Source organism: Pleurodeles waltl, chromosome 10, assembly GCF_031143425.1.
Source record: "Pleurodeles waltl isolate 20211129_DDA chromosome 10, aPleWal1.hap1.20221129, whole genome shotgun sequence".
Taxonomy (NCBI): domain Eukaryota; kingdom Metazoa; phylum Chordata; class Amphibia; order Caudata; family Salamandridae; genus Pleurodeles; species Pleurodeles waltl.
The window spans coordinates 982,337,108-982,481,286 of record NC_090449.1 but is presented as its reverse complement, the minus strand read 5'-3'; the positions used below and the strand labels follow the sequence as shown (position 1 = coordinate 982,481,286).

General features: G+C 43.8%; 1 protein-coding gene across 3 annotated transcripts; it reads left to right on the top strand.

Moving 5' to 3' along the window:
* The first annotated feature begins 29,805 nt into the window (after positions 1-29,805).
* TMEM106B (transmembrane protein 106B) lies at positions 29,806-132,617 on the top strand. 3 transcript variants are annotated; one of them, XM_069211829.1, is made up of 8 exons: positions 29,806-30,054; positions 42,033-42,260; positions 60,732-60,795; positions 95,880-96,039; positions 116,970-117,110; positions 117,590-117,639; positions 129,250-129,303; positions 130,842-132,617. In XM_069211829.1, exons 2-8 carry the CDS (start codon positions 42,041-42,043, stop codon positions 130,978-130,980), a joined length of 828 nt encoding a protein of 275 aa, XP_069067930.1. In that variant the 5' UTR covers positions 29,806-30,054; positions 42,033-42,040; the 3' UTR covers positions 130,981-132,617. The 3 variants fall into 3 exon arrangements, with proteins under 3 accessions (XP_069067930.1, XP_069067929.1, XP_069067931.1); XM_069211828.1 differs by lacking the exon at positions 29,806-30,054 and adding an exon at positions 30,134-30,341; XM_069211830.1 differs by lacking the exon at positions 29,806-30,054 and adding an exon at positions 30,334-30,557.
* Positions 132,618-144,179: the final 11,562 nt, after the last annotated feature.

Below are 144,179 nucleotides of genomic sequence, written 5' to 3'. Positions count from 1 at the left end.
AGTAGGTGACTTCCCCTTTCGTTTCAATAATTGTATAGGGCCCAGAACACTTGTCTTGGAGAGCCCTCCAAAACCTAAACTTCCTGCCCTGGTTGGAACTCCACCATAGCAGCTTTGTGGTAATACCAGTAGTTTTCAAATCATGGCTGGCCGGAGGTTTGGGCTTGCTTTCTCCATGTACTCTGCCATTCTTGAAAGTAGGCCAAGTACATAGTCTACTATGCCTTGTTTGGGCTGTTTGAGAAGTCTCTCCCAGCCTTCCCTTACAAGACTCAGAGGTCCCCTAACACAATGCCCAAACAAAAGTTCAAATGGAGATAATCCTACTCTCTTTTTTGACACTTCCATGTAGGCAAAAAGCAGACATGGAAGGAAGACATCTAATCTCTTTCTGAGTTTCTCAGGGAGCCTTCCAATCATGCCTTAGGGAACCCAACAAATGTACAAATATCCAGGTTGTCAAGGGGGCCAACAATATCACCACAACCCTCTCAAAGGGTACCCCAACCACAAGTAGTAAAAAGCAGGGGGCATTTAAGTGGCCATCTAATCTGCCACTGGCTTGGCAGGTGTCTCAGGACTGTCTAAAGTCCTTCACTTTCTAAGACATTCCAGGCCAGTAAAAATGGTTTACTAGTCTGCTCCAAATTTTATTTTGGCCCAAATGCCCAGCTAGGGGAATGCCATGAGCTACAGTGAGGAGAAACTCTCTGAACATTTGAGGTACCACTATCCTCCTGGTTGTACCAGGCTTGAGGTCTCTGGCCTCAGCGAACAGGAGTCCATCTTCTCAATAAACCCTGTGGATACCACTGACACTACCATTTTCTTCCTGCTTAGCTTGCTGCCTCAGGCCTTCAAGAGTGGGACAGGTTAACTGTCCCTGGCACAGATCATCCCTAGAGGATTCCCCTCGGCCCAAGAGCTCTGGGTGGTAAGGCCCAAGCTCTGCAGGCTCAGATCCCTCTGGGAATAACAAATCCTGTTCTTGAGAAGGGGGGGTTCTGACCTATTATCTGTTTTGAAGCTGGCTCCTGAGTCTTCCTGCCTTTTCTCTTGGGAGGTTGGTTTACTCTCCTTTTTTCTCTTTAAAGTTTTCACTGTGCCTTAGGCTTACCAAGGCCCATTCTGGGATCCCAAAGACGTCAGCTTGGGTCTTCAGTTCTACTTCTGACCCGGGAGGAATGCTCTAGGTCATTTCCAAGCAGGCAAGCTACTGGGATAGATGGGGACACAACAACTTGGAACTTTGTCACATTGTCAGCATTGGTGACAGGATAAGACTTCCCTACCAGAAACTTATTGGAGTGGACCAAGTGCTGGGTCACCATGCTGACACTAGCTCTTGTGTCCCTCAGAGCTTCAACTTTTTTCCCATTTATCAAAGGGTGCTGCCTATATTTTTGCATATTACTAGGCCAGGCAGCACAGAATAATTCTATCTCTCCTTCTGTGATTAGTGTTGCCTCTGTGGGTACGCTGACATTGTCGTAGTTGGACTCGCGCTCCCTAGCGAGATTGCTGGTTTAGGGGTAACAGCACTTCTGTTTGTAGGTGACGGAGTCCCTCCAACAACAAGTCAAAACTGTCAGCCCAACCGCTTCGGCTGACAAGCAGGACCTCACCAAAACTCAAGAAGCAAAGGTGATTTCTGGCAGCCTTATGCATGGACTCTAGATTAGACCTCTCAGGGAAGTCGTGGTGGAGTGGAAGTTACCCTCTTCTATCGTTAGCAACAAGTATCATACACACACAGACAATGAAGGAGATGCAGGAGAGTTTTCAGTATATGTATTGAAAAGACTACAATCTATGATAAAATGCATGTGCTGCAATGATTAGGATAATGAACATTGAGTGGTTGATTCTGAAAGAAATATAACAGCTGGGGTAACATCACCATTTTTAACAACGACACCCTACCCACAATGGTAAGGGCCAGCGTGCTCAAAAAGGCCATCTGAGGCCTCATTGCTGCTACTGCTATCGAAAAATTACCATCCAGCAAATCTTGTTTATCATGGTAGATATTAATGCCCAAATATCTGAACCTGTGGGGTTCCCATTTTAGTTGGTGTCCCTCAATTTGAAGGTCCTGTGGAGGGCAATGCAGATGCAGATGCAAAAGGAATAGGCAAGACTTTGCAGAGTGCACTCTCAGCCCAGAAGCCATGTGGAAGTCAGGATTGGGGCAAAGCGTCCCACGTTTAATCTACAATGGGAGATACATTGTACTATTCTGACTCTTGCCGTATGGTCTTTGCAAAGCAGTCAAATCAGTACCTGAATCCTCCCCGTAATCCCAAAATTTAGTCAGTATGGAGAAGAGGTAGCCGCAATCTACAGTAACAAATGCCTTCTCTGGGTCTAGGACCAGGCAAGCGGCAAAGGGCCAGTGGTAGGGGGGGCTGTTCCATTACTCTGTACAGTCGGTGAATATTTAGCATAGTGGATCACCCAGGGATGAACCCATTTTTATATCTCTGTACCAGCCTCTCTATTAGTCCCTGTATGTGTCCTGCCAGTATTTTGCTCAGTATCTTGAAGTCCGATCCTAACATGGATAATGGGCAGTAGGAAGCCAGTTCTCCCAGGTCTTTACCAGGTTTGGGGAGGGAGACCAATAACGATTCCCACATACATTGCGGTAGGTGACCCTCATTAATGGCTGTTTGTACACTTTATAGAGTCCATCTAACCATAGAAGACCACCGAGGTCATAATGAGGGCTTATGTTTGGCAATCTGTAGGAGCTGACGCAGATCCCGGTGTTTCACTACCACCAGACCCCTTCTGCAGTCCCCTCACCACTCATGGCGCATCTACCGTCAGGGCCCCAGCAGGATCAGTGCGATGAGCAGGCAGTCAGCCGTGCAATGCTGGAGGAGCGGAGGGAGAGAGAAATCACCCCTACGAGGCCCTCTGCCGAGTGGCAGTCCAATCGTTGTCATAGGGAAGGGAGGCTGTCCCCTCCTAGGGCCAGAAGTGACTCGAGGTGTTGGAGCCATGGTAGGCAGGGTGCCCAGAAGGGAGAGGGGAGGCCCAAGTTGGTTGCACTGGAGCAGGGAGAAGAGCACCGCAGTTAGCTCTTTGCCCAACACCCGCTCCCGTAAGGATTACCAGCGGTTGGCTGCATCGGCCACCGCAGCTGCCGTCCTATGGCTCAGGCCCCCTGCAGTCTCCAACCGTCTTTTACGGGTGATTAGGGCCCCCACAGCCGCTAAGTGTCCTCGTCGCTCCTCCACGGCTACGTGCACGTGGGAGTCAGCTTTCCGACCTTCAGTGGCTGGCGCTCATGGACGCAGCTCTGGAGGGGTCAGGTGATGGCTGCAGGCACTGCAGGATCCTGGGTCGGTGGTCGGAGTGGCTCTAGGTTCCAACCGCCATTTTGCGCAGCTAGCCACACCCCCTGGTCAATATTACTTACATGAGACCTGGAACCACACCTGAAACAAAAATGGTTAGAAATGTGAGACACAATTCTACAAATCTTGTCCTTCAAATGAATTGCATCTACAAGTTTTGGAGTTCCCGCAGCATTCACAAATGTAGATGAAAGTGTGGCGTTCTTGTGAGCCATCACAAAAGAACATTCAATACTCTTTGCTAAATCAAGCACTTTATTTAACAAATCATCTCTGTAGCTAAGGAGCCTTTCCTGTATCTTCTTAGAAAAACAGCTGTACACAAACTGATCCCGTAGATAACTGTCTATGAATGTACCAAAATTGCAGTTTGCACCAGACAACCTTAAGATGAAGATAAATTCATCTACTAATTCATCAGCCAATTGTTTCTATTTGAGGAAATTGAACCTCTCTAGTAATACACTAAATTCTTTACAAACTTCCACTTGAGCCTAGTAACAGTTTCAGAAAACTCATCTCAATCACCAGAATCACCAACTGATACACTGTTACAGAGCACTGACAGTCAAGTGCAAATAAATCCTAAACTATCTTGCCATCGAAGAGTAGTACCTCACCTCACTAGGGTCCAGATGTAGCAAAGGGTTTTACCCATTCTGTGCCTATGGTACATATGGCCCTAGATGTGCACAATGCCCTTTAAGTAGCTACTACATTATGAAATAAAAGAAAAATTACTTTTCTTAAAAGTACCTTTTAATATACGTTCAGATGTGCCTGACACTGATTGTGCAGGGGGAATCTTGGGTGATGATGCAGAAGTGAGATGTGCCTGTCACCGAACGCGCAGGCTGAACAATGAAAGTAGTTGAAACAAGCTGACTCAAGTGCATATATGATAGTCTTCGGTCATTTTGATCCCCAATTAAAGATGGCAGCTGTGCTGCTGCGTGATAACGTGAACATTGTAGTGCTTTGTATAATTGCCTCAGGTGAGCATTCCTCGTAACCTGGCAACCACTATGGCATTGTTATGGTGTGCAAGGGAGTGCTGAGGTACTGTGTAAGCTGAATTAATTACTAATACATTTTGTAATGATTAACTGTTAAGAATTCCCATGAATTAGGATAATATATAGAAAATTGTGTGTCATGGAAATGTGGCCACCATGAGATATTTTAAAAACCAATAATAAACTCATGTTTGTAGTCTAAATGAGGTGCACACACAGAATAAAATGTATCCGGGGGTCGCATTAACACATTAGTGCTATGTAGTTGCTTAAAAATGTATATTAGGCATTGATTAGCAATGTAGTTTGGGCCTAGTCGACAAGCCTCATGTTAAGTTGCACAACAGATATAATTAAATAAATGTACAAGTTCTGTGAAAGCAGAGAATTAATCTTGTCTATTGTTTACACGGAGCTGACCAAGTGATTTGTTAATGTCTTCTCATGAGAATTGCTTGTTAGAATGTCTTCCGCTAGAAAATGTTACAGAAGTATCCTTGATGCCCGAGACAGTGATGTTCCCAGGAACCAACAATGGATGTACTGACTACAGCTAGGATTGCAACAAAACAGTTACCTGACAATCCTGACGATGGGAACAGGAGAAGAGGAGCCACTCATTGACATGTGAAAGACTGTTTAGTTATATTTTAGATTTATAGTTTATAGCATATTGGTCCTACTGTAAACGTACGATTTTCTAACGAATGATGTTGTGAGAAGATACTTTATGCAAGTTTAGTTAGTTCCTTTCCTGATTGCTTCGAGTCAATTTTTCTGATCCAGTTCGATCCATTCTTTCTACCCTTGCTAAATTCCTATTTGTGGAGCACCGCAGTTCCATGTATTTAGTTAATCTATGTAATGCCGATTCTTTAGCTTAAATGCCCCTGAGTTGGTTCAGTTAACTTAGAGCTCAACTGTGAGTGAGCCAATCCCCTTCCACTGCCCATTACTGATGCTGACCACACGGATGTCCCCCTGATGAAGAAACTGCCTCTTGCTGACTCACTGAGGAGAGGTATAACAAAATGCTATTTTATAGTGCTGCATTTGTGTTTTCTTTTAGGTACCAAACGCTATTTTGATAGAGCCATAGTTAGATGTTTTCCAAATTAACTTTGACAAAATTGTGGTCTAAGGGTGGTCTAAAACTCCACAGTATTGTACAAGTGTATGAGACACTTGGTAAGATGTTGTAACTTGTCTGTTTAATAGGTCAATTGGGCGTGGTTGACAAACTCAGAGTGCGTGGTTAAAGTGAGTGATAGTTTTCGACGGAGATTTGGTGAATTCTATGTGTACCAGGAAGACCCAATGATCAGTTGAGAGTAAAATTTGCTGGTCGAATTTTGCTTGCAAGTCAGGGAAACTGAGATAGAAAGAGTATCCGTCACAGCTAAAAGCCACAGTGAAAAATCAGTAAGGTTTCTGAAGCGATTGTTTTACCTACCTGTAGTAAACAGACAAGTTTGTGTATTGATCTTATTTTGTGCTAGCAAATTCACATTGGTTTTACATGAATCCGAGTGGAGGAAGACAAGCCAGAGGGCTTTGTCAGCCACTGTACGTGTGAGTGTGACGTCATTAGGTCCGCGCTGGGATAGGTCAGTAAATAAGAAAGGCAGCAATTGGATTGGTGGACAACTGTGAAGTGTAATTGGTTGAGAAGGTAGACTAAAAGAATTTTCAGATTGAAATCTACTTCCTGATTCGCTTGAAAGCATAGTCTAAACATAGGATTTAAATTTTTCAAAGCATTAAAAAGTGCCCAAAGGGGAGATGTATTAATTCGAGTTAGAATAGGAGAAATTGCACTCCTTCGAGACCTGCACAATTTGAAGTGTTAGCTATTTGGGAGTTAGTGGGCAGAAAGCAACAGCAAAAGAAATTTGAGAGGAGAATGAGAAAAGCAGAGAAGACTATAGCTGAAGCGAGATGGGATAGAGAACAGAAAATTTGGAGAGCGGAGATTACAGGGAACTGGGATGTTTCCTGCAATTACCCAAGAAAACAAGAGCAAGCCTAGAAAGAATACCAAAAAGAGGGATTTGTATCCTTCAGATGACAGAGAGCAGACATCAACATAGTCTAGAAAATCGTTGACTTACGATGAAGACTCAGATGATGATGAGTTTATTTTGCAATTACTGAGAAGTCATCCCCCACCATGTGCAGCCCAAGAGACAGGTCAAAGTACTATTGCAGATCCTACAGCTCCGGTACTGATTGAGACTACACCAAGGCAAGTACAGGTTAGCCACATTGTCCCTAGCACTTCCACATTCCAGAATCCTATACCGCAGGTTGACATACCCAGGATTTATCCAGACGTCCCTATTGTGAACTCAACACCAAGCTTAATAGTACAGACAGGACAAGCATCCCAAATGAGACAGGTTTACCAGAACCTGACATTGATTCAATTGGAATCTACACCTAATTTGATGTCTCCCATGCAAACACAGACAATCCCAAGATAGACCCCCATCGCAGGGTCACAGACAAGTCAGAATACAGGAGTAATGTACCCTTGAGATCAAAATGTTCAACCAAGTCCAAACGTTGTGTCAGTACCTGTTACAATTGGTCCAGTTATATCCTTATTTGCCCAGGGAAACAATAGGAGCAGTGAGCAGAAAAGTCTGAGTCCAAGTGTAGAAATTGAAAGGTTCAATGAACATGCAGGAATGAGTTACTGCAGGACTCCATCAAATACTCCGGGAAGACCAGAAATTGGTCCTAACCCATTTACAATGACACCAGAGACTCCATGTTTAACGCTGCAGCAAATACCCAATGTAAGTAATAAAACTGTCTCTTTACAAGGGCTGACAGCCCATCAATTAACTGAATGACTGGAGAAGTTGAGTGGCATTCAAGGAGATTCCAGTGGGGGAAATTCATTAAATTTGACCAGGCTTAAATTAGAAATTGACAAATTGAGAGAGGGAACTATTGGATTAAACAGACTTGACTCATACCGAGAAGATGAGTTGCACTTTTTGTGCAAACTAATTACCAGCAAAGCGGGATTGGTAAATCAGAGAATAGCAGACCTAGCAGATAAATATGACATAGAAATTTAAAAAACAAAACATTTGAGAAGAAGTTACAGGCTAGAATTCCCAGGAATGAAAATTCACATCAGGGAATTAATACAGAGCATTCAAACTTGGGGAGCATTAGATAAATGGGAAGGCAGATGGGTAAAGAAATGAGACAAAAAGAAAAGGGAGTCTACAGATCTAACTGTTAATGTGCAGCAGACTGACGATCCAGTAAAATGCAGGCCTCCAGGTCAGCGTCTGCTGCCCTCCCCAGCTCCCCTGGCTGCTGCTGCTCTGCCTTTGCTGGGATGAACTGAGAGTCTCCTGACTTTCAGTTCGAGGCCCTCATCCACCCGCATTCTTGTCCCTGTGCCTCATCCCTGGTGGTCTAGTAGCCATCAGAAGTAAGTATTTCTTTCTCTCTGTCGCTCTTTCACTCTTTCTTTTTCTGCGTTTTTCTCTACATTCTCTCGTTTTTCATCTATTCCTTTTTTCTTTATCCCCTCTTTCCGCTGCCCCCACCGTGAGCACCTTTCCCACCCTCCCGCCTCCCAGCTGACCGCTCTCCCACCCCTCTTCCCTACGTAATGGTGTGCGCAGCGTGGCCACGCTGCTGGCGGGCCAAAGGCAAGCCTGTCTCGGCCCGTCCGTGCCTGGACCGCTTCCAGTGTCAGGAACCCTGGGTCTCCGTTAAACCACCCCCTGGACTGCCTCCATTACAACTCAGAGACCCTCCTCTGCCTCAACACCGGACGTCTCAGCAACTGCTGACTCCCAGAGACCTTTCACCTGCATGAACTGCAATTTCAGCACCTCAACAAGCCAAAGGTACTCTTCACGCACAAAGATACCAACAACCTCCACAACCCCATCAACTCCCTGCTCCTGAACACCCGCTCCCTCCACTAACACGCCACCAAACTCTGGGACTTGATCAACACCACCTGACCGGACATCGCCTTCCTTACCGAGACCTGGACCAACCCCACCATCGCCATCACCATTCCTGACGGTTACAGCATCTTAAGGAGGGACCGGCCCTCCCGCCTGGGTGGAGGACTCGCTATGTGTCAAGGCCGTCCCAGAAGAACAATCCACCCTCATGGAACACCTTCACTTCCTCGGCCACTCCAACCACAACTCCCTCCATCTGTGGCACCCTGGAGTACAGGCCACCCGGCCCCGCTCAGCTTTCATAGACAACGGCGTAGACATTGCTACCCCCCAAGGCCCGGATGTCAGTCGACTACCTTCCCCTTGGCAACCTGAATTTCCACCTCGAGGACGACACCGACCCAAACACTACAGCTCTGCTCGACAACCTTGCCACCCTTAGACAGCTGGTCTCCGAACCCACACACATCGCAGGACCCACACTGGACCCCATCTTTACCTCAAGCAACCGGATCACCATCAAGACCATCTCCACCCCAGACTGGACCGACCACCGCTGCATACACATCACAATCACCGCACCCAGAAGCCGCACCCGCACCTCCAGGACCCCCTCCCCAGGAAATGGAATGAAATCACCAATGAGCAACTCGCCTCATCGCTCACCAAATCCCTCCAATGATGCCAACACAGCAGCACACAACCTCAACGGATGGATCACCGAATGCGCCAACACTCTAGCCCCTTTCTGGCTGACATCAGCCAAATGCATACTTAAGAAAGCCAGCTGGTTCACCACTGAACGCCAAGAATCAAAGTGTACCCGCAGAAGTTTGGAGAAAAAATGGAGGAACAGCCAAACCAGCAAAGACCTTGCCTCATTTAGAGCTGCAAACGCCACCCACCAACGAAATATCAAGGACGAAAGGAAGGACGCTCTCCAGGAGCATATCAACTCCTCTGCACACAACTCTATGAAGTTCTTCTCAGTCATCGAGTTCACAGATCCCCTATCCGAAGCCACCAGCATTCCCCTGTCACAGGACCTCTGCGATAAACTTGCCTCCTTTTTCCACCAAAAGTTCCAGGAAATCTACGACAGCTTCCTCCTGGAAACTCCTGACACTGGAACTTGTGACGACCCACCCACCCAGACCATCCACAGCTGGTCCACGCTCAACACAGAGGAAACAGTCAACATCATAAACAGCACCCACTCCGGAGCCCCCTCGGACCTCTGCCCGCACCACATATACATCAGAGACAGCACATCAATCACCCGAGCAACGTAACACAATCAGCTGTTCCATCAACCCGTGCACCTTCTCTGAGGACTGGAAACATGCCGAAATACACCCTCTCCTGAAGAAACTTTCGGCTGACCCATCAAAACTAAAGAATTTCTGGCCCATCACCCTGCCAAAGTACTGGTGAAAACAACCAACGCGCAACTATGGAATTTCATCGAGGCCAACAACTCCCTGGACATCTCCCAGTCCAGCTTCGGCAATAGCCACAGCACAGAGACAGTCCTCCTGGCAGCCACTGATGTCATCTGATTACTCCTAGACCGCAGCACTCATACTCCTCAACCTCTCAGCAGCATTCGACACAGTCTCCCACAGCACTCTGTGCACCAGATTCCACGAAATAGGAATCGGCGGAAGAGCCCTGTAATGGATCCACTCCTTCCTCTCCAGGAGGACGCAGAGGGTCAGACTCCCACCCTACACTTACAGACCCATAGGAGTCAACCGCGGAGTCCCTCAAGGATCCTCAATGAGTCCCAAACTGTTCAACGTATACATGGCCTCTCTTGCTGCCATCGTCAGAAACCACAGTATGAACATTGGGTCATATGCCGATGACAAACAACTCATCATTTCCCTCACCGAAGACCCGGACATGGCCAAAAGGAACTTCCACTCAGGAATGGAATGGTAGCAGTCGCCACTTGTATGAGAGAAAGCTGCCTCAAGCTCAACTCCGACAAGACTGAGCTCATCATCTTCAGAAACGCCTCCTCAGCTTGGGACGACTCCTAGAGGCCCACATCGCTCTGTGCCCCCTCTGCACCGACTGAGCACACCCGCAACTTAGGAATCATCCTCAACTCCTCCCTATCCATGAACCGCCAGGTAAACTCTGTCGCCTCCTCCTGCTGGCACACACTCCGCAAACTTCGGAAGATCTTCAGATGGATCCCAGCAGACTGTTGCAGGACAGTCACCCACGCCTTAGTCACTAGCAAGCTCGACTATGGTAACGCCCTCCATGCCAGCACCTCAACTAGGAACATCAAAAAACCTCAACTCATTCAGAACGTCGCCGCCAGACTCATTCTGGACCTCTCTCGCTGAGAACACATCTCCCAACACCTAGGGACCCCCCACTGGCTACCGGTCGAGGAGCAAATCACCTTCAAGCTTCTCACCCACACGCACAAGGCCATACACAACGCAGGGCCAGCCTACCTAAACCACAGCGTCTCCTCCACACCCCCACCAGATCCCTCTCCTCTGCCCAGATGGCCCCAGCCACCGTCCCTCCCATCTGCAAAACCACTCCCGGAGGAGGACCTTTCACTTACACTGCAGCAAAGAGCTGGAACAACCTACCCCTGCACCTCAGACAAAGCGCTTCACTCACCATCTTCAAGAAGAGCCTCAAGACGTGGCTCTTTGGATGAGGTCCTTCCCCTCCCCCCACAGCGCCTTGAGACCCTTATGGGTGAGTAGCCACGCTTCACAAATATTGATTGATTGATTGATTGATTAAAAATATTACCAGTGAGAGAAATTCCTGGAGGGAACTTTGTCCATGTCCCTTGGAGCAGAAGTGACATTTTGTCATTTACAAATGACTACCACAGATTGAGAGGGAAGCCAGTGGAATGGTACCAGCAAACAGATTATGTAGCTTGCAAAATGCTTGTGGAAGGATTTAAACACACTATTGAAAATAGTTGTTCCAGCAGATCTGTGGGTGGAATGTAAAAGGAGTATAGATTGGCCAATGAGAGAACCCCCACGAGACCAGTCAACAGGTGCACCATCTCCTGACGAAATGATGTACTGTTATAAAGTGATCTAATTTTTTAAAACAAAGATTTGTCCCAAAAATATCGATTGGCAGAGAATAGACAGGACAGCTCAAGAAGGAAAGGAGTCCATACATGGGTACTATGAAAGATTGTTGCAGAAGTTTAAGCATTACAGTGGTACAGAAACAATTGAGACGAAAGACATGATTCATTTTGTGTTCAGATTTGTTGAAGGATTGAGACCTGAACTAGCCAGATGATGAAGATTCATATGGTTTGTTGAAAGCAAAGTCGATTGATGAAGTGATGCAATATGCTAAGTAATGTAGTGACAAGATTGAATTGAAACAGAGAAATTTGAAAGGGAAAGCAATGGTGATGCAGATTAAAGCGGCACATACAGGGATGCATGGGAGTTTTCTGCAGCAGCCACAGCAGGGAAACATGGTGTTTCAGAATCAGGCCAGAGGTAGAGGTCGTGGTGGAAATGGAAATGGAAATATTAATCGTGGACCCGATTTGAATACTGTAGTCCCTCAGATTGACGTGCGGGGAATGAAAAGATTGTTACCTTGTCACATTGTGGAGGCCTCAGACACTGAAAGCGGGAGTGTCCGACCCTAGTAAAGGAAGGTGGTGCCTCGCAGACGAATGAAATCAATTATTTCCCAAACATGAGAGGACCAAAAGTGAGAGGTCGGAATTTCTGTTCTCAAAACAATGTGAATCAGGTGCAACGTCCCCAGCCCATGCAACAAATGCAACTGCCACCTTTGCAGATGCCACAGTCACAGCAAATGCACTCCCAAGTTCAAATGGTACCTAGGCAACAAATACAGATACCTCAAGCCCCAGTGGATCAACAACAGATGATGCTTCCTCAGCAGGGCACAGGTCAGGGGTTTAACCTCAGTAATAACACAGTACACTAATTCCCATTACACATTGAGGATGAAACGAATGATGACTGGGTGAACGAGAGTTCAGATGGAGAAGAATGTGTGTTGGCAGTTTCATTAGAAGTTGGCCAGAAAGGTCCATACGAGAAAGGAAAAGTAATGGGTCATAAAGTTTCATTCCTTATTGACACAGGAGCTACACGCTCAACTGTGAGAAGTGCAGAAATCCCCATGTTACCCCTTTTAGGGAGAACAGTACAGATTGTAGGAGTTGCAAATCAGTATTTGACAAACCCAATTACAGAACCGGTTTTAGTTAAAATTGGAAATTTCAGGGGACTACACAAATTTGTAGTTTGTGACTCAAGTCCAGTTTCCCCACTGGGAAGGGACTTGTTACGCAAAACAAGATGCTTGTTTACCTGTTCAAATTATGGAATTGCCATTCAGACAAACAGTGATGACAAAGATGACCAGCCTGAGACAACAGACTGTAACCTAGTAAATGAAGCATACCCTCTTGATAGTTTCTTTTCTGTTTTTACATTGTGTGATCTTCTGATTTAAAGGGAAATGTTAACATGCAGGTTCAGGATTTTTCAGGAAAAGACATTGGTCTAATCAAAGGAGTTGAGCCAGTTAAAAGTCTCAGCTAAGCCAAATGCGATTTTCCCACAGATTCCACAATATTGCATGACACAGGATACTATTGAAGGGATTGCCACCATAATTGTTGGATTTGTGAGACAAGGCATCTTAAAAGAAGTATTGAGCAGCCCATGTAGCTCACCTATAATGGGATTGCAAAAACCACGTGGGAAATTTCGGATCGTTCAGAATTGGAGGAAAATCAACAATATTGTGATTTAATGTTGTCCAGTGGTGCTAAATCCATCAGTGATATTGTTTCAGATCCCATCTGATGCTGAATGGTTCACTGTAGTAGATCTATCACAAGCATTCTTTTCTGTACCTCTTCACGAGGATAGCCAGTTCCTCTTCTGTTTTAAATTCTTGGATTGAGTCTATTGTTGGTGAAGAATTCCTCATGGGTTTTCAGAGTCACCGTCCATTTTCAACCAGATACTGAAAAAGAACATGGAGTCATTGGGAATGCCTTTCCAATCGATATTGGTCTAATACATTGATGATTTGTTGGTTGCTTCAAAAACAAAGGAAGAGTGCAGGCAAGATGCTATTGCCTCACTAAACCATTTGTGAAGAAATAGACACAAGGTGTTCCCAGCAAAATTACAGTATTGTCAGACAGAAGTGATATACTTGGGACACCTAACTGAAAAGGGAGCTAGGAAAATTTCCAGAGAAAGGTTCACTGCCATTTTACAGATGAATTCCCCAGGTACACAAAGAGATGTCAGAATGTTTTTGGGCATGGTGAGCTATTGTCACCAGTGGATTCCAAATTCCTCAATAATTTCAAAACCACTGCAAAAGCTGACACACAAAGAAGTCACTGATCACCTAGAATTAGATCAAGCTTGCATGAAAGCGTTTATTGAATTGAGAGAAAGTTTGTGCAAAGCTCCAGCTTTGGGAGTGTCTGACTACACAAAACCTTTCATGTTGTTTTATCATGACCATGATGCATGCTCGCTTTCAGGTACATGGTGGTTTAAACCACCCAGTAGCATATTTTTCAGCGACATTGGACCCAGTTGCAGTAACTTTACCTGGCTGTTTGTGAACTGTGGCAGCGGTTGGTTTGAGTCTCACTCAGAGTGAGAGCATTGTGATGGGACATTCTTTAACTGTTTTGGTCTCCCACTCCATAGAAGTTTCGCTTACCATACCCAAGACCCAATAACTAACTAATACAAGACTGATCAGATACAAAACTATTATTTTGGGTTCGCCAAATGTACTCTGAAAAGGTGTATAGTGCTTAACCCAGCAACTTTGCTTCCAAAAGAAAATACTGAAGTTGACAAATTGAAATATGTTGAACATGACTGTCTAGAAGTTACTGATTTGTGCACAAAACCTAGACCTGACATTAGAGATACCAGACTGGAAGAAAATGACCAAATTATTTTTGTTGATGGTTCCTGTTAAAGAGATTACAATGGAGCACTGAAAGCAGGACATGCAGTGTACACAATTTCTGGTATACTCAATGCTTCTTGGCTTTGGAGAGTATATTCTGCACAAGTGGCAGAATTGGTAACCCTTCATACAGCATACCATGTTTCGGCACAAATTAAAGTTACTATTTATACAGACAGTCAGTACTGATTTGGAATAGTTGATAATTGTGGCCAGCTGTGGTCACAGAGAGGTTTCCTGACCTCTTCTGGTTCACCAGTTAGAAATGGTGACATAATTCATGATTTGTTACAAGCTTTACAAATGCCCGAAAAGATTGCTATGGTGAAATGTAGTGCACACCAGAAGTCGCAAGACTTTGTTTCAATGGGAAATGGAAATGCAGATCAAGTCGCTAGGTTTTGTTCATTGAACTGTATATCTTTCAAATACATATGGAAACTGTTACATGAAAAGAAATGTGCACAAATTATATGCTATATGTCACAGATACTTAGTATGAATTGGAAGTTTTGCAGGAAAAGGTTAACAAGGACAAAAAGAAAGAGTGGGTAAGACTGAAATGTGTACAGTGGGAGGACGATGTTTGGGTGTTGGGAGAGGGACAAGTAGTTCTCCCTAACTGTCTGTTGACACAAATGGCCAGATATTACCATGGACAAGCACATATTGGAAGGGACGCTATGATTTGCGCTTTCCGGCAGACATGTTTAATCCTAAATTTAGACAGGTTGCTGAAGCAATTTGCCATTATTATATCATCTACCAGCAGATGAACATGGGTGAAAGAACTGTGGTTAATATGAGCCACATCGGAAGAGCTGGAGGTCTGTTTCGCAGGATGCAGATGGATTTCATTGAGATGCCTGTATGTGGAGGATTTAGATATGTGCTGGTGATTGTTTGTATCTTTAGCCACTGGATTGAAGCCTACCCCACACGAAGAAATGACAGCCTTACAGTAGCAAAGTTATTACTCAGAGTACTGATACCTCATTTTGGTTTTCCATTCTCTTTAGAATCAGATAGAGGATGTCACTTCAGTAATGAAGTAATTAAATTACTCTGTTCAGCCTTAAACATTGAGCAGAAGTTGCACTGTGAATATCGCCCGGAAGCCTCAGGACTTGTTGAGGAAATTAACTGTACCCTGAAGTCAAGAATTGCAAAGATGTGTGCGTCCACAAATCTGAAATGGCCAGACACACTACCGTTAGTTCGGATGAGTATGAGAAACACTCCAGACAGGAAGACTGGACTGTCTCCGCATAAAATCTTAATGGGCAGAGCAATGAGGTTGCCAGCGGTTCCTGCCAATGCTCTTGTGAACATAACAGATGATATGGTGTTGGATTACTGCAAGGGTCTGGCTGATGTGGTTCGCTCTTTCTCTCATCAGGTGGAGGCCGCCACTGTGCAGCCATCCCAAGACCAGAGTCACCACCTGAGAGCTGGAGATTGGGTTGTGGCCATAGAACACATGAGGAAGATTTGCCTGGAACCCAGGTGGAAGGCACTCCACCCAGTAGTACTGGTTACTACTACAGCTGTGAACTGTGCTGGAGTTCAGAATTAGATTCAAGATAGCCATACTCGAAAAGTACCCCGTCCATTGGACAATGAAGAGGAGTTGTTGAGAGTACCAACAACGTCCAGACAAACTCCAGAAGCAGAAAAGGAAACTGGAGAATCAGAAACAGACTCTGAGCAGACAGAAGAAAATCCAGATACCCCTGTTAGAGACAAATTGGAAATACAGGTGCTTGACAGTGGACAAGTCTCAACTGAGACAGCAGAAAAGTCTAGCCAGAGGAGGGCTCTCGCAGAAGCAGACAATCTTGAGAATCAAGAAGAACAGCCTACCGACTCAGTGGAGGGAGTTGAATTAGATCAGAGTCAAACCGATTTGACTCCTCCTGAGCCATTTGCAGATACATCAAGTCAAAATCCTGCACAACAAGAAGTTACAAGTCCAACACTGAAAAGAGTAATCTCTAAAGGAACACAAAAAGGAGACAAGTGACCTAAAGTTTAAAAGAACGGAAAAGACTCAAGCACGTTGTCAATAATTGGTGAAGTAAACACCACAAGAAAGGTAGACAAGAATGATGGAGAATTAAGTGGAGATCAAAGACTAAAGAGATAGCGAATAGCAAATCAAAGGTACGCCGGTCCTGAATGGGCGTATGCGACAACTAGTGATTGGCAAACAGAGTGCTTGTCTTTTTGTTTTGATCAAGAGATTCCAGGTCAATACTTTGGCACGAGAAATAGGTCAAGGAACTGACTTTGAGAATAATCTTGTGCAACTAAAACGTTGAAAATAACCTGAAGAGACTTTGAGAAAACCTTGATTTGACAAGCTGCTATACCGATTTTGACAAATTGCCGAGTTTGACAAAAGTTTGGGAAACAAAACTGAAAGCTGTAAATAACTGCCAAGAAGAGTGAATATTTTTGTTTTGCTTATTTTGCTGCACAGTTATATGTTTCCTTCTACTGTCTGATTCTTTACAGATCATGAGTAACCACAACCAACAGGTTAAGAATTCATAGGTATGGATTTGGCAATTGTGTGCTTGATAGTATGCTTGATATTGATTGTGAGCATGACTTTTCTCGATAGGGTTGTAGCAAACCTAACTCTGCTTTCGAAACTACCACTACACTCACAGAGTTAGACAAGTTTAGAAGAGATGAGAAATATTTGCACGTAGATAGTACACAAGGAGATCTTTCCTCTAACGTTTTCCATTGCTTATTGCGTGAGTATGTGGAGACGATGAATGCAAGAGATTGTTATGTTTGCACGCAAATTCCTTCATCGGTAGAGGAAGGAATTACTTACTATAGTTTGCCACTGACAAATGGAATAAGTTGCAGTCTTCTACTAACAAGATTCTATAACCAAGAATACATCCAGTATTTTTATTGAAATCATTCGTTTGGTGTTTTCCTTTGGGCCTATAATCAAATACCTGAGTAGAGTGGCTAAAGAAAACAATATAGAATTAGTGAGAAGTGTCTTTGAACCTACATTGACCTTTGGCACAGCTTACACGCACAGAAATAATCTGACATGCTTGCTTTCACCGATAGAAAAGAGCTTCTTAGATCAAAATGATGACAGGAGGAAGGCATTAAAGGAGAAATTAGAAAGGGGATTGGAGAAAAGGATGTTTAGAAATGATCATGCATTTAGTGAAAAAAGGACACAATGGAAACTAGCTTTAGATGCACAACACACAGGGAAGCTTTGTATATACAGACAACAATCTAGAACAGATATATTGTTTGTGGGAACGAGTGAATTCAGACATGTGTTTCTATTCCAGATTAAATAGACATTTATGTTAAATGGACAAGACCCAGCAATTCCAGGAGTTTATTACATATGTGAACCAAATGCTTACTACCGTCTTCCAAGAGGATGGTATGGCACATATTATTTGGTAATAGTCTTCCCAAAGATATACCAACTTGAAAACTTGAACAAGACACCTAAACTGAATGAATTACACCTTGCTAGACCAAAGAGAGAGTCTTATCCTGGCATAATTGGAGATATATTAGGGCTATAATTCTCCCAGGGGTTAGTCTAAATTCCCTGAAGATTCAAAAGTTTTCTATTGTGGATAACATGATGCCTGTTTTTTCAGGAGCCATGGTCCTGATGGACACTGAAATAACTGTGGTAAGATCTACGACTCTTCAGAACCGCCTTGCATTAGACATCCTTTTAACAAAGGAGGTCAGAGTCTGTAAATTGCTGAAACCGCAACATCGTTGCACCTTTATCCCTAACAATGGTAAAGAAATTAGAGGCTTTATTAACAATTTGACTAACTTTAACCCTGATTTAAAAGTTTTGGAAGAACCTGGAGTTTGGGAAAAGGATGACAAAGGTTTTGCTTCTGTGGGAAATTGACTGGGCAACCTATGGAAAGGTAATACAGATAATATGAATATTTGGAATTTGTACAATTAGCATATGGGGAATTCGTAAATTGTATTCAGTGATCAAAAGAAAGAAATTGAAAAATTATCGGATGAGGGAAAAAATTAAATTAGGGCAGAGGAAGAGTGAATACTTTGCTGAAAATTTAAAGGGGAAAAAATGTAAGACATTATAACGAGACAAAGTTTTAAGAGAAACTAAAAATTTATGATAAGTAAAGAAGTGTGATGACACATTTAGTCATCAGAGGAGAGATTGTGAAAGCTGAATTAATTACTAATACATTTTTGTAATGACTAACTGTTAAGAATTGACTTGAGTTAGGATAACATTGAGAAAATTGTGTGTCATGGAAATGTGCCCACTGATGTGACCACCATCAGATGTTTGAAAAACCAATAATAAACTCACGTTTGTAGTCTAAATAAGATGCACACTTACAATAAAATGTATTAGTGGATCGCATTGACATATTAGCACCGCCGTTCCATGTATTTTATTAATTTGTGTTAAAGCCGATTCTTTAGCTTAAATGTCCTTGAGTTGGTTCAGTTAACTTAGAGCCCAACTGTGACTGAGCCAGTCCCCTTCCACTGCCCATTGCTGATGCTGACCAGACGTATGTCCACCTGACGAAGAAACCGCATCTTGCAGACTCATTGAGAGGTATAACGAAATGCTAGTTTATAGTGCTGTAGTTGTGTTTTCTTTTAGGTACCAACTGCTATTTTGATAGAGCCATAGTTAGATGTTTTCCAAATTAACTTAGACAAAATTATTTTGCATGAAGCCCAAACATGCCATTCTAATTGGAAGGTTAGTTAGTATGCCCAAATGTTGACCAATGTCATTACAAAGAACTGATTCTGTTCATCTGTCGAGTCTAGATGTATACTATTACAGTTTTTCAGTTATTTCGTTTATTGATTTGTATTGTAACTCTTGAGTGTTTAACTATAAATGCTTTAGCTAAAATACGAATCTTTAGACACTTTGGTCAGCCTGTGCTGTTTTATATGTTTATCATTTGGTTTTGAGACAAATCTACGTGATATTAGCATTGTTAATGTAGGGCAATAAACATTTTAACTTTACTAAAAAGGTGTGGTTATTCATGACCAAATGGTTCACGGTGCGTAAATATTATTGACTTCAAGCATTGATGTTGTATATTTGTTGTATTGTTGTTGAAGATATGACTTATGGTAGAATCACCCTAAGCGTAGTCAAAAGGTCCATCAAACCTCTAACAAGTCCCCTTATCAATTAAATTATAAAAGACCAAATAGGGCCAGATGCGCTCACAGTACCAATACTGCAGCAAATGAATAAATCACATCTGGGATTGGCACTATGCTGCTCCGATTGCTGCTCCTGTTAGAGCGGCAGTGCGGCTTGGCCAGTAGATAAATGGATGTTCTTTACCATATCCAAATCACCTAAGCCGGTGCTTGAATATGATAGAATGCGACCAAACTGTAGCAGCTGTGGGCTGCATCGAAATCTTCAAATTTCACCAAATCCGCTTGTTGACAAATGTTGTATTCAAATATAAGATGCCTTCAGGATCACTCAGGTAAGTTATTGGCAGTGGTTTATTATTCTAGTATAGTAGAACATGGAGCCCACAACCAACGAACCTTAAGCATCGGCCAGTCAGCGAGAAATTAGCCCACGAATGACTTAGGCGGCGTAGGCATGAACTGTCCACATTCAGAGGATAACAAATACATACTAGGTGTGAGAAAACAGGGCTGATTGCAGAGGACCCCTAACTTTTTTCCCCCATTTTCCACTTTTTGCTGGTGTTTTCCTGACTCTGATGGTGCCCTGGGTACTGCTAACCAGTCCCATGGCCTGTGCTCTGTGTAAAATCAATATGCAAATTAGGCAAATTATAATTGGCTAAGTTAACCTACCTATAAGTCCCTAGTATATGGTATGGCATGTAGGTTTATGGACCACAGCGTAGGTAGTGCACCCATAGATGCACTGCTGAGGTGCCCAGTGTCATCTTAAAGGCAGGCCTGCCTTGCTGGCTGCTTTTAAATTAAAGTTATATGCAAATTCTACTTTGGAATTAAAAGTAGTTCCAAAGTCTTAAACTACCTTATTTTTTACAAACAGGTCACCCCTAAGGTGTGCCCTATGTGCCCCTAGGGCTGGGTGCCATGTAACTATAAGCAGGGACCTTATAAAAGTAGTTGTATAAGCCCTGGTGAGGTAAAAACTGCCAAATTAGTTTTCCCTCATTGTAGTGAATGGCCTTCATAGGCTATAATGGGGAGACTTTATTTTAATTTTAAAAGTCCCCTTAAGTAATGGATACCAAGTGTATGGTATCAAATTAATTGTTATAATAAATCCTACAACTTCCAGTTGTTGGATTTAATATAACTTGTTCAGGTAAAGAGTTTTAAACTTTACCTAAAAAGTTGCCAATTTCAGCCCTGCATTGTTTTTGCTGCTGTGCTCTGATTGGCCAGCCTCTGGCAGCCTGGCCAGGCTGCCTTGATGAGGTGTGAAGTGCCCTGGCTTCACTCAAAGAGATGTGCCTGTGGGAGGGAAATTCTCCTCAGCAGATGGTAAGGCAGAAAGGGGGAGGGCTGCCAAACTGGTCTTCAAAGGTAGATAAGGACATTTGGAGCAACCCAGCAATACCCCCACATCCTGCAACCCCAGACAACTAGGTGTCCCCTTGATTAGATTAGGAGAGGGCAGGAGAGGGGTGTGTTTATGATTTTTAGCCACACCAGTGGGTGGGCTCAGCCAGATGTAACCTCCAAAAATCAGATTCAGCCATGATGGATTTTTGAAGAATGTTGCCTCCTGGGATTGATTTTTTCCACACTTCCCAGGAAGTGGTCATCGCATGGGGAAGGACCCTGAACCTGATCGGAGAATCAGGACCCCCCTGTTTTTCACCCAGGAGCAAGGATAAAACTGGCAGACCTGCACCCACACCTCAGTTCCCTACCACATCCCTACCAGGAAGAACTACAGAAGGACTGCCCTGCTGGACCCCTGGCCTGCACCTCAAACCTGCACTCAGAAGGACTGCATCAGCTGCACACTTGGGCTTCACCACAAGAAGGACTTTGCCTGGCTTCAACTGGTTCAAGGAGGGACTTCCTGTTTGCTACAGGTGAAAAATTGCTAACCAGAGTCCCCTGCACCAACTCCTGAAGAAATCAACCAGCTGACCACTGCCCAGTGGCAAAAATGGAGTTTGCACCAGGTGCATTCTGGGAGTTGTAGTCCGCACCACCAAGGATCATCTCAGAGCTTCTGGACCCTTGGGGTGAGCTGTGGCCCCCAAAAGAACCATAAAAGAACATCTGAGAGAAGCTCCAGAAGTTTGGAGAAGTTTGGAGTACTTTTGAAAAAAAGCTCCATAGAGGGACCGACCCGCCACAGCAACTCTAGCCGGCTTGCCTCAACCGTGACCCAGCCTGATTTGCAGGTTCCTCCCGGTGAAGAAAATCTCCCAAAAGAGACTAAGGCCCTCATTCTGACCTTGGCGGTCGGCGGAGAGACGGCGGTCGGACCGCGAACAGACCGGCGGTATTAAAAATGGCATTCTGACCGCGGCGGTCACCGCCGCGACCGACCGCCACTTCCCCACTCCGACAGCCACGGCGGTCATGACCGACGGGCTGGAGTCTGCGCACTCCGGTCCGGCGGTCGACCCAAGACCGCCAACGGTATCATGACCCTGCTTACCGCCGCGGTTTCTGGCAGTCGGGAACCGCCATGTGAACCATGGCGGTAGGCACTATCGGGGCCAGGGAATTCCTTCCCTGGCACTGATAGGGGTCTCCTCCACCCCCCACTGCCCCCCGAGTCCTCCCCCCACACCCTCCACCCCCCTGCCACCCCCCAGAGGTGGTACGAACCCCCTCCTCACCCCCACCCCGACATGCACATACACGCACCCCGACATGCACACACCCCCAACATGCACATATACACACCCCCTACACACACACATACACAACGGGGACACATACCCGCACACATACATGCCGACATGCGCACCCGCCGAACTACACACATTGCCCATAGGCACAGCAGCACTCCCCGCCCGCATGCACGCACTCACACACCCCCTCTACACACTCCCACGCACACCCCCATGCACGCACACATCACACAACACCCCCCCACCCCCTCCCCTCACGGACGATCAACTTACCTTGTGCGTTGGTCCTCCGGGAGGTGACAGGAGCCATGGGGAGGTGACTGCCAACAGAAGACCGCCAACAGAAGACCGCCACACAGAAATGTGGGTCGTAATTCTGTGGGCGGTGTTCTGCTGGCGTGGCGGTGGAGGTTGACCAGTCTCCACTTTCCCGCCGACCGCCAGTGTGGCTGCTGGCGGTTTTCCGGCGGTACGCTCCCAGCGGTCAGAATGCGCACAGCGGCATACCGCCGCGGTCGGCGGTCTTCACCGCGACGGTAACTCGGCGGTCTTGCGAAAAGACCGCCAAGGTCAGAATGAGGGCCTAAGTCTGAAGGTAAAAAGTTGACCGGGACCTCCCAGTCAGCGGATCCGAGGAGGGCTCCAAGGACGTCGGATCAAGATTTACCCCGGTCGAAGGATTTTCACCACAAAAAACAACTAAGTCCGAAGGTAAAAATCTCCACCGAGGGCTCCCGCGATGCCTATCCAGAGAAGAGTTCCAGGAGGTCGGATTGGACTGGCAGGTTAGTCCCGCTGAAGAAAATCTTCAGAAAAGAGACTAAGGGCCTCATTCTGACCCTGGCGGACGGCGGAGGCCGTCCGCCAGGGTACCGCCGCTGAATGACCGCACCGCGGTCAAAAGACCGCGGCGGCCATTCAGACATTTCCTCTGGGCCGGCGGGCGCTCTCCAAAAGAGCGCCCGCCGGCCCAGAGGAAATGCCCCTGCAACGAGGACGCCGGCTCAGAATTGAGCCGGCGTAGTTGCAGGGGTGCGACGGGTGCAGTTGCACCCGTCGCATATTTCAGTGTCTGCTTAGCAGACACTGAAATACTTTTCGGGGCCCCCAGGGGCCCCGCGGCACCCCCTACCGCCATCCTGTTCATGGCGGGTTTCCCGCCATGAACAGGATGGTGGTAGGGGGTGTCAGAATCCCCATGGCTGCGGAGCGCGCTCCGCAGCCATGGAGGATTCTGTAGGGCAGTGGTAAACCGGTGGGAGACCGCCGGTTTACCCTTTCTGACCGCGGCTGAACCGCCGCGGTCAGAATGCCCTCGGGAGCACCGCCAGCCTGTTGGCGGTGCTCCCGTGGTCGGTGACCCTGGCGGTCACCGGCCGCCAGGGTCAGAATGACCCCCTAAGTCCGATGGTAAACTTTTGACCGAGGCCTACCGCAAGCTGTAGCCGAGCAGGGCTCCATTGCGGTCGGCCTTAAACTTTGACTTTGCCCCGGTCGAGGTGCAACCAGATGACCCGATTGGGGCTTTTTGTTTCTAGGCGCTAAAAAACAATAATTCTTTAAAAATCCATATCTCCGGTTCCCCTTATCTGATTTTATTCGTTTTTGTGTCATTTTAAAGATAAAAAATATTATCTATTTTTATAAATTGGTTTTGGATTTTTAAACTGTTTCCTGTATTTTATTTAATTACTGTTATTTGATATTTGAATGCTTTACACTCTGTCTCCTAAGTTAATCCTTGTCGCTCGTTGCCAAGCTACCAAGGGTTGAGCTGGGTTTAATTTACTGAGACGTAACTAGACCTAAGTGGAGGTTAGTGACCCATTGCTAAGTGTAGGTAACTACCTGCCCTTACCAATAACCCATTTTCCAACATTTTTGGTGCGCAGTGGTGGGATCCTGTACTTGTGTTCAGTATCACATTATAGTTTTAAGTAAAACAAATTTTAAATCCTTTAAATTGTCCTAGCGCAATTTATTTTTTAATTTGGATTAATTTCAATTATTGAAATTTTGTGATTTTTCTAAATTTGTGTTTCCAATTTTTGCAAAACGTTTTTGTTGACACAAAACTAGGGAACCATGGAGCTTGATCTGGCTAGCCTACCCAAACTGACAGTAGTCCAGCTTAGGGGGTTTTGTTCTGAAAGAGGGTTGCCTGCAACCACTGACCTCAGGAAGCATGTCCTGATCAAATCCCTGACAGCATGGGCTGAGGCCCAATAGGTGGACCCAGAGGAAGCTCCAGAGGAGGGAGAAGTACAGGAGGATGCTAGCTCTAACCACTCAGGGGAGGGAGGGCCTCTGAGCCTAAGAGAGGATGAGGAAGACCGGTCCTCATTACATACAGTCACTAGGGGCAGACCCAAAGCTAGTTGGGGGAAGGGGGACCCTTCAGGAGGAGAGAACCTGTCCCTCAGGGAAAGAGAGCTGGAGGCCCAGCTAGCATTTGTAGCTTTGGAGGCACAGAAGCTGGCCCTAGAAGAGAAAAAGTGGTCAAAGAAAGAGAAAAGAGATGGTGGCAGCGACAGAGAAGCTGAGGTGTCCATGGGTGGAGGGTTTTGCCCCAGATTACCCAAGGGAGTGGTTCCTGCTTATGTAGAGGGGGATGACATAGACAAGTGGTTGGAGGCCTTTGAGAGGGCACTCCAAATGAGAAGGGATAGGACTCAACACTGGGGTTCATTTTTGTGGGAGTTGGTCCCCCAATCAGGGAGGGATAGGATTCTGACCTTGAGGGGGGAGGAGGCAGATTTATACCCTAGTATGAAGAGGTGCTTAACCAAGAAGTTTGGTCTGACCCCAGAGCAGTACAGGATGAAGTTCAGGGACACCCAGAAGGTCAATACCCAGTCTTGGGTTGACTTTGTGGACACCTCACTTAAGGCACTAGAGGGCTGGATTCATGGTAACAAAGTAAATACTTATGAGGGGGTTATACAATCTGATCATGAGAGAGCACATCATGACCATTTGTACACAAGAAAGGTTACGCCAGCATCTAGTGGACTCTAAGCTGACCAACCCTAGAGAGCTGGGAGAGGCAGCTGATGAGTGCTTGAGAACCAGGGTGGTTGTCAAGTCCCAGGGGGGAGACTCCAAGAAGGGGGGGGGGGGGGGGGGTCAGGTCCCCAAAAACTTAAGGAGGGAGGTGGTAAGCCCACCACAGAGACTCCCTCTGTACCCCAGAACCCTAAGGAGAGTAAATCCCACTCCCACTCTGAAACGCAGAGACAGGGAGACCCAGGGTTAAAGAAGCTCTTGGACAGTAAGGCTTGCTTTGACTGTCAGCAGACAGGTCACTTCAGAGGAGATGCAGCATGTCCAAAGAAGGTGGTTAGCACTGGGCTGTCCAGTGTAGCCATGGAGGAGGACTCCTCAGATGATGAAGTCCTCCGAACATTGAGCTGGGAGACAGGACCAGATGGTAAGCTGGTGATACCTGAGGGTGGGAGTAGGCACTTCCACCCCATTCAGGTGAATGGGATCCCTACCACTGGCCTGAGAGACACCTGTGCCAGTCACACTATAGTGAGTGACCGGTTAGTGACCCCAGACATGTCTGTCCCAGGAGAGACCAGGAAAGTCAGGATAGCCACAGGGGAGGTCACCTCCAAACCTGTAGCCATAGTGCCCCTAGAGAGGGAGGGTTTCCTTGACTGGTTTAGGGTGGTAGTCAGGGCTGACCTCCCCCTAGATTGTATCCTGGGCAATGAACTCCCAGAGGTGAGTCTGGTCCCAGATGGGGCGGTCGCTCAGGACCAAAGTCCTGGGGAGTCAGTCCCCACAGTTAGGAGACAGGGGTCCCCAAGAAAAGGAAAAAAGAAAAAGAAGGGTGGGCCACTGTTAAAGAGAGTTCCAGGGAGCCAAAGGCCTTCTGCCCCAGTGGGGGGGGGGGCAGTGTTGGCACTGGTGAGGCCTCACCTGACCCCAAGGAAGTCCTGAGTAGTCAGGCAGCAGTCCAGATGCAGGGTGTTGCCCCTGCACTGACAGAAGAGAGAGTGGAAGGAGGGTGTCTGCCACAGGAGGTGGTAGCCACCCACTCTAGACAGCAAGAGGGTTGCCAGGACCCCACAGTTGCCCCTAAGGCAGCTCAGCCACCTGTCAGTGGAGAGCTTACGGTATGGTTCTGGGTACTGACAGCTGTCAGTAGCCTCTGCTGGGTGCTAGCCTTCCTGGCAGCACTGAACTTGGCCTGGGAGGCAGACCCCAGGGCCAAAAGCAAAGTAGGCCCCCTGACCTTGTTGGTCATGGTGGGTTTGCTCAAGTGTTGGGTGACCTCTTTGGGTAAGCTAGGTGTTGCCCTAGAAAAGTTAGGAGTAGGTGAGGGGGGCACATCACTAACCAAGTTGGCAGAGAGAGAGGAAGAAGACCCCCCTAGAAGGAAGTTTCACTGCCCTTTCACTGTTGGAATGGATTCACTACCCAGAGGGAGTGACCATGGCAGGAGGATGTAAGGCAAAGTAGGCCCTGCAAAGGGACAGCCTGTTCTCTTCACTGTCTTCCTCGCCTGACAAGCCAGGAAGACTCTCCCAGCGTTGGGTTGAGTCTCCTGGGCTTGTGGGCTGGGGGGGGGGCTTGTGTGAGAAAACAGGGCTGATTGCAGAGGCCCCCTAACTTTTTGCACCTATTTTCCACTTTTTGCTGGTGTTTTCCTGACTCTGATGGTGCCCTGGGTACTGCTAACCAGCCCCATGGCCTGTGCTCTGTGTAAAATCAATATGCAAATTAGGTTAATTATAATTGGCTAAGTTAACCTACCTATAAGTCCCTAGTATATGGTATGGCATGTAGGTTTATGGACCACAGCGTAAGTAGTGCACCCATAGGTGCTGTGCTGAGGTACCCAGTGTCATCTTAAAGGCAGGCCTGCCTTGCTGGCTGCTTTTTAATTAAAGTTATATGCAAATTCAACTTTGGAATTAAAAGTAGTTCCAAAGTCTTAAACTACCTTATTTTTACATATGTCACCCCTAAGGTGTGCCCTATGTGCCCCTAGGGCTGGGTGCCATGTAACTATAAGCAGGGACATTATAAAAGTAGTTTTATAAGCCCTGGTGAGGTAAAAACAGCCAAATTCGTTTTTTCCCTCCTTGTAGTGAATGGCCTCCATAGGCTAGAATGGGGAGACTTTATTTTAATTTTAAAAGGCCCCTTAAGTAATGGATACCAAGAGTTTGGTATCAAATTAATTGTTATAATAAATCCTACAACTTCCAGTTGTTGGATTTAATATAACTTGTTCAGGTAAAGAGTTTTAAACTTTACCTAAAAAGTTGCTAATTTCAGCCCTGCGTTGTTTTTGCTGCTGTACTCTGATTGGCCAGCCTCTGGCAGCCTGGCCAGGCTGCCTTGATGAGGTATGAAGTGGCCTGGCTTCACACAAAGGGATGTGCCCGTGAGAGGGAATTTCCCCTCAGCAGATGGTGAGGCAGGAAGGGGGAGGACTGTCAAACTGGTCTTCAAAGGCAGAGAAGGACATTTGGAGCAACCCAGCAGCACCCCCACATCCTGCAACCCCAGACAACTAGGTGCCCCCTTGATTAGATTAGGAGAGGGCAGGAGAGGGGTGTGTTTATGATTTTTAGCCACACCAGTGGGTGGGCTCAGCCAGATGTAACCTCCGAAAATCAGATTCAGCCATGATGGGTTTTTGAAGAATGTTGCTTCCTGGGATTGATTTTTGCCACACTTCCCAGGAAGTGGTCATCGCATGGGGAAGGACCCTGAACCTGATCGGAGTCCGGACCCCCCCTGTTTTTCACCCAGGAGCAAGGATAAAACTGGCAGACCTGCACCCACACCTCAGTTCCCTACCACATCCCTACCAGGAAGAACTACAGAAGGACTGCCCTGCTGGACCCCTGGCCTGCACCTGGAACCTGCACTCAGAAGGAATGCATCAGCTGCACACTTGGGCTTCACCACAATAAGGACTTTGCCTGGCTTCAACTGGTTCAAGGAGGGACTTCCTGTTTGCTACAGGTGAAAAATTGCTAACCAGAGTCCCCTGCACCCACTCCTGAAGAAATCAACCAGCTGACCACTGCCAAAAATGGAGTTTGCGCCAGGTGCATTCTGGGAGTTGTAGTCCGCACCACCAAGGATCATCTCAGAGCTTCTGGACCCTTGGGGTGAGCTGTGGACCCCAAAAGAACCATTAAAGAACATCTGGGAGAAGCCCCAGAAGTTTGGAGAAGTATGGAGTACTTTTGAAAAAAAGCTCCATAGAGGGACCGACCCGCCGCGGCACCTCTAGCCGGCTTGCCTCAACCGCGACCCGGCCTGATTTGCAGGTTCGTCCCGGTGAAGAAAATCTCCAAAAAGGAGACTTAGGGGGTTATTACAACTCTGGAGGAGGTGTTAATCCGTCCCAAAAGTGACGGTAAAGTGACGGATTTACCACCAGCCGTATTACGAGTTCCATAGGATATAATGGACTCGTAATGCGGCTGGTGGTATATCCGTCACTTTACCGTCACTTTTGGGACGGATTAACACTGCCTCCAAAGTTGTAATAACCCCCTAAGTCTGAAGATAAAAAGTTGACCGGCACCTCCCAGCCAGCGTATCCGAGGAGGGCTCCGAGGACGTCGGATCAAGATCCAGGTTTAGCCAGGTCGAAGGATTTTCACCTCGAAAAAACGACTAAGTCCGAAGGTAAAAATCTCCACCGAGAGCTCCCGCGACGCCTACCCGGCAGAAGAGTTCCAGGTGGTCGGATTGGACTGGCAGGTTCGTCCCTCTGAAGAAAATCTTCAGAAAAGAGACTAAGTCCGAAGGTAAACTTTCGACCGAGGCCTCCTGCAAGCTGAAGCTGAGCAGGGCTCCATCGAGGTCGGGCTTAAATTTTGACTTTGCCCAGGTCGAGGTGCAACCAGATGACCAGATTGGTGCTTTTTGTTTCTAGGTGCTAAAAAACAATAATTCTTTAAAAATCCATATCTCCGGTTCCCCTTATCTGATTTTATTCGTTTTTGTGTCATTTTAAAGATAAAAATATAATCTATTTTTATAAATTGGTTTTGGATTTTTAAACTGTTTCCTGTGTTTTATTTAATCACTGTTTTGTGATATTTGAATGCTTTACACTCTGTCTCCTAAGTTAAGCCTTGTCGCTCGTTGCCAATCTACCAAGGGTTGAGCTGGGTTTAATTTACTGAGACTTAACTGGACCTAAGTGGAGGTTAGTGGCCTATTACTAAGTGTAGGTACCTACCTGCCCTTACCAATAACCCATTTTCCAACACTAGGCATGAGGGAGTTGCCACTTACAAACATAGAATACAAATATAAACATTCCTCAAACAGAACACTACTTATGCTGAGTCAAAGACACGTGGAACAGTCGCTGTAACGTTACACTAAGTACCTACTATGTACAACATCACGTCCAGAAGGAAGTTGTTTACACGTGCATAATCTTCATGATTATTCATTGTACATGGCCCCATTTGTTTTATCTGTGGCCCCTTGTTATACATGCTAACATTTTAGAAGAGGTAAGCGGGAGAATGTTTTAAAAAAAATAATCTTGAGAATGCATTTTCCCTACTGAGTTCTATTAAAGGAAATTCATTTTCCGGCGGAAGACAGCTAAAATAAAGACATTTTTGGTTTTAAAAATCGGAAGTCTCCCTCCTGAATCGATGTATTGGCATGTATGCCCCTTGTTTTCAACGAAGCAGTAGCATATTTCTACTCTCGCCGAAACACCTGTGCGACCACACAGAGGCAAGAAAGGGAAAAAAAGTGATGTCATCAGTGGGTGACTGTTTTGTTTATCTTTTCGTAACCGATGTTTGCTGCTACCTCTAGTCCTAGACAACACCCAGAACAGGTGAGTTAAGTAAACAAACTGCAAAGATTGCATCGAGAAACTCCTGCACCCCTGCGCGCCGCCGACACTGGGCATGCTCAGATCACTGATGCTGGGCTCTGGTGAGGTACCCGGAGGCTCGGCACAGCCTCGAACGGCACAGCACGGCGTGGGAGTTTCAAGAAACACCGGCGCCCGAGACACCGTGGGGCAGGAGTAGGAGGCCGTCTCCCCCAGCAGGGGGCTGTGGGCAGAAGCAGAAGCAGCAGCCTGCCCCGCCCTTTCCTCCGAGGAGCGAGCGGCCGCTGGTGAGAGAGGGGGCCTGGTGCGGTGCATCGCTTTAACAATGGTCGCCTCTCGACGGCGAGGGGCTGTTGGGGAAGGGGCGTCTATCGGAGGATAGCATTAGGGAAGAAGGGACTGAGTAGAGAGCCAGTGTTTTTTCCCTGCGGCCTCCCACCTGCCTCGAGTACGCCCGTATCCGCCCCTGGGGTTAGCTGTCAGTCACCAGGGTGCCCATTTTGGTAAACTCAATTGAACTTTGAAATTCAGCTGTTCACGGAGTGCTGCTCACGTATACGCAGTTGCATTGTTTTCCACCAGGGAAGCGGATAATTCAGCTCCCACCCCTTCACCCCCAGGGCTCACGATGTACATAGAGTCGTTGCAGCGCCCACAACATTTAAATGCCTCCTAGTTGTGGTGGAGGTTTCCGAAGAGGCGGTTCAGTGTTTGTCTCTAGGCAGATCCTGCTATGCCATTTATTGCCTGAATGCTGATTGTGCAAGCCTGCCTCTCTTGGATAATCAGCATGCTTTGAATACAACTGCTTCTTTCTGGCGCCCTTGCCTGATCCCGTTTTCGATGGAGTTGCCATTATTTTTTGTTTTTGAAAAGAAGCCATTACTTGACCATGAATACGCTTGGCGCAGCTCTCAAACAGCATGGGATCTCGAGCGCACAGCACTTGACAGCTTCACAAATGTTTGCCTATCCACGTCATTTTATTCTTCCTTGTTTTCCTTTCGTAATCGCGTGGTTAGACAGCGCCGCTGTTACCCACGTATTGTAAATCATTATTTAAACTATAACTAGGTTGGCTTTGGTTTCACCCAGTGAAGTACAGCTTTAATACCGCATGCAATTTGGTTATGTGGTGTAGTATTCCGCCTTCCAGTGAGTACTATGTTGGAATGCATGTGTTTGTATTTCAGAAGTACGTAGGGTATTCACGCAGTTGATCACATTCCGTTCTTTATCTAGTGCATGCATTATATTCAGGGAACATTTTTTTTTTTTTTTTTTTACTATCCCCCCTTTCCTTGCCAGCGCCATTAAGGTAGGCTTTAATATGATGAACAGCATTTGTGAATGCCTGTATTTACATACGTTGGTGTATGAAAGTAAGATGTATTGGCTTTGTCAGTGCTTGTTTATCGTTTTTTGCATGGAAAACTTGTGAGATTAAGGAATCGGACATATCACACCCGTTATGAATGAATTGGGTACATTCTGAAGGTACAGCTGCGTCGATAGTGTATAATTGAGTGTGTGTGTGTGTGTGTATATATATATATATATATATATATATATATATATATACTGTTTTGCAGTGCTGTTTGTTTCTTAAAGTGAAAAGGTGCCACAATAAACTGTATAGGCAATCTGAAAACAGGGAAAACAGGGAAAACTCGACACTAGACCGGTTTTAAAAATAGCTGGGAGTGTCTAATGAATCAACCTCCAATTAGTAGCAGCAGCGCGCATGGTTGTTTTTTGCTGCGTGTGCAACATTATATATGTTTTACGCAATGTATTTTAGTGTCAAAAATTGGAAGTTCATTTGTAATAATATAGCGCTGCTGTGTTTCGTCGCAAATAAAGTTATTACTTTTTATGACGTTGCAAGTTGAAAGAAGCCAGTCAATGTGCTTGGTGTTTTTTTTTCTAAAAATGTAGATGTTTTGTAACATTGATATTTCTAATATATAACTGTCAAAATACCCAGATAATAATAAAACACTTTGCATAAATTGCCCTTAGTGGCATATTATTATACTGTAAAATGTGCCTTGCTTTTGCACTTAAGTCAACATTGCCTCATATCATCCACCACTGCAATTTATTCTTATAGCCCTGAAAAAAGTTTATTTAGGCTACTTAATTGATTTACAATTTTTGTTGTGGATGTGTAGCAAAGAGAAACATTGCTGCATGAGCTGTGTGAATGCCCTTTACACAGATTAGTTGTGCTCTTGCAAAAATACCTTGGAACAGTAGTCTTTAACTTTTTGATTTTTTCAGATACTATTGTATCACAACTGGAAATCAGGGATCCCCAAGTCATTTCTGCAGTTTGTATTTCCACAATAATATACAAAACTATGTGCAAACAAGTACACCCTGGTTGATCTCAGCACATGTACTTTATGATGCATATTTAAAATATGAGAGTAACGACACACTGATATAAGACCCAGTTTGTATTCACAAATAACTACGTAATCATGTGACGTTAGAGCTCCCAGCAGAAGTGGTAGGATAGAAGTAGTAAGTGGATTGACATTGAGCTCAGTATGAATAAAGCTGGAGACCATGCAAGGTCTCTATGTCAAACGTCACAAACACTGTGACAGTGATAGCATGCAATCTAGGGGATCATGTACTTCTGGTAAGTGGTGCTCTTGAATATTTCAGCTCTGCTGAAAATTGAAGGCGTGTCCGTTTTCCAATACAAAAATTGTAGGTGCTTGGAGTCTGAAAGGGCCTGCCAATTTGAAATACTTGATTGCAAAACATATAGTCTATAACATATAACTAATACATTGGGGGTGGCAGTAAACTAGACTTCAAGAATTACTGTTACTTAATGAAACTATTACCCTCATAAGAGGAATTCTATTTACACAATTATTTTAGCTCAAAATGAATTTGATTATTGACAGAAAATAAGGGTTAGAGTTCAGATGAGTCTTTGGACCCCCTTGGGAGGTGCTGCAAATCCCTGGGATCGAAGGACCACAGATTAAGAACCTTTGCCTCACAATGTGCCAGGTTGATCAAAAAATAATATTTATCCTTAGTTGGGTGATACGTAGACTGCAAGTACTGTTAAAATATGCTAAACTTTTTTTACTTTTAAGGAGTATGAGATATTCTTAATATGGTTTATATTTTCATGTTATCATAATTAAATAATATCTACGATACTTACATGCTGTCGGCCATACCGTATATTAACATGTTTTTGTACCTTTGCTGCCTTTGTTGTAATTCACTTCGTTTAGTCAAATTTTGACTTGGTTCATGACTGCACATAGGTGTAGAATTGTTCTAAAACTCTACTTGTCCAGGTGTGTAGAATTCCTGTTGCTCGATGCAGAGGGCACATTGTTTGCACATAGCTTGGACAGAAGAGCGGGTATTCCCCTATTTCATCATAAACTCCAAGATTTCTACAACTGTTGTCTGTGCATTGTGCAGTCACTCTTAAAGTTTCGTATGGTTTCCGGATTAGCCCGTAGTCTATCCCTGTTGGTAGTTATGCCCATAGTTTACCACTGGTTGTATTTATCGTCACTCTCATTTGCTTGCTTCTTATTGGTCTACTGCCACATGCTTTATTCCCCTTTTGTCTGTTTGTTCCTCCCCTAGAGCATAGATGCATTACTTGTGTCCCTCCACTGGTCTTTTTTTTTATTTTTTTTATTTTTTTTTATGCTACTTTTCTCACAGTTTTAAAGCACTGTACAAGAATGCTTGTTTTTCAGCTGTCGCCCTCGTGTACTTCTCCCTCCTCCATATTCCTCCCACCCACTTCCACTGTCAGTCTTCTCACCCCTTCTATTTTCTTTGTCCATCTGCTTGCCCCCAAGAACTTCCCTCCACTGTCCGTCTGCTTGCTCCTACCCTCTCCCTTACTTTGTTGTTCCTCTGCTTGCTCTTAGCCTCTGCCGCACAGCCTCCCTCTCTCTGTGTTGCCTCCTGCTCCCCTTCCTTCTATCCATGACGCCCACCCCACCTTCATGTTGGCTCCCACCCTGCAATACAAAAAAAGTGCTGTGATGTGGCCAGCGCTGGCCATGTAACAGCACTTTTTCATTTTATTTTATTTTATTTTATTTTTTATCTTTTGTCTGCACTGCTCCACACTTGCCCTCCATCTATTTTGCCTCTTGCAACCCTGCCAGCGTGTGCTTTCATTTATTTGGATATCTCTTCTCTGGGTAGCCAGTGCTGGTAAGTTTGATGTGAGTTACTAATGTCAAACATGAGTGTGTGTCTTCTGGCCTTGCTTCCTTCTACCATTATGCCATCCTAAGCCATAAGCTTGAACAAATGGTTTGAATTGTGATTACTTCAGAACAAAAGCACATTCAAATACAATTTCTCTGGCACGCAATATTCACAACTTTTTGGGTCGAGCCTGCAAAGCGCTCTGTCCCTGGTGTCATCTCTCTATGGACTTTTAACCACGCCCATGTCATGCCCATCTGTTTGGTTGGTTCATGGGCTTGCCTTTTAAAATTCGCTTTATTTCATTACTGAAAGGCATGCACACGTCATGCCGTTTCCGGTGTTTAGCCCTCCTCGAACGCACCGGCCAACTACTGAAAAAATACAAGGCGCAATGTTTTCCGTATGGTTTCTGGACTCCTTTTAAAAAAAAATAAAAAAGATTAATCGCCAGTGCCATCTCCCTGGGCAGTAATCGAGCGCTTTGCATGACATCGACCCTGTTACATGGATAAACTCACTTTTGCCTGTTACATGGATAATTGCACTTTTGCCAATATGTTTTACTGCGAGCGAACTTCTGTTTCCTTTTGTGTGTCTGGCTCAGTTATGTGAAACTGTTTTACTTTTCAGATTATGTGGCAAGAAAAATCCGGCTAGGAGTTTAAAACGCTAATAGCTGTAAATCGAGCAAACGCAAGACCCATTGCATTCAAAATGCTTATTCTAGAAGTGCCGGTGCAATGTGCCTTCTACAGCAGAATAACAGCCTACATGTGAATAGCCAGCGGGTCTGCATTCCCCTGCTGTTAACTGGAGCTCCTTTGTCTCCCAGTAGGAGTTCTTCAAGGGTGGGCGAAGGGGGTATTCCCACATGCATTTTTTCATGGTCTGTCTCAGAAAAAGTTTTGTTGTCCACAGACTCTTGAGTGCTATCTTTAGTTCAGTGGGAAACTTTGTCCAAAGAAATGACAAGAACAGCACTGGCAAACTACCTTATCCATATCCATTCTTTCTCTATGCAATACCAATATGATGATATATTTAATCTTTGCATTATTGTGTATGGTAACGTCTCATTATCAATTTTAATGGTACTGTGATTACCGACCTCAGAAGGATGGAAGCTGTGGGTTTTCATTGTCAGGATTTGAACTGATGCCCTTTTGGCCACATGCGTCAGTTCACTGAGCCATTTGGCAACTTTGACTCGAGCACGTAGCACAAGTAAAATTATTAACATTAATCCCAGATGTTTCCCTCGCTCCTAAATGAAAACGAAATGATCTAAAGTGTCCTCCAGTGTGCCTGATATTCATCATGTCCATCTCTTCAGACTGTGCTTCAGGTACTTCCTGCCTCGTGTGTTAAAACGTGATGAATCACCATGCAAATATCTGTAGCATAAGGTAACCTTAGCAAGTACTCTCAAAATGAAATGTTTCCTAAAAATGTACTTTTACTGGCGGGTCCACACAGGGGAGATGTCTTTTCACTTACTCCACCTCCACACTGAAGTAATTTGTAAGTTAGGCAATGTCAAGATGGGCTAGCTCATTGTGCTGTACAGCAGCCTCCTCAAGTGCCAGCTGAAAAACATCAAAAGTGCCAAACGCACAATGAGAACAACCTTGCGTAAGTCAATAGGTCTTGTTTATAGTAGATCATTATAAGCCAGACATTTTAAGGGCTTTGCCAGTGTTTGTTTTTAGGGAGGATGGTGCAGTCTTCATTTTTGGGAGATGGTAAATCTACCTTTCCTCTGAAATAGATGCCCCCTTCTGCTTTTCATTGGAGATTTTACTTTAAAGATCAATGTAATGTTATAGAGCACTAAATAAAGTGTAAACCCACCACGGAAGTCTCCTGACTTTGTGAACAATCCCTTACTATGGCACTTGTAGTTCTGATATAAAGATGTTGCTGGACAAGTTTTTAACTGTTAGAATTCTTGTTAGATTGTCATTCCAGATAAAGGGCTACATAATCCCATCCATGTACTGACTAGGTTGTTCCTTCTAATAGATTCTTCTAACTGTAGGTTCTTCACATTTGTGAATATCCCCATATCCCAAACTGGATGCAGAAACTCAAATGCTGTGCTTCTTTGAACCGATAGGTGGAATTATTGGGCTTTGTACTGGCATCATTCTGTTTCAGAAGTGACAAACGTAGCTGCTTTTAAGCACCACCCATGCATGCTGATGTCACTTCCTTTCTTTCTGCATCTTCAGATGTGAATCTTGAGATCCTCTCCTCTTTTATTCTTCACTCCCTGAAGTGTTATTATTTTCTTTAGAAAAAATTTCCATTGTACAAGAAGACATGTCACCCCCTAAGACTACACAGTTTAAGCCTTGCAGTCACAGTATCAAACAGACATAGGTGACTGATCCATATGGTGTGTCTCTGGTGTCTGAGTTCCTCACTCAACTCAAAAGTCAGCAGCGACTGCGACCATATGAATTCCAAGGACATTCATGAATGGAAAGCTCTATGTGGCAAAACACCACAAGCTCCACATTGAAGTTGAGATTGTGGACTCACTTCAGCTCTTGAAGTAATTCATGCAACAAATCATCATCTCAGTAGAAGTCTTTGAGTAGGTCTGAAAAGAAACGTAAGAAGCCCACGTTGGTCTCAGCCTTTTTCCGCTACCATCATTCTCCAGAGAATGCATGATGGTGTTACTGTGCTTCCAGGTCTTGCTCCCATTCCACTGAGCAGCCGATTACATCTTTGGTCCCAATATGCACTCTGAGATTTCTGAGTCTGTTGGCAACATTACAGCACGTCAAAGCCTTTTTAGAGGCAAGGCTGTGCATCTTTGGCATGCTTCTGGCTCCCTCTGATCTGGTTTTGGGCCTTAGCAGTCAACAGGAGCCTCTAGTTGGTTTACTGCCAGTGAGTCCCCCCTCAGTGCTGTCTGTGCCTCTTGAACCTGCTCGAGTTCTGTACCAGCCTTTATGCCAAACTATGCACCAGTCCTACAGACATTGATGCTCGCACTGCTGCCAATGAAGAGGAGCTGCCACCCTTTTTAGTCTTTGACTCCAAGCTTAATTAATTTCAACCAAGGCTGTGCTCAGATTCTGATGTCTTGCAGCCAATTCTCAATCCCCGAGACTCAGGCAGTATTCCTCTAAGTTCACTATTCCTCATACCATTCACCACCGTTTTAACCTGGCTTTAACCAGAACCAGCCATATGGCGACAACAGGGGAACAGTTTGCCTCCTTATGATGAAGCAGATTGGTACATGGATCTACAGGATTTCAGTTAATTAAATACTTCACCTGATACTGGGTTGGTGTCTTCCCGTGGACCAGCTACAGAAGAAAGTACATCTTCTGTCACTGTGATCCAGAGAGCTGCTAAAGTGCTTGACCTCCACCTCCCCACTACGTTATCCTCATCCCTCAATTAGGTCCTGCCGTCTGGCCAGGCACTGATGAGACCTCTTAAGCCCTTCAACAAGGCTCCCATGGATACATTGGAGCACAATTCTGTCCTATCAATCAGATCTATTGACAGGTCTTCCACCACCATAGACAAGCTCAAGGTGACCATGACTTTTTAACTCGCCACCCATGCTTTGAAAGTTTGGTGGTACTGGCGTCCATCATCAGAGTCCATCAAAATTCCTTTCTGAAAGCTCCTGACAGGGAATCCAAACACATGAAAGCATTTGGCAAAAGAATGTTCTCCTCAGCCAGAATTTGTTTGCAATCAGTCATCACCAGCTATCTTCTTGGATCCCACACCCACATACTTTGGGACATGGATGGTGAGATCTTACCTATAGTGCCGGAAGACTTGCAGGTTTCATTCATCCAAACTATTTAAGATTGCTGGGATGCGGCCATATATGTTATATGCTAGGGTCTGGGCACCACAAATAGTTCAAGACAGACTGTTGGGCCAAGTGTGTTGCTCCTGCACCATGCATGGATAAAATCCAAAGGATTCTCAGGGGACAGCCACATGTCCGTAATGGATGTGCCCTACGATGTTACCTGCCTGTTTAGCGAGAAGGTGGACCCGACCATGGAGCATTTTAAGAAGAGCAGAGCCTCGTCATGCTTCTTATGCTCTTTTGGACCTGTCTGGCATTCCCCCTGTCAGTTTCTCCCTTTTTTGGAGACATGCCTTGGGCTTGACATCTTAGCAGCATCAGGCCCTGCCACCCACACTGCAGGCCTCCCAGCCTTTCGAGGTCTGGGCGTTAGGGCCAGCAGACAGTGGCGAGGCAATTAAATTCAAGATGCTCTCACTGACCCAAGTTATTTCAGCCCTGGATCTGAGAGACTGGATGGTGGTATTGCACCTGCAGCACACCTACTTTTACATCCCACACCATCCCAGCCTCTGTTTTCAAGGTGGACCACAAGCATTTTAAGTTTTCAGTGCTCCCTTTCGGGCTCATCAGTGCCCCTCTCATGTTCTCAAAGGTGATGGTTGTCTCTGCCCATCTTCAGAGTTTGGGGGTACTAGTTCTCAATAACCTTGATGACTAACTATTAAAGGCAGGCTCACTAAGTAAGTTACAGATTACATCCTTGAGGTTATCTTGATGTTTCATCCTCTGTCCTGAATCTTAATGAGGATGTCTCTGAGGCTTCTTGGCCAGCTTGTCTCCTGAATCGTGTTTGTACCCATACCCAATGGCCTTTGCAGGATCTGCAATGACATCTGAAGTCTCAGTAGGCCTAGCACCAGGGGACCTTGATGGATTCCATCCATGTGTCTGAGGAGACAGCAAAAGATTTATAGTGGTGGTTCTCAACCACAGTTGGACTGCGGCAGATTCTTTTCTGTTCTCCACCTGGAATTGACAGTGGTGACAGGTGCATCACTGCTGGGTTGTGGAGGCCATCTGGGAGAGGTGAAGTTGAGAGGATTCTGGTTTCCGGTGGAGTCCCATCTGCACGTAAATATGTTGGAGCTGTAGATGATTCTCTTGGCATTAAATGTCTTCCTCGTGACAATCAAGGGTAGGCTTTCTCTCATGAACAACACCACTGCCATGTGGTACTGCATCATCAAGGAGGGTGGGGTCTTGTCTTGTGCCAGGATGATCTGCACCTTTGGAACTGGCTGAGCTATGAGGGCTTATCCTTAATGGCACACCACCTAACCAGGGCGGATGAGCACAGGTGTCAATTCAAGTGAAACACAAATTGCGGATATACCCTAGTGTGATCACTAATGACTGTTACACTTGGTGGTGGAGCGCAGTGTCTTCCACAGTGGGGAGAACCCTGGTTCGATCTTACTGTCACCACTGTAAATGCACAGTGTCAACACTTTTGCATGCTGTAGTTTCCCAAGAAGGCTCTCCCGTGGACTTGCAGTTAGCCCAAAGTGGAGCACAGACTCCTGAATGCCTTCCAGGCACTACTTCTCCTGGTCAAATCTCTGAAGAAGATCAGGAACAACTGGGCCCATCTCATCCTAGTGGCTCTGTATTGACCAGAAGAGTATAATACTCAGAATGTCTAGGCCTGCTGCAGCAGCAGGGCAGGTTGTTGCATGAAGGTCTGCTCAGTGGTAGTTGATCTATGACCTTCCTCCCTTTTATCATTGATGTAATCCTGGTAGCCAGATTCCTGTCTGGGGAAATCAGTGTATGCTGGGATACATTTGGGGCTTGGTATGGCACCTGCCAGTTGGACCTTTTGCGGGACAGACTTCCAAATGTACTACAGTTTGTTCCATCTTTGGTCTAGCAGGATCTTGCTTTGGGCACTGTTAAAGGTTACTGGTTGGACCTTTCGGCCTTTTCACAATTACTGGACCACCCATCCTTGATTAAATCACCCACTGTGATGCATTTTTTTAGAACGTTGGCAAAATATTGCCACCAAAGCTCTTTGTAATGCCAAGTTGGGCCAATACACATTTGTCCATTGCACCTTCTCACACTGAAAAAGGGATTTCTCATTGAAATAATTTTAGCATGCTTTGTGAATGAGCTTCAGGTCCTGTCATTCCAGCTATACCAACTTTTTTTGTGTGGGAAAAACTGGTGTTACAGGTTGGAGCAGTGTTAATCCCACGGGTGACACCTTTTTACGTTGGACAAGCCATCACTCTTCTAACTTTTTTTACTCTGCCTCATCCCTTGAAAGAGGAAGAGAAACTCCATTGCTTGCATCCCAGGCTAGCACTGATTTTTAGGTCAAATGCTCAATCGCTTTGACCTCTTGTAAGTGTTGTGGGTTTTTAACTATACCCACTTCATGCCCATCACTTCCATTCGTTCATGGGCTTGCTATTCAAAAATCACTTGATGTCATTGGTAAACGCTTTATGTTTGTCCCGCCTTGAGGTTGTTTTTTTCCCACCTTGCAGACTGCCCCTGTAACATGGATTATTGCATGATTGCTGATATACTTGAGCATGGGTGAACTATTTGCTTTTTCTCGTCTCTCCCCTTCCTGCTGCGTGGCAGCCATGGCGCTCACATTGCGAACAGGCACAACAGTGTGAACTCGATCGGCGTTAATAAAGCGCTGGTCACATTGTTCACTGTTTCCTAATCGGAGTCATTTTTTTGTGGCTCTCCCCTTAAACTACTAGAAATTGGTAAATGCTTTACATAAAACAGAACTCCTCAAAGCGAAAGCGGCTCTCCCGGCACAGTGGGAGAGACAATACTAAAATATTCACTGCATTCGGGGAAACTCGCCCCATTATGATTTGCAGAGCATTACTTTGACAAAACATTTTTGCTCATAACTCCAGCCTGTGGTAGTCCTAGGACAATGGGACCACCACCAAAACGTTCAGCAGGACGTGCTCGTCTACATCATTTCTGGGTCCCCACACTAGGTGAGTGGGACCCAAAATAATAACCCTAGCCTGTCTTGTCGAGTTTCAGATTTCCTGTTAATTTGCACCTCATTCATAACTTGCTGTTGTGGGGTACTGAAAGCCAAAACAGTTTAATGAGACCAAGGATCAAAGTGTCTTTTATTAAAATGCTTACATCAAAAGAGTTGCTCATTTTGTAAGATGAATATCAGCTGCTTTCGGTCATCTGGAATCGAAGAACTTACCTTAATGTAGCTGAAAAAAACTGTAGATGCGGAGTGGAAAATGGAACAGACCAATGTGCCCCCTTCACAGACCTTTGCCTAAATAGGCAGATATTTCTGCAAGTTCATGGTTTGGGTTTTTAAAATACCTAAGAGCCTTGCATACATGGATGTCGAGCTACCAAAATGGCCAGGGTGGTTGAAGTGACCTATTTTAATTCAACCAATGGGCAGAAAACAAGAACTATGAAGCCCCGCTGCTCTTTAGTGGAAGCTTTCCCTGTGATCTTGGCACTAATAAGGCCACCTCTTAGGTCAGGTTCGTAAAGGCAGCACCAGGGTTTGCAGGGGACAAATCAGGCGTTGCAGCCGCGACCTTTAAATGACGTCCACGCTTCCAATTGAGGGCACGAAAATCACTCCAGGCACTTCTTCAGGTTGGACATTTCCATCCATGCAGAGAATTGTGAACAGTTTTGAACATTGGTCCTTAGAGGGGACTGAAGATAAAATGGCTATTGTCTATTGTTGTTTAATTATTTATATTGCAGTTTAGAGCACTGTAGTTTGATACAGTAAATCTAAAGTATTGGGGTCACATCGGTCAAGTGATAAATTATGATGCTTCATTTTTGATTTCAGTATCCCTAATCTTGTGTTAGTTCAATTCGGTGTTTTTTTTTATTTATTTATTCATAGACCGTTTTTCTCTTTCTTTTTTAGCTTCAGCCATGGGGAAGCCTTTCTCTCACCTCTCTCCACGCCTATCCAAGGAGGACGCGTACGATGGATATACTCCGAATGGCACCTCTGACCGCAATGGACTGGTTGCGTCTGACTCCCACGAGGACGGAAGGCACGGAGATGTGTCTCAGTTTCCCTATGTGGAGTTTACCGGAAGAGACAGCGTCACCTGCCCCACGTGCCAAGGAACAGGGAGGATTCCACGAGGTAGGATGAGGAGAATATGGATAGATGCCCCTCCTGCGTATTTATTTTAATTCCATGAACATTCTGCAGTTTTAGAATCTTAATCGTCCTTAATTGTGCGGTGTACCGAGGCCTTTATCTATATTTGCACTTCATTTAGGTTTCTTGGAAGTTGTTTGTAAACTACATTTGGTGGAGTACCATTACTTTAAAGTGATTTGTCCTGCAAATATGCTGTTTTGCTAAACGTAGCAAAACATACTACGTGCTTTTAAACATCTCAACAGACTGTCGACTAAAGAAACAGAGGAAAAGAATGATGCCCTAATGGCATTACTTAAGAAACAGGGCTGTGTCTTATTGCTGTATTAAAGAAATCTTTGTTATGATTGTCTGCAGAGCGCATAACCTCCTGCACTTTTTGTAAAATGGTTTCGCCCAAGAATACAAGGGCATGGGGTGGGTGAAGCTGGTGAGGCAGATCTATGAATGGAAATACAATCGTTTCACTTCTTTCTTCATTGAAACAAGGCTGTTTTCAAAGGATATTTATGCAAGATCATTTGTACTTCAAGGCTCCTCTTTTTCCTCCTTTGTCATTGGCCAGCAGATGCTGCTTCCGGTTCTGTACCGTTGTAGCATCTCCCAGTATGGACTCTTATACCTATTACATCCCAGTCACGTTGCACCCCATACACAATATGGTAGCTGATGTGAGCATCTGTAATTAATCGTGAATATTTATGCAGGGCCCTGGGTGAATTGGCATCATTAGTGCGCCAAGCTGAGATTTTGGCTGTGAGCCCTGGGAGGAGGAGCAGGAGGAGGAGAAAGAGGAAGAGGAGGAGGAGGAGTGAGAGTAGTGGGAGGGGGCGGGGCCTGCTTGAGGAACCTTTTAGGGAATAATGGCTATCGAGAGGGAGTCAATAAGACAAGTCCCTCACAATTATCACTGTGGCAGTACCGGCTGCATGTGTTGATATTTAATCTGTAGGTGACTGGTTGCAGCTGATATGAAATGGCTTGGTGGTTTAGTGCAAAGTGCTGCATGTATTTAAGTTAGTCATTTTATAATTCCCTTCACACGTTCAAGTGGATTAATACTCCTGCATTCACAGGGGTGATGTTTTCACCCAAAGCAAGAAGGGGTTTATGGTAGTTGAGTCCCTAGTGCCTTTAATCTTCAAGAGGGAGTTCGCTGCAGCAGTGTCCCTAGTGTCTTTCAAACCCAGAGGAAGTCTTATTTGAATACTTAAGGTGCCCCTGCTCACTCCAAATATTTTTAACATAATCAGAATGCACAAACTGCACTATGTAGTACTTTTGGATTACTACACGGCGCACTTCAAAATGTACTTTGTGCTTATCCTTAAATGTCCATAGTTCTCCTCCCCGACTGTGGAGTCTCTCAAGATGTAACTATGGATTTCAGTAGTAAATGTGGGTGGGACACAAGGGGGTGCTTGGGAAAAGGATCAGGCTTACTATTGAAGGGAAGAGTAAGCGGGTCTTAGGGACAGACAGGGAGGGGTTTCAGACACACAAGAGTAAGCCAGTTGCACTACAATGAGAGTGGAAACATGCAGCTTTCACTTCTATTGTAAGTTTAGACTCTCCGTTTGTGAGTACCGAAAGAAGAAAGCTTACTACAAAATGTAAAATTACTCAAAAGTATAAGCTACGTTTATGAATCCGACCCAATGTGTTTCTGGTTTAGTTTAAATTTGGGTTGTGTCAGTTTTGGTCCTGTTGTTACTCCCCCACCTTTTTTTTTTTACTGTTTTGACTCCCAGAGCATACATTTTTAGGTTGAGCATAGCAGCGCGCAAGTGCTGTTTTTCCGATGTGTTATCTATTTGGGCTTATAACCACTTCCACCTCGCGCCCATCACTATCGCTCATTCATGGGCTTGCCCTTCAAAAATAATTTGTTATTGGTAAATGCTTTACGTTTGTCCCTCCTTGGGACAGTTTGGTTACCACTTTGGACATCAACCCTGTGACATGTGACATGGCTTTTGCGGATATGTTTGACTGCGAGCGAACTTCTTTTTCTTTTTGTGTTTCTCCTTCACGGTCATGCTGTGGTACTTTGAAGCGGCTCGCTTATGCGAAACTGTTTTACTTTTCATTTTCAATTTAGGAGGCAAGAAAAGTCCGGTTAGGAGTTTACGCTAATAGCTCAAGCAAATGCCAGACCCATTGCATTGCAAATGCTTGTTTAGTAGTCACTTGGTGTACATTAATTTGTAGCTGTTCTTTGAGTGTTTTCACACATTTGTGGCACATTAAAAGTAAACTGAGAATATATATTTTCAATCAAAGTCTGCATTTATTGCATTTGATTTTGCAGCCCAGTTGTCTAAAACCATTTGATTTACGTGAATTTTGAGACCCCACATTCTCAACAATTCATATTATTAGGTCAAATGAAACCAGATTGTTGGCCCCCATCAGTCTGCATTTATCCATTCATGATGGGGGAGTGTGTATGCTTGTGTGCACATTTGTATGTGTTTGTTGCCCCTCCCTTATGCGTATTGTGAGGAAGCAGACTTTTTGCAGGTTCACCCCCAACTTTTTGCCCACATTTGGACTACTAGCTGCTGGTTTTTCGACTCTGAGAGTGCACTGATGCCTGCTAACCAGAACTCAGTGCCAGTGTTCTAGCCCCTTTCAAATTGTCTGTCGAATTGGCTATGCCCAATTGGCAAGTCCTGACTTACTTTTAAGTCCGTTTTATATGGTACCCAGAGTATTAAGGGCATGTAAGATGGACTGTCCACCCGAGTCTTCAGCACTGGTTGTGCCACTCTATGTGTGACAAAGTACAAAATGGTTCACAGCCTGCCACTGCAGACTGGAAGGACAGTGTTTACACAGCTAGTTCGACTTTACCATTCAAACCAATGTCAAAGCCAACCCTTTCCTTAACCGTTTATATAAGTCTCCCCTAAGGAAGGCCTATAGTACTTTATGGCATGGAGCTGTATACTATTAAGTGACACCTATATTTTTCATATGTCTTACAGCAACACTTCCCAAATTGTGGTTTTGCTGTGGAAAAGTTAGCAGCCCTATTGCCTATTACAGAGTTACTGTCTGGCACACCAACCTGGCTAACTTTTGAATGGTACTACCTATCTGGGAACTGCAAGGTATCAAATTAATGCCCAGGTCGAATTTAATGTCACTGTTAAAGTAATGCAACTTTTAGAAAGTTGCCACTCTGTGACCCAGCTGGTCCAGTGGCCTTACAAGGGCAAGCAGCTTTCGGCCCGCTTGGGGAGTAGAATTTACAACTCCCAGGCTCAGGACCAATATCAGCCTGCAAGAGGGGGAAGTGTTACCTCCCCTTAGCAGGAAGCCACTCAGGGTGTTAGCCAAAAAGGTGACCTTCAAAGGGGAAGCCACCTTTGGTGGGCAAATGGCCATAACACTCCTGAGAAGCTCCCCTTTGTTTACATAGACAGGCTGGAGACAGTACTAAAGTGGGAAGACCAGTGCCCAAACTGGTTTTCCTCTGGGCGAGTAGCCCCCCATATAGCTACACATTTAGGGTTGGCTGTTAAGCTCCTCACAGTCGAGGGAAGGTTCAGACATCTCGAGGGTGGCTAGAATAGCACACCATAAGAATGCCACAAGCCACCCTTTGCCGGTAATTTGTCACCCAAAGGAAGGGGACCTGGTAGCCTATTGGCTAGTGACCAGGTGGTCCTTTCAGGACACTTTCCTGGGACAAATGTGACACCCCTTGCACCCTGAACCTCAGTACATGCTGGATTTGGAACGAGGACTGAAGAAGGACTGACCTGTTGCCATTGAAACTGCACAAAGAGTGGCTGCACCATTGGAAGGACTGCACCTACTGCACTTTGGACTAATAAAGTTTGAACTATGCCTGAAGGTTCTGGCTCAGGGAAAGTTGATCCGTAGCCCCGGATCAAAGCTGTAACTCCAATGGTCAGTCAGCTTTGCTCCTGGAAAAGCACCAGGGTCATCGAAACTGAAGAAGATCTGCACCCACCAGCCGCTGGGTGCCCCAAGAGGCCAATCCTCAACAGCCAAAAGTTGCACCAGAGTCAGCCAGATCTGGGAGAGCTACCAGAGTCCAGATTTGTCACCCAAGAGGACACCAGCTTCCACCAAAGGGTTTCCCACCAAACACTGTGCCCCCAGATCAGTTGCGCAGCAGCAGCTGTACTCCTATTATCTCAGAGAGGACTTCAAGGGACCCTGACCTCTGTGGCCAAAGTTGCCTGCATCACCCATGGACTAAGGAATCGTCACAAAGACACCCCTGTTGACCTCGCAGCAACGGGAGCATCCTTGAGCATCTTTTCACCTTCTATTCCCCATCATCAGGACCACTTTATTGTCGTCTATGACGGTCATTTCCTAAAGGCTGGAACTGGACTGGAAAATGCTTTACTTATTCTTACTGGCCGCCTAGACCTCCGCCCTGTCAGATTTGGCTGATCTAACTTTTACAAACCTTTGAAAGTTTCCAAACTTTTTGTTAACTTATGCTTGTTTGTGAGTGGATTAAAAGGCATAATGCCTTTAAAAATCGGTATCTCTCGAACACTCCAGTGGATTTGGCTTACCAAGGTCTCTAACAAGTCATAAAAATGTAATCTATTTTTATAAATTGGTATCCTCTTTCATTTGTGGTGCATGACTTTCTTATTCTGCTGTTTAGTACTGTTAAATACTTTACTAAGTTCCTTTGTGCGAGCCTTGTTGCTCGACAGCCATAGCTACTCAGGGTTAAGCTTAAGGTTGTACATGTGATGCTGACTGGACCCAAGACAAGTTTTGTAAGTGTATTCCACGGTAAAAACCCACATCCATACTGTTGGACTTTTTTTTTCCTTATGCAGGGTCATCCCAAATCTTTTTGCCTCCTGCCTCCTATTTTTTTCTGACCTGTTGCTGTTGGCTTTTGAACTCTGAACACTTTACCACTGCTAACCAATGCTAAAGTGCATATGCTCTCTGTGTAAATTGTGTGGTGAATTGGTTTATCCATGATTGGCATATTTGATTTACTAGTAAGTCCCTAGTAAAGTGCACTAGAGGAGCCCAGGGCCTGTAAATCAAATGCTACTACTGGGCCTGCAGCACTGGTTGTGCCACCTACAAAGTAGCTCTGTAATCATGTCTCAGACCTGCCACTGCAGTGTCTGTGTGTGCAGTTTTAACTGTAAATTCGACGTGGCAAGTGTACCCACTTGCCGGGCATAATCTTTCCCTTTTCTAACATGTAGGGCACCCCTAAGGTAGGCCCTAGGTAGCCCCAAGGGCAGGGTGCAGTGTATGGTTAAGGTAGGACATATAGTAATGTGTTTTATATGTCCTGACAGTGAAATATTGCTAAATTCTAAAAAAAGTTTTTCACTGTTGCAAGGCCAGTCCCTCTCATGGGTTAACATGGGGGCTACCTTTAAATCTGATTAAAGTGTAGATTCCCTTTGGGAGCAGATGGACATGTGGAGTTTGGGGTCTCTGAGCTCACAATTTAAAAATGCATCTTTTAGTAAAGTTGATTTTAAGATTGTGTGTTTGAAAATGCCACTTCTAGAAAGTGAGCATTTTCTTGCTTATACCATTTCTGTGACTCTGCCTGTTTGTGGATTCCCTGTCTGGGTCAGTTTGACATTTGGGCTGGTTGCACCTCACACTAGACAGTGACACAAAGGGAGCTGGGGTGTAGTCTGCATTTCCTGATGAGCTATCTGTGCTAGGAGGGAGGGGAGGAGTGGTCACTCACATCTGAAAGAGCTGTGCCTGCATTCACACAATGCAGTCTCCAACCTTCTGGTGAGTGTCTGGGGCCTGGTCTGGCCTGGGCAAGACAGGATTTCACAATCAAGAGAGACTTTGCTTTGAAGTAGGCCTACTTCAAAGGAGAAATTGGGTATAAAAAGGGCACCCAAAACCACAGGCTTTAGAACACTTCTGGAAACCAAGAGGAACCTCTGCCTGGAGAGGAACTGAAGAGCTGAGGAAGAAGAGCTACCCTGGATATGACTGTGTTTTGTGGAGCTATCCTGCAGTTGCTGCTTCTGCCAGAGTAAGAGGGCAAAGACTGGACTTTGTTTGCCTTCCATCTTGTGAAGATCTCCAAGGGCTTGATTTAGAGCTTGCCTCCTGTAGTTTGAAGTCTCAGGGACAGCAAAGACTTCTCTCTGCAAGCACCTGGAGTCTCTGGAGAGACTCCTACTCTGCCCTGTGGTGCCCATCCAGTTCCTGGGACCCTGAAAGGAGAAGCTGGCAGCCTAAGAGGAAGAAATCCATGTGCAGAACGCCGTGCAGGGAAAAGGACGACGCAACTCTGCTCTGCGGCTGGGAAATCGACACGCTGCAGGTTCCGTGGCTGAAAATCGACGCTTGCCTGAAACACAACCGAAGAATCGACGCACGGAGCTGGAGAAACGACGCACAGCATCGCTGACGGAGGCTGGGAGATCGCAACCCGCGCTGCGTGGTTTTCGGATCATTGTGCGGCTGAATGTCCGACGCAAACACCGCTGGGCGTGTAAAAACAATGCAAGGCCTGCTCGGACCCGAGAGTGCTGACTGGATCAACGCATCGCTCGCCTGCGGAGAGAAGAAATGATGCGCCCGACCCGACGAAAGGAGAAACAACGCAAGGTCTCGCTCATGAGTGAAATCAACGCATCTCAAGCCCCTGCAGGTTTATTTTTGATGCACCCAAGGTACATTTTCACTCTAACAGTGTTAGTGTATGTTTTAAACTACATAAAGACTCTTTTTGCTTTTTAATTGATAACATGACTTGTGTATTGTGAATTTTTGTTGCTTTGGTCTTGTTTTGTTTAGCTAAATATTTCCAATTTTTCTAAACCTGTGTTGTGTCATTTTGTAGTGTTTTCATAAAGTTACTGTGTGTGTTGGTACAAATACTTTACACCTAGCACTCGGAAGTTAAGCCTACTGCTCTGCCAAGCTACCAAGGGGGTAAGCAGGGGTTAGCTGAGGGTGATTCTCTTTTACCCTGACTAGAGTGAGGGTCCTTGCTTTAACAGGGGGTAACCTGACTGTCAACCAATGACCCCATTTCTAACACATACCATATAATCCAAATACTTACACTTATTCTCCACAGTATGCATTCATGATGCATTTTTTTCTGCTGTGATTTGCTTACATTACTTATGTTGCCCTTGTCACAGTTTCATTTGCTGGAGTTTGTGGTAGGAATGATAGAATCGCCCTGGAGGACGTTGACCTGTTGACCAAGCCGGTCCTTTTTAAGCCAGAATAACTATCTTTCAACAATGAGCTTTATGGTTACAACTTCGTTTTTAATCCTGTATGGACTTCAGTCTTCAAAATCATGATGAGGCAGCTGGTAGACGTTTACCTCAACTCTGCAGATACCTGCATTAACTACAACTTAAGGTTGGAATTACGCAAAAAAAATTAAAACCATATCAAATGGTGCTTTAAACTCCAAAAGTAGCTTCAGATATGTGCTAGAAAAACACTGGGAATGAAATGAAACTTTTCATCAGAAGGAGGATGGTGACTGAATAGTCCCTCTTGACTGAAGGGCGTATTTAGTGAAATGCTTTGCGGCGAATGCTAGTTTGCCGCATTTGCTCAAAATGGATCCCATGATCCATAGTGTCAGTGGAGGACAGAGTTCCACATCACCACCTCTTCTGTTTCGAAGGAGCACATTTCTATTCTTTTTGATAATTGAGATGACTCCTGAATGTATGTTCCTTTACAGATGTGAAGGTATCAAAAAGTAACCAATGATGCATGAAGTATCTTTATTATATTAGTTGTAAGTGATTTAAATTCAAATTACTCTTAAGTTGCTTTTTTTAGCATAATTGGAGAAGCGCTTGAAACCAATGAAATTGATAGCTGCTGTCCGTGCACTCTGATGAACGTGGTCCTTTTGAGGCACAGTCCAGAGCAAATCGGACCTGTGAATGCACACTCTGGTCACGTTCTATCATGGGGTGGTTTGGAGTGGGGTGGATTGGATCCATTTGATTGGAGTGGGGTTGGTTGGACTACAGTGTTGTGGATTAGAGTGGTGTGGATCTGACTGGGTTGTATTGAAGTGGATTGGACTGAATTGGGATGGGCTGGATGGGTTGGAGTAGGGTTGACTGAACTGGGGTGGGATGCATTTGATTGGGGTTGAGTGTTGTGTGTTGGATTGGGGTGGAATGGAGTGGGATGGAATGAAGTGGGATAATTGGATTGGGTGTGGTGGATTGGATGGAGTGTGGTGGGTTGGATGGAGTGTGGTGGGTTGGATGGAGTGTGGTGGGTTGGATGGAGTGTGGTGGGTTGGATGGAGTGTGGTGGGTTGGATGGGGTGTGGTGGGTTGGATGGGGTGTGGCGGGTTGGATGGGGTGTGGCGGGTTGGATGGGGTGTGGCGGGTTGGATGGGGTGTGGCGGGTTGGATGGGGTGTGGCGGGTTGGATGGGGTGTGGCGGATTAGATGGGGTGTTGCGGATTAGATGTGGTGGGGTGGATTGGATAGAGTGGCTTGGATTAGATGGAGTGGGGTGGGGTGGAGTGGCGTGGGGTGGACTGGAGTGTGAGGTGGATTGTATTGGAGTGGAGTGGGGTGGATTGGATTGCAATGAGGTGAAATAGATTTCAGAGGCTGGATTGTGTTGAACTGGATTGGAGCGGGTTGATTGGTGTGGGGTGGATTGGTCTGGAGTGGGTGGATCAGTGGAGTGGATTGGACTGGAGTTGGGTGGATTGGACTGGATATGGGTGGATTGTGGTGGATTGGCGTGGGGTGGATTGAATTGGTGTGAAGTGGAGTGGGATAGATTTGATTAGACTGGATTGGTGTGGGGTGGATTTGAGTGGGATGGATTTGAGTGGATTTCAGTTGCGTGAAATGGAATAGAGTGGGGAAGATTGGTTTGGGGTGAGGTGGGGCAGATTGCTGTGCGGTGGATTGGAGTGGGCATATTGTTTTGCATTGGATTTGGCAGTTTGGAGTGGGGCAGATTGTTTTGGATTGGAGTGGGGCAAATTGTTTTGGATTGGAGTGGGGCAAATTGTTTTGGATTGTAGTAGGGTAGATTGTTTTGGATTGGGGTGGGGTGGATTGGGCAGGGGTGGATTGAGGTGGGCCGCACTGTGATTGAAGGGCAGGTCACCGGCATTATTACTGCTGCAATTGAAACAATGAAAATAGGAACACTGGTTTTATTCTGCCCTATTTTAGTTTTTTTTGTTAAATGAGCAGTTCTCACCAGAAAGGTCATATTTATGGCAAAATGTCAATTGTTTTCCACACTATAAATCATCGCAGGAAGGATGGAATGTTGTTTCTACGCACACAGTTTTTAACCTGACCTGCATTAAACTTATCCTAATGTCGTTTATTCAAAAATACTATCTGATTTTTTGTGTGTTTAGTTTTGCATTACAGACTCTACTTTTATTCTTCTTGTCTGTAATGAACAAGAAAGCAAAACACTAAGGATTTAAGCAGTTTGATGGAAGAGCCGTTGTATGATCATGTATTGCAAGGAATGAATTACTGCAGTAGATTAAAAGAATATTACATGTGGCGTTCACGTGTGCATTACCTTATCAGTGTACTTACTTACTCAGCCTTCAACTTAGTTCCTGCATAGGATCATGGAACTCTTAGGTGACTCACAATATCCTTATAATGATCGTCAGTGGGTGCTGTAGTACATAAATATTCAAGGAGTTCCTTACACATTGAATTAGTTTGTTTCTAAAAATGTTGATGCTGATTGTGAAAGGACCCTACATATTATTATATTAAAATAACTCCAGCACCAACACCCGTACAGGGCTTGGTAATTACTGAAAATGTTATTTGTGAAGCGCCCGTGGGGGGCTTAAGAGGCCTGCTTTCTTCGTCCATACTAAAATGCTCCTAAAAGCTTCCCTCTAGATCTGTCCACGAATGCACTTTGTGTGGCCTGATATTAAGAAATCTTTCGGGCAGTGTTGAGCGTTTGCCTTTTTGGCTTGTGGTATAGAATATCTCCACATGTTGTTACTGTGAATTACTTGTTTCACACCGACCAATGTGTTTGTTGTGCCGTAGACATGGAGCGCTTCCACGGCTCGTAGTGAAAGTACAGGCCCCAAAGATGATGTGAAATCATGCGCTTGTTTTCCTCTAACACACCTGGACTGCAGGCAGAGGATGTGCAGCTTTAACAATTTAGGTCATGTACGCCTAATTGGAATTAACAGTAGCCTCCCTAAAAATAACCCTGTTTCAATTGACTTAACAACATTCTCATTGTGCCATTGTCAGGCGGAGTGGGAGGTACTAAGGTAGACGCGCCTGTGAGGGTGTGGTGAGAAGGGAGTAGGTGGAAAGTTGAGGATTGCTTCCTAATCATTGCCGCAGATGCTTGCCATGCTAGGAAAAGCGGGAGAACCACCCCGCATAGACGAATTTAAAGGATTGACTTTCAGATAGCTCACTAAACCCCTGTATATTCAATTATTTCTGGCGCCTCTATAGATCGCACATTTTGTTTTCATATCTTGGCCTTCTTCACATGGGTAGACAGCACGTGCTCTGTGTGGTTTTTTTTTTCTTGCTGAAATTTCAATTGAGTAATGTCTGCGTCTAAAAATAGGTACCTGCTGCAGCAGCTTTTGGAGTTTTTGAATTAATGATGTTGCTTCCTCGTTTTAATTAACAACATAGAAATCAAATGCTTTACATATGTGTGTTTTACTCACTTGTTTTCCACAGGATCATATGTCGCTTTCTGAAAGTAATTTTTGATCAATATTCACACTGTCCTGTGGATCAAAACACAATCCATTTTTGTCCTGGCCAAAGACCCGTTTCGTATTTGTACTCTGCCCTTTGGATAATAGGCATGCCACTCAAAATATATTTGTGGACCTTAAATTCCACTGTAATAGTATTTGACTTAACAGGTTTATTGATGCACATTTTGAACCACTGAACCAAGGGAGTAGCCAGGAAATTAAAGTACCTCCCCCTCCTTTAGTCCTAAGCATACAACACCATGCATGCGATGCTAGTGAGCCCGAACTTCTCTAGAAGAGCTCCCTTGTCACATCCATCCAAGCATCTCATCATCCTTTCACCCTCCTTCTACCTGGTGATGTCCACCAGATCACCTTTACATTCTGTCATACATTAATTCTTTTATCCATTGTTCAGTCTTTCATTATTTCATCCATCCATTGGACATTCCATCCCACCTATACGTCTGTTCAAACATCCATCATCTAGTCATGCATCTAACCATCAACCCATACATCCATCATCTGACTTACCAATCCATCAATAAAGCCTTTCAGCCATCAATTGTTCCTTTTGTCCATTCATTCATCCACCTACCATCCAGCTAAGCTTTCAGTATTTTATTTGATTTGCAATCCATCTCTCCTCTCAAATTTGCATTTACTATGCCTTCCAGCTTTCCTCTCAGATTTCTATTTACTTTGCCATTTTTTCATCCTCTCAATTTTTTTATTTTCTCTGCTATATTTTACCCACCGACCCATCCATTCTATCTGCTTTCCAATTATTTTGCCATCCTTTCACCCACCCTATCAGATTTCCATTTACTCTGCCGTCCTTTCATCCACCCATCTACACATCCTTTCACTCACTCATCCACTCACCCAGCCTCCCATCCACACACCTTTTAAACCACTTATCCACTGATCCTTTCACCCATTTATCCATCCATCCTTTCACACATCTATACTTTTACACACCAATCCATCATTTCACCCACTCATCCATCCATCCTTTGACATATCCATCATTTCACCCACCTGTCCATCCTTTTACCCACTCATCTAACCTTTTACCTACTCATTCCTTCATCCACCCATACTTCCATCCACTCTTTTACCCACTTCATCCATCCTTTTACCTTCTGATGCATCCACTCGTCCATCCTTCTCTTCCATTCCTAGCAACTTCTGGAAAGTGAGTCACCTAAAACATAGTTGAATGGGTGCACAAAATAACTAAGGGGAGGCATGTAGAACTGTTTGAAGAACAGCCTGATAAGCAATACATATTTATTGAAAAACGCGGGTCTGCTTTCCACACCTGTAAAAATGTTTGTAGGCCGCTTTACTCGCCCTACAATGAAGATCTGCGTGTTCTGGCGCTTGCAAACAGATTCTATGCCTTGGAGCTGTAGTTGGTTGGTTAAAATCTGCTGGCTACCTTGCAGCAAGACAGACCGGAGCTGCAAAATCCAAAATCACTAAGATAAAAACTATTTCAGAAAAGGCTGCCTTTCTTCCTTAATCACAATGAGGTTGTTAAAACAAAAGAACCCCATGTTCACAGTCTATAGGAGGTGTGCCTCTGAGGTCACATCACATGAACAACAGAGACAGGGCAAAACAAGTCTAGCTTTTATTGGACACCTTTGGACTTGTAACTAAATACCTGTCATAAATTGGATTATTAAATCTGGAGGGTTTAACCTCTACCAACGTAATAATCAAAATACAATTGGAAGATCCTGGTAGCTATAGCACAAGCATCAGTCAATCCCCAGAGCAATGCATGTTAAGTTCAAGCAGTACTAGCAATTTTAAAGTAAATAACCTAAGACAATAAAATGACCAAAGTGACTTAGAAGATTATAGAACAGTTTAATGTGCAAAAAAAGACGCCAAGATCATGAATAGGATAAGGGTAATCAGAGAGATGAATTTTTAAAGCCTAAGGCTAAAACAAATCTATAAAACGCAAAGCACAGTTAAAAGAAAATCAAAACTGTTTTCACATGACCAGGGCATAGGTAATTTCTAGCTACCTGTAATGGAGCAGAGATCAGATACACTAAGCGGGTCATTCTGATCCTAGTTTTTACCTCTTTTTACTAAGAGATTGGGGGACAGAATGCTCCGTCACACGCATGTCAGATGTCCTGTTCACTGTAATACATGTGTATTATAGCCTGTGAGACTTGTAATACAGCAGACAGGATCTCTGCCACATACAATGTATTCAATCTGCCAAACTCTAAATAATGCCCTTAGTCTCTGAAATGGATGTCCAAACCTTCCAGCAGAGCAAGGTCCAAGATTATGGCTTGAAGTTTTATGTAGTTGAGCTCCCACTGAAACCATTTGTTTTGGTGGCAACTACTCAGCATGCGACAAAGCTGGATTTTGTGGCTGCTGATGTGCTTCTCCTTTTAGATAGATTTGCTGCCTCACTTGTCCAAAGGTTTACCTTCAGACTTTGTCACTTTTCAGGAGTCATAGTCCTCCAGCAGGGCAAGGCTGGAAACTCTAGCAGTACCAGGCTCCTCAAGGCTGAACACCTTGAACGTGAGGTTCGGATGAACCCACTTTCAGAGTTGTAAAAGCTCCAACTGGGACAAACCTTTTTTATTTTTTATCCACCATGTATGCAATAGTCTAGGGCAAGCTTCAGCACCATCTGCTGGGAAAGTTTCTTCTTGTCAGCCCTGCAGGCCCTAACTCCTCAGAGCTGGCTTCCAGGCTCTAGGCGTGTGTCCAACCAGGTCTCATGCAGGGTCCCATTTTCTGTGGCCAAATGGGCCCTCATAGCCTCAGGAATCCTTCTGCTTTTTGCGTCCCTGAAGCAGGAGGCCAACAACTTGATCTTTCTAGAACAGTTTCATTCCCTCAGTGCCACCTGAAGTCAGGAGTCCTTGAGTAAGTCTTCTTCCAGTAGGAGTCATGAGTTTTCTCTCTTTCAGCAGGGATAAATTCTTAAAGTAGTCTTCATACTGGCCAGTGATTAGAGAAGTTCTGCCAGCCAGTCCTATTTTCCTGTTAGCATCCCATCTACATTTTGCATTTTCTTCTTGCCTTTCTGTGAAATTAACTGAATTGTAAATTGTAACTAAAATGGAGCACTCGCTGTAGCAAAGTCATTATGAATGCTGTGCAGTAACTGGCCATGCCCAAGAAGGATCGTAGCATGGTGACATCTTGTCTGGAGCAAGTAGCTGGCAGCAAGTAGCTCGAATTTTATCTGAGTCAGGAGTCATTCTTGCATCAGAGAATATTTGCCCAAAGAATTTAAGCTTGTTCTTGTGAAATATACACTTTACTGCATTCAGAGTGAGACCTGCATCAGGAAGCAATTGGCACACCTGTATGTGAGCATTGTTATGTTGTTCCTGGGTTGCTCCAAATACCACTATGCCATCATTTTAGTTAAAAACATGTGTGATAGGTTGAATTATTCGACTTATAAAATCCTGAAATATTTCTGTAGCTGACAACACTCCAGAACTCAATCTTTTATATGTGTACAAACAAACAAGAGTGGAAAAAGTAGTGATGTGCCTGCTGTTGTCTTTCAGCTCAAGGTGTTGGTATCCCTTGTTTAGGTCAAGAGGAGAGAAGATGCTGGCACTGTTCAGTTACATTATCATGTCCTCTGTACATGGACCAGGATGTGTTTCTCTCTCGATTGCTTTGTTGGCGCGACCCATATCAACACACATGCACACAGCACCTCCATGGTCTTTTTTTAGGCACCACCACTATGGGCGAAATCCATGGTGTAGCACTGGTGGAGTGCACAATTATGTCATACTTTAGCAGTGTTTTCAGTTTTTTCTCAACAGTTTCTTTCAAATGAGAAGGTGATTCTGTGGTGCTGCTGAGTTTTAGGGTGAATGTCCTTGTTAATGTGAAGTCACATTTTTATTGTTTTTAGTCTTCCTAGACTATGAAACAAGAAATTTCAGACTTTATGCAGATTGTAGTCAGGAGATATCAGTCCAAAATCGCCAATAGTGGCAAAACTGAGTAGGCATGCCCTGGATGAAGTCCTTGAAGTACGTTAGTTTGTGCTTCCACGTACACTGCTTTGTTTTGCATTGTTGTTGTGAATGATCCTTGACTTCAATATGGTTTAGAAGCAAACCACATGTATACCTTCATGTTTGACGGGTTGAGCTATGGCACAGGAGACTGGTTACTAAACTGCTCAACTGGCATGATATTAATCAACAAACCACTGTCTATGATGAAGGTTATGGGGCAACCGTTCACTTTTATTGTAATCGTGGGACTATGTCCAAATGGACTTGGTAGTTCTGTTTGATCATTTAACTCTATCTTTTGTTCTTCCTTGCAAGCAGCCAACCCATCTTGCTCTTGAAGTCCTGTATTTTACATCATCATTGCACATCCGTCTTCTTCACTGGCGCTCGATAATGACGTTGAAGAGCTTTTGCAGGATGAGCTTGATGATGATCAACTCCATCTGGTTTCTACATTTTTCATAACTGATTTTGCTTTTTGGCCTTGTGGGCGTGAGGAGAATGCTTCTGGAACTTTCTGGCTTCTATATTCTCTTCTTGCTGTGAAGCACTTGGTTTCTCTTTCACTTTGCAAACTGTTATAAAGTGCTTCTCTTTTCCGCAGCCCCCGGACATCTGTCCCATGGCTGGACAATTAACTTTGTGGGAATATGCAAACCCACAACGGAAACCCAACTTATCCTTCATTGAAGACGTCAACTTACATGCATCTGCTTGTTGCTTTTACTTGCTTTTCATGACGAGTGCCGATTCATTTTTCGCTGTTCCAGCTTCCATATCACAGCTTGTCATTCTGCTCTTTCCTCTGCTCTTGCATCTATTGATATTTTGACTAAACTAAGCGTCTGTCAACACGCGTCTTCTGAAAGAGTCCAACGGACATCCATCGATGACTCTCAGGCGTTTGGCTTCTTCATCGTTAAATTAACTAAGCTTACAGTGTTTGATGAGCACATCAAGTGTTTTAAGAAACTCATCCATCATTTCACCAGCTTGCTGACTCTCTTGATTGAAAATTTACCTTTTATAGTCCACATTCAGCATCAGATTTAACTTGGTATTGAAGGCTTACTTGATCTAACTGTATAATATTGCATCGGTCTACGGGATTTTCTTCAATGCCTGCTTTACTCCTTCACCTGCAAGGTTCTTTAAATACTTAATGATTTTCTTATCATGTACTTCTTCTAGGGCATCAGTGAAGTCAACAAACATCTTTATCTATGTGGTCCACATGGCACCGGTATTCTGTTTCTTGGCAGTGTCGAATGGTGGTTTCAGAAAAGCGGCTGCATCGTACTTTGTGCTCTTTTCTACCGCCGTTGAGAATATAAGTTGTTCAGGTGGCAGCTGCTATTCACTGGTGGTACCTGTAACTTCTACAAGCACAGGCCACATGCTTGCGCTTGGGCTGCCTTTCCAAAGCATAGGTCGTAAATTGTTGTACTCTAGGTGGTAATAATTCCGTTTCTTGCTCTAGATGGCTGTTGCATTTAGCTTTTTGCATTGGACCTGGTTGTCAGTTCCTTTAGCGTTTTGCTTGTATTGATGATCGCTCTGTTATGGCGCACCATAGACTTTCTCCTTTTGACCTCGCCGCTGGATTCTGGTGGGCCTTTGGAATGTATCCCTCTCCAGGGCCTTCCACGTCTCTGAGATCCGTATAAGGGCTGGAGCAGGGCTTCGATTACACACACACCAACTCTGAACTTCTCATGGAGTTGAGCGCACATGGCACACACAAGCAGTCTGCTGCGTCATTACAAACACTCAGGGAGAGCAGCCTTTTTGCTTTGGGGCACATATCCCCTTATGTGTCCTTCCTAGCCTGGGAGCATACAGAGTACACACCACACACGGGCCTCTTGATTTAGACATCTTTATCCATCAGCATACAATCACACACTAAATCATTGATTATGTTGTAACCATAAATAACCATGCCTTTACACCTCCAAGCAGGCTATGCAGTCTCCCTCCTAAGTCCGCCCAGAACTGCAAGGGACCTAACGCACTTAGTCTCATGACATTACACGTACCATAGAGCCAAACCCTTTCTTGTGTCCACAGAGTCAGTGTGCTCTACCCATTTGGACCACAAGCAAAAGTTTAGCTCCATGGTATGTACTGAAGAATTTCTGATGACTTTTTCCATGTGAATTAAACTGCTTAGAACAGCAAGATGGCTGAAACGGGTGGGGCACTCTTGAGCTGTTAGACAAACTCTGGTTCCGTGAAGTAAAATCAGTATTTTACTGACAATCTTAATTGTACAGAGGAACCCATCAACCATCTTGTGCCCTGGCACAATGGTCTTAATTTCAGACACTTATTAGCACAGTCAGTGAGGGCAGAGAAGGGGATAATATGATTATTCCTAATGAAGGAGGATTGACTGATCGATTAGTGGACCTAAATTGTTGGAGTTTGGTAATCCTTATTTTACAAAGCAGTCAAGGAATTAAAGAGAGAGATTCTTCAATCTCAATCTCTCACATGAACATGGCACTAGGCGTAATCACTAGTTGGCTATTAAATGACTGAAAGAGGAAATATTTGATGTGGAGCTTACATGGCAATTGATGGTTCGCTGATAGACAATTTGATATAAAATTAAGGATTGCAGGAGTCCAGAATTGTAGACCGGTCGCTAAAACATGAGTGAGTAGAGTATAATAAATCAATTATATGACATGATATAGTTTCTGGGCATGTACTGTGCCTTTTATAACGTTAGACACTTCACATTTTAGTGGACCATATGTAAATTGGAGGCTTCTTAGGGATTGATGTAGTCAGGTGCACAGTGGAAAATCCACCCATTCATGGTAACAAAAAGTTAGCCAAAATGTGTTAATTCATTATCCCATTCAAGACCTTTTGTATCAGTGGTAGTGATTTCTGAGTTTATGACCTTAGTGATTGTTTTAGGGATGGTGTCCCCATCTTGCAGGATTTCCTTTAGCAGATAAGAGCTACAGACTTCTGACAAAATAGGTGACATGAACGAGAAAAAAGATGGAATCTGAAAACTGTAGAAAAACATCAGCAAGTGCAATACAAAAACGACTGTGACCAACATTAAGAACACTATTATTTTTCAGTTCTAGTACTTTTGTTTAGGAATAAAGCATTGTTTGCATGCCTTTCATGTTCTATTTCTGTGCTAAACACTAGTGTGCATATGCTGTGCTTGGGAAGGTACCTATTGGACAAGGTAAGATGAATAAGCTATTTTCTTGCGGCCCTGTGGACCATAATTTATGTAATTTGATATATATAAATGAAAACAAAATTATAACTTGACTAGATTCTTAGATGTGCTCAGTTTACCAGATTATTATGTGCCCTTGGTGGCAAAAAGACGAGAGAAGTAGCAAGGTTTGTTTAAACTGGGACCCAGTGTTGTGCAGTTCATATAAAAGATGAGCAAAGTTGGAAACTTTATAAACGCTTGCATTGCTTTTCGTGTAATTGATGAGAAATCGACCATTTAGGGTGTTTGCCTGGTGTTTTCCCAACTCGTTACTCTGTTAACCAGCCGGCATTTGACCTGCATGAAGGTGCCAGACCCTAAGGGTCTGATGGTCTTCATGGTCTGGTGCACACTATTGTACTTAGATCATTTTCTAATTACTGTTACTTTCCTTCTGTCTTTGCAGGGCAGGAAAATCAGTTGGTTGCATTAATTCCATATAGTGATCAGAGGTTGCAGCCAAGAAGAACGTGAGTACTGGCATAAATGTGTGATACATTTTAAGCCTAAACTTGTGGTGATAAATGGCTGGTGTGTTGACACCAGATTAAATCCTCTCATGGTGGTTACCGAACATAATTGTTTAAGTCCTTGTAACTTCGTTGGCCATTGATGAACAAAAGGTGGGAATGGTCCTGATATGGTTTCTAACTTCTTTTTACAAGTTACAGCTTAAGTGAGCAGTATCTTAATGTTTTTTACGACAGTGGGTTTTCAATTTGCATCGCCCAACTTAAAGACTTTGAGTGTTAGAGAAAAATTATTTTTTCTCTGCTAATTTCTTCGAGGCTTGATGGGAATATGCTGTTGATTGCAGTGTTAGCATCTGTAAAAAACAAGAACTCTCAGTGCTCTACAGAACACTTAATGCAGGCCTCAAACAATTGTTACATTGCTGCAAGAAGCACACATTGAGTAACTTCAATAAGTTACTTTACTAACCACCTCTTAATTTGACCACTGTGGCATATATAGTGCCAAAGCAGCAAATACCAACCTGCTGCATAACAGCCAGTCCAGCTATCAATGTCTCAGTGGAATAGGAGCTTTCAACTTCACATTGCTGGGTCTTGACCCCAAGGGCAGAAGCCAGCACAGGGCAACAAATCCTCTTTTCAGGGTTACTCTATGTCTTACATTTCCAAAGCCAATCTTTTGGCCATCCTGGCTAACTGGATGTCCTCTTCACTGGAGTTATCCTCAGTGATTTCAGAGTTGTTGGTCCCTCCTGTGAGGGAACCAGCATCTCTGACTATTATTTGTGGAGTCAGGGCTTGAGAAGCCCTGCTCTCCCTAAGTAGGACTGGAGGGGGGGAATTTCCCTCCAAGTCACTATCTTCATCCTCTGAGTTGCCATCCTCAGAGGGGTTGGCCTTCTCAAACTCTGCCAAAAGCTCCTGGAGCTGTACTTTGGTAGGTTTGGGGCCCATTGCTATTTTCTTTAGTTTACAGAGTGACCTTAGCTCTCTCATCTGTAGATGGAGGTAAGGTGTGGTGTCGAGTTCCACCACATTCACATCTGTGCTAGACATTATGCTTCTAAAAGTTGGAATACTTTTTAAGAAACTAAAACTGGTTCTAGAATCTAATTCAAACTTTTACAAACTTTTAAACTCTAAAAGAAATGCTAAACAGGATCTAACACAAGGCCCTAGCAGGTCTTTTAAGAATTTAGAAAACTTTTCAAATTGCAAAAATCAATTTCTAATGACAATTTTGGAATTTGTCGTGTGATCAGGTATTGGCTGAGTAGTCCAGCAAATGCAAAGTCTTGTACCCCACCGCTGATCCACCAATGTAGGAAGTTGGCTCTGTATGTGCTATTTCAAAGTAAGGAATAGCATGCACAGAGTCCAAGGGTTCCCCTTAGAGGTAAAATAGTGGTAAAAATAGATAATACTAATGCTCTATTTTGTGGTAGTGTGGTCGAGCAGTAGGCTTATCCAAGGAGTAGTGTTAAGCATTTGTTGTACATACACATAGACAATAAATGAGGTACACACACTCAGAGACAAATCCAGCCAATAGGTTTTTGTATAGAAAAATATCTTTTCTTAGTTTATTTTAAGAACCACAGGTTCAAATTCTACATGTAATAGCTCATTCGAAAGGTATTGCAGGTAAGTACTTTAGGAACTTCAAATCATCAAAATTGCATGTATACTTTTCAAGTTATTGACAAATAGCTGTTTTAAAAGTGGACACTTAGTGCAATTTTCACAGTTCCTGGGGGAGGTAAGTTTTTGTTAGTTTTACCAGGTAAGTAAGACACTTACAGGGTTCAGTTCTTGGTCCAAGGTAGCCCACCGTTGGGGGTTCAGAGCAACCCCAAAGTCACCACACCAGCAGCTCAGGGCCGGTCAGGTGCAGAGTTCAAAGTGGTGCCCAAAACACATAGGCTAGAATGGAGAGAAGGGGGTGCCCCGGTTCCGGTCTGCTTGCAGGTAAGTACCCGTGTCTTCGGAGGGCAGACCAGGGGGGTTTTGTAGGGCACCGGGGGGGACACAAGTCCACACAGAAATTTCACCCTCAGCAGCGCGGGGGCGGCCGGGTGCAGTGTCGAAACAAGCGTCGGGTTTGTAATGGAAGTCAATGGGAGATCTAGGGATCTCTTCAGCGCTGCAGGCAGGCCAGGGGGGGGTTCCTCGGGGAAACCTCCACTTGGGCAAGGGAGAGGGACTCCTGGGGGTCACTCCTCCAGTGAAAGTCCGGTCCTTCAGGTCCTGGGGGCTGCGGGTGCAGGGTCTCTCCCAGGTGTCGGGACTTTAGGTTCAAAGAGTCGCGGTCAGGGGAAGCCTCGGGATTCCCTCTGCAGGCGGCGCTGTGGGGGCTCAGGGGGGACAGGTTTTTGTACTCACAGTCTTAGAGTAGTCCTGGGGTCCCTCCTGAGGTGTTGGATCGCCACCAGCCGAGTCGGGGTCGCCGGGTGCAGTGTTGCAAGTCTCACGCCTTTTGCGGGGAGCTTGCAGGGTTCTTTAAAGCCGCTGGAAACAAAGTTGCAGCTTTTCTTGGAGCAGGTCCGCTGTCCTCGGGAGTTTCTTGTCTTTTCGAAGCAGGGGCAGTCCTCAGAGGATGTCGAGGTCGCTGGTCCCTTTGGAAGGCGTCGCTGGAGCAGGATCTTTGGAAGGCAGGAGACAGGCCGGTGAGTTTCTGGAGCCAAGGCAGTTGTCGTCTTCTGGTCTTCCTCTGCAGGGGTTTTCAGCTAGGCAGTCCTTCTTCTTGTAGTTGCAGGAATCTAATTTTCTAGGGTTCAGGGTAGCCCTTAAATACTAAATTTAAGGGCGTGTTTAGGTCTGGGGGGTTAGTAGCCAATGGCTACTAGCCCTGAGGGTGGGTACACCCTCTTTGTGCCTCCTCCCAAGGGGAGGGGGACACAATCCTAACCCTATTGGGGGAATCCTCCATCTGCAAGATGGAGGATTTCTAAAAGTTAGAGTCACCTCAGCTCAGGACACCTTAGGGGCTGTCCTGACTGGCCAGTGACTCCTCCTTGTTATTCTCATTATTTTCTCCGGCCTTGCCGCCAAAAGTGGGGCCGGGCCGGAGGGGGCGGGCAACTCCACTAGCTGGAGTGTCCTGCTGGGTTGGCACAAAGGAGGTGAGCCTTTGAGGCTCACCGCCAGGTGTGACAATTCCTGCCTGGGAGAGGTGTTAGCATCTCCACCCAGTGCAGGCTTTGTTACTGGCCTCAGAGTGACAAAGGCACTCTCCCCATGGGGCCAGCAACATGTCTCGGTTTGTGGCAGGCTGCTAAAACTAGTCAGCCTACACAGATAGTCGGTTAAGTTTCAGGGGGCACCTCTAAGGTGCCCTCTGTGGTGTATTTTACAATAAAATGTACACTGGCATCAGTGTGCATTTATTGTGCTGAGAAGTTTGATACCAAACTTCCCAGTTTTCAGTGTAGCCATTATGGTGCTGTGGAGTTCGTGTTTGACAGACTCCCAGACCATATACTCTTATGGCTACCCTGCACTTACAATGTCTAAGGTTTTGTTTAGACACTGTAGGGGTACCATGCTCATGCACTGGTACCCTCACCTATGGTATAGTGCACCCTGCCTTAGGGCTGTAAGGCCTGCTAGAGGGGTGTCTTACCTATACTGCATAGGCAGTGAGAGGCTGGCATGGCACCCTGAGGGGAGTGCCATGTCGACTTACTCGTTCTGTCCTCACTAGCACACACAAGCTGGTAAGCAGTGTGTCTGTGCTGAGTGAGAGGTCTCCAGGGTGGCATAAGACATGCTGCAGCCCTTAGAGACCTTCCTTGGCATCAGGGCCCTTGGTACTAGAAGTACCAGTTACAAGGGACTTATCTGGATGCCAGGGTCTGCCAATTGTGGATACAAAAGTACAGGTTAGGGAAAGAACACTGGTGCTGGGGCCTGGTTAGCAGGCCTCAGCACACTTTCAATTGTAAACATAGCATCAGCAAAGGCAAAAAGTCAGGGGGCAACCATGCCAAGGAGGCATTTCCTTACACAACCCCCCCCCAAACGAAAGAGGATGAGACTAACCTTTCCCAAGAGAGTCTTCATTTTCTAAGTGGAAGAACCTGGAAAGGCCATCTGCATTGGCATGGGCAGTCCCAGGTCTGTGTTCCACTATAAAGTCCATTCCCTGTAGGGAGATGGACCACCTCAACAGTTTAGGATTTTCACCTTTCATTTGCATCAGCCATTTGAGAGGTCTGTGGTCAGTTTGAACTAGGAAGTGAGTCCCAAAGAGGTATGGTCTCAGCTTCTTCAGGGACCAGACCACAGCAAAGGCCTCCCTCTCAATGGCACTCCAACGCTGCTCCCTGGGGAGTAACCTCCTGCTAATGAAAGCAACAGGCTGGTCAAGGCCATCATCATTTGTTTGGGACAAAACTGCCCCTATCCCATGTTCAGAGGCATCAGTCTGCACAATGAACTGCTTAGAATAATCTGGAGCTTTGAGAACTGGTGCTGAGCACATTGCCTGTTTCAGGGTGTCAAAGGCCTGTTGGCAGTCCACAGTCCAGTTCACTTTCTTGGGCATTTTCTTGGAGGTGAGCTCAGTGAGGGCTGTCACAATGGATCCATACCCCTTCACAAACCTCCTGTAGTACCCAGTCAAGCCAAGGAATGCCCTGACTTGAGTCTGGGTTTTTGGAGCTACCCAGTCCAGAATAGTCTGGATCTTGGGTTGGAGTGGCTGAACTTGGCCTCCACCTACAAGGTGTCCCAAGTAAACCACAGTTCCCTGCCCTATCTGGCATTTGGATGCCTTGATAGAGAGGCCTGCAGATTGCAGAGCCTTCAAAACCTTCCTCAGGTGGACCAGGTGATCCTGCCAGGTGGAGCTAAAGACAGCAATATCATCAAGATAAGCTGTGCTAAAGGACTCCAAGCCAGCAAGGACTTGATTCACCAACCTTTGGAAGGTGGCAGGGGCATTCTTTAAACCAAAGGGCATAACAGTAAACTGATAATGCCCATCAGGTGTGGAGAATGCTGTCTTTTCTTTTGCTCCAGGTGCCATTTTTATTTGCCAGTACCCTGCTGTCAAGTCAAAGGTACTTAGAAATTTGGCAGCACCTAATTTATCAATGAGCTCATCAGCTCTTGGAATTGGATGAGCATCTGTCTTGGTGACAGAATTGAGCCCTCTGTAGTCCACACAAAACCTCATCTCTTTCTTTCCATCTGTGGTGTGAGGTTTGGGGACCAAGACCACTGGGCTAGCCCAGGGGCTGTCAGAGCGCTCAATGACTCCCAATTCCAGCATCTTGTGGACTTCCACCTTGATGCTTTCCTTAACATGGTCAGACTGTCTAAAGATTTTGTTCTTGACAGGCATGCTGTCTCCTGTGTCCACATCATGGGTACACAGGTGTGTCTGACCAGGGGTTAAGGAGAAGAGTTCAGGAAACTGTTGTAGGACTCTCCTACAATCAGCTTGCTGTTGGCCAGAGAGGGTGTCTGAGTAGATCACTCCATCTACTGTACCATCTTTTGGGTCTGATGACAGAAGATCAGGGAGAGGTTCACTCTCTGCCTCCTGATCCTCATCTGTTACCATCAACAGATTGACATCAGCCCTGTCGTGGAAGAGCTTAAGGCGGTTTACATGGATCACCCTTTTGGGGCTCCTGCTTGTGCCCAGGTCCACCAAGTAGGTGACCTGACTCTTCCTCTCTAGTACTGGGTAAGGGCCACTCCATTTGTCCTGGAGTGCCCTGGGAGCCACAGGCTCCAGAACCCAGACTTTCTGCCCTGGTTGGAACTCAACCAGTGCAGCCTTTTGGTCATACCAAAACTTCTGGAGCTGTTGGCTGGCCTCAAGGTTTTTGGTTGCCTTTTCCATGTACTCTGCCATTCTAGAGCGAAGGCCAAGTACATAGTCCACTATGTCCTGTTTAGGCTCATGGAGAGGTCTCTCCCAGCCTTCTTTAACAAGGGCAAGTGGTCCCCTTACAGGATGACCAAACAGAAGTTCAAAGGGTGAGAACCCTACTCCCTTCTGTGGTACCTCCCTGTAAGCGAAAAGCAGACATGGCAGGAGGACATCCCATCTCCTTTTGAGTTTTTCTGGGAGCCCCATGATCATGCCTTTTAATGTCTTGTTGAATCTCTCAACTAAGCCATTAGTTTGTGGATGGTAAGGTGTAGTGAATTTATAAGTCACTCCACACTCATTCCACATGTGCTTTAGGTATGCTGACATGAAGTTGGTACCTCTGTCAGACACCACCTCCTTAGGGAAACCCACTCTGGTAAAGATACCAATGAGGGCCTTGGCTACTGCAGGGGCAGTAGTCGACCTAAGGGGAATAGCTTCAGGATACCTGGTAGCATGATCCACTACTACCAGGATATACATATTTCCTGAGGCTGTGGGAGGTTCCAGTGGACCAACTATGTCCACACCCACTCTTTCAAAGGGCACCCCCACCACTGGAAGTGGAATGAGGGGGGCCTTTGGGTGCCCACCTGTCTTACCACTGGCTTGACAGGTGGGGCAGGAGAGGCAAAACTCCTTAACCATGTTGGACATATTGGGCCAGTAGAAGTGGTTGACTAACCTCTCCCACGTCTTGGTTTGTCCCAAATGTCCAGCAAGGGGAATGTCATGGGCCAATGTTAGGATGAACTCTCTGAACAGCTGAGGCACTACCACTCTCCTAGTGGTACCAGGTTTGGGGTCTCTGGCCTCAGTGTACAGGAGCCCATCTTCCCAATAGACCCTATGTGTTCCATTTTTCTTGCCTTTGGACTCTTCAGCAGCTTGCTGCCTAAGGCCTTCAAGAGAGGGACAGGTTTCTTGTCCCTTACACAGCTCTTCCCTTGAGGGTCCCCCTGGGCCTAAGAGCTCAACCTGATAAGGTTCAAGTTCCAAAGGCTCAGTTCCCTCAGAGGGCAGAACTTCTTCCTGAGAAGAGAGGTTCCCTTTCTTTTGCTGTGTTGCAGTTGGTTTCCCAACTGACTTTCCTGTTCTCTTGGTAGGCTGGGCCATTTTTCCAGACTCCAGCTCTACTTTTTCACCCTGTGCCTTGCATTGTGCTCTCGTTTTCACACACACCAGTTCAGGGATACCCAGCATGGCTGCATGGGTTTTTAGCTCTACCTCAGCCCATGCTGAGGACTCCAGGTCATTTCCAAGCAGACAGTCCACTGGGATATTTGAGGAGACCACCACCTGTTTCAGGCCATTGACCCCTCCCCATTCTAAAGTAACCATTGCCATGGGATGTACTTTTCTCTGATTGTCAGCGTTGGTGACTGTGTAAGTCTTTCCAGTCAGGTATTGGCCAGGGGAAACCAGTTTCTCTGTCACCATGGTGACACTGGCACCTGTATCCCTCAGGCCCTCTATTCTAGTCCCATTAATTAAGAGTTGCTGTCTGTATTTTTGCATGTTAGGCGGCCAGACAGCTAGTGTGGCTAAATCCACCCCACCCTCAGAAACTAGAGTAGCTTCAGTGTGGACCCTGATTTGCTCTGGGCACACTGTTGATCCCACTTGGAGACTAGCCATACCAGTGTTACCTGGATGGGAGTTTGGAGTGGAACCTTTCTTGGGACAGGCCTTGTCTCCAGTTTGGTGTCCATGCTGTTTACAGCTATGACACCAGGCCTTTTTGGGATCAAAGTTTTTACCCTTGTACCCATTGTTTTGTGAAGAGGCTCTGGGCCCACCCTCCTGTGCAGGTTTTTGGGGGCCTGTAGAAGACTCTTTACTATTTTTAGTTTTGGTTGTCTCATCACCCTTCTGCTGGGGAGTCTTTGTGACCCCTTTCTTTTGGTCACCCCCTGTTGAAGTCTTGGACACCCTTGTCTTGACCCAATGGTCCGCCTTCTTTCCCAATTCTTGGGGAGAAATTGGTCCTAGGTCTACCAGATGCTGATGCAGTTTATCATTGAAACAATTACTTAACAGGTGTTCCTTCACAAATAAATTGTACAGCCCATCATAATTACTTACACCACTGCCTTGAATCCAACCATCTAGTGTTTTCACTGAGTAGTCAACAAAGTCAACCCAGGTCTGGCTCGAGGATTTTTGAGCCCCCCTGAACCTAATCCTGTACTCCTCAGTGGAGAATCCAAAGCCCTCAATCAGGGTACCCTTCATGAGGTCATAAGATTCTGCATCTTGTCCAGAGAGTGTGAGGAGTCTATCCCTACACTTTCCTGTGAACATTTCCCAAAGGAGAGCACCCCAGTGAGATCTGTTCACTTTTCTGGTTACACAAGCCCTCTCAAAAGCTGTGAACCATTTGGTGATGTCATCACCATCGTCATATTTAGTTACAATCCCTTTGGGGATTTTCAACATGTCAGGAGAATCTCTGACCCTATTTATGTTGCTGCCACCATTGATGGGTCCTAGGCCCATCTCTTGTCTTTCCCTCTCTATGGCTAGGATCTGTCTTTCCAAAGCCAATCTTTTGGCCATCCTGGCTAACTGGATGTCCTCTTCACTGGAGTTATCCTCAGTGATTTCAGAGTTGTTGGTCCCTCCTGTGAGGGAACCAGCATCTCTGACTATTATTTGTGGAGTCAGGGCTTGAGAAGCCCTGCTCTCCCTAAGTAGGACTGGAGGGGGGGAATTTCCCTCCAAGTCACTATCTTCATCCTCTGAGTTGCCATCCTCAGAGGGGTTGGCCTTCTCAAACTCTGCCAAAAGCTCCTGGAGCTGTACTTTGGTAGGTTTGGGGCCCATTGCTATTTTCTTTAGTTTACAGAGTGACCTTAGCTCTCTCATCTGTAGATGGAGGTAAGGTGTGGTGTCGAGTTCCACCACATTCACATCTGTGCTAGACATTATGCTTCTAAAAGTTGGAATACTTTTTAAGAAACTAAAACTGGTTCTAGAATCTAATTCAAACTTTTACAAACTTTTAAACTCTAAAAGAAATGCTAAACAGGATCTAACACAAGGCCCTAGCAGGTCTTTTAAGAATTTAGAAAACTTTTCAAATTGCAAAAATCAATTTCTAATGACAATTTTGGAATTTGTCGTGTGATCAGGTATTGGCTGAGTAGTCCAGCAAATGCAAAGTCTTGTACCCCACCGCTGATCCACCAATGTAGGAAGTTGGCTCTGTATGTGCTATTTCAAAGTAAGGAATAGCATGCACAGAGTCCAAGGGTTCCCCTTAGAGGTAAAATAGTGGTAAAAATAGATAATACTAATGCTCTATTTTGTGGTAGTGTGGTCGAGCAGTAGGCTTATCCAAGGAGTAGTGTTAAGCATTTGTTGTACATACACATAGACAATAAATGAGGTACACACACTCAGAGACAAATCCAGCCAATAGGTTTTTGTATAGAAAAATATCTTTTCTTAGTTTATTTTAAGAACCACAGGTTCAAATTCTACATGTAATAGCTCATTCGAAAGGTATTGCAGGTAAGTACTTTAGGAACTTCAAATCATCAAAATTGCATGTATACTTTTCAAGTTATTGACAAATAGCTGTTTTAAAAGTGGACACTTAGTGCAATTTTCACAGTTCCTGGGGGAGGTAAGTTTTTGTTAGTTTTACCAGGTAAGTAAGACACTTACAGGGTTCAGTTCTTGGTCCAAGGTAGCCCACCGTTGGGGGTTCAGAGCAACCCCAAAGTCACCACACCAGCAGCTCAGGGCCGGTCAGGTGCAGAGTTCAAAGTGGTGCCCAAAACACATAGGCTAGAATGGAGAGAAGGGGGTGCCCCGGTTCCGGTCTGCTTGCAGGTAAGTACCCGTGTCTTCGGAGGGCAGACCAGGGGGGTTTTGTAGGGCACCGGGGGGGACACAAGTCCACACAGAAATTTCACCCTCAGCAGCGCGGGGGCGGCCGGGTGCAGTGTCGAAACAAGCGTCGGGTTTGTAATGGAAGTCAATGGGAGATCTAGGGATCTCTTCAGCGCTGCAGGCAGGCCAGGGGGGGGTTCCTCGGGGAAACCTCCACTTGGGCAAGGGAGAGGGACTCCTGGGGGTCACTCCTCCAGTGAAAGTCCGGTCCTTCAGGTCCTGGGGGCTGCGGGTGCAGGGTCTCTCCCAGGTGTCGGGACTTTAGGTTCAAAGAGTCGCGGTCAGGGGAAGCCTCGGGATTCCCTCTGCAGGCGGCGCTGTGGGGGCTCAGGGGGGACAGGTTTTTGTACTCACAGTCTTAGAGTAGTCCTGGGGTCCCTCCTGAGGTGTTGGATCGCCACCAGCCGAGTCGGGGTCGCCGGGTGCAGTGTTGCAAGTCTCACGCCTTTTGCGGGGAGCTTGCAGGGTTCTTTAAAGCCGCTGGAAACAAAGTTGCAGCTTTTCTTGGAGCAGGTCCGCTGTCCTCGGGAGTTTCTTGTCTTTTCGAAGCAGGGGCAGTCCTCAGAGGATGTCGAGGTCGCTGGTCCCTTTGGAAGGCGTCGCTGGAGCAGGATCTTTGGAAGGCAGGAGACAGGCCGGTGAGTTTCTGGAGCCAAGGCAGTTGTCGTCTTCTGGTCTTCCTCTGCAGGGGTTTTCAGCTAGGCAGTCCTTCTTCTTGTAGTTGCAGGAATCTAATTTTCTAGGGTTCAGGGTAGCCCTTAAATACTAAATTTAAGGGCGTGTTTAGGTCTGGGGGGTTAGTAGCCAATGGCTACTAGCCCTGAGGGTGGGTACACCCTCTTTGTGCCTCCTCCCAAGGGGAGGGGGACACAATCCTAACCCTATTGGGGGAATCCTCCATCTGCAAGATGGAGGATTTCTAAAAGTTAGAGTCACCTCAGCTCAGGACACCTTAGGGGCTGTCCTGACTGGCCAGTGACTCCTCCTTGTTATTCTCATTATTTTCTCCGGCCTTGCCGCCAAAAGTGGGGCCGGGCCGGAGGGGGCGGGCAACTCCACTAGCTGGAGTGTCCTGCTGGGTTGGCACAAAGGAGGTGAGCCTTTGAGGCTCACCGCCAGGTGTGACAATTCCTGCCTGGGAGAGGTGTTAGCATCTCCACCCAGTGCAGGCTTTGTTACTGGCCTCAGAGTGACAAAGGCACTCTCCCCATGGGGCCAGCAACATGTCTCGGTTTGTGGCAGGCTGCTAAAACTAGTCAGCCTACACAGATAGTCGGTTAAGTTTCAGGGGGCACCTCTAAGGTGCCCTCTGTGGTGTATTTTACAATAAAATGTACACTGGCATCAGTGTGCATTTATTGTGCTGAGAAGTTTGATACCAAACTTCCCAGTTTTCAGTGTAGCCATTATGGTGCTGTGGAGTTCGTGTTTGACAGACTCCCAGACCATATACTCTTATGGCTACCCTGCACTTACAATGTCTAAGGTTTTGTTTAGACACTGTAGGGGTACCATGCTCATGCACTGGTACCCTCACCTATGGTATAGTGCACCCTGCCTTAGGGCTGTAAGGCCTGCTAGAGGGGTGTCTTACCTATACTGCATAGGCAGTGAGAGGCTGGCATGGCACCCTGAGGGGAGTGCCATGTCGACTTACTCGTTCTGTCCTCACTAGCACACACAAGCTGGTAAGCAGTGTGTCTGTGCTGAGTGAGAGGTCTCCAGGGTGGCATAAGACATGCTGCAGCCCTTAGAGACCTTCCTTGGCATCAGGGCCCTTGGTACTAGAAGTACCAGTTACAAGGGACTTATCTGGATGCCAGGGTCTGCCAATTGTGGATACAAAAGTACAGGTTAGGGAAAGAACACTGGTGCTGGGGCCTGGTTAGCAGGCCTCAGCACACTTTCAATTGTAAACATAGCATCAGCAAAGGCAAAAAGTCAGGGGGCAACCATGCCAAGGAGGCATTTCCTTACACAACCCCCCCCCAAACGAAAGAGGATGAGACTAACCTTTCCCAAGAGAGTCTTCATTTTCTAAGTGGAAGAACCTGGAAAGGCCATCTGCATTGGCATGGGCAGTCCCAGGTCTGTGTTCCACTATAAAGTCCATTCCCTGTAGGGAGATGGACCACCTCAACAGTTTAGGATTTTCACCTTTCATTTGCATCAGCCATTTGAGAGGTCTGTGGTCAGTTTGAACTAGGAAGTGAGTCCCAAAGAGGTATGGTCTCAGCTTCTTCAGGGACCAGACCACAGCAAAGGCCTCCCTCTCAATGGCACTCCAACGCTGCTCCCTGGGGAGTAACCTCCTGCTAATGAAAGCAACAGGCTGGTCAAGGCCATCATCATTTGTTTGGGACAAAACTGCCCCTATCCCATGTTCAGAGGCATCAGTCTGCACAATGAACTGCTTAGAATAATCTGGAGCTTTGAGAACTGGTGCTGAGCACATTGCCTGTTTCAGGGTGTCAAAGGCCTGTTGGCAGTCCACAGTCCAGTTCACTTTCTTGGGCATTTTCTTGGAGGTGAGCTCAGTGAGGGCTGTCACAATGGATCCATACCCCTTCACAAACCTCCTGTAGTACCCAGTCAAGCCAAGGAATGCCCTGACTTGAGTCTGGGTTTTTGGAGCTACCCAGTCCAGAATAGTCTGGATCTTGGGTTGGAGTGGCTGAACTTGGCCTCCACCTACAAGGTGTCCCAAGTAAACCACAGTTCCCTGCCCTATCTGGCATTTGGATGCCTTGATAGAGAGGCCTGCAGATTGCAGAGCCTTCAAAACCTTCCTCAGGTGGACCAGGTGATCCTGCCAGGTGGAGCTAAAGACAGCAATATCATCAAGATAAGCTGTGCTAAAGGACTCCAAGCCAGCAAGGACTTGATTCACCAACCTTTGGAAGGTGGCAGGGGCATTCTTTAAACCAAAGGGCATAACAGTAAACTGATAATGCCCATCAGGTGTGGAGAATGCTGTCTTTTCTTTTGCTCCAGGTGCCATTTTTATTTGCCAGTACCCTGCTGTCAAGTCAAAGGTACTTAGAAATTTGGCAGCACCTAATTTATCAATGAGCTCATCAGCTCTTGGAATTGGATGAGCATCTGTCTTGGTGACAGAATTGAGCCCTCTGTAGTCCACACAAAACCTCATCTCTTTCTTTCCATCTGTGGTGTGAGGTTTGGGGACCAAGACCACTGGGCTAGCCCAGGGGCTGTCAGAGCGCTCAATGACTCCCAATTCCAGCATCTTGTGGACTTCCACCTTGATGCTTTCCTTAACATGGTCAGACTGTCTAAAGATTTTGTTCTTGACAGGCATGCTGTCTCCTGTGTCCACATCATGGGTACACAGGTGTGTCTGACCAGGGGTTAAGGAGAAGAGTTCAGGAAACTGTTGTAGGACTCTCCTACAATCAGCTTGCTGTTGGCCAGAGAGGGTGTCTGAGTAGATCACTCCATCTACTGTACCATCTTTTGGGTCTGATGACAGAAGATCAGGGAGAGGTTCACTCTCTGCCTCCTGATCCTCATCTGTTACCATCAACAGATTGACATCAGCCCTGTCGTGGAAGAGCTTAAGGCGGTTTACATGGATCACCCTTTTGGGGCTCCTGCTTGTGCCCAGGTCCACCAAGTAGGTGACCTGACTCTTCCTCTCTAGTACTGGGTAAGGGCCACTCCATTTGTCCTGGAGTGCCCTGGGAGCCACAGGCTCCAGAACCCAGACTTTCTGCCCTGGTTGGAACTCAACCAGTGCAGCCTTTTGGTCATACCAAAACTTCTGGAGCTGTTGGCTGGCCTCAAGGTTTTTGGTTGCCTTTTCCATGTACTCTGCCATTCTAGAGCGAAGGCCAAGTACATAGTCCACTATGTCCTGTTTAGGCTCATGGAGAGGTCTCTCCCAGCCTTCTTTAACAAGGGCAAGTGGTCCCCTTACAGGATGACCAAACAGAAGTTCAAAGGGTGAGAACCCTACTCCCTTCTGTGGTACCTCCCTGTAAGCGAAAAGCAGACATGGCAGGAGGACATCCCATCTCCTTTTGAGTTTTTCTGGGAGCCCCATGATCATGCCTTTTAATGTCTTGTTGAATCTCTCAACTAAGCCATTAGTTTGTGGATGGTAAGGTGTAGTGAATTTATAAGTCACTCCACACTCATTCCACATGTGCTTTAGGTATGCTGACATGAAGTTGGTACCTCTGTCAGACACCACCTCCTTAGGGAAACCCACTCTGGTAAAGATACCAATGAGGGCCTTGGCTACTGCAGGGGCAGTAGTCGACCTAAGGGGAATAGCTTCAGGATACCTGGTAGCATGATCCACTACTACCAGGATATACATATTTCCTGAGGCTGTGGGAGGTTCCAGTGGACCAACTATGTCCACACCCACTCTTTCAAAGGGCACCCCCACCACTGGAAGTGGAATGAGGGGGGCCTTTGGGTGCCCACCTGTCTTACCACTGGCTTGACAGGTGGGGCAGGAGAGGCAAAACTCCTTAACCATGTTGGACATATTGGGCCAGTAGAAGTGGTTGACTAACCTCTCCCACGTCTTGGTTTGTCCCAAATGTCCAGCAAGGGGAATGTCATGGGCCAATGTTAGGATGAACTCTCTGAACAGCTGAGGCACTACCACTCTCCTAGTGGTACCAGGTTTGGGGTCTCTGGCCTCAGTGTACAGGAGCCCATCTTCCCAATAGACCCTATGTGTTCCATTTTTCTTGCCTTTGGACTCTTCAGCAGCTTGCTGCCTAAGGCCTTCAAGAGAGGGACAGGTTTCTTGTCCCTTACACAGCTCTTCCCTTGAGGGTCCCCCTGGGCCTAAGAGCTCAACCTGATAAGGTTCAAGTTCCAAAGGCTCAGTTCCCTCAGAGGGCAGAACTTCTTCCTGAGAAGAGAGGTTCCCTTTCTTTTGCTGTGTTGCAGTTGGTTTCCCAACTGACTTTCCTGTTCTCTTGGTAGGCTGGGCCATTTTTCCAGACTCCAGCTCTACTTTTTCACCCTGTGCCTTGCATTGTGCTCTCGTTTTCACACACACCAGTTCAGGGATACCCAGCATGGCTGCATGGGTTTTTAGCTCTACCTCAGCCCATGCTGAGGACTCCAGGTCATTTCCAAGCAGACAGTCCACTGGGATATTTGAGGAGACCACCACCTGTTTCAGGCCATTGACCCCTCCCCATTCTAAAGTAACCATTGCCATGGGATGTACTTTTCTCTGATTGTCAGCGTTGGTGACTGTGTAAGTCTTTCCAGTCAGGTATTGGCCAGGGGAAACCAGTTTCTCTGTCACCATGGTGACACTGGCACCTGTATCCCTCAGGCCCTCTATTCTAGTCCCATTAATTAAGAGTTGCTGTCTGTATTTTTGCATGTTAGGCGGCCAGACAGCTAGTGTGGCTAAATCCACCCCACCCTCAGAAACTAGAGTAGCTTCAGTGTGGACCCTGATTTGCTCTGGGCACACTGTTGATCCCACTTGGAGACTAGCCATACCAGTGTTACCTGGATGGGAGTTTGGAGTGGAACCTTTCTTGGGACAGGCCTTGTCTCCAGTTTGGTGTCCATGCTGTTTACAGCTATGACACCAGGCCTTTTTGGGATCAAAGTTTTTACCCTTGTACCCATTGTTTTGTGAAGAGGCTCTGGGCCCACCCTCCTGTGCAGGTTTTTGGGGGCCTGTAGAAGACTCTTTACTATTTTTAGTTTTGGTTGTCTCATCACCCTTCTGCTGGGGAGTCTTTGTGACCCCTTTCTTTTGGTCACCCCCTGTTGAAGTCTTGGACACCCTTGTCTTGACCCAATGGTCCGCCTTCTTTCCCAATTCTTGGGGAGAAATTGGTCCTAGGTCTACCAGATGCTGATGCAGTTTATCATTGAAACAATTACTTAACAGGTGTTCCTTCACAAATAAATTGTACAGCCCATCATAATTACTTACACCACTGCCTTGAATCCAACCATCTAGTGTTTTCACTGAGTAGTCAACAAAGTCAACCCAGGTCTGGCTCGAGGATTTTTGAGCCCCCCTGAACCTAATCCTGTACTCCTCAGTGGAGAATCCAAAGCCCTCAATCAGGGTACCCTTCATGAGGTCATAAGATTCTGCATCTTGTCCAGAGAGTGTGAGGAGTCTATCCCTACACTTTCCTGTGAACATTTCCCAAAGGAGAGCACCCCAGTGAGATCTGTTCACTTTTCTGGTTACACAAGCCCTCTCAAAAGCTGTGAACCATTTGGTGATGTCATCACCATCGTCATATTTAGTTACAATCCCTTTGGGGATTTTCAACATGTCAGGAGAATCTCTGACCCTATTTATGTTGCTGCCACCATTGATGGGTCCTAGGCCCATCTCTTGTCTTTCCCTCTCTATGGCTAGGATCTGTCTTTCCAAAGCCAATCTTTTGGCCATCCTGGCTAACTGGATGTCCTCTTCACTGGAGTTATCCTCAGTGATTTCAGAGTTGTTGGTCCCTCCTGTGAGGGAACCAGCATCTCTGACTATTATTTGTGGAGTCAGGGCTTGAGAAGCCCTGCTCTCCCTAAGTAGGACTGGAGGGGGGGAATTTCCCTCCAAGTCACTATCTTCATCCTCTGAGTTGCCATCCTCAGAGGGGTTGGCCTTCTCAAACTCTGCCAAAAGCTCCTGGAGCTGTACTTTGGTAGGTTTGGGGCCCATTGCTATTTTCTTTAGTTTACAGAGTGACCTTAGCTCTCTCATCTGTAGATGGAGGTAAGGTGTGGTGTCGAGTTCCACCACATTCACATCTGTGCTAGACATTATGCTTCTAAAAGTTGGAATACTTTTTAAGAAACTAAAACTGGTTCTAGAATCTAATTCAAACTTTTACAAACTTTTAAACTCTAAAAGAAATGCTAAACAGGATCTAACACAAGGCCCTAGCAGGTCTTTTAAGAATTTAGAAAACTTTTCAAATTGCAAAAATCAATTTCTAATGACAATTTTGGAATTTGTCGTGTGATCAGGTATTGGCTGAGTAGTCCAGCAAATGCAAAGTCTTGTACCCCACCGCTGATCCACCAATGTAGGAAGTTGGCTCTGTATGTGCTATTTCAAAGTAAGGAATAGCATGCACAGAGTCCAAGGGTTCCCCTTAGAGGTAAAATAGTGGTAAAAATAGATAATACTAATGCTCTATTTTGTGGTAGTGTGGTCGAGCAGTAGGCTTATCCAAGGAGTAGTGTTAAGCATTTGTTGTACATACACATAGACAATAAATGAGGTACACACACTCAGAGACAAATCCAGCCAATAGGTTTTTGTATAGAAAAATATCTTTTCTTAGTTTATTTTAAGAACCACAGGTTCAAATTCTACATGTAATAGCTCATTCGAAAGGTATTGCAGGTAAGTACTTTAGGAACTTCAAATCATCAAAATTGCATGTATACTTTTCAAGTTATTGACAAATAGCTGTTTTAAAAGTGGACACTTAGTGCAATTTTCACAGTTCCTGGGGGAGGTAAGTTTTTGTTAGTTTTACCAGGTAAGTAAGACACTTACAGGGTTCAGTTCTTGGTCCAAGGTAGCCCACCGTTGGGGGTTCAGAGCAACCCCAAAGTCACCACACCAGCAGCTCAGGGCCGGTCAGGTGCAGAGTTCAAAGTGGTGCCCAAAACACATAGGCTAGAATGGAGAGAAGGGGGTGCCCCGGTTCCGGTCTGCTTGCAGGTAAGTACCCGTGTCTTCGGAGGGCAGACCAGGGGGGTTTTGTAGGGCACCGGGGGGGACACAAGTCCACACAGAAATTTCACCCTCAGCAGCGCGGGGGCGGCCGGGTGCAGTGTCGAAACAAGCGTCGGGTTTGTAATGGAAGTCAATGGGAGATCTAGGGATCTCTTCAGCGCTGCAGGCAGGCCAGGGGGGGGTTCCTCGGGGAAACCTCCACTTGGGCAAGGGAGAGGGACTCCTGGGGGTCACTCCTCCAGTGAAAGTCCGGTCCTTCAGGTCCTGGGGGCTGCGGGTGCAGGGTCTCTCCCAGGTGTCGGGACTTTAGGTTCAAAGAGTCGCGGTCAGGGGAAGCCTCGGGATTCCCTCTGCAGGCGGCGCTGTGGGGGCTCAGGGGGGACAGGTTTTTGTACTCACAGTCTTAGAGTAGTCCTGGGGTCCCTCCTGAGGTGTTGGATCGCCACCAGCCGAGTCGGGGTCGCCGGGTGCAGTGTTGCAAGTCTCACGCCTTTTGCGGGGAGCTTGCAGGGTTCTTTAAAGCCGCTGGAAACAAAGTTGCAGCTTTTCTTGGAGCAGGTCCGCTGTCCTCGGGAGTTTCTTGTCTTTTCGAAGCAGGGGCAGTCCTCAGAGGATGTCGAGGTCGCTGGTCCCTTTGGAAGGCGTCGCTGGAGCAGGATCTTTGGAAGGCAGGAGACAGGCCGGTGAGTTTCTGGAGCCAAGGCAGTTGTCGTCTTCTGGTCTTCCTCTGCAGGGGTTTTCAGCTAGGCAGTCCTTCTTCTTGTAGTTGCAGGAATCTAATTTTCTAGGGTTCAGGGTAGCCCTTAAATACTAAATTTAAGGGCGTGTTTAGGTCTGGGGGGTTAGTAGCCAATGGCTACTAGCCCTGAGGGTGGGTACACCCTCTTTGTGCCTCCTCCCAAGGGGAGGGGGACACAATCCTAACCCTATTGGGGGAATCCTCCATCTGCAAGATGGAGGATTTCTAAAAGTTAGAGTCACCTCAGCTCAGGACACCTTAGGGGCTGTCCTGACTGGCCAGTGACTCCTCCTTGTTATTCTCATTATTTTCTCCGGCCTTGCCGCCAAAAGTGGGGCCGGGCCGGAGGGGGCGGGCAACTCCACTAGCTGGAGTGTCCTGCTGGGTTGGCACAAAGGAGGTGAGCCTTTGAGGCTCACCGCCAGGTGTGACAATTCCTGCCTGGGAGAGGTGTTAGCATCTCCACCCAGTGCAGGCTTTGTTACTGGCCTCAGAGTGACAAAGGCACTCTCCCCATGGGGCCAGCAACATGTCTCGGTTTGTGGCAGGCTGCTAAAACTAGTCAGCCTACACAGATAGTCGGTTAAGTTTCAGGGGGCACCTCTAAGGTGCCCTCTGTGGTGTATTTTACAATAAAATGTACACTGGCATCAGTGTGCATTTATTGTGCTGAGAAGTTTGATACCAAACTTCCCAGTTTTCAGTGTAGCCATTATGGTGCTGTGGAGTTCGTGTTTGACAGACTCCCAGACCATATACTCTTATGGCTACCCTGCACTTACAATGTCTAAGGTTTTGTTTAGACACTGTAGGGGTACCATGCTCATGCACTGGTACCCTCACCTATGGTATAGTGCACCCTGCCTTAGGGCTGTAAGGCCTGCTAGAGGGGTGTCTTACCTATACTGCATAGGCAGTGAGAGGCTGGCATGGCACCCTGAGGGGAGTGCCATGTCGACTTACTCGTTCTGTCCTCACTAGCACACACAAGCTGGTAAGCAGTGTGTCTGTGCTGAGTGAGAGGTCTCCAGGGTGGCATAAGACATGCTGCAGCCCTTAGAGACCTTCCTTGGCATCAGGGCCCTTGGTACTAGAAGTACCAGTTACAAGGGACTTATCTGGATGCCAGGGTCTGCCAATTGTGGATACAAAAGTACAGGTTAGGGAAAGAACACTGGTGCTGGGGCCTGGTTAGCAGGCCTCAGCACACTTTCAATTGTAAACATAGCATCAGCAAAGGCAAAAAGTCAGGGGGCAACCATGCCAAGGAGGCATTTCCTTACAGCAGGGTTCTAATCTTTACCAGGCTTGTAAAAAAATCACATATCTGTACTCTTGCAGTTGTAACCCCCACCTCTCTATGAAAGTGGACATCTTGGCTTTTGGGTTCCCAAAAATAGTTAGCAGCGCTTGGTGGTCTGTAAGCATGGTGAAACGTTTTCAGTGTAGACACACATGAAAATGTTTGCAGACCCACAACACAGCAAGAGTCTCCCTCTCCAGCTGAGAATAGGCATGTTCTGTGTCAGACAGGCTTTGACTGCCATAGCCACACTCTTAGATTCTGTTGGCTGTACATGCATTGAAATGTATTTAGGAGTAGAAATTACTTCTCCCATGATGCTTCTTGCAAACAGTGCTACCAGCTTAAATATGTATCTTTTAAAAGACATGGCTATTAGTGGTCTTTATAAGTCACTGTTAATAGCATAAATAAATCTCTAGTTTCCAGTATATATTATTTTTTTAATAAAGTGAAATGCCCATCACTTGATTAATGGTTATTTGGAAGTACTTCTTTAACTTCTATTACTTTGGCAAACTGTCGCTACTGATTGTAACTGAGCACAATGAAGTATGCTTAAATTAAAAAGTGTTAAAAAAAGTTGAATTTATCCCTAAAGTATTCAGTATTTCATGAAGGACAAGGATGGCTTGACGGTTTCTCCACTACACTTTTGAATTGTTCCAACAAAAGGGGGTTCAAAATAGGTATATATTGAATTTAGGTGTTTCTAAAGCTGTTAAAGTATTTTACAGTGTTCATAAAATTCAAGTATTCTGGATGTCAAATGGTGGAATAAAAAATAAAATATACACTAAAACTTTGCTTGTTTATACTGTAGACAATGTGGGCGTATATAAATGTGAAGACGCTGTGGTGTGGTGCTTTAGTTGGAGAAAAGTCAGTATAAGCCTTTGCTTAGAAGGGAGGTTGATCCTGTAGTTGGATGGAGTGGGAATCATTAGAGAATAGCAAGGTGGGTGGTTTAGGGAACACAATAAGATGTATGTGAATAAAAGACTATGGTTTCCCCGGAGAAAGGATGTGGAGTAGCTATTTTCAGTGAATAGGAATATAGCCCACTTGGAGTAAAACCTCATAGGCAGCTTGCTGCAGAGCTTGGAAGGGACTGGGGGATACAGAGTGAAAAGGAGCCCAAGTCACCAGTAGGTCTGGGGCCTTGATAAAGGTTTCTGCACCAGTAGTCCCTAACCCCTACATTCACAGTACCCACAATATATGCCTAGAGCCAGTCTTGTATGCAGTTATAAAAGTTTGACCTACTGGGTTTATTGCATAGTGTTTCCCATACATTTAACAAAATGAAAATATGAGTCTCTCAATATCAATAAACAGTGCAAGTTGTCCCATAATTATGAAAAATGTTCTTACTTTCACTATTAGCAACCCACGCTTTTGGGGCTTCAACACACTTTTAAACATGGCAAAACAGTGCCAAGATGTTGGCTAAATTAAGAACATTCCTGCTTTTCTTTAATAACCTGCACACCTGCGGGGCTTTCGATGGACAAAACAGTTAACATTTGATTGAACTTCTCAGCACTCGAAGACACAGTTCGTCCAATGCATGCTAGGACAACACTAATCCGTGGAAGTGCTTAAATACACACAAAAAAGTAAACCTCCCCAGCATTGCTAATTTCTTGGCCCGAGAGGCTTAGGTTGCCACTCTTACAAAAAGTGAGGGCTGTTGCAGGAAGACCTGCTCTGCTCCTACCAGCTACATAGAAAAATCCAAAAACCCCTGCACTTATGGGGCTTCATCATAAGAACCCTCTACATTTTTTTTGGCTGTTCCAAGGCCTTAATCAGCTTGTTTTCAGCCCACGTGGTCCCTTTTAAATGGCTGCAGTGGTGAACTTTTTCTTTTCAAGGCTTTTGATGTGCTGTACAGTGGTTTTGCAATGGTAAGTGTGAAGGCACCCATTGTCCCAGCCTGCTCTCGGCAGGCTAGGTAATAGTGTGGCTGGTTTGTCCAGCGAACGTTCTTTCTGTCTGGCACTTGCTCTTCAGATATCTGGTGGGGAAGGTGATGGTTCCTGCTTAACTGTTTTCTCATGCCTCTTTCCTCATGAGTGGGAGATTTGACCAGTGTCCTAAGGGACCTCCTCCAGCGAGAGTGCACATAACTGATGCCAGGGTCTCTCTGGGAAATGGGGGCCACTTTTTTTTTTTTTTTTTTTGCCTCCCCTCTATCTTTAGGGTTATTTTTTTAAAACAGGGATGCAATGATTGAGGCTTTGCAGTCCAGCTATTAGTAGTTTTCTCACCTGAGGTTTCCCTGTATCAGCACCCACAATCCTAAAGACAGACCACTCTCTCTGCTTGCACTCTGAAAGCACCCAAGGCCTTCAACTAATTACAGAGTTGTTTGTGTGTCAAGTAGGAGCAGGTGGTACCCTTTCTTGGGGGCACCCACAACCCAAACCAGTCGGAGAATACTCCTTCCCCCAAGGTCCGTAACAAGTTCACCCTCTACTGGAAGAATAAGGGTGCTGGTACAGCTAGTTCTGGCAAAAGAGTCCAACCAAGTTCCACAAGTACAGGTCAAAGTTGGGCTCTTCCAGCCTAGACAGGAGCTCATGCACTGTGATGGTGTATTCTTCTTCAGCTGCCCCCCATCTTCTCAAATGTTCTTCCTTATGTACGGGTTTAGAAATAGAGGTAGATTAAGAGATCTAGGGGCTGGAACTCCATACCCACTGCAAAAATGCCACATTACCTCCAATCTGACTGACACTTAAAGAGAACTGCCCATTGGTTGTCCAACTTCCCTCCACAACATTCTTGGAAGAATCAAGATGACACCTGAAGGGAAATCACAGTACAGTTAGCTTCCCCTATTTAAGTCTGATTTCTTCCCTCCAGGACATCAAAGGGACTACTATGTGATGACTAGAGCCAGAAACCTGTTTGCTTTTGCTTTATCCCATGTGAACATATACAGCAAGTGGTTGTTGAAGAGATGAAATTAATTATGTTATGGAGTTTTCACCATGACCACTTGCTCTTCCAGGAGAAGTGTAAACTTCCAGAATGTATCTGATGTTCTCAGGCAAGGGAATAGAGTGAAACATAGACAGCAGAGTGACTTGGCTCAGGACAGTAGCCCAAACCTTGATTTCCATTAGATGACTCAGAAAATGTGTCCAACGTTACAGTTCCATAAATTATCTCATAAATTAAAACTAATTCATGAGCTGTATTGTGATTAAGACTTTGGTAGTAAAAGACACATTTATGACTTTCCTTTCTAATGGCAATCTTTATTTATGGATAGTCACATTTTATACAAAGTCTGAAAAGAGTTAACAAAGTACAGGCTTACATTTCAGCTAAAAAGAAAAGTAACACGTTGTACGTATTCCCTGATTGTACTTAAAGACGTTAGCAGACTTTAAGAAATTTATTTTGGGTCCTGTTGTGTGCTAACCATGCACATATGCCAGCCAGAGTCCGACAGCAGTCTTCCTAGCTCAGTCTGCACATGCTTGATCGTAATTGGTCCACACATAGCATGCACAGAGCTTGTTGCCCTAGCTGCGCGGGATGAGACCTTAGTTTAAAAGGTGGGCACTGGAGGTTATAGCTGAAATGCATTTTTGGCCGAAACTAATATGAGGGCGACTCCATTTTAGTGATTTGAGGCCGCCAGAGGTCCAAACAGCAGATTTCAAAGGTAAAATAAAAAACTGATCTTGCCTAAATTTTCTCTTAATCATAACAGCATCTTTGCCATGTATTTTTTTCCCATCTTCCACACCCATACGAAGGCTGTCACCTGTAGAGAAATTGGCTATTGTTCCAATTTTGACATAGAGTTTGCGCCTTGTGTGGGAAATTGGTTGCTGCCGTCAGCTGTCTTTGCTGTTACTTTGTTACAGCCACCTCATCCTTTTCGAACACAGACGTTCAAAGATATTTAGAAGATTTTCCTTTACATTTGGAAGTTTTTGCTGTCATTCATTCACCACTTTGAGGCATTTTGTGCAACAGAGAAACTAGCTAAAACAATGAACATCTAACAATAACTTTAAGATTTTTAGGGTGTTTTCTAAAGCTGTGACAGCCTGATCGTAGCGTGTCTTTTGATAATGAGCCCCATATAAACTTAGTCATTGAGAAAACTTGGCCTGCAGTGTGAATCATTGCATATCATCTTCTTGCTAAAACTGTATACATAATTCTGCGCTCCAGTTAACAAGATATCATTGCTGCATACAGCCTTTCAGGTCAGTAATGCACTGTACATCTCATCCTTCTCTCACTTCCAACAGATGTTTGCACCCAACAAGGAGGAAACATCACCTTTTCAATTGTACTGTTATTTTCTGCTGTAAAAACAGTAGAACATATTACTACGCAGAAGAGAGGTGTTATTTACCCATGGCTCAACTTGGGCCTCATTACCTGTCAGATTCCTCATCATCAGGTTTTCGTCCTTTGCCGATCTTGTCACCTGCTTTCCAATCCATGTCAGATCTGCAGCCAAAGTATATTGACACCAGCTATTCACAGAAGGTTTTGCCTGCCCAAGCCCTTTTTCCTTGAAGGAGGAATTCATGGGACAATGATTGTGATAACTAAGTTTTGGAGTTGACCATTCTGTTACTCGTTTGAGTTTCAAGACCCTGCCAGCTCTAGACTTGCAAGTCACAGTATTTTTCTGGAGCATCTCTATTCCCTTTACAGTATTTGATTGATCAGTTTTCCTGATTCAGACTATAGCGAAGATTCTAAGGGAAACCTTACTCGTCCCTTGACTATATGTGATGAAGAGATCATAATGGCTGTGTGCAAAGATGGCAGCAGAAATGTCTGTGGTCAGCATACAATGGGCTCATTGAAATACGCTTATCACTCGGTCCTATTCATAGATATCCTAAACCAGAGCCACATCTTGCCCCCTGAATGCAGTTATGAAGGAAGCTACCTCTCAAAAAAGCATTGACAAAGCCAACGGGTTTCGCCTGTGCAGGAGCTATTGACTTTGCTGATGTGTTTTAGGCATGTTGTACACCATAATGGGCGCTTTTCAGCATGGCTTAGAGTTAGTATCATGGAGCATAGGGAGTGTCTTAAAGTGAAGTGGCACAGAGTATTGTGCAGTGGCATAAAATGGAGTGAAGGGTTGTGGAGTGTTGTAGAATGTTGTGGAGTAAAGTGTTGCCGAATGGAGTGGTGTAGAGTAGCATAGAGTGGAGCGGAGTGTTGTGGTGTCGCATAGGGTATTGTAGAGTGGGGTAGCGTTAAGTGGAGTACTGTGTAGTGGTGTAGAGAATGTTATAAAGAGTGGAGTAACATGGAGTGGAGGGGCATAGGGTGTCGTAGCATGGGGCAGAGTGGTGTGTCATACAGTGAAATGGAGGCTCATACAGGGCAAGGTCATAGAGTGTCATGGAGCAAGGTGGCGTGGAGTACAGTGGCGTAGAGTTTTGGAGTACAGTGAGTTTCATAGAGTGGAATGTCTTAGAGTGGAGGGACGTAAAATGGAGTAAAAGCATGTACAGTGGTGGTGTATAGAGTGGAGTAGTGTGTTGTGGAGTGGAATATAGTGGAGTGTCAGAGTGGATTGTTGCAGCATGAACTAGAGCACAGTGTTGTGGAGTGGATGAAAGTGTAGAGTGGGGGCATGGAGTGAAGTCAGTTGTCATAGAAGTGCATAGATTGTCTTAGAGTGGAACAGAGTGGTGTGTCGTAGAGTGGAGTGAAGTGTTGTAGAGTGGAGAAAATTGGCATAGAGTATCTGTGTGTGTTTATCGTGGGGTGGTTTCAATTGTCAATTACATTTGTACAGTTATACAGTTTTACTGATAAAATGATACAGCGCACAAACAATAATTTGAGGAAATGGCATCACCTAGTGTATTGATTTATTTTGACCCTTTTAAATAGTTGTTTCTAGCACACTTCAGAATTACAAAAACGTGCTTCATTTGTTCTTTCCTAAATCAGGTATAATCTGAAATATTTGCACAGTTAATCTATATACATTTAAATGTTGTTGTATGCTAGAAAAAAGCCTTTACTTTCTTACTCCCAGACTGTTAAATAAATCCTCTCACTTTGAAGTCAGAAAAAGAAAAGTAAACACCAAGCTCCCTCGAGGACAGAGCCTCAATCTCTGCTTTTGAGTGCACAACAAATGTAACAAAATAGGAACACAAGATAGGAAGACAATTTAAAGGTGTGTGTACAGAAAGTGAGTACTTGAATACAGTAAATGGCCTGGACAGCCTAAAACAAGCAAATCCAGCAAATAGAAAGCAAGCACAGGTGAGTTACAAACCACAGAGCGAATGGTAAGCAATGGGCAGAATACATTCTTAGTTCTCCTTTCAGAAAGCCCCCAGGAAGTCTTTATCAACCTGAAAGCTACGCTGTTAGTGCAAAGGAAAGGAGTATTTGACTAAAATATAGTTTTAAAACATTCACTGTACATTCAACTTTATATGATTGTCAACAAAGCAACAGTGTTTTTGTGTTAACATTGCACATCCACAGAATTGAACCAGTAGTCCATTTAAGAAACATAGTAAAGGATACATCTAGCATGCGATACAAAAGAAATGTGTTTAACTTTTATTAGGAAGGTAAATAATTACCAGTAATATGTGACTAAAAATAAAAGATATTGCGTTCTTGGTTGTCTCTCTTTTTTTTTTTATTGATTCCTCTGTGAAAGAAATGTTTGCATTTTAAGCTACAGACTTTAGTTGAACGGGTGTTGGTGAAACAGCTGACCTCTGAGGATTCCTGTGTTGCTAACTGTGCATTTCAATGAAGTGTTGTGTCCTGCACCAAACCTTCTGAAACTGTCATGATATCTTCATAACAGAAATGCCACGCACCTGCTACATTGCAAAGATTAATAAAAATAACTTAAAAATTAGAAAAATATAAAATGAGCGTGATTTATTTATTGTTAAGTGGTGCTATTAGAAGTGTTCCAACCCAACTGATACCAAGTGCACATTTCGAAGTAACCTGGCACATTTTGCAAACTGCTGTGGTCCCTTGACCTAAGGAGATCAGCCTGGCAAGGCAGGAAACACATACACTTATCAATGACCACTTTGATTTTACTTCTAGTTAACCAAGTGAGGCACTAGTTGTTGTTGAACAGAAATATTAGACGCCTGCGGTTTGGACCTAAACGTCTCCAGTGGGCTCTGTGCAGATGCAGGAAGCCTGTTTGTTCACTGTATGGGCCCCATTAATCTTGTGTGATGTGGAGCCAACGGAATACCTTGTGTGAATTGTAATCCCTGACCTCTCTGTGTCTGACCTCCTGCCTTACTTCAAGGGGGCTAGGCGGATGGGAACATGCACTGGCAAAGGAAATGGGTCTGGTCTTCACTACCAGCCTTTTAGTTTTGTCAATGCCTATTTTGTTTTTTCATGGGTTTTCTAAATTAATGAATGAGGTGACAGCCCTTGCCAATATAAAAATAAATGTTGACTAAAAGCAAAACAATTATTTGGCCTCAAGAAGCACTTGCTGCCATAGTCCCTGTTACTGAAGGGAACTACTTTGTGTGTGGATGTGCTTCTTGTGAAAGATTAAATGCAGTCACTCACAGTGAAGTTAGCCAATGGCTTAAGTGAGCTCACCCGTTGCTACATGAGGTATCTGTAGTGGGTGGAACTATAATATAAAAGGCATATGAACATATGAGTGGATGCAAAGTCTTGGGGACAGCTCCTTTTAGTATTATCTGTCTGTCTATCTATTTATCTATCTATCTATCGTTTAGTCAAATTTAAAGGTCTTGCTAAACACCAGACCTAAAAGCAAATCAGCCACAATGGATAATTACACTGAACAATACTTTTTACAGCAACAGAATTTAAAATATTGCAAATTGGTCCCCTTTGTAGAGGATTTTAATTCTTTTTTTCACCCTTAGCTTGAAGACCCATGCATAAAGGCACACCTTGGCCAAACCTGGCCCAAGACCCAGAGAAAATATAAATTTGCTGTTACATGCACAATGTCCTTTAAAATTGCAAACATGTGTCCATATGTTTAGTGGTTAGCAATTACATTTTTCCACCTTCATAGAAAACAGCTGAAAACATGGCCATAATTTTGCTATAATTATACCTGCTCAAGTGAAATTTTAGAACACGCCAGTTAGAAGGAAACCTTTGGTATTTGTGTTGGTTAAAATTTTGCCCAACGTTTTGGTGATTAAATTAGAATGGTAAATGAAGAGATATTGAAGCCAAGAAAATACATTTTAATTTTGAGGAACCCTATTGTACGTGCCTTTCCAGCCGAAAGTGCAAGTAATGGCTTAACTGATTTGCACCGCATCTAAAAGGCACCCTACCAGGGTTTTGTCTGAGGGGTTTATTGGAGATCAATTCACTTGGTTTTGAGTTACTGATGTATAAATTTAACTCCGAGAGGTGCAGTGCCAGACCTTATTTTAGGATCCCTACTGACGGACCCTGTGAAACTGCCAACAGCACAGTCTTCCCGCATTTTGAGACAATTGATTACCCCTGTTGAGAATCTAGATGGGTCTTCCATTGGAAGCATGTTTGCGCATTATCCTACTACCTCACAGCTGTTCATAAACCATCTTATCTTGCTTGGGAAAATCTGTCTCCATCCTACTGCCAGTCAGTGTGCCTCAAAGGCTTTTCATCATGCCTCAAGGTCTTTTTCTGAGCCTATCCTTTCTTTCCTCTGCATGACTTCCATGGGTGACATTGTAGCCTTGTTGCGGTTAACCTCTCATCTCTTTTGAATGAACCTCCTGATGTCTTTCTACACTTCTTTCACATTAACCCATTCTTTTGCTGCATCACAGCTACCCACAAGTGGATGGCCTCTTACTGCCATATGCTCATTGCATCGAAGATCGATACCAGTAATCTCCTGCCTATAGCAGAGTACTTCTGACTCAGGAATGAATTTGACCTTGCAGGAATGAATTTGACCATGCATAAAACTATTAATCTCCTTCAGTATAGTCACCACGGCTGTAATTAAAATAAAATCATATTGTCTTCATCTTCCATGCTGTCAAAACCCTCATAATCAATAAGCCCTGAGTGCTGTTTTATCTTATATTTTCTTTCGATAGCCATAATTATTTTCTCTTCATTTTTAATGAAGCAATGCGTTTTGTAAAGAAACCCGGTACACAGAGTGAAGTTGATACATATGACGTGTAACTCAAAACTGTAACTTCAGAAGGTGGTGTTGGTAAATAATGAGAAATAGAACAAAGACCATCTACGTCTCATACTACAGGAAATTATTGATATTACAGCAGATGTCTGGCTGACTTCAGTGGGCCAGGAGCTGAAGAGTGGCTTTGAGTATCCCGTGGGAGATCCTGGAACCTGAGGAGGTATAGTGTGACAGCAGATTTTATTGCAGGAACAGAGGCTATTTCCAGACCTGGATAGGAGATTACAGAGAATGGTTCCCAGGGTATCACAACACCTAAGACTGTGAGCTGTGCAAAATAGTTTGGAAGGGGCAAGCGATTGACGTTAGTGAAGAGCATTGCTCAAGTGAAAGGGGTGCCCTCTGTTAGTCTTGACTCAGTCGTATTAAAGATGTTGGTGAGTTTTACAGCATGTTGTTGAGACTTCTAGCTGCAGACACCTTACCTTTGAATTCTCTGCAGGTGTCAAACTAAATCCAGAAGATTTTCGTAAGCAGTACCCCTGCACGTTGGTAGTTGGCATTGATCGGCTCTGTGTCTGTTGTCGACGTCGCCTGTGTTAGAAATTATGTTGCGGTTCCTCTACAGGTACTACGTAGGCATGCCAACATCAGTTCTTTTCTTTCTGCACCAGCCAGCGCTGATCCGAAGAGAGCTACCCCAAGTCGGCTTTTAACTTTTTTTATTTAGTTGAATTCTTTTTTCTGATCACTCTGGTGTGTCAAGGGATGACATGTAGAAAGATAGGTTTCAAGCCCTGCAGTTCCTGTGATTCGGGCGACGTCCATGAAAGATCCTTATCTTTCATGCTCGTGATGTCTGATATACGACCCAAAGTCATTCTCCGAGTGCTGGGCCATGCATCTAAAGGCTTTGAGGCAGTGGCCCCTAAAGCTGTTGGCAGCCCACGGTTGTGTTGGCTCTCATTTTACCAGTGAGGCTGCTGGATTTATGCAGCAGCATCACCTGAATTGTAGGGAACTGAGTTTGGTCCCACACCATGTGACAACTGTCGGCCTACTCCTTTTCCGGCCAGCTAGCAGCCCCTCACCTCTGCCTAAGAACAAGGATGATTTGTGGCAACCGGGCGCATGGCATTGTGACTTCTCAGGGAAATCGGGATGGATCAGATCTCATCCTTTTCTCAGTTACATCCGTCTCACACTTGCAAAGACAAACAGAAGCAGAGAATGGTTCAATAAGATTTATTGAATCATCTGCATACTAGATGAAATAACATGAAGTGCAATAATTAGGATCATAAAACATACTAAAAGTAGAATAGTGACAAGAAAAACGAAACAAAAGAAAAGCCCCACCATACTGTCACTATACAGCATGTGTGATTCCTACCTGCGCCACTAATGTTTTATGTTATAACATGGCAGGATAAGCCTTAATCCGCCCTTTAGGACCCCCTGTGATGGTATCATCCCCCATACCTGATTATGACAGTAGTGAAGGAGGCTGTCCTCTATAGAGATACCATCCCCATATAGGACAGGGAATCGGTAGACTCAGCAAGCAGCTGTAACAAAGTCAGACAACATGCAGTTGTGGTCATTTGGCTGGAACCTCTCTAATGTGCAGGGGACAGAGAGATGTTTTTATGATACAACAGCTAGTGTCTTGAGAAAAGTGTCCCCGTGTAAAAATATGTATGTCTCTGTTGAAATGTTAGACGCACGGTGTACCACTTGAGTCGGCAATTCTATCTCGTCGCAGCTTTGAAGAAAGCACGGAGTGAAAGAATGTTGTGCTAAGAAATGTAAATGCTTTCCTAGGAGAAAGGACAACAAAATAAAGGAAAATAAAACATCACCACAAATGTGATTGTTTCTAAAAGAATAAAATTAAATAAAATAAAAATGTTACTAGGCTAAAGGGCACAGACAGCAGGCCTAGTTGCTAAAATAACGTGCCCACAGACATCACTAAAATGGCTCCATAGAACCAGAACACAACTCCATGCAGGTCTCGGTCGGGAAAAGGTCCCGGGACCGGTCGCAGAGTCTGTAGTCATTGTCGTCCCATTCAAAGTCCTCTGGGTGATTGGGTAAGTCAAGGCACAAGGAAAAAAGTGAGAAGTCTAGGCGCTCTTTCACTTTTCCTCGGCCGACGTTGTGACAGATCATCGTCATTCTAGGCCTCATTCTTCAGAACCTGCGCTTGGGCCTCCTCACCTCTGCAAGTTTCCTGGAACTGGAGCGACCCCTGCCCAACTCAGAGAATTTTATGAGGCCATGCTCCTCATTTTTGGGCAGCCTGACCCTGCAGGAGTGCCTTCTGTGCCCATGTGGTCAGATGGGGCACCATCAGGCTCAGCACCAGCAGCTTCGGCATCGACGTGGATGGGCTGTTAAGGATCCAGCGCTGGATCTGCACTAGTTGAGGTCCTGGACCTTAAGCTACCCTATTTGTCCGTCAAGACTAATCTCTTCACAGATTTGCTGCAACCAGGAGCTTCCAACACTGAACCCCTGCTCCCGTTCAATGATGCCCTCACTGACGTCCTTCTAGGTACCTGGTCCAAACAAGCACAGGGGCTCCTGTGACTTGGACAATTGCCCACCACCATCGCCTGCACCTAGGGACCCAAGGTTCTTGATGCAACACTCTACCCCTGAGAGCTCGGTGGTCCAAGACTCTACCTCCCATGGGTCGTTCCCACCGGCTCACCCAGATTGGGAATCCAAAAGGTTGGATTCATTTGGGAAGAAGATGTTTTCTTCCACCATCCTTACATTGCGGTATGGGAGCTCCACATGTCTTTTGGGCCATTATTCCCACATGCTTTGGGGTACAGTTGAACAAGTGCTGCTACAGGTACCAGAGGAGTCCTAGGCTGTATTCTCTCAAGCTGTTGCAGACGGGAGAGATGTAGCAAAGTTCATGATCCGTTGCAGCCCAGACAGGCAGAGGGGTTTCTAGACATTGGCCCTGAGGCACCACTCTTGGATGAGGACTTCTGGCTTTTCGGGGGATGTCTAAGTTTCCCTTATGGACATGCCCTTCAGAGGCACCTGTCACTTAGGAGACTAGGAAGATTTAGTGCTCGAGCACTTCAAGGATTCTCGTGCTACAGCCAGGTCCTTGGGCCTCGCAGTGGTCCCTTGTCACCCTCAATCTGCCTTTCAATCCTTACTTGGGTATGAAAGAGGTTACCAACCACACCAATTTCCATGCAGCCAATGTGCTGCACATGCTGCCCAGCCCCTCTGTGGCTGAGGGTGTGGGTCCCAATGACCTCATGGGTCAGGAGGCCTGTGGTCTGTTCAGTCCGCCGTCCTCCCTCAACCAGGCGGTCTCCTCCCACCTCTAGACCATAGCGAACCTCCTGCATTCCCTTGGGTTCACTATAAATGTGCCGAAGTCACACTTGACTCCCTCTCAGATGCTCTTTTTCATTGGAGCTGTTGTGGTCACAGTTCAGTTTCAGGCTTATCCTCTGAGGGGCGAGTCCAGGATATTCAGGCTATTATACCGATCTTTCAGCCTCTGTCCTGGATGTTTGTGAGAATGGCTCTGAGGCTGTTCGGGCTTATGGCCTCCTGCAGCCTGCTGGTGACACATGCCAGATGGCATATGTGGGCTATTCAGTGGGACCTGAAGTTTCCATGGGCGCAGCATCAGGGGAATCTCTCTGACATGGTCCAGATCTCGGAGGAAATGCAAAAGATCTGCAGTGGTGGTTAATGAACCACGATTGGGCCAGAGGCAGATTACTCTCCCTTCCCCAGCCAGATCTGACAGTAGTGACAGATGCATCGCTCCTGGGATGGGGTGGTCATCATAGGAATTTGGTTTCCGATGGAAGCAGGACTCCACATTAATATTTTGGATCTCAGTGTGATTTGACTTGCATTGAAATCCTTTCTTCTATCAAGGGAAGATAATGCAAGTGTTCAAGGACAACACCACCTGCATGTCATACTGCAACAAGCAGGGTGGGGTGGGGTTGTGTGGACCCTTTGTCAAGAGGTTCTTCGCCTCTGGGTATGGTGGAACAGCAGAGATTATCCCTGGTGGGTCAACAACTGCCTAGTGAATCACAAATGGCATCTCCATCTGGGGATGTTGCAAGGTCTCTTTTAGCAGTGTGGAGAGCCTTGGTTAGATCTCTTCACCTCTGCCAAGTACGCCCAACATCCGCAGTTTTTCAACTGGAGTGAAATTCAGTGCCTCCTCTACGCCTTTGCACCCATACTATTCCTTCCAAGAGTTTTCAAGAAGATCAGGACTGACTGGGCCCAAGTAATACTTGTGGCTCCAGACTGGGCATGGAGAGTGATATCCTGAGATGCTGAGCATGTTGATCGATCCACATATCAGACTGACCCTTCAGGAAGATCTGTCATGGCAGCAGAGGAGGTTACTTCACCCGAACCTCTCCACTCTCCACCTTCTTACGTAGAGATTCAGCTTTGGCAGTTGACAGCTTTTGACCTCCCTCCTGAAGTCTGTAATGTCATTTTGCCAACCAGTCATCCCTCCACCAAAACAGAATACACCTGTTGTAAGAAATTTCTGTCATGGTGGACAGACACGTTTCTCGATCCCCTATCTGTCCCTCTTTCTGAGGTTCTAATGTTCATTCTTTACCTTGATCTGCAGGACTGTGCTTTGGGCACTCTTAAGAGCTATTTATCTGCTATCTCTGCCCTTTTGCGGTTGCCTGATCAGCCTTCATTGTTCAAGTCTTCTGTTGTACATTGGTTCCTAAAAGGTATTAAAAATCTCTTCGCTCCATACAAATTCATTATGCCCCAGTGGGATCTTGATTTGGTTAGGACCTTTTTGATGTGTGCTCCTTTTGAACCTCTTCACAACTGTCCCTTCAGGCTTCCCATATTGAAAGCAGCCTTCCTTGTGGCAATTACATCTGCCCGCAGAGGAAGAGAGCTGCAGGCTTTATCATCCAAGCCGCTCTACCTTTCCATTTGTCCTGACAAAAGTGGTGCTTCGAACTAGGGCCACTTTTCTGCCAAAAGTGGACACAAATTTTCATGTAACGCAATCTGTCAGCTTGCCTACTTTTTACACACCTACACATCCTACTAAGGAGGAGGAAAGAGTCCACCGCCTGGGCCCAAAAAAGAGCTTGACGTTCTACTTTGATTGTACAAGAGAGTTCCGGGTGGATGACCAACTCTTTGTAGGGTATGTTGATGCAAATAAAGGTCTGACAGTAGCAGTCCATGCCCAGATGGGTCATACTCTGCATTAATATCTGTTACCCAATGGCCAACAAGCTACACCCCAAGGGTTTGCACATTCATTCCACAGAGCTAAAGCTGTGAACACTGCATTAGCATGCAATGTCCCGGCCTTGGACGTCGGGCAACAAAGTGGGTATCCCTATACACGTTTACCAAACACTACTGCCTGGACAATCAGTCTGTAGGGACGGGCACTTTGCACGTTCGGTCCTGCAGGACTTTCTCATTTGAAAATGGTTCGCAGACCCACCTCCGGGGATTGTATTGTTTGGGTATCTAGTCGGAGGTATAGAATCTGCAGCTAGAAGTCTGTATCAGATGAACAAGTTACTCGCCTTTGGTAACAACTTGTCTCATAGAGACTATATCTAGCTGCAGATTCCTTACTGACCCTCTCTGCTCTGTGAATGGATTTCTAGGGACAGGAACTTCCCTTTCAGGGCCCTAGTTTTGACACACCAGTGGTCAGTGTTCTTCTTAACTCCGCACTCTTGGCATGGAAAGTTGTGAAAAAAAAAACAACGTTGGCAAGCCTAGGTGGCGCCTTTATTGAATTGCCCTGTAATTTCCTGCATGGACAATACCAAAGACAGACACAGAGTCAATCGACGCTACCTACCAACATGTAGGAGTACTGCTCACGAAAGTCTTCTGGATCTAGTCTGATTCCTGGGGAGAATTCAAAGGTATGACGTCTGCAGCTAGATATAGTCTCTACCAGATAAGACGTCACAGAAGGTAAGTAACTTTTTATTTTATTTTATGGAGAAGGAATACTGTTGGAGACCAATTAGTTAGATGTTGCTGTAATCACAAGTGACAGAAGTGATTGAGTTGAAGTGGCAGGAAGAGGACATATGACAGAAATTGTGCAGCTAGAATATGTTATGAGACTATTAACATTTGATGCCGCTGTCTTCTGTGTTTGTAGTGAGGAAACACGAGTTCAGGTTCTTTTGACTATCACTGTTTATAAATACAATCCTGTGAACTGCCCAGTAGTGTTGAGCAGGACTGTATGTGCAACTTGAACTGATTATGGTGTTACATGTGCTTTCTATACACCATAACATTAAACTTGAGATGATCCATGTAACCCTTTAATTCCTTTTGTTTTTATTTCAGAAAGCTTTATGTGACATTTTCTGTCATCCTTTGTTTACTTCTTTCGGGACTTGCTGTGTTCTTCCTGTTTCCTCGGTCCATTGATGTGGAGTACATTGGTGTGAAATCAGTCTATGTCACTTATGACGAAGTCCAGCACTCTGTTTTTTTAAATATTACGGTAATGTGGTTTACCTACACGTATTACATATGCAGTGTTTTCAAATATGCTCTTTGAGGTCATCTGTGAGCTTTTCAAATGTCATTTTCAATAAATGTACTGGAATGATGGGAAACCTTTGTTCCTTATTAGGTATGGAGGAACTGTGTTCTACCACTAAGTTTTACTGGTACTTTGCTTACTCTCACCCAGTGAAAAACGTAAAACTAAACAAGGCACTAAAAATGTGATACTTTAATCTCATTCACTGATTATTAAGCCTAACCAACAAACAATGGTATAGAATGTTCCTAATGGGCCATTAAGAAACAAGGATGAATACAGTCTTATTAGAACATTGGAATGCTGGGGGCTCCATTGAAAACAATGGAGTGCTGCAGGCTTTTACTGGCCGGTAAAAGCCCGCAGCGCCAACATTCCAATGTTCGCTTTGTTCACAGCAACAGCTGTGAACAAAGCCTCACGGAGCCCGAGGGGATTCTAATCCCCTCGGGCTCCGTGAACATTTTTTTTTTTAATAGAACATTCTGCCCTGTGTGGCAGAATGTTCTAATAGCCTTAGAACCCGCCGTAGCGGGCTCTACCGGCTATTAAAGTCCCTCTCCCTCCGGCTCGGGCATTTAACGCGGGGAGCGGGCCTTTAATAGCCGGTAGAGCCCGCTACGGCGGGTTCTAAGGCTATATTAACTTTGGCCCCTCCCAAAAAGCGACAGTACACCTTAAACTGCTCTGCAGAATGGGAATACAAGCAGCTCACATGCATTATTCTCACATTTTGCTCCGTGGTTGAGTTGCACTTTACTCTCTTAGAGCACTATTAGCTTCTGGGGCCTAGATTTGTTCATATCCCAGAGGTTTAGTGCCTATTGGCTGGTTCCTGTTCACTTGACTGGAATGTGACCCAGAGTAATTTCCAGTGGTTTATAGTAATTCCAGTATTCGATTTCTCTTGATTTTCTTTTATCTGGAAAAAAAAGAAGAGTGGGATAAGGATAATTATGGAGTGTGCTACTAGTATTTAGGTATTGAGCAGTTACACACACACTCCGATCGTTGTAATGTTCAGTGCACTTAATTCAATCAAATAGCATGAAAAGATTGTTTCTATCACTTAGCTTTGTTTCAGAATCCTGAATTTATTGCCTTGTCCTTCTACATCTTCGATGTCTACTAAAGGCTTCTAAAGTAATATAAAATTGAGGTTTTGCTTTTTGTGTGATGCCCTTAACACTAAACTTGAAAGAGTCCAATTTCAAATTTAATCAACTATTCGCTAGTTCAAAAGATTTTTAAGTCTTAGTGAAAATTATCTTGCTTCAACTCAAATAAGGACATCAGTACAATCAGCGGGGCCAAGGACTCAACATTCTACTTCCCCAGCAGCAAGGGAGCCAGTCTCCGTTTCGCTTCAAGCCCTGAGGTGCATTTAAATACCTGCAGCACTCGAGCACGAAAGAACATCATTACAATCAGCAGGGCCCACCAGACTCAACATTCCTGTTCCCCAGCAGGCAGGGGAGCCTGCCCCAGTTTCGAGTCTCACAAGGAGGCACATTAAATTGCAGGATATTTCATTCAGTGGAGGCTGCTGGAGTCAACATTCCTGCTTCCCCAGCAACAGGGGAGCTGGCCTCGGTTTCGCTTCGTGCAGGAGGTGCATTTAAATACTTGCAGCACTCTGCAGCGCAGGACATAATTTCAATCAGAAGAGGGCCTCTGGATTCAAGACTCCAGCTTCACCAGTGGCAAGGGAGCTGGCCTCAGTTTTGCTTTGCCCCAGAAGGTGCATTTAAATACTCACAGCACTCCCACAATGTGGGAAGCCGCGGGCGAAGTCCCGGCCAAGATCGGGCTATCCGCACCAGTCAGCAGCTGGGCTGAGCCCCGTCTCTTAGCCCCGCTATTTGGGGCTCCTTAAGCACTCTCCTTGCTGGAGGACACAGGACACAAATTTCCCTGAAGTACGTGGTTTTGCTCTACACCTGTAATTTTGACAAAGCTGTCTCCCTCCGTTCCACTCAAATCCTCTGTGCCCCGTTATTACATGTGTTCTATGGGTGACTAGACCTTGCTGGATAATATGGGCAAAAGGAAAGCAGCAAATGCTAATCCCTCAACGGGCCCCAATCACAACACTATTGACTCTTTCCTTGCCAGAGTAGTAGGTGTCACCTCTTATAAAAAATAAATAGATCTGGCTGAGAGATGCCTGTATTGGGTCTCACTGAAACAGCTGTCATCCTGGCAACGGTGGATGCCGATGGGGCTGAGTTAGAAGCTGATATGGTAGACCTAGAGAGGCCCACTTGAAACTTGGTTGAGGAGGTGACTTTTCCCTATGATACCAGCCTTAGGCCCACTGAGGTACTATGAGCTAAAGCCCCCCTCGCTTGTATGCTCCCCAGCTGCCAAGCGTGAGACTTGGATGTCTATCAAAGCCCTTTCAGACCCTTTTGGCTCACCAGGTGCTATTGATTCCTTTCATGCAGTTGTTTCTGAAGATTTTTCTTAGGCGTCCGTCTTGCACAAATTTACGGCTACTCTCAAATTGGATAAGCCGGAGTCAGAAGTAGGAAAAATTCTAACTACATGCCAGCATCAGCAGAAGTCTATTATAGTGGAGTCCCAACCCTGACCCCTACCGCAGGTAAGCCCCCAACACCACTTGGAACCAATTTGCCCCTTCCTATGTTCACATAGCTCCCCAACAGACAGCTGTGGCGCCCGTTCATCTACCTTCCTCACTGCTCCAGTCACTGGGGTAAGAGTTATCTGCATGGCGTGAACCTCCTCCTTTGGCTGCATATGAATGCTGCCCTGTGTCCCTGCTACCTGTAATCAACCTCCTGCCTGCTTGCTGTCATTACACTATGGTTCTGGCAGGTATCCCTACGCTATCAGATCCCAACCAGGAGTATGCTGGCTAGCTTTGTGACATGGTGTACCATTGGCGTGCAAGCACTCTAGATTTGCCACTCAGGATCCCAAACACATTCTGATGGTGCGACTTGTGGCCTGTATCAGGCCTTTCACAAAGTCTATTCAAGGAGATTGTGTCATAATAAACTTCAAGTACCCAGCAATTGTAAGAAACATCTTAACCCATTATCATCAGAGCCAAACTGTGATCAATAATATCAACATCCTACCCTTTGGTTTTTTTTATAGACATTTGCATTTGGCCCATAGCCCCCTTCAGCCTTTGGGCCCAGCAGCTAATAGTACCTCCGACGGTTGTCGGATTCTCTCTAAGAACTGGTTTCCACTACTAATGGACCTCAATGAGTTGGACTGACTCCCTCTGTCCACAAGGAACTCAAGTTGAAAGCTCGACAAACTAACCATTCTCCACACTTGAATACATACATGTCTGCAACAAATTTAAGTTTAATACCACATTTGCCTTCTCAATGTAACCCTATGACCTCACTGTAGTCTGAACTGATTATATTTCCTGCACTCATGGTCTTACCAGGCTTCCTATCTATTTGGAAACACAAAGTACATGGCAGTGAGCCTGGATGCCTTAAGTCATAAACACCTACATGTTTGCTAAACACGAGGTAGCTTTTAACTGTGACCCTTTTCAGGTAACCTATTTCAGTGTCCTCAGTTGAACCTTTCACATTAATCCGGTCAGCACTGGATTTGGGCCTGCAGTGTTCTTTTATGTCATTCTTCTGAGTAGCGCTTTCTGCCAGTGTCTGTTGTTGTGTTATATTTTCATGTGCATTTTCTACAGTTCCTGTAACATTCCGCCCTCTAGTTGATATTTCAACTATTAAATCTATACTTGGTCTTCATTTGGCATTAAGTGATACTCATTACCCTGAAACTCTACTACACGTGTTGCGGTCCTTACTGGAAACATCCCTCCCGCCTTAGCTATTCTTATGCAACATGCTAGAATCACCCACTAAACCAATTTTCTGGGGCAACTCCTTCATCTAACATTTTCTTTTGTAGATTAAACAGCGTATGTATAGCTTCTGACAGTTCCATTATCTGCATCATTTGCTGTAATAAAGGTTCAACACACTGTTCCTATTAATTGATATATTCCCCCTTGCGTGGGCATCATAAGGTCAAGTACATAGCGGTGCTGCATCACCTTTATTCATAACGCATGCAGCTCTTCCTTAACTGCGTTAAACCCATCCTTAATAGTGTTTATAGTCTTAAGAAGTTCCCATCAAATTATCTGCAACCGTCGAGCTGTTACTTTGGCCTGCACAAACAGCAGAATACTACCAGAAAATAGCTGTGCGTCATTGAACAAACGGTACTCAAAAGGAATGCCACTCCAAGTACTCATACCATAATATATTACCCGTCAGTTCTTGTCCTTCGATTATGATGCCGCAAGGTCATTGGGCATCTCAAGGGGTCTTCATGCAAAGCGGTCAGATTAATAGATTAATTCCAGGGATCATCAAAACCGGAGTGTGCAAAGACACAATGTAGCAGAGTCCTCCCCATTTCGGTTGCTACTGGGCATACTCAGGCCTTGAAAAATCTGTACACCCACTCGCTATAGGGAGTCATATTTTATCAGGTCAAGCTATTTTTAGGACCTACTTGCCCTTTCTGGCGATGTGACAAAAACAGGTGTTCTGTTCAGTCAGAAAGTGAAGGAGCAGTAAAGATGCCTTTAAATTTTCTTCTTGTCACTTTTGCTCTGTGTTCAGAGACAGAGCGCAAAAGTCAGTTTGTCTTCTTATGATTACATGACTGCAGAGTTCGACAATTTTGTAAAGTGAACTGTCTGACCTGCTGTATAAAGTGTGAAATAAAAGGCTGTGGGGTGTCAGGTCTTTCCTAAAATACAACATTTAAATAACTAATTAAACTTTACAAACATTTCAAAATATATTTTAGTAGTCGGGAAAGCCAATTTTTTGTATTTCTGTGTAATGAAAAAATATCTTAATAGGATGAAAACAAATCAAAACACTTTACTTGGTGATGTGCAAATGATAAATGTGTTTTCTGAAAACCAATTTTCACAGGTTATTGTTAATACACAAATTGGTTTTATCAATAAAGCTGCAAGTTAGTGGTAAGGCTTTTGGACATTTCCTGTCTGTAAATGCCAGTGTGCGCTACCACATCATGCTTTAGTAATATACTTATTAAAAGTGAGTGTTTAAACCTAAACTGAGAAACACTCCTGCCCTGATGGCAACGTTGTTAGTAAACTAAGAGGAAAGTGGTGGATCTTGGGCACTCTAAATGTTATCTTAAAATTAATAGAGTAAGCGTTTAGTCTATTTGATCAAACAAAAGATCATCAGAGATGCTGAATTCACTTATTTGAAGGTGTATTCTTGTGAAAATGAAAAAAAGACGAGTGTTTAAATTAAATATGTGCCTCGGATCACACAACTTGAAACTCGTTCGCAGGTCAAATACATTATAGTTAGGTTGAGTAGATTATTCAAGTTACTCGACCTGCAGTTCTAGTAAAAAGTTTATGATTTTGTGAGGCCTGTATAAAGTAGTTCTCCACTAGTCCATGAGGTTGGAGGTACCCCAACCCCATGCTTGTCGGCTTTATCTATTGAAGTCTTACAACCAATATATTGGCCCACATCAACAGTGCCCTTTCCTCTGAAACATAACAAAACAGAAATTAGTCTCATGACAGTATTTGGATTGACTGTGCGATCAATCCGAGTGTTACGTGAAATGTTTAATGAAAGGTATGTGTACACTTCCCTATCACATCCTGACAAACATCAATACCTTTCCATAAAGAATTAACCTGAAATGAAATTTCAATATCGGGATGCCATTGATCATGAGCAAAGAATGATCAGGTGACTAAATCCTGGCCTACGGACACAATCTGGGGCAAAGAATTTACTAAATAACCGTTAGACTTAGTGGCTGGCATGTTACTCATAGAAAACCTAAAACTAGAACCATCTGAATCCTATCTGCAGTAGTTGGATGACCTGACTTCTTCTTGTGTGAAATGTCTACTTTGATGTCCTGTCTGTGAGTGTATACAACACTTCTGCTAAAGAATCATATTTTGTGGCGGTTAACTAAGAGACTTGCTACTTTAACATGTGTCAACTGCATTTGGGTTTTAATCCTACAAAAGTAAAGATGTAATAAGCAAAAGGCTCTACTTGGGAGCACTTCTCTTGATAAGTATAGCCTATATGATCTAGTAGCATGAGGAATTAGGCAGCACACAAAACAAGACTCATTAGTACTTATTTAAACCTATGTCTAACATATGTCGATACCACATATTTTCTAACAAGTGAGTATGGGCTTTACGGGTCACATGATTATGATGAGAAAGTTCCCTTCGTACATTTAACATATTATGACTAAGGAACTTATTGTTGTGGAAAAGTAGAAAGGAAAGAATCGAGAGACAAGACAGAAACAAAAATACATATCTTTTGTTCTGTCCTTTCAAATAAGAATTGTCCAAAATCAGAGGTGGGGGGTACTTTACGATGACCACCTTCTTTCACCCTCTTGTTCCATTTACATTGTCCATAAATCTTAATGAGGTGCTGACTTAGACGAACGCGGGTGCGGTGAATCCATGGCTTTCTGCCATCCCCCTCGAGGGCAGTAGGGAGGTCACAATAGTCACCATGTACGGTTCATCAAAGCATGGCTTTCTCCTTTTGTGAGTGAAATTTCTCACAAAACGTTTTCTATGTGCACAACTGGGAGGCCGACCTCAACGTTGGTGCACTTCTCCTTTTCCTTAATCACTTGTTCAGAAATGTCTTTGCAGTTTTGATTAGCTTTAAATATATGCCGTATTGTAGGTGTCTGTGGTACCTCATCTTACAAAGGCTTCTTTTTTTTTTTTTTTTTTTACACTTGTATCTAGGGCATTAGAAAATTAGAAAAATATTATATATATATTTATATATACATATATATGTATATATATTTATAATAATATATATGATTAAAGAGTTGAACATTGTTAATATAGTTAAACAGACCCTAAGTAGGAGATCTGCACAGAACTTGATGAAATACAAGAAAGATGGTTACATAATCTGATGTCCACAGCAGTGGCTCAGGTGTCTCCTTGCAAGTAAGAATTGCCAATACTTTTATCAATAAAAGAAATTTGGGACCCCAATAAATTGTTTTGGTGTGCCTTAAGTCAAAATATATCTGTCCTTTTTATGCGAGGTCCCCATACACAATTATTAACAAGGAACCATATCAATTCTGTTACAGTTAATACCTTTCCCATCAATGTTCTCAAAATGATAGTTGGCACAGGAACAGTTCGAAATTGTGGTACCACTACATTGTTCGGGGGCGCAGGTCTTAAACCATACTCTAAATAGTTCCCCTAGACTTCTTAACCAGGTAAAAGTAAGGAGATCTTTCATGGTAAACTACTCCTTGCTCTAACAAGGCTTGTGTAATAGGGGCAGTTCCCTCATCTGGTTCCTTAGAAAGAAGATACTATCTCAATCTGGGTAAGATAGCACCTTCCTTTAATCTAATTCGAAATGCTGTAGCTGTACAAATAAGTCCTACATCATGAGGACCCTTAGTCCATAAAATGTCTGATACTTGGGAAACATCGTCTTCCCTAACAGAATTGAAAGCTCTTTCTGGTGTGGCTGTCCTCCCTTCCAGCACTCTCCTCAATGGTATGTCACTTTGAAAAACCACAACTGTTTTGTTTTCTTAGATTGTCCTCACAAAACAGTTGGTCATCCAATCTGTTCCTAACACTTTTCCCGGTTCTTTAAATATAATACATGCCCATAAGACATCATTATAGTCCCTGGATATCAGAGTGCCATAGATTGGTGTTATTTCTGAGGCCTCTATTTGCAGTATTAGTTCAGTATCAGGCATCCAAGAGTCTTGCCCTTGCTGCTGAAAAAGAAATTAATCAGGTAACTGAACCTCCTTTCCCAATAACTCTGGTGTGTCTGCTTTGATTGTATATACTGCTGTTGTAAATGCCTCCATATCAACTGTCCATGCTCTGATTTGGTCTCTAGTGGAGGAATCTACTGTTACTGCCCACACCCTGGAAGGTGAAACTCCAGGGGTTGAACAAATCATGGTACCATCAGATTCAAAATGAATAGTCATATTTAATTTGGCCATCGGATCGCTTCCTAATAAGTGACCAGTGGCAGCTGGCAAAAGTAATAAACAGCCTTCAATGTACCTTCCTTCTATTTCCATCTCCACTGGTTTAGTGTAAGCAACTCTCATTACTTCCCCAGAGAATCCATGTGTGTCCATTGATCTGTTAGAAATCAGTAGGCCCCACCTCTTTAATTCAGGATTTAGTTGCTCCTTTCTCTGATGAATGCATAGCTTTTGTCATTGGTAGATACTGTCACAGTGGGTTCTTAATTTGACCTGTGCCAATACTATACTGACAATACTGGATACATAGAAATGCTCTGCGGGCACCTTCATTGTCCATATCCTACCACATAATTTATCTGAAAAGGATTCCCTCCAGTCACAACTACAGCTCCCTGTCCACTTTTAGGTGGAATCATTGTTCGGGTGTTTGATAACTTTGCTCAGATAGCACCTGTTGTGCTTGTGGCATTATTGGTAGTTGCATATTTGTGATGATGCCTGAGGTGCATGTACGATTTGTGAATTAGGTTAGGACTGTGCTGCTACATTCCCTCACTCCTTATAAACTCCTACTCTTCCATTTTGCTCATCCCATTTCGCAGTTCTACATTCACTAACAAAATGTCCGTACCTCTGACAATAATTACATACTTGATACATTCTCTGAGGACACAGCCTACCTCTTCCTATTCCTCCTCTCCCTCATGTACTACTTCCCTGTATCCCTACATTGTCATGTCACTGTGGGTATTGTTGTTTTGTGGTCCCTGGGACTGAACCCACAGACATTACAGTCATCTGAGTAGCAGCTGCCACTATAGTTCTTTCTGCTGCTCCTGTCTTTGCTAACAGTGGTAGGAAGACTTGGGAGGATGTGGAATAGTAGAGTGTTAGAGCATAGAATGCTTGTAACGCTTGTAACATTCTGGCACTGACCTCTTTGTCAAATTCGGCCAGGATGCTAGGGGTGGCGGACACGGGATACATTGTGGGCATGTATGTGGAATAAATTACATTTATCGTTTCCGATTCCGACTATGGCTGCTCACTTCATCTTGGCGATGAGCTACACAGCCTTTTTCTACTCTGTAGATACCCACAGGAACTGAATACTTCATTGATCTGCTTCCCAGACAGGCCACCTCGGCGTTACTCTCATCTGACTTCATTCAAGGTTGTGTCCATAGTGAGTAAATTTCTTTGGCTGATGCCTTCAAAAAGGTTACTTCAGAACTCGTAATGCCCTAGTATTCCTTCGTTCTGATCGCGAAGAAGATAACGTGAACATGTACGCTCAGTGACGTTTATGTTTCCTTGCTTCAGCGTTTCCCTGGTATCTTCATAAACAGAAACACGCTGCAACGCTCGTGCGTTTACATTCTACGTCGTCGCTTTGCAACATTGTAAACTGAGGCAAGCTGCAATGCTTCTGTTACATTTAACAAGTTTGCTACAGCGTTTACCTGAATATTTTATAACTAGATGTGCGGCTTGGAATTTTTACAGTGTCTTCTCTCGCTACAGTATTTCCTGGAAACTTCATTAAAACACACAGGGCTCAGCATTTCCTCAGTGTTTTCTCTTCTTGTGCAACAACATCGTAGACCTTGCTGGGAAACTATTACAATTAATTTATTTACTGCCTGTAATATCGGTGACAGGCACCTCATTTTAACAACGTACATGATCATTACAAAATTTCATTTTAAATCGTTCTGTGCATAAATACATAAAAATAAAAGGCTATAAAAATGACATAATTGCAAACAATTCAACATCAATTTATTCAACCCCCACCTTTTCTACAGTGACCTGGGAAACCGCAATCAAATGGAAATAGTGGTTTAAACTATTTCAGAACTATTTGATTGCAGAAGACGCAACTACATATTCTTCTGCAATAAAACTAGCTTTATTATATGGTAGTTTGGGACAGGTGGCTCAAGAAGTCTTTGATATTTCACCTGCAGTGACTACCTCAAGAGGGCAAGCGGGAGATAATGCTGCAGAAATTGATGAATATGAAGAAGCAGTTGAAAGGCTTGGTAAACAATATTGTGAAGACCCAAGTATTTTGCTTGAAAGACATACATTTGTAAAAAGGAAACAGAATGTGGAAGAAAGTGTGGAAGAGTACAGTTCTGCTCGAAGAATTTTGTGTGCTACACGTGAATTTGGGGCAAATATTGACATGGCTATTCATGATCAATTTGTTTTTAATTGTTAATCATGCAAAATTCAGGAAAGATTATGAGCATGTAGAGATCCAACATAAAATGAGAGACATTGAAGAATCTACACAAATGTTGTGTGCAATTAGCATGAAAGATAAAGCAGGAAATACATTTACAAAAAGACAAGTTATGCAATGTTTTAGAGGTGGATCGAAAAATCATATTGCTAACAATCCTATTTGTCCAGCACTTACAAAATGTTGCCTGTTATGTTAAAAAAAAAAAAAAAAAGGTTTGCCATTTTCAAGTAATGTGTACAACGAATAAGACTAGTGTCAAAGTGAATAGTGTAGAGTTGAATGCAAATGGTTTAGAAACCAAGGAAAATTGACTTCTAACAGTGGAATTAAATTCAGTGATAGTTAATGCCAGCATTGAAGGACCTGTAGTGGATGCAAAAATTAATAACATTACAATGCAAGTTATGGCTAATTCAGGTTCCCCTATAACCATTTTAACAGAGTCTACATTTTTAGAGGTAAATAGAGATAACATTCAATTAATGCCTACTGACATTAATCCAAAGGCATTTAGTGAGAAAGAAATTGATCTGATCCTGTCATTTTCTAGCCAATATAGAATGCTTCGGAAGGAGTACAAATTCCAAAGTATACATTGCTGTCAAAGGGAAAAATATAGTTGGGTGGAAAGATATGGCCTAAATGGGTTTGAATTTAGTCACTGGTTCTGAGAACCCAATCAGAGTAGGCACATGTGAAATAAGTAATAATCATATTAAAGAAAATATATTTAGTATAGACACTATTTCTCAAGAGATTGAAGTTATTTGTAAGAACTGTGAAAATGTTTTTCAGGAGAAACTCGGTCTGGTTAAAGGATTTGAACATCATACTAGACTTAAATCTTATGATCACCGAGTTATTCAAAAAGTACGGAGTGTACTTCTTAGTATAGGAGAAGATTTGAAGAGAACATTGAAAGATTTGTGTTTGCAGGGCATTATTAAACCAACCAAAATTTTCAGTGGGGTTCTCCAATAGTTATAGCTAAAAAAAAACCACAAACAGGTGACCTGCGATTGTGCTGATTGACGCACATTAAATAAGAACATTATAGTGGACTGCCATCCTATACTTAAATTCAAGAGTTGTTGGCAGCTTTTGAGTAGTGTAGACTTCCATTTGGTTTAGCATCAGCTGATTGCGTTTTTCAGTAACTAATGGATAGGTTATTTGGTGATATGCAGGGATTGCAAGCATATCTAGACGGTATTCTAATTTTTGCAAAAAATGTTCATGAACACAACCAAATTTTAGAGAATGCCATAAAAACATTGTCTGATGCTGGTATGACAGTAAGACGAAGTAAATGTAAGTTTGTTGTAAGAGAATTAGAATACTTAGATCACATGATTTAATCATCCTGCTTAACACCTACATTTTCCCTGTACAGGAAGCCAAAGCACCAGAGGACAGGGACAGTCTTAGGTAATTTTTGGGTCTTGCTGAGTATTTCGCAAGGTTTGTACAAGGTTACTGTTAGACTTTTCATCCTTGGCGTGGTCTCCCTTAACTTTTTGCCTCTGTTCCCCAGGTTGTTGATGGGTGCTGGACTCTGATTTTATTGTTTTTGTTACTCTGGGCACTTTACCACTGCTAACCAGTGCTAAAGTGCAAGTGCTCCTGTTTAAAATGTGTACGTAATTGATTCTCCATGATTGGCATATTTGTTTTACTGTTAAGTCCCTAGTAAAGTGCACTAGAGGTGCCCAGTGCCTGTAAATCAAATGTTACTAGTGGGCCTGCAGCACTGGTTGTGCCACCCACACAAGTAACCCTGTAATCATGTCTCACAGCTGCCACTGCAGTGTCTGTGTGTGTATTTTTACTCTGTAAATTCGACTTGGCAAGTGTACCCACTTGCCAGGCCTAAACCTTCCCTTTTCTTACATGTAAGGTACCCCTAAGGTAGGCCCTAGGTAGCCCCAAGGGCAGGGTGCAGTGTATGGATAAGGTAGGACATATAATAATGTGATTTATTTGTCCTGACAGTGAAATACTGCCAACTTCGTTTTTCACTGTTGCAAGGCCTGTCTCTCTCATAGGATAACATGGGGGCTACCTTTAAATATGATTAAAGTGTAGATTCCCCTAGAGAGTAGATGGACATGTGGAGTTTGGGGTCCCTGAACTCACAATTTAAAAATACATCTTTTAGTAAAGTTGATTTTGAGATTGTGCGTTTGAAAATGCCACTTTTAGAAAGTGAGCATTTTCTTGTTTAAACCATTCTGTGACTCTGCTGTGTTTGTGGATTCCCTGTCTGGGTCAGTTTGACAGTTGGGTTATTTTTCACCTCACACCAGACAGTGACACAAAGGGGGCTGGGGTGTAACCTGCATTTCCTGATTAGCCATCTCTGCTAGGAGGGAGGGGTGGAGTGGTCACTCTCATCTGAAAGGACTGTGCCTGCCTCTGACAATGCCGGCTCCAACCCCCTGCTGTGTGTCTGATGACTTGCCTGGGAAAGGCAGGATTTCACAAGTAGGTGCGAGTCCCCTTTGAAGAAAGGTGACTTCAAAGACTAAAATGGGTATAAGAAGGGCACCCAAATCTACAGACTTCAGAAACACTTCTGGAACCAAGAGGAACCTCTGCCTGGAGAAGAGCTGATAGCTGAGGAAGAAGTGCTGCCCTGCCTGTGACTGTGCTTTGTGGAGCTTTCCTGCAGTGCTGCTTCTGCCAGAGTAAGAGGGCAAAGACTGGACTTTGTGTGCCTTCCATCTTGTGAAGAAATCTCCAAGGGCTTGAGTTAGAGCTTGCCTCCTGTTGTTTGAAGTCTCAGGGACAGCAAAGACTTCTCTCTGCCAGCACCTCGAGTCTCTGGAGAGACTCCTGCCCCGACAAGTGGTGCCCTATCCAGTCCTTGGGCCCTTGAAAGGAAAGCTGGGGGAATCCAAGGAAATCGACTTCGGACGACTTCGGACCGACGCCGCTGCTGAATCCGGTAACGCCGCCTGCACCTGACGGCGTGACCTTCGCTGGAACGCGACGCTCTTCGCAGGCCCGACGCCGCAGTTGCCCAGCTGAAGTCCGCGACTCCGTTGGAAGTCGCTGCACCACGTCGTGACCGACGCCGCTTGAAGTGCACGGATTCAACGTTTCGTACAGACGCCGCGATTCCTGACTTCGCGCCTTGGCTTGTTTTCACTCTTCACCAAAGGTACTGTACTTGGGGGTCTACACGACTCCGTGTCCGGCGCCGCTGGTGTCAGCTTGTTGGGAACGACTCCGTCACGACGCCGTGTTAACTTCTCATTGAAGCATTTTTGTTTCTAAGCGCTATTTTTTAGTTTAATCTTTAAAAATTCATAACTTGACTTGTGTATGTTGGATTTTTGTAGTTTTGGTCTTGTTTTGTTAAGATACATATTTCCTATTTTTCTAAGCCGGTGTTGTCATTTTGTAGTGTTTTCATTAAGTTACTGTGTGTGTTGGTACAAATACTTTACACCTAGCGCTCTGAAGTTAAGCCTACTGCTCTGCCAAGCTACCAAGGGGATAAGCAGGGGTTAGCCGAGGGTGATTCTCTTTTACCCTGACTAGAGTGAGGGTCCTTGCTTGAACAGGGGGTAACCTGACTGTCAACCAAAGACCCCATTTCTAACAGTTACCCACTCATTGAGAATGCTGTTAAAAAAAAGGGGTGAAGTTGCAACCTTCTAAAGGTATAATTACTGTTGCTACAAGTTTAACAGGCTTAGGTACAGTTTTGAGTCAATGGGTCAGTGATAAAGAACAAACAGTTGGGTCTGCATCACGAACACTTAAACAGTCAGAAAAGTCATATAGCACTATTGAAAGAGGCAGTGGCAGCTGGGGAAGTAAAAAAATGTAAAGTGTACCTAGGGGGATGTAAATTTGATCTTTATACTGACCATAAACCCCTGGTGCATATTATTAATGGTAAAGCATCTAATAACGTGTCTTCCAGACTGGTAAGATTATTGTCAAAACTTGATGTCAAGCATTTGTCTAGAAGGAAAAAACTTTCAGGCTGATTGTCTTCCACTGACATTCTAGATAAACAATGATACAGGGATACTGGAAGATACTGAATATGTCATTGCAATTCTAGATGCAGTTGAAGAGAGTGGTGGCAGAATTACAGAAGAAAAATGGGAGGGAGCATGTTGTTCTGATGCAAACTTGCCTGAAATAAAACATTATATTACACAAGGATGGCCTGAAATAAAATACTTTACTTAATGATTTGAAGAATTATTTTAAAATAGCTGACAAATTATCAGTAGTCGATGGCATAGTAATGCGCTGAGAGGTGTTTGTTCCACCTTAAGATATAAGACATGGATTGATTGTTTTAGCTCACCAAAGACATCCAAGAATGTCTAAAACATGTAAAATAATTAAACTGGTTTATTGGTGACCATCCTTGGAGGGTAATGTAAGATCTTTGATTGATAAATGTCCTGATTGTTTAGTATCAGACAAACATTTGAAGACGAAAGAATCTCCTCTGCAAACTGTTCCTTTTCCTGTAAATGCATGGGTAAAAGTAGGTGTGGATTTCTCAGGACCATTCATGTTGTTGCCTTCTGACATGAAGTATCTTATAGTTCTAATTGACTATCACTCTAAGTGGATTTATTATTCATTTGTTGAGTCTCCTAGTACTAACTCTGCAATCACATTTTTGGAAAGTGTATTTAAAATAGAAGGTTCACCTAAAGTGATTGTAACTGATAATGGGACCCATCTTGTGTCGGAACATATGAAAAACGTTTTGAAATGCCATGACATCACATATTATCAAGTTGCTTTATACTCACCCAGTTCTAATGGACTAGTAGAGAGAGCTAATAGAATTATGAAAGAAGATGTACAAACAACACTTACTTCAGGATGTAATGTGATGGAGTTCTTAAAAGAGAAGGTTTGGAACCATAAACTCACTTCACATTGTATAACGGATGAGACACCTTTTAATTTGTTAAGAGGACGCAGAGTACGCACAAGTTTAAATCCAAATTGGTTAAAAAGTAAAACTAGTATTGAACAGGAAATGCAAAATATTAACAAAGTTTCACGCACAGGAGCTGTAGTTATCTAGATCAATAAGTGGTCTTTCTTGAATATCAATATAATAGATTGAGTGGCTAACTCTTAGGGGTCGAAGCAGCTCACCCATACTATTGCACACTTATGTATAGCCTCTATCCTCTTTGTTACTTTATCAGAATCTCCCCTACTCTCACTTTGTGATAACCACTCTTGAACACTTTCTGGTGAAACTATTAAGTTCCCCTTCTCCTGCCAATGTGTTAAACTATCTTTAGTTCTATCTTTTTCTTGGGATGCTGACCATCGTTCCATACTAGAGGTTCTGTCCACATAGTCCGTCCGTCTAACATCATCTGCATTTTTTAACTGTGAGGTAGACATTTGTTCCCTTACTACCCTTCCTGTTGTGTCTCTTCTGCAACAAATGCGATGTTGCTAATAAATCATGTGACCGGTCATCACTATTTCCTGAACTTTGTTCTTCATTTCTGTCCTCCTCAGGAGAGGCTGGGTCTCAACTTAGGGTGAACTGTGCTTCTAATTATCCTGAAAATGGTGATTCATTTATCTGTGCTTGCTGCCTAGGTGTACTCACATATTTTGGCATTTATGAAGCAACATTAGGGGTAGCTTTTGGGGATTGTGAAGGGGGTTAATTTAGGGGCTCTCAGATCCCACCGCACTTTCTTTTTGCTGCACAAATGGATAAATATTGGGTACCTTGAGAGAGGTACCCATAGAACTGTTGGGGGATAGGGATAACAGTATTATTATCTATGGTGTCCTTAGATAGGGCTAGAATAGTTTATCTTGATTGGAATTTGGTTCCCTTGTACTTACTCTTTAGGTATATAACAAAATGCACAATTATTTTATCATAAAACATCCCTTCTTTTAGCTAGGGATACATATGTTTTGGGGTGGCTTTTGTCCATTCTAAACAAAATTGTAATTTTTTCTGATTATTGGGAAAGACCTTCTGCATATATGCTATAATTTCTCATCTGCCCAATATGTAAAACGTTTTTTAAACATCTAGCCAAATGTCACTCCTCTTTTAAAACGTAAACAAATATTTGTAAAAGCAGGAAACTTTAACAATTTTTGTCTTAGTCAATTATACAATGAATATTAAAAAAACATTACGCAAAATAACACATCACCCATATTCACAATCTGCATAAAAAATATGAATCACCATTTTGTCTACTCCTAAACACTAAATACAACCGGCAGCCCCTAGCTACTTCCCTCTGCCCCTATAGAGGGATATCCTTTTCAAACTATGAATTGCTCAGACCATAGAGTGACTTCTGGATATTAGATCCAGAGTAGTAATTTGAGTGTCCAGATTGTACTTAGAGGTCAATTTTAACAACATCAGCCTTCCCCGTGTCCCTCAGTGTCAAATCATTAGACGTATATTGGCAACCCCCAATTTCGAATTACCCAAATTGACCATAGCTAACTCGTTATTAATAACAAGTTAACCGATATGCAGCACTCAATTAATCAACAGTATTCTATTCTAAAATAGTAAATACAACTGGTCACCCCTGGTCACTTTTCTGCACGCTCAGAGAAGATAACCGTTTCAAACCATGTGTCTCTCAGACTACAGAATAACTTCCAGACATTAGGTCAAAGACAGTAATGTGAGTGTTTCAGCCTTATCAGGAGATAAAGTTTAGCGATATCAGCTTTCCAGCTGTCCCTCTAGGTCAACAAGCAACACGTATTCGGCTACCTCTGAATTTCAAATTACCCACATTCACCACTTCTAGTTCGTCGCTAGGAACAACAAGTAAATCAGTTATGTAGCACATTTCCGGAAATTGTGCAACACATACAGAACCTTGCATGCAATACCTTATATCTCTTATAATCTTATATGTCTCTTAACTTTGTTTCCCATTGGCAAGAAAAGTAAGTCAAATAGTAAATAAAGAGCAGGGAACGTTAGTACGCATTTGCCGTCACCTTTAAAAGACAGCAGTCCCCTAACTTTACTTAACTTAAGAAACCACGGCGTCTGCTTACCCAGTGAAAGATGTGCAATAATTTTCTGCAGCAGGGGCCTCCGATGTCAGCAGTCGGGTGAAAACAAGAATGAGACCGCATATGCTGGCCTGCCAACCGTTTCAGAGTAAATAAAAACTTAAAAAATGGAAAAAAAAGACAAACTCTTCTTTGGCAATGAAAAGACAGAATGAAAGACTTAAAAGACAGACGTTTAAAGTTTTGAGGAGATCAACTCTTCTCACACAGGCAAACAGCCAGTCTCAAATTGCTGTGGCACAGCCTCTTGTATACAAAATCACACAATGTGTTATTACAACACAGTAAATCATTATTGAATAGCCAGTCATACATTGAAACAGAAAAGCATTTGAACACCTATGACCCTGTAACCCCTTAACTCCAAACTGATCTTCTATATATTCTTCACTTGTGGCTTTAACAATACTTGACAAACTACCCATTTTTCACTCTTGAATGTATACATTTCAATCAATAAAATGTATCGAGTGCAACTACTCACCCGTAAGGGTCTCAAGGCGCTGAGGGGGTCGGTCCTCTGTGCTTCAGTTGAAGTGCCAGGTCTTAAGGTCCTTCCTGAATTGAGGCAACATTGGTGCCTGCTGAGGTGAAGAGATAAGGTGTTTCAGCTCTTTGCCGCGAGGTAGGCGAAGGATCTTCCTCCGGCCGAGGCCTTCCGTATGCAGTGTAAGGTGGCTAGTGCCTGTTGAGCGGTAGGTGGGTCCTTGGTCATGGAGAGCCGTGTATGCGTGGACAAGGAGTTTGAAGTTGATCCTTCTCTCAGCATGAAGCCAGTGGAGATCTCTTAGGTGCCTGGTAATTTGTTTGCGGCGGGGGACGTCCAGGATGAGTTTAGTGGGGGCAATTTGGATGTGCTGTAGTTTCTTCAGGTTCTTCTGGGTGGTGCCAGCATGGAGGGCTTTGGAGTGTGTGGAATCATGAGGATGCGACCGAGTTGACTTGGCAGCTCATGGTGAGTGATGAATCCAGGATGGAGCCGAGGTTGCATGCAAATACAATTTTAGTACCATATGTTCCTTATCATTGACCCCGTGTAGTTGGAGCTGATTAGATTTCCTGCACTCATTGTCTAATCGGTTTACAGTCTATTTGAAACACAATGTACATGCCAGTGAGCCTCTATGCCTGAAGTAATAAATACCTACATGTTTGCTAAACACTAGTTAGCTTTTAACTGTGATCCTTTTCAGGTTACTTATTTGAATGTCCTCAATTGAACTTTTCACCTTATTCTGGTCAGCATTGGATTTGGGCCTACAGTGTTCTTTTATTTCATACATCTGTGTAGCACTTTCTGCCAATGTCTATTTTGTTGCTTTATAATTTCATGTGCATTTTCTACATTTCCTGTAACAGCCTGGAGTCACCAGGGATGGGTAGCACAGCTTTTAATATTTGGGAATGTCAGTGCTAAGATTCAAGATGAGCTAGCGGAGCTGGGCTGTGTGAACTCAGCTACCGGAATGCCATGGATTTGGAACTGAGTAAATATGTTGCCATGTTAGATCTTGTAGACGTTATTGACTACTTTCAGGTATATGGGTCTAGAAAACCAAACCACAGTGGGGGGGACAAGTGTCAGTCATAGGCTACATATTTTCCTCCAATCAAATTTTGCAGTGGTGTTTAAATGGTGCAGTTGTAGAAACCCAGTGAGGCAACCACAGTGCTCTTTCAATTGGTGGGATCGTCCCTCTGTGCAGGGATAAAACACCTTCAGTGCGCAATGGTATTAACTGACATTGTAGAGATGGACTCAGAGTTGTTTTGCACCTTAAAGATCCTAATGCCACCCTGGGTCTTTTACTTGAAAATAATTTTCCTGTATTTTTGGGGTACTTTTTGTGAAGACCCCGGGGAAGTCCTTTCTGCCTGTTAACAACTTGCTGCATCAGTATCAAGAGCCATCTGCCGAAACAAGTTGATTCTGATCTAGAACACCCATGCTGGTTTAATGCTAGTTACTCAACGGCCAACCGCCATTTGAGGAAGGCATTGTCGGTGACCCCTTAGAGATGCTGGGGAGATTCAGGAGGCTAGATTAACTTATAAGAGTGGTCTTAAAGAGAGCAAACATTCTCTGATTAAAAGAGACTGGGAGACGCTTGAACTTGAAGCTTCCCGGAATAGCAGTAAGGTACTCTGGGACACTGTTAAAAGGCTCTGACAACAGGACGCCCCCCTAACCATTCAAAAAGCGTGTGCTGTCTCCAGAACTATAAATGCAGAGTAGCTCCGCTTTGTTAGGCCATAGTAGCTCAAAAAGGCATTGACCTGTCACACAAACCTCATACTAGTCGGTTGTTTTCTCCACTATTGCATATTTCATTTTCTAACCATGAATAATAAACTTTACACCTATACATAATTTTGACAGATAACTTAAAAACTTCACTATACTATGGTCTGCTTTTGAGTTTTATCTTCATCGATGTTGAGGAAAAAAATGTGTCAAGTTACTCCAAGAAAACAATAGAAGGGTTACACAAAGGCTGAGCCTTAATGCACAGTCATACATGTGCTTCGCTTCCACTTACTGCTATGGTAGATACACTGAGCCTTTGCTTTAATAAGTATGACTCACCAGGCATAGGCAAAAATAGAGGCAGGAGAGTAAAGAATTAGGATTGCAGATGTTACTGCTGTGTGTTACCATTTAGGTTTGATTTGTATGGTTGCTTGTGCCACTGATGGTGAACATAATGTACTCTATATTTGCCTTATTGGGCTTTGGGCCTGTCTTCTTCAACGATTGGCTTCTTTTGCTTCAGAACTTTCAGACTCCAGCATGAGACATTGTCAATAACATCGTTGATAGGCCCAAATGAGTATTTTAGTCACACTTTTTTCTAAAGCCTGTTTAGGTTTATCCTTCCTCCAATGAAATAAAGGGGGGACTAGTACATATCTGAAGTAAGTCAGCAAGCAGCCCATTAGCTTTGGGAGGAAAGCCATAACAGATCACATGGAAATGGATGGTATGGAAATAAAGGTGGTTTTATATTTTCTGTAGCATCTGCTTTCCATGTCATTTTGTCTATGCAAGCAAGCAAACAATCATTGGGAAAGCCTTTAGGTTTGACATATGTATAGCATGTGCTTGCCCAAACTGTAGGTCATACAAATGTTACACCGCTTGGCTTTGCCACCAAATGTTCTTTTTTAATGTCCGGGTCATGATGGCTCAACATGGAAATAGTTTATCCAATGGCTTCCTGAACCTATGTGGAAGGTACTGTGGGTCAACTTTTAGAGACACTGCTTTATAACACAGTGCATCATTACAAATCTATCAAGTGTTTGTGTTTACTTTAGTGCTTTCATTAGTTTTTGGGAATACTCAAACAGATAATTGATAAATGTATGCATTTAAAGAGTGCTCAAAATGTAACTTTTTAAATTTAACTTCTATGCTTTTGTTTTGCTCAATATGTTAGTTGTCCTTAAATGTGTATTAATTATTTATTCTTTCTTTTTACAGAATACGTTAAACATAACAAACAACAATTATTATTCAGTGGACGTGGCAAACATCATTGGGCAAGTTCAGTTTTCCAAAACCGTAATTGGAAAATCACGCTTAAACAATGTTACAAGTATAGGACCACTAGATAAGAAGCAGGTAACATGCTCTTTACAAAAATTTACTTTCTTAGATCAGATGTTGGGGTTTTGGTTGCTTGCTGTTAGCCTTTTAGAACAGAAGAATTAAGAGTGCACTGATATTTTCCTAATTGGATTAAAATATGAGTAAACACCGCATTGCACAGTTTTGTTATTTTGAGGGTTGACAAAGGCAAGCTGTGTAATACCTAAATACTTTTGGTATTTCCATAAAAACGACAAAAATATATGTGTATGTATATATATATATATATATATATATATATATATATATATATATATATATATATATATTTTTTTACCATTGTGTCTAGTTTATTGTACTCCATCTAAACTTTAAATTTGAATGGTTAGTGTCAGAAATAATGCATGAGAAACTACATAGTTTTGTTAGATACTATTTCTAAAGTGTTCTCATGCAGGTTTTGTGCTTTGTGAGTCCACTGTAATAAAATCAAAACCTCTCTTTATTTGCAGATTGACTACATGGTGCCAACAACAGTTGGCGATGAACTGAACTATATGTTGTAAGTGATTAAATCTAATTTGTGTGCATCTGATATTACATGTTGATCAAGTCATTTTGTTTTTCATCACTCATTTTCTTAAACATCTGTGCTAAGAAAGTAGTGGAATCTACACAAAATGACACACTTAGGGATTCACATATCTCCCAATTTATTTTCCCAATAACAAAAGAACTCCCAAGTTCTCTTGCAATTATTTTCAGATTTTGGGAAATTGAAAGATTTAGACGTTTTTTGAGTAAGGAGAGTCATCAGATTTTCTAACTAGGCTTCTCTAGCCCTTTAATTGCATAAAACGTGAATTGCCAAAGTAGTGACATTTTCTGATTTTTGTTTTCATTTGTGCAAAGGCAATGTCCAGTTATTCTAGGAAGTTGTATTGTAACTTTTATTTGGGATTAAGGGTGTGCTTTTTATAGATGTGGGACTTGATCCAGAAACCATACAGCTACGATGTGTACTACACTAAATCTGCCCCCAGGAACATTGAAACAGCTACTAGAAAGTGTGTTTCACCAACTGTTTGTTGGACCCTTAATTTCATAATGGTTGCCCCTACTGTTAGATGTTTTTCCGAATTTACAATAAATCTATAGGTAAAAAGACATTACAGTAATAATGACAGATGTGCACTAGTATGCTACTATGTGACTCATAAACATCTAGCTATCTTTCAATTGAGCAAAATCTTGCAATCCAACCATTTCAGACTAGCATTCAAATAAATGACCAACTTCAGTAAATGAATGATTGAAGAGTGGCATATTCAGGCCCTTACTAGGCATCCTGTTAGACTAAAATTTCCACTGGCTGAGTTTTTCTCATTCATACTATTTTCTCTTTTATCTAGGTCTGTGAATATGAGTCATGTGTTGTTTTACAAAGGTCCTATATGTAATAGACAACCAATTGATTTCACACTAAAATCAAATGTATTAAAGAGAATAATATTGATACATAAAAATTGCATCACTTGTCCTCACAGTGAATTTAGCAGCACGTTGATAGTAAATGATTAACAGTTTCTTAAATCGTATCCATTAAAATGACTAAATATAAGGCTTAGATAAAGACATATTATTATTACAGTATTCATTTGATCTGAAAGAGCACACATTTGCAGTTTCAGACTGTTATGTTTGCCAGGAGATATCAACAAATATCACTCCTAAATGACAGATTCTTATGCTAGCAACCTTTGTGCAGGTAGTGCATAGCTGCAAGGTTCCCCATTGCTCCCCAGTGATTAAAAGCCTGCTATGGTCGTATGACAGAGACAATTTGGTTTATCCTGTGAATATAAAATACAAAGTTTCTTCAGCAAGGGAGTTTAGCAAATATTTGGGTATGTGTATTTGCGTTCATTGACCACATCCATTGTAAATTCTAAGTCGGGCCAAGGCTGTGGGATTTACTTATATTTAGACACATACTGTGTAGGTCATGTTCTTTCCAGCAATGCCTAATGAGGATACAGTAGATGACAGATCTCTATCAATTGAGATTTACTGTCAGTCAGTCAAAATCATCTTTGTTCGGTTAATCAAAGCCATAAAAGAAACATACAGTACATCAAGGTTAAAATACATCACACAATGAAAAAAGAAAAAACAACAGTTAGAAATAGGATACAGTACCAGCTGATGCAAATATTACATCATCAAAGAGGCACAGTGGGTGAGGTACAATTTGCGTCAGAGTGTGAATACTAACTAAAAAGTGAACATTTACCTATGAAGAGCATGCCGATCATTAGAATGTTAGGATTTCTAGGAATCTACTTTATTTGCATTGTCTTTTGACATTCATTTAAAGTTATTTCCAGTTTGCAAGAGAGAAACTGAACTGATTCTTCCACAACTGTGCAGTTGCCATCCTGTGCATTTATTTTACTTTACAATATAAATCATAGTTACTACTTGGGGACTGAATCCACTGTCCAGGCAATAATTTTTTGAGATTTTAAAAGATTGGCAGCGGGACAAGAACTACAAGGACTAGAATGCCTTGAGTTAAGAGAGACATTTCTAAAAATATGGGATCAATGGATTTAGTAGTTATACATTAATTGTAAAGGACTATAGATCAGCCCTTCATTAGCCCTGCTTTAAAAAATTAAATTATCAGAGTATGACCAAAGACCTTCACTTCAAGAACACCATCTATGTCACATAAACCTATATATATTTCTATTTGTTTCATGTGGTAATGTTTTCCTGTGTACAGTATCAACACCATAGCAGTGTGAGAGTGGTCCAGGCTCATTTGGAGATACTGCTAGCCTGCAGTCAAAGTATATATGCTGTTCAGTCAGGAGTGTTGTGAAAGAAAGTGCAGGCCAAATTAGTAAAGGCTTGGTTTTCGGTCTTTATGAGGATACTTTAACTTCATTTTGACACATTGGTTATGTTATTTCGTTGGGGTTGCCCAAATGGAACACTTGGTCAAGTTGAAATTCGAGACTTTACAAACCATTGCTACATGTGGCAGTCAATAAGACATAAAAACTCAATGTTTTCTATTTTAACTACATTTTTTTCATTTAGGGATTGGGGATTAGCTCCGTAGAGGCAAACATACATTGCTTCTATACTTAATTTAGTGTTCCTGCTTCTCTTGCTACTTTTATATCAACTGGTGAGTCTTGCTCTCGCCTTGTTATTGTACATTCTTATGTCTGTAGAGTATTACACCAGACAAACCTTTCAACATGATCATTTGAAAGTGCATCCTGATTCAAAGTATCATTTTTTTCCCTCCTGAATATTCATTTGTGGAATCCCAAATATGGGACTAGACACTGCTGTTTTATGTGCCCAGGCTCAAAACCTGAGGTATCATTCATGGATTACTAGGCACGTCTCTACTAGGAAAGGCTGTCGGGCTTCAATATGGGCTACACAATAAGCATTCTGCATACAGTTTTTCGTCAATGCTGTTTCCACACTGAGTACTTACTTTAAGAAAAATGTGCTTCTACATAACTTGAATTGAGTCTGACACTAGTGTATGCTGCCCCTTCTTCCATGCATTGAGTTGCAGGGATGGTTAGTTCCTTTCCCTCAATGTTGTGAGTAAAGTTGATCCTGTGTAGGAGTTAGAAAAGCTATTGACCATGATATTTCGGCAATAGCTAATTAACCACTTTGCTGCCAGCCCTTTTCTCCCTCAGGTGTCTGGTCTTTTTTTGGCTATTTGGGGCAGTTTGCGCTTAGGCCTTCATAACTTTTTGTCCACACAAACTACCTATGCCAAATTTGCGTCCTTTTTTTTTGCAACATCCCAGGGATTCTAGAGGTAACCAGAGTTTGTGGCGTCCACTGAAGGAGACCAAGAAATTAGCCAAAATACAGCAAAAACTTTGTTTGAAAAAAAATCTATGGGGGAAAAGGGGCTGCAGAAGAAGGCTTGTGTTTTTTTTTCCCTGAAAATGGCACCATCAAAGGGTTTGCGGTGCTAAAATCACTATGTTCCCAGCTTTCAGGAACAGGCAGACTTGAAACAAAAAAACACATTTTTCAACACAATTTTGGCATTTTACTAGGACATACCGTATTTTTTTGTGCTTTTAGCCTCCTTCCAGTTAGTGACAGAAATGGGTGTGAAACGAATGCTGAATCCCAAAAAGCTAAAGATTTCTAAAAAGTAGACAAATTCTGAATTCAGCAAGGGGTCATTTGTGTAGATCCTACAAGATTTTCCTTCAGAAATAAACAGCTGAAATAAAACAAAATTGAAATTGAGGTGAAAAAAAAAACAGCCATTTTTCTCCACTAGGTACCCAGAGCCAATAATTGAGCTGCACCTTGCAATGGGTTTTCATTGTATACCGCGTATACAGCATTTCATTTGATTAAATATAAAGTGTGAAAAGTAGGTATCAAGGAAACCTTTGTATTTCCAAAATGGGCACAAGATAAGGTGTGGAGAACCAGAGGTTATTTGCACATCTCTGAATTCGGGGGTCCCCATATTAGCATATGAATTACAGTGCATTTCTCAAATAGACGTCTTTTTTACACAGTGTCTTACATTTGGAAAGACAAGGGGCAAAAACACTTGTTCTTCTATTCTGTGTTCCTCCAAGTCTCCCGATAAAAGTGGTACCTCACTTGTGTGGTTAGGCCTAGTGCCTGCGACAGGAAACCCAACATGGACACATCACATTTTTACATTGAGATCTGACGTGTTTTTTGCAAAGTTCCTAGCTGCGGATTTTGGCCTCTAGCTCAGCCGGCACCCAGGGAAACCTACCAAACCTGTGCATTTTTTTTTAACTAGACACCTAGGGGAATCCAGGATGGGGTGACTTGTGGGACTCTCACTGAGAACAGAAAGTTCTGGAAACTGAGAGGAGCCACAAATGTCCTTCCACCCAGTGTTCCCTCCCCCCCCAAGTCTCCAGATAAAAATGATACCTAACTTGTGTGGGTAGACCTTGTGCCCATGACAGGAAATTCACCAAAACACAACGTGGACACATCACATTTTCCCAAAGAAAACAGAACTGTTTTTTGCAAAGTGCCTAGTTGTGGATTTTGGCCTCTAGCTCAGCCGGCACCCAGGGAAACCTACCAAACCTGTGCATTTTGTTTAACTAGACACCTAGGGGAATCCTGGATGGGGTTAATTGAGGGGCTCTCAGTGAGTTCTATTACCCAGAATCCTTTGCAGACCTCAACATTTGGCCAAAAAAACACCTTTTCCTCACATTTCGTTGACAGAAAGTTCTGGAATCTGAGAGGAGCAACACATTTCCTTCCACCCAGCATTCCCCCAACTCTCCCAGTAAAAATGGTACCTAACTTGAGTGGGTAGGCCTAGTGCCCGCAAAAGGAAATGCCCCCAAAACTCTATGTGGACACAACAAAATTATTAAATGCAAAACTACCTGTTTTTGCAGGTTGGGGAGGACACCTGCGTTTTTGGTCCTGGGCTCAACAGCCATATAGGGAAACTTCCCAAACCCAAACATTTCTGAAAACTAGACACCCGAGGGAGTCCAGGGAGGTGTGACTTCCATGGATCCCCCAGTGTTTTCTTGCTCAGAATCCTCAGCAAACCTCAGATTTAGCTAAAAACAAAAGTACATTTTTCTCACGTTTCTGTGTAGAATCACCACACCGGGACAAATTTCCTACTACCCAACGTTCCCCTCAGTTTCCCGGTAAAAAGTATACTTCACTTGTGTAGGTGGGCCAAGTGCTTGTGACAGGGAAGAGCCAAATACATGTCGAAAATCAGGGGGAATCAAAGTGGGTCCAAAAGGGCAGTTTTCAAAAAAACATTATTAGGCTGACAAGTGGGGCAGATGGGACAATACTGAGTGGTAGGAATTTTGTGAATTCCTGCAGATTCTGGAAGGTTCCATCACAAAAATGTGGGAGAAATGTGTGATTTCCAGCAAAGTTGGAGGTTTGTAGGGCATTGTGGGTAAGAAAATGGTGCGGGGTGCTTGTGAAGCACACCACCCTGGACACACCCAGATGTTTAGTTTTCAGATGTGTCTAGGTCTTGAGGATTTTTCTACATGGCAGTGTCCCAAAGTCCAAAAAGTGCATCCCTCTCCATTCCAAGTGGAAAATTTTGAGAGTTAGAACAGCTGTCATGGCCCAGATGTAAAACCAAAAACCCAAATAATCAAATGTCCTCTTGCTTGCCGTGGGATAACATGTTTTAGTGTGCAGGAGAGAGCTGAAAGACTGTTACCCCGTTCAGTTGGTGTGGGGGCATAACCATGCCCATTCTGGTTGGTAGCCACCACCCCACTATTTTTTTTTTTTTGTGTTTTATTTTTTTAATTCCCTGGCATCTAGTAGGCTTTCTGTCAAGGCCCCCACCCCAAGGGAGTGGATCGGGTGAAATTGCCCCATCTGCCCATCAGTGGGGAGAACAACTTTGGCCCCATTTATTTGTGGTGGATATGACCATACCCCCAACCTCCAATTTTTTTTTTTTTTTTAAATCTTCCCTTCCAAAAATAGGCCAGTCTGCCCCCAAAGGGGGGTAGATATGGCCGACAGTAATGTGACCCCCATGGGGAGTGACCCTTGCCCAAGGGCTGCCCCCCCCAAACAAGGCGCACACACACACACCAATCCTTGGTACCTAAGTGGTTTCTGAGCCCCCCAGGGGCAGATTGGCCTAATATAAATAGGCTGATCTACCCCTGGCAGAAATGGCCTAAAATAAATTTGCCCCCCAGGGGAACAACCCTTTCCTAAGGGGTCGCTCCCATAGCGTGAAATTGACCCAAAAAAAAAAAAGAAATCCTTGGTGTCTAGTGGTTTTTACCCCCCTTAAGGGCAGATTGGCCTAATATAAAAAGGTTGATCTGCCCCCAAGTGGTGTAGAAATGGCCTGAAATAAAATTGTCCACCATGGGAGTGACCCTTGCCTAAAGGGTTGCTCCCCACGTCAAAAAAAAGATCCCTGGTGCTAGAGGTTTCTGTACCCTGTGGGCAGATCTAATTACAATAGGCCATTCTGCCCCCATGGGTGGCAGAAATTGCCTAAAATATGTTTCCCCCCAGGGGAGCGACCCTTGCCTAAGGGGTCGCTCCTCACGTCTGGGGGAAAAAAAAAAAAAACAAACAAAAAAAAAAAAAGATCCCTGGTGCCTTGAGGTTTCTGCTCCCTCATGGGGGCAGAACAGCCCAATTACTGTAGGCCTATCTGCCCCCCAATTGGGGCAGAAATGGCCTAAAACAAATTTGCCCCCCACAGGGGAGTGACCCTTGCCTAAGGTGCCGCTCCCCTCACATGAAACTGACCCAAAAGAAAAAATCCCTGGTGTCTAGTGGTTTCTGCCCCCGTGGGGGCAGATTGTCCTAAAAAAATAGCCCGCTCTGCCCCCAAGGGGGACAGAAATGGCCTAAAGTTAATTTTGCCCCCAGGGGAGCGACACTTTGCCTAAGTGGTCACTCTCCACATCTAAAAAACATTTAATTTTTTTTTTTAAATCCTGGTGTCTAGAGGTTTCTGCCCCCCCTCCTCTCTAATGGGGGGTAGAGATGGCTGTAAAAAAATGTGCTCCCCTTATGAATATAATTAACAAAAAAAAAAAACTCCTTGGTGTCCAGTGCGATCGGGCAGCAGAAATGCAGAGAGAGACATCAAAGGAAGGAAAAGGCCTTTAAGCGTTTCTTCCCCCCTCTAAAGCATTTCTCCTCTGATCCATGTGGAAAGCTGAGCTTTCAGCGTGGAGGGGCCAGTCTCTGATGAGATCAGCACAGGATCGCGCGTGGAAGGGGAAGCAGTTCTCCTTCTATCCCTGCCCAGCTAGCGCTCCCCCGAAGGTCCATAGCAGGACGAGCTGATCTCGTCCTCTGCACATGATCACTTTGGCCGAGGGCGATACCAGCTCATCCAGGGCACCCGAGGGGTTAATGGGTTTCTCAGTATCTTCTGATTGCCAAGACATAAAAAAATGGGAAACTGAACAACCCTAGATGACTGGATGACCAAATGTTTTGTTTACAGAATTTAATGCTGTTTGCAAGTTAAACTCTAACACCTGTGTGCAAATGCTGGTGCATTCATATTTGGTGATTTGTTAAGTTGCATGCTTAAATTGCAGAATTTTCAGTCTCTATTTAGTTGCCAATGGTAAGGTGTCCATGTTGCACAAAACCATCATCCTTTTTAGAACCTGACACTTTGCTCAGAAAAGATCCCTCTTTTTGATTGTCACAGCTGATGTCATTACACGTAGCACCTGACGGAACATATAAAAACGTGCCCCTTTCTGTGTTCGAAGACCCTCTCCAAAAACTACGATATGTGCTAAATTTACTGACTCAAGGATGGTGGAAAACCCAGACTGGCCCCCCATATCTGAGACACATGGTCACCTGAGCTACTAAATGTCCTATAGTCAATAATTGTATATTGGGAGATCTTTGGATCAGTATCTCTTCCTTTCTGTTTCTCTTCTGAAAACAAAGTTTATCTTGGCAGTAGCTATCCATAGACATTAGGCCAAAATGTACAGAAAACCCCTGGTAACTGCGAAAGGTATTGTCCCTTGAACAGTTAAAGTAGATGATGAGGGATCACAGTTTTTAATGGTTCACACTAGGTAGAGTATTATACAGTAGAATGGCAAATGAGAGAGCAGTATTTTGTAAAAAATTTGCCATAGTCTCACCTTCACGTTACCATGGGAAGAAGGAGGTATGGTGGTTCCCAGTTTCAGGACCTATTATTAACCGACACAGGTGCAATATGTGGTTACTTGGAGGGAACAAAACATGACCCACTGTGTGATACGCTTTGCATGCTCATAAAACCAGTGGAATAATGGTGGTCCAATTGTAGTAGTGCGCACAGGTGTCTTCCTCCTGATTCAAGTTCAGAAATCGCACACGCAGCTGAGGCGCCATGCCGCCCTACCTACACTAGGTGTCAGTGGGATCCTTGGACTCTGTGAAGAGTGGGTGATCAGATTTATTCAACACATATCAATAACAGGAGGAATCTAAACAATTTAAACACCATGACCAATTTGGCCACAGAAACCAGACTTCAAACTGAATTAAGTTTCAAAGCTTTATTATAACCACAGAGCCAATGTAATGTAGATGGTATGCAAAACTAAGTTATAAACGTACATGAAAACCGTAGGCTGACTGAAACGTCTAAAGAGATCAAGCCTACTAACCATCAATACAATTAAACGCTCTAGGAGAATAACACAAATTAACAGAACTATAATATACACATCAAAAACAGATTTCAAAGCAGATGATGGTGACATCAGTAAATCATCAAAATACAATTAGTAACAATCAGTTTTCAAGATGTGCCATCCTTATCCCTATTATGAATTTGGACTAGCATGTGTGGGGAACAGGCTAACACATGCAGACAAAACAAAAGAAAAGAGAAAAATAATTCTGGAAAATCATCTAACTAGGATAGCCCTCTATGAAAATACACTGGTGTAATCATCTAAACTGAAAAGGAAACAAGAAAAAACACATTGCAAATTATATACCTCTCCTCATGGGACAGCTGACGGGAAGGATTCATCAGTCCAGAGAGCTCACAGCTTCTTAGCATCAGTAGACAGCAGCATCAGGAACAGTGCAGAACACATGCTGCACAGAGGGGAGGATAGCAGTTCAGAATTTGTTAAGCATATTAATACTGAACAGCATGTGTAAATGGGGAATAAAGGACTAAAAGGAAACTCGTAGCATGAAAGGCTGTAAATGGTAGAAGACTTGGAGAGGAGCAGAAGGTGACAGCACCAACACTCACACAAGAAGACCTTCTTGTTTCAAAAGTCTCTCCCTAACTAGAAATGTCCATAGAGTGGTGATTGGTCCTCAGAGTGGACTCCTCTTGCACAAATGGATCAATATCCAATGAGAATTATGGACGCCAATCAGGCTTGCAACTATTCCGGATTTTCTCAGTGAAGGTGTGAAGTCATCTCAATTAATTCATACAGTTTCATTGAAAAACAATAAGTATAAAAATTGGAACAGTGAGACTTCTTCCCATGTACCACACGATGATCCCAACAGTTCTCATGTGAATTCAATAATACTTGTCGTGCATCTGATAGCTAGAACAAATATAGTTACATTTCAAGGTCAACAGAACCGCAATTGCAATCAATGACATTCTCCAACACATCAGCACACTTAGAAAATAATTGAGGTCAAAGGAAATATGAGGAATTGGCACTTCTCACTGCTGCAGCAAAAATGAATCTTCAGGCCTAGTCTGGCAAAGTAAGCCTAAATACATAGTTCTGATTACTAAACACATGCTAATGTGTACAATTTAATTATCATGCAAACCGAATTCATTATATTTGCAGACATCCTTCGCACATTAAGCTAGAAACAATTGGAATGTGTATTTATTTCTCTGCACACAACTCTATATTAATAACATCCATATACATCAAAATAAGTATGGTTAATTCGTATTCATGTAATACTCATGATATGCTTTTCATCTGTACTGTAGCTCTAAAAATAATACTCTTACCATTAATTCATGTCAGTGGTTCACTAAAATATAAATGCACAACGTCTTGTCATGGCAAAACTCAATGTCCAAATAAGTGGAGGGCACCGTGTCTGTCATAATTCAAACCTCCACATTTTTGCATTTCTTGTTAATTCCTCTGTTAGGCTTTTAAATGATGATTTATAAATTTTCATATGCTAACTCCTATGCCACCTTTGTATTAGTAAAATCTGATCGCCATCACCATTGGTGTGTCGGAGGGTGGTGAAATGGACGCCCATACATCTGCAAACAATCATAGCAGTATGGAATATTCTAGGAAAAGTCAAAAGGTCATAAATATGTGTATATGCTGTATTTAATACCATAGCACACAGTGGTTTGCTTGTACCTCCTGTGATTTATGAAGTGGAGAGAAGCCCCAGAGCTTAGAAGATTTGTACAAGGATTGCAGAATGTTGGGCTTCCCCACTCTCTGTGAGAAATGGGAAGTTGGGACCACACATTTTCTGATGTATGCAGGAATGACATCTATACGTAAGGCATGGCCTACCTTTCCCGTACAACCAGATATTCATAAGGTTAATGAAGTGTTGCCAGGTTTTACAGAGGGTGGAAAATTGATATCAAGACTGCATTCACTGTTGATGCTGCAAGAAGACAAAACAACTGAACCACATCGAGGAACTTTGGCAAAGGGACATGTGAAAGTAACCAATGACAAAGCAGTGCCAAGTGACTGCAGGACTGTTACATGAAATGCCAGGATCAAGCTGATCAAGTAAAAATTTATACACAGAACATATATTACACCACAACTATTACATAGAATGATTAGAAATACAGTCGTTTGTACTAAATGTAAAAAATACAGGTGTGGTGGGACTATGCAAGAATTGCAACATTTTGGGAAATTGTGGTGGAAAAGTTGCTCCTGTTAATGGCTATTGCTGTACCCCTCGATGCTCCTTCATGTATCTTAGAACAGGTTATAAGGAACGAAAACATGCAAATGAATGTGAAAATAGTGGAACTAGGCTTCGGAGTGGCCAGACAATGTATGGCAGAACTATTGATCAAACACACAAACCACTCATTATAACAAAAGGTAAGGGAGATGATTAAATGGGTAACGGCAGAGTGTGGAGTCTGTAAAAGACTCCAGCATGGGGCCGGGATTCGGGGGACACCTTGGAATGGGACATGGTGACAATTGAGCTAGAACATGGTAGTATGGATGACAAACTGGGTGTGGAACATCAGAAGAACAATGCCCTACATGATGTTGCCATATTGATATATAGATTGAGTCACTTTGACAGAACTGGCTAGAAGATGATGTGATCCACATTTGAAGACCGGGAACTAAGGGATGGTGAGCTCCATATTATATGGGGCTAGCTGAGAAGGGGTTCAAAAGTGTTTTTGATCTGTTGTTTGCTTAATGGAAAAACAATATTCATTTTTTTTTCCCCCAAAATAAATAAAATTAGTGATGGGCTTTGAAGAAACGTGCACATTTTAATGATTTCTCATTATTAGATTTTGCATGTTTATTAACAAATTTGTTTTCCCTTATATGTAAAGATATGTGTACTTATATTTTGTATTTTCTCTTTTTAGTCAGTACTGCACCTTACCATCCATAAAGGTCCATAACATGGTTGTCATGATGCAGTAAGTATTAATTTTTCTTTTAACGTGTCACTTTCTGGATGATAAAGAGGCTGCAGAGCTCCAGGCAGTTTCATAGCCCATGTTTTGTACTCGGCCATGTATTGTACTGAGATAACACAAAATATACATACCTTTTATGTAAGGATGGCATCATTTTCAGTAGTACAAACTGTAAATGGTGCGCAAATTACACAAAATCTTCACTGTGTTTGTTTACAGAACAAAATAATTATACATGAATATGAAAATTGTAATTAAAAGTGCTTGTCTTGTTGCATATACATTTATTTGAATGTTTCTACTTTCCAGCACCGAATAACAGGCCCTTAGTTTTAAGAGGAACCGTCAGTGGTTTGGCAGTAATTAAATCCTAGATTTTATCTGTCATTGCAAAGTGTTTATTTTCTTTTGGTCTCTGCCAGAAAGAATCAAATTAGTTGCTTAGTTCTACTTTTGAAAGAAAATTAATCTTGATGCAAGTGAAATCAGCATTTAGTCTCGTTAGTGAAACCGAACCCCTGCAGTTTGATCTCTTTGTTCTTTATTTTTGTATACATTTTATTGATTTATAGATAAATTACATTTGGAACGTGTGAGTCTTCAGACTATTGTTTTCGACATTTATAGCCAACATCCTGCATTTGGCCATATTACTTTCTGTTATTCTGTCCCAGCTCCACCATCTTCTCAAAATTGCTGCTCTGCTTTGTGGAGGAACCTGATTCAACCGTTGGGCCTTTCGGAAGCCACACCATATGTGTTACTCTCTGCGCCCTCGCCCTAGTGGCCTATTAGAACACTTGTGTGATGTCAGTAACCCTGGCCCAGCCCTCCTGGCCCCTCAGATGAACTGGGCTTCCTGGAACTTGGATCATAGAAACATCTAACGCCTTAATCATCAGTAAGATAGCTTGGCGAGCTTAGCCGCACACTGCTGAGATTTGTGTGTTATCAGCATGTCGTAAGGCCTACTCTGCCTTCATCTCAACTCTGGTCAAAAGATTGGCTGAATATGTTAATATTGATAGTCCCCACAAAAAATGGCAAGTTTTTCTGTTACAGTTATAATTCATGTAAACCATCAGACACCAAGATAGGTAGAGCAAGGAGTCTGTAAAAAAAAAATCTGATGTATAAAGTATGTAATAAACTTGGTACAGTAATATATGCCAGTTTGAGCTGCTCACTGTTCTGATGCAAATTTATCAGGATTGCAGATTGTGCAAAACCACACTTCCCCTGTTCAAATTTCTGCAGATAAAACCTAGCAGAATGTGTGTAAGAAAAGTAGAGCACATTCTGTGTATTGCAACGCACAATTGTGTTGAAACGTGATATAACAACCTTACCCTACTTCCCATTGCAAGGTGAGAAACTCTACATCAGAAAGTACTTCCTCACACTCCCACATCTTAATTTTCTGAGCATGGTAAAAAGGAGGAAGAGCAACGTTTGCTCATGACTGGTGCAATATGTGGACTATGTGACTGCAGAAAAAGAAGCAATGATATTTCTATTTGTCCTTTTATCTTTCCTAGAGTCACTGTGACAACAGTATATTTTGGCCACTCGGAGCAAATATCCCAGGAGGGATACCAGTATGTGGACTGTGGAGGAAACACCACTTACCATCTGGGCCAGTCTGAGCTGCTCTCTGTTCTTCACCCACCACAATAAAAGAACGGGGGCCCATCTTGTGTTTTTCATTTCTGCCACTTTGACATTAAATAATGCATATTGAATAAACGGGTTATGAGATGGAGGGCGAAATAGGGGAGGATGCAGCACACAAAGCAAGATTGCTGTGTAGAAAATCAATGTGCAAAATGTGGCTAACGGAAAGAAAATGTTAAGATGCTGGCATTTTACAAGAATTGACATCTAATCAAGACTGAGATGATTTTAATATGATGTAGTACATTGTAATGGTAAAATAATGGTTATAGTCAATTATGCAGGTCTCTGCAGCACACACCTTTGTGTAGTACATCCTCCAGTGCAACAGATTGTTCACAAAGAAATCTACCTACATTAATTCCAGCAACACATAAATAACCTCCTTTCTATACTATGTCACAGATAAGGGATATATTTGAATGCACCACAATAACATTTGTATTATCTTTGTAACATTTGTAGGTTTTTGCTGTAAATTAGAAATATGGCTTGTGCACAGGCAATCTCTGTAATAACAGAGAAGTCATATCAATGACGTGGTCCTTAACAGGTACTTACCGGAGGCAGGATATAATTTATTAATGCTTAGGATAAAGGAACGTAGCTAAATCTCTAAGATGACTATTTTCTTTACTGTTATGTATAGAATATTTTGTTTTTTCTTTGATTTTAATTCATAGAGTTGGTTTAAAATCATTAACCAGAATTATATAGTTTAGGCTTGGTTTTGTAGCAATCAATGTGTGTTCCATTAGGTAATTTAACTTTTAAACGTAAAGTAATTATCACTTGTATTATTAGGGACAAACCTGAACAGGAGCATGGACTGATCATCATTAACAGAAATGTGGGCCCTGTCGGATGTCTTAAAGCAGCTTCAAAAGGAGCTATTGACACAAATACTTATCAATCATACTTCATTGTTTTTATTATGCCATTTCTATGAAGGGATTAGAGCGATAAATATCCTTTTTTAAAGAGGTTTCCTTAATTACATTATGTGTTTGTTGTGTTTTGTGTTCAATAAACTACCTTCTGTAAAGGTTAAGAAACCTTACTATGCCAATTCTTCATTCAAATCTTCCCTACGTACCTAAGTATTGGCCTGGGAGAATGATATTAATTTGCTAAGGCAATACAACTACAAGAGGAATGTGGAATTTAGATATTTTTCACCTACTCCTGTATCTTCTTTGGTAATTGTGATTGAAAACAAGATTAACTTGTAGTATTTATGCAAATTAATCATGTATGCAGCTTAATGAGAGGTGCTGTGATATAAAGCATACATAATCATTATTTGCTATTATGATTTGCAGAGGTCTGACATGGTAGACATAAGGAGGGGAGATCATGGAACTGCCCGACAATGCAGACTGTGAGATCGACACCTGTTTTTTCAATTGTGTTTTAGTTTGCCTGCTGGTCCACTGTAGAGCTCCTAGTGGCCTAGCCAACCAGACTATGACACTGTATGACTCCTAGTGGTATAGCATACACCTATTACTAGCACAAGTAGGTTTAAGAATTCCAGTATGCCTTGCTGATATCAAGAGACACCCGTTGTATTGTCATTTGTTAAAACTTTGATATTTCACAAATCAAACCAGTGACAAATAAATATTTGTTAACATAAACGTTGTCTTGGACAGGCACATTTTATTTTAACATTTATTAAAAATCTTCGAGTGCTCTGCGCCACCCCTTAAAAGCATAACATTTATGTGACCTCTAATTTTAGCAGCTCTTACTTTGCCCTTAGCCGGGTCTCTTACTCAACTGCACCTCATAAGCTAATTGATTCATCTCCTGTTTCTGTTTCTTTCCGAGGAGCTGTTAAAAGAGTATTTGTTTAAATGTGCAGTGTTAGACGTGGCATGGTCTCCCCTAACATTTTGCCTCTACTTACCAGGTTGTTTCTGTGTGCTGGACTCTGTTTTTGCTGTTGTGTTTGCTCTGGACACTTTTACCACTGCTGACCAGTGCTAAAGTGTAAGTGTTCCCTGTATAAATTGTATGTGTACATTGGCTAGCCATGATTCGCATAGTTGATTTACCAATAAGTCCCTAGTAAAGTGCACTAGATGTGCCCAGGGCCTGTAAATAAAATACTGCTAGTGGGCCTGCAGCAGTGTTTATGCCACCCACATTAGTAGCCCTGTAAACATGGCTCAGACCTGCCACTGCAGTGTCCGTGAGTGCAGTTTTAAACTGCCAATTCGACTTGGCAAGTGTACCCACTTGCCAGGCCTAAACCATCCCTTTTTATATATGTAAGGCACCCCTATGGCAGGCCCTAGGTGGCCCCATGGGCAGGGTGCAAAGTATGTTAAAGGTGGGACATGTACTTATGTGTTTTACATGTCCTGACAGTGAAATACTGCCAGATTTCGGTTTCACTGTTGCAAGGCCTATCTCGCTCATAGGTTAACATTGGGGCTGCCTTTAAACATTATTAAAGCGTAGATTCCCTTTGGGAGCAGATAGACGTGAGTTTGGGATCTCTGAACTCACAATTTAAAAATACATCTTTTAGTGAAGTTTGTTTTTGAATTGTGTGTTTAAAAATGCCATTGTTAGAAAGTAGGCATTTTACTTGCTTAAACCATTCTGTGGCTCTGCTTGTTTGTGGATACCCTGTCTGGGTCAGGTTGACAGTTGGGGTGTTTGCACCTCTCCTCTAGACAATGACACAAAGGGAGCTGGGGTATAGCCTGCATATCCTAATGGCCCATCTGGGCTGAGGGGAGGAGTGGTCACTTACACCTGAAAGGGCTGTGCCTGCCCTCACACAATGCAATCTCTACCCCCCTGGTGTGTGTCTGGAGCCTGGCCTCGGCAGTGCAGGATCTGGAAAACACCAGAGACTTTATTTTGAAGTAGGCCTACTTCAAAAGCAGAAAGGGGTATAAGAAGAGCACCCAAAACCCCTGAAAATCAGATTACTTCTGAAACCAAGAGAACCCTCTGCCAAGGAGAAGAGCTGGAGCAGCTGGAGGAGGAGTACTGCTCCTTTGCCTGTGACTGTGCTGGGTTGGCCTGCAGTAGCTGCTTCTGCCTGAGAGAGGACAAAGACTGACTTTTGTGTGATTTCCCACTGGTGAAGAATCTCCAAGGGCTTTAATTGAGCTTGCCTCCTGTTGTTGAAATCTAAGGTACAACAAAGACTTCTCTCTGCCAGCACTTGGGCTTTCTGCTGAGAGTCCTGCCTGCCAAGTGGTGCCCTAACCTGTCTCTGGGTCCTTGAAAAGTGTAGCTAGTGAAAAGGGCAGAAATCCACAAAAAGACCGCCGTGCCGGGAAACTTTAGTCTAACCACCTGCTTCACGGCTGAAAAAAGACGCGCCGCCAGCATCGCTGCTAAAATTGACCCTCCATCTGCATCGTGGCTGGAGAAACAATGTGCAACACCCTCAGCGGCTGGTGTTAATGACACAAGCCCCCACGCAGCGCGGTTTCTTGACACCGTGCGACCGGATTTCGACGCAACATCGCTGGGTGTGGAAAATCAACTCAAAGCCTGCCCGGACCCGAGGTGCCCGTCCGGATCGATGCATTGTTACCTTGGAGGAGAGCAGAAACGATGCACGCCAACCCGACCGGAGGAGGAACGACGCAAGCTCTTGCTTGCAAGTGAGAAATTGACACATCGCTGGCCTTTTCCGATGCACACTAGCCCATGCAGCTTTATTTTGACGCTACCCAGTTACTTTTGTATGCCAACAACGTTCTCACTTTTTTCCTAAAGGATTTAAGACTCTTTCGCTTTTTAAATCATGACTTGTGTATGTTGGATTTTTGTCATTTTGGTATCTATTTTTCTAAACCTGTGTTGTCATTTTGTAGTGTTTTCACTGAGTTACTGTGTGTGTTGGTACAAGTGCTTTACACCTTGCTTCTGAAGTTAAGCCTGCCTGATCATGCCAAGCTACCAAATGGGAGAGCGGTTGTTAACTGAGGGTGATTCTCATTTACCCTGACTAGAGTGAAGGTCCTTCCTTGGACAGGGGGTAACCTGACTGCCAACCAGACCCCATTTCTAACATGCATTTTCAATGGCATAGCTAGTTTGAACAGATGAACCCACAATTAATGTCTGTCTGGCAATGTGTTTAAATGACTGCTGCTGCCATACCTCATTAATAGAATCCTTAGAATGACTAGCTGGATGTGTTCTTCCCATAACCAGAATGAGTGCAAACTGTTCTACACTATGAGATGGGATATATATGTGTGTGTGTGTGTGTGTTGAAAGTCCATGATCTATCCGGGGCCTCTCTGAAACTCTTAGCATAGGAGAATCTCCACTGGACCACTCTTGCAGTATTGTGGAACACACTGTGAGGGAGACGACATCAACCTGCTGCTGGAGTGTCTGGTTTATACAGCATGTACTATGTAGTAATTGTTGGCAATTCACTTCTCCTGTAATCTGCATTGTTATTTCCTGTTGCAAAATCAAACTCTTTGTCAAAGGTGTACTTGGCATGTTCAGAACCACTGAAGCCGTGCAATATTTTTGACATAAACTCTGAATGCTAACTCAAAAATCCATTCTGATGGCTAACACAAAATTCTATACTGAGGTCAAACACAAAAATCTATTTCTACCATGTGTTTCTGTGGATACACATGGCGTAAATACTCTTACCATCTAGTGTTGGGAGTGGATGTTTGCAAATGTTTTTTTTTTTTCTCAATGAAGTCTTTTTGAGTTTCAAGGTATACTGTGACTCCTCTCTTAGATGGCAATGAAGTAGTGACTCTATGTTAAATTGTTTTTTTTTTCATGTAGGTAGGTTAGACATGCACAACAATGTTCTGAATTCAAAGTATGTCTTTGGTTCAGTTTGAGCCCAGATGGTCTAATCCTCAAATCTGAAATGTGGAACACCACCTCCTTTGTCGTCTTCTTACTTTTCAAAGACTGATCTGCATTGACTCTGAAGAGCCTCAGGCCTTGACGTGACCTTGCGGTCCTTGACTTCAATGATGTCTTATGTCAGCAGAGAAAGTACACAGGGTAACGGATCTGACACTCTTGTAAACTGTTCCTTTTGTCATGTGAAGTTCCCCTGGACTGACCATCACCTGGTGTGTACATTTTGTCTCCCAACCGTGAAAATTCCACTTACAAGGCCTACCTAATCTTCCAATCAAAAAAGAATCGGAAAAGACTGGGAACACCACATGATTCAGAGGCTGGATTCCAATGACACCCTATCCCCTATCTTTGGGGAGCAACCCTACCCCGGCATCAAGTAGACTGAAGAGACTGGCCCCACGGGCCTTTCCCATCACCACCAATCATCTCTGTCAAGCAAGAAGACCTTCAGACTACCATAGCTCCACACACTCCGGACTTCGAAGGAAGACCTTGGCACTGAGTGTGACTGTGGCTGAAGTTGATTCCGCTCAAGAGGCCTCGAGTTGAGGGAGAGCAATGCTCTTGAGGAGATCAGGTTTTGAGCCCTTCATCTAAAGACTCAGCCCTCTGAGGCCTAACTGTCTCCTGGCAACAGTCAGCCGTGACCAAAAGCTTATGCATCCCTGTTCACGGGCGCTACCTTGTGAAGCCCAGCAGCACTTCCAAGGCCAAAGATCTTCTTGACACTGATGCCAAAGCTGACATCCAGTGCTGAAAATATCTGTACCCAAAGCACCTTTGATCAGAAAACACCCTTGGTGCCTAAAACGTTGGTATTGAAAACCTCATTGGATCAGAGACTCGCTTAGGCACCAAAAGCATTGACACCGAAGATTCCCTCGGTGGAAAGGCTCTGACGACTTGAAGAGATCTATCTTCCAACGCTTTCAGGAACCTAAGAAATTGGATTGAAAAGTTATTCTTCCCCACACCAGACAGATATCCAACAGAATGCCTCCAACATTGGTAGATACTTTAGCTCACAAACACAAGTCCACTTTTGAGGAGGAATTTGCCTTAGAGCCTCTACCTATGCCCAAATGCAAGAAGTGATAAGACAAGGACACTAGCCCTATCCCATTTGGGTCTCTTCCTTCACGACCAGCACCTCAAACTTCACAGCTCCCATACTCACCAAAGAGCTCCCGTCACTCTTCATGTTTACCATCTGTGCCACCATGTCCCCACATTACCCTACAGATACAAACCTTGCAGGGGTCAACACTAAACTTCTGCAGAGGCAACCCCGATCCTAGCCAGCAGAGGGTCTCTTTTTTAGCAGAGAATGCCTCTTTTTCAGCCAACTTGTTTCTTCACAGTCTGACCTATTATGTGCCTCCTCAGCATGATGGCCTCCTGCGTTACATAGTGCCCCATGCCTGGCTACATGTGTGTCTGTTTTTACAGTGCTTCTGCACAGTGGTCACAAATAGAGGGTCTACTAGATGAGGAAGTGTTTTAAGGGCCAGAGTACATTACTCTCTGCTGTGGTGGAACAGCAACCTGTAGCAGGGCAGGCCTTTTTCAGATCCTATCCCGCAAATCAACATTACAATAGATGCCTAATAAAGCCGACTTGGGCACATCTCAATCTCAATGTGGTACAGGGAGTGTGAGCCCCATATCAACAGGAGCACAACATCAATTGCCTTGAGATGTTAACAATCCATTTCTCCCTCAAAGCCTCCCTTCCACTCATTTGATGCAAAGTGGTTCTAGTCAGGATGGACAATATGACTGCTATGTAGTTGTTTCAAAAGCAAAATGGCACTCTGTCTCTCTATCCCTCTCCTTGTCAGCTCAGACAATTTGGCAAAGGTTACATTGCCACCACAGTCACCTCATGGCTGACTTTATCTGCAGGACACATTAATTCCAAAGTGGGAAGTCCACCCTCCAATCCTCTACAGCTTCTTCCGCTGCTGAAGTAACCCACAAATAGATCTCTTTGCCAGCCCTGAAAATTTGAAATGCTCAAGTTTCACCTCCAGGTACCCACACCAACAGTCCCCAAGCAATGCACACTTGATGAACTGGTCAGAAAGATTTGCTTACTCTTTTCTGCCTCTCCTACTACTTTCATTCATAGTACTGAAGGTGTGGAAAAGACTTATCCTTATAGTCCCCACTTGGGCCAGACATCCCTGGTGTTCAGCTTTCTAAAACCTGCTGTCCATGATGTCTATGCTACTTACTTTATCATCAAAAGTCAGATTTAGCTTACACTTCCATAAACCTTCACTTAAGTGTGACAGTGATTTACATGAGAAATAAGGATCATTACTCCCTTATCTGCATACCAGTGGTTAAGGCCTAGATGGAGGGTCTCAGAAGGGTCACATCTCCCCAGAGCTCCCCCGCTCCAGTGTGGGTGGAATATGAATGTAGTCCTTACCAGACTCATTGGGCCCACTTTCTAACCCCTCCACTCTTGTCCTCTCCAGTACCTCTCCTGGAAAGTGTATTTTCTGGTTGCAATTACCTCTCAGAAACATTAGTGATTTGCAAGCACATTACTTTATAGGAACCCGTCATGCAAGTGTTTAAGAACAGGGTGGTACTAAGCCCCATCTATAAGTTCCTCCTCTTTCACCTTAACTAGACAATTGAACGTATTCTTCTTTCCCCAGCGGCACTATAACAGTAAGAGCACTACACATTCTAGATAGTAAATGCATGCTCTTGTATTTCATTGATAGGGCTAAGCTTTTCCATAGGTCATATCACCTCTTTGTGGCCTTCTCAAGGCCTCATACAGGTCAGCCCATATCTAAAGCACGTATTGCTAGATGGATAGTGAAATACCTTCAAACTTGATATCTCAAGGCCAAAGGGCCCTCTTTGGTACACCTCGAACACACTACAGAGAAGAAGGCTGCAACTGTGGCCTTACCTGGGGACACCACTAGTGGATATATGTAAAGCATTCATCTGGTCAACCTCAAACATGTTCACCAAGCACTACTGTGTGAACGTCCTTGCTAGACAACAGGCTATATTTGGCCAGACGGTCCTAAGTACCTTATTTTAGACACCTGCATCATCCAAACCTAATCACCATTTGTGTACCGCTTTATAGTCTAAGCTGAGCATGTGTACCTAAAGCAAAATATGCTGCAAATTAAAAATGTTACCTTGTATCTGTTGGTAGTGGTAAAGCTATAAGTTGGCATGCACTCACCATCCTCTCGGAAGCATGCGGCTCCGATCACAGATCTCTTCACTTTATTACTTAGGCTCTTTTTGCAATACACATGTACACCACACTTTCTCTACTCACCACTCCACAGTACTCTCATCCGCTATGCGAAAAAAATATAGAGTTGGCGCCCAGGCGCATTGTCAGCTAAGGAGGGAGTCACCATTTACTTTGGGACTCAAGAGACTTCTTAGAAGAAAAACAACTTGATTATGTCCGAGTCCAAGGCTAGATGACAGGATTAAGCAGAGGATGCAAATTTACAGCACGTAACACTAGGAATAGATGCTTACAATGTAAGTAATGTTTTCAGACCATAAATTGAAATAAGTTTTCAAGTGCAACTTACTGCTTCTGATTTTAAAAAAAATAATAATAATTAGGAATGGTGGTATTTTACTGAGTTTTCATGAATATTGTCGAACTTTCACTAGACCAGATCTAGTTGTAGGGATGAGCTTGTGAATCTTTTTTTATGGGTCCACCAACAAAGGTTGTAAATCTGTGAAACTTACGGGTTAACTGGTATTCACCTACCTTTTTGCTAGCCATTTACAACCCTGTAATTGTTGTCATACTAATCCTACTTTGAGTGCGAGTAACTGCATTTTTAGGGTGAGGATCTAGAGGAAAGTCCCCTTAAAATGAAAGAAGTGTTAGAAAAGGGGTTTGTACAATGGGAAAATGATTTTCTCCTTGGAGAAACTGGACATGTTTTACAAGTGCAACTTAGAGTTTTTTTCTACAAATGTAATTCTATGCATGTGACTACTTTGGGGAAGCTGTGATTGTCATATTTTTTTGAGGAGTAATCCATAAATATTTTATAAATTCCCAAAAAGTTCTCATTGTTCCAAGAGAAAAATCTGATTTTAGCCAGGGCACGTTTTATGGTCAAGTTACAGCTAAGTAAATGATTCCCAGCTGACTTTATTGTTGGCAAATGACTTTGATGTGTATATCTTCAAATGTGGCATGGCTCCACCACCCAATCTTATGTTGCACACCACTGATCTATATCGCAATTTTATTTTGGACATTTACTTAACTAAATCTACTTATCAATTGTGACTTAGCTTATTTTTAGGGGTTTGCTTTTCAGTATGATATCATAGCAAACATGGCTGTTCCCTCAACTTTTAAATGTATTTTTTTAATTGACACGCTGCTTTTAGTTTCCTATTTGCAGCTTCACTTTGACACACTGCTTTTAGTTTCCTATTTGCAGGTCTCGTTGCTAAAAATCTTTTTGTAAAATGTATTTTCTGTATACAAGTTTGAGAGTGTGGGAAAATGGGTTGAGGGGAGTGTGAGCCCTTCTCAAACAACAGCCACAATCCTTGCTTGTCAGGTTGAACCACCATAGTCACTGAATTAACCTGTGCTATCCCTCTGGCAGCTTTGCCCAAAAGCAGTCAAGCTTATCTTAGAGGCAAACACAAACAAGAAAAATCCCACAACAATTAAAAAAAAAAAATTTAAAATGTAAAGTTCGGTGGAATGATTTGCAACATTAATTTGGGAAAGGTCTATGCAATAGTTAGCAACATTCATTTGAGTTTTTGTTATGTTCGTTAGACAATCTTTATATACATCTAGAAAGTGGGCTTTGAGTAAATTGTCATATGTCAACAATGTTAGTCTATGTTTGCAGTGGATCAGACATTGTTGATGTACTTGAAACATCAATAGGGTACCCTAGATTATTCTGTACTCTTTGTTTGATTCTGTAAATACATACTTATTATTAATACACCTGCTGTCATAATTTGTTCTTTGGATCACAAATATGCCATGTTTATTTTATTCGTGATTAATTGAATTCAGATGTAAATTATATACATTAGTAAATAAATTATATAATAAACCATTAATAACATCCCTTGTTGGCTCTCTTGCCTGTTAGGATTGTATACTCAAGCCTCCACGGGTATATGGGGTTGCCCTATTTAGTGCTTACTAGAGGGTCTGCAGCATTGATTGTGCCACACACTAAAGTAGCCTTTGAAACATGCCTCCGGCCTGCCATCTGTGTGTGCCATTTCGACCTGGCAAAATAAACCTTTTGCCAGGCCTAAACCTTCCTTTTTAATACATACGTCAACCCTAGAGTAGACCTTAACAGCCCATAGGGCAGGGTGCAGCCCTTAACAAGTTGTACATGTGCTTTTAAGTATTACATGTCCTGGTTATAAAAAAAAATCATTTTTTTTTTTTTTTTTTTTTTTCCTACTGCAAGGCCTACCTCTCTCATGGGATAACATTGGGTTTCCTTATTACATTTAATAAGTGCTAACATTCGTTTGGGAACAGGTAGGCATTCCCTATTTGTTGTCCGGGGAATTGCAATTAACAATCCTCTTTAATTATAGTCAGTCATTTAGTTGCAATTTTGAAAGGCAACTTTCGCAAAGTTGGCATTTTCCTGCACTAACTATTTGGTCCCTGTAGCCTGTCCCTGGTCACATGGCTGGGTGTAGTTGGCAGTTGAACTTTGTTTATTCCTCCCAGACAGCCACACAATAGAGTGAAAAGGTGTACCTGGATGGGACGTCAACTGGCATGATGGGAGTGTGGCGGGAAGGGGGGTTGGAGGTGGGCACAGCCCTTCTTGCCACTGATAGACTGTACCCTACCTTCACACAAAGAACTTCTGACCACTGCATTGTTCATGCAGCCAGCTTGGAGCCAGGGCAGAGAAGACCGGAAACTTCAAGAATTTTCATAGGGAATCCTCTAGAAAAGTCTCCTACTTCAAAGAAGGCACCAGGTATACATAGTGGATCCTCGGACCCAATTCTTTGTACACTCCTTGACCTGTGGGATACTGCAGAAGAAGGGTTGTTTTGCTGCCAGGAGGACTGCTTCTCTGCTACCATGCTTTCTGAGAAGGAAGACTGCACCTACAACCTTCATCTCAGGCTAGAGTAACTCCAAGGGTCAGGTGACAACTCCTGAGCTATAGGGACATAACAAGCTCAGGATGTTCTGTACAACAGTGCAGCTGACCTGCTGCCTGGACTTGCAACCGGACCTGGCTGAGCCCTGCTGCCCTCTATTGGAGGGAGTTCCTGATCCCCACAAGGTGTCCATCAGGTCCTAGACCATTGGTGTGACATCAGTCGAGCTTCTCTCCAAAGAAAGGGAGAAATCATGATTTTTGTGATTTCCGCAGCCTCAAATGGTCTATTTGTGCCAAGATATTGCCACCCAGACTGCCCACCAACATGAAGCTCTGGTGAACCCGACTCTGCGCAACAGACCTCCAGTGAGGTCCGGCAATGCAAGATCTGCACTTCGTACATCTACAGCCTACAGAGACTGCCAACATGAAGCTCCAGCAAGAACCGTCAATTATCCCCAACAACATCTTCATGCTACTGCGATGCCAGGCCTGCTCTTTATGCTACATCGACTACCATCTACAAAACTCCATGCTCCGCGCAGCCTCCTCCACCATGCATGGAACTCTTTGCATTGGACTTTTGAAGGGAACCCTTTCAGTGGGACTAACCTGTCCCCTGTATCTGGCCCGCACTCCATGGCTGTGGCCTGAACTTGTGACTTTCACTTGTTCTTGCATGACCAGAGAACTATGAGTGTCTCTTTGAGCATTTAGGCACTTTACTTACCTGAAATCTTTAAAATTTTATGTTTGGTTCTACTGATAAGATTTTTGACATTTCGTGTCAAATTATTTATTCCATTTTACTCTATTTTTCTAAATTGGTGTGAGATTTTTCTGGTATTGTGTTTTTACTTTATTACTGTAGGAAGTGCTGCATAAATACTTTACATATTGCCTCTAAGGTAAGTCTGTTGCTTTTGTAACAAGCTACCAGCAGGTTAATCACAGGTTAATTTGAGGTTTGCTGACCAGGTTTGTGGTTGCTAACTGGGTATGGTTTTCCCCTCTTAAGCAGTAACCCAATTTCCATTTTTGGTGTTCAACAATGAGATTAGGACTTGTGATTTTGCAGTGCCATAACATGATTTTGTGTTGGATAAAAGTACCAGATATATGATTTGAGACCATTTTGAGTTTCTTTTAAATTCTCCTTGACTGGCCCTTTTGCTTTTTCAAAATTCACCCCCATTCTATTTGACTGTTTTGCCAGGAATCACACCTGCAAGGATGGAGTTTGAGCTTGCCAATATGGATGTCTACACTGTGGATGTGCTCAAGGAGAGGGGACTTCCAGACAAGAGCAACACCAGAGAGCAACACCAGAGAGCTGTAGATCCAATAGCCACTGAGGGCCTGGGTGGAATGCCACCAGCCACTGGCTGCAGCATCAGAAGGACTTATTTGTAAGGGCTAGGTTCAGATCCTGAGATACAGCCCACAAGGAAGGGAAATGTCTTACCTTCAGGACTAGAGATCCATCCCAGAGCAGAGCAGGGTTTCCTCCCAAGGTCTGGCTCTAAAGGAGCTTGTGGACAGGAAGGCTGACAGGGATTTTAGGCTGCCAGATGGCCTAGCTTAAGATGGAGGAAAATAAACTGGACATCCAAGAAGAGACAGTTGAGGCTGAGAAAGCCTTGTGGGAAAATACAGTAGCCATGAAGGAAAGGAGAATGGCCGATGAGCTGAGTCTCAGAGAGCTGGACATCCAAGCTAAACGTGAAGTCTAGCACTAATGATGGCAGCATACCTGCAGTGCCCTTTGGAGATAATAGTCCATAGTCAGAAGTATTTGGTGAGATGGCATTGACAAGTGGTTAGAAGCCCACGAGGTTGACATGTAGATGAATAGGGTCCTCGAGGAGGATTGGGGTGGGGGGCAGTATGAGTGAAGGAAGGGGCTGTCTACTGGCCCCAGAGAAGGCGGACAGGATGAAGTATCCCTGTATAAAGTACACCCTAGTCAGGAAGTATGGCCTCATCCCAGAAAAATGCAGGCAGATGTTTAGGGACAGCCGCAAGCTGCCCCATCAGTCCTGGGTGAATTGTGTAGATTCCTCTTGCAAGGCTCTGGATGGTTGGGTGATGGACAGTGAAGTGAAGGATTACACAGGCTGTAAAAGTTGGTGGCAAGAAAGAACGTTTTGTTTTGCAGAACTGCACCAGCAC

Coding starts and splice junctions, on each gene's coding strand:
- TMEM106B (XM_069211829.1), top strand. CDS start 42,041: ATGGGGAAGCCTTTCTCTCACCTCTCTCCACGCCTATCCAAGGAGGAC. Junction 42,261..60,731: donor AACAGGGAGGATTCCACGAG/GTAGGATGAGGA, acceptor CTGTCTTTGCAG/GGCAGGAAAATCAGTTGGTT. Junction 60,796..95,879: donor AGGTTGCAGCCAAGAAGAAC/GTGAGTACTGGC, acceptor TTTTTATTTCAG/AAAGCTTTATGTGACATTTT.